Below are 144179 nucleotides of genomic sequence, written 5' to 3' on the forward strand. Positions count from 1 at the left end.
ACTAAGCTAAAGCAGTATTTGTCTAGAACAGCAGCAGGTGTGTACTTTTGCCTGGACTTTCACAATATAAAGGCCGTTGACAGATAAACAGGTACAAAATAGTAGTACACTGCTTAGATGTAGGTATGTGGTATGCACTTATGAGGGAAGAAAAATGTGCTACAGTACACTTTAAAAAGTATCTGAGTAAAAACACCAGCCGGTGAGTACTTTTGCCTGGACTTTCACAGTATCTAGGCCCTTGACAAATTAACAGGTACAAAATAGTACACTACTTACAGTAGATGTACGTATGTGGTATGCACTAATGAGGGCAGAAAAATGCAGTGCAGTATGCTTTAAAAAAACATATTTTTGCACAACACCAGCAGTACACAACAGTGCTGCCACACAAAAAAACTGTGTACTAAACACAAAATTGCACTCTGTCAAATACTATTAGGAATGGACTGCTGGTTATTCTACTGTCTACAGAGTGGTATAACCAGCAGATGATTTGTTGTGGAACAAAGACACAGAATTGCGATGAAATTTTTTTCCTGCCTCCTCTGCTAAGGTTTATGAAGTTGAGGCAGCTTGTTGAAATGTATGAGGCAACACACAGCTATATGCCGCTCTCTGTAATACTATGCCAAAGAAAGTGACTGGGAGGTTAAAGGGGTACTTCGGTGGTTAAGATTTTTGGCTATATTGCATCTTCTTTTAATGTTCATGTTTTTGCAATTGACATGTATTATATGTTTGTGTAGCATGTGTCTTTTTTTCTTACGTGTTTGTGGGCCAGAAAGTTCTGTAGTCCTGTGTTGGATCTCTTACGTCAGGCATGTTAGGATTAGGCTGTGGACAACACATCAGGGCTTTTTTTTTTCTCTGTTCTTTCAGAACTGCATGAGAGAAAGAAGCCACGTCCTCATCTTCCCCTCTCGGAGGACGCAGGTGTGCATGAGAGAAAGAAGCTCCTCATCTCCCCTCCCCATGCTTCTGAGGACGCAGGTCTGCACTGAAAGAAGACAGAGAAGATAAGAATGTTATCTGAAAGGGAGGATAACAAAGTGCACGTGCTGGGGATGTATAGACTGCAGGGGAATAAATCTCGGACTGGGGATGATTTCTATGTGTGAAGGGGAGGGACTCCTGAATGACACATGATGGGAGTTGTAGTCCCTGTTATGTGTGTATGCTAGTGCTTACAAACCAGTGTGCCTCCAGGTGTTGCAAAACTACAACTCCCAGCATGCCTGGACAGACTTTGGGCATGCTGGGAGTTGTAGTTTTGCAATAGCTGGAGGCACACTAGTTGGGAAACACTGTCCTAGCCTATTCAGCATACACATCATGTTACACCAGTGTTTCCAAACCAGTGTGCCTCCAGCTGTTGTAAAACTACAACTCCCAGCATGCCCTCACAGCCTTTGGGCATGCTGGGAGTTGTAGTCGTGCAACAGCTGCAGGCACACTGATTGGGAAACACTGGCCTAGTCTATTCATAATATTACAAACAAAGTGCATTGCTTCCCAACCAGGGTGTCTTCAGCTGTATCAAAACTACAACTCCCAGCATGCTCGCACAGATTTTGGCTGTCCGGGCATGCTGGTAGTAGTTTTGCAACACCTGGAGGCACCCTGGTTGGGAAACACTTGTGTATACCCTATAGAGGTGTGGTGAACTACAACCCCCAGGAGACTACAGAGGCAGCATGCTGGTGTTATACCACAGACTGAAGACTCCTGAATGAAACATGCTGGGAGTAGTAGTCCCTTTTGTGTCTGTATGCCAGTGTATCCCAACCAGGGCTGATTATATTAGTGTGCTGTGTATAAGGGGGCCGACCTGGGAAAATAGTAGCATGGGTAAAGGGCAGAAAAAAAATAAAAAATAAAAAAAGGAGCCACCCCAAACCAGCAAAGCATGTGGCATGCTGGGATTTGTAGTTTTCAGCACAGCAAGAAACAGGAAATAGAAGGAAAGATAGGAAAACAAAGTGGGGGATAAAAAGACAATGAAGAACCGAAATAGAGTAGCATAAACAACAAGAATAGAAATTAAATAAAACAAATAGGGTAAGTAAAAAACAGAAAAACACGTCGACCACCTAAGTACCCCTTTAATGGCTGCAGTATAAATCCTTGTCAGTGAAAAAAACACTGCTCTCTGACCACCAGAATGATGATGTGACTAGGATGTTAGACGCTGCTGTAATGAGCTTTTCTGTGTAACACACACACAGCGATGTCCGTCCTATCTGTATGCAGTGTAATGAATGATATGACGAACCGCAAAATGTCTGCCGAATATATAGGGCTGTGACATCACAGGTGTGACTGACTGCTGATAGGCTGCATCCTGCATGTGATTCAAGGTCATCCCGCCTACTTCCCTTACCACCTTGCCTTCCCACCTTCCCAGAGTTACTTGCCCCATGTACTGACATGTGGGTCTGCCATTTTAGATGCCCTGGAGCATGCACCGCAGTAAATGGAGTTTAATGAAGCGATTCGCGCAATAGAATTGCGGCAAAATTCGCATTAATTGCTAATCGAATATTTCATGAAATTAGTAACGAATTTGGGTTCTTCAGCTTTCATTCGCTCATCTGTAATTACCGCAATATACACTCCGGATATAGTTCACAGTCTTTGCTTAGCATAGCATGTACTTGGAGCATAATACACACTGATGTTGCATTTAAATAAGATGGCCACAGTACATATATGTCGAACACAATTTACACTGACAGCGTTTCCAATTCTAAGGTGATGTTATGTATTTTTATTATTATTCACCCACTCAAGACGTAATTCACACTGCTGCTCTGTCAATGCTTTCAATGACCACAGTATATACTCCGACATATGTTCACAGTCTATGCATAGCTTAGCATGTACTCAGGGAATAATTCACACTGATCTTGCTTTTGAATTCAAAAGTAGAAGTACCATATTTATCGGCGTATAACACACACTTTTTAAGCAAAAATGTTTTGCCTAAAGTCTATCTGCGTGTTATACGCCGATAAGCCGCTACAGTTCAATGATTTAAAGCGGGCGCTTTAAATCAATGAACTGCAGCGGCTTTGCAGGTGCAGAGGCCTGCCGTCGCTGACGGCTTCTCTGCCCCTGCCTGTCCTGGGGTCTAGAGCCCTGCTGCCGGCCCTTCTCTCCCCCTGGCTATCGGTGCAGCTGCCCGTTCTCTCCCCCAGGCTATCGGTTCCGCTGTCCCATTGCCGGCGCCGATAGCCAGGGGGAGAGAAGCGGCGCCGGCAATGTCCGGTGTGCGCCCCCTGCGTCGTTGCTATGCGCTGCGAGACGCAATGAAATCACTCGTCATTGCGCCGTGCAGTGCATAGCAACGACGCAGGGGACGCACACCGGAGGCCTGAAGCAGCGCGGACCCGACCCCGGCAACAGATAATTATACAACCGGGGATGGGGGAGGCAATGGGGCAGCGGTGCTGATAGCCAGGGGGAGAGAAGCGGGCAGCGATAGCCTCTCTCCCCCTGCCTTTCCTGGGGGCTTCTGCAGGGTCAGAAACAGTGTATTGGGGTATACGCATGCACACACACATTTTGGTTGGAAACTACACCCCATAAAGTATTCATCTAGACCAAAATTGAGAACTTTGAGTCCTTTTTGTGTGGCTGAAGTAAAAAAGCACAAACGGATGCGCTCCGTAGTGTGACACCAAAGTACAATCGTTAAGGCTAAGTGTGTATTGCGCTTACCGCATAAAGTTGTACTACAGCCACGTACAACAATGGATCAAGGCGTATCATCAAAGTGTCTCTGCAGCTTCTTCCCTCTGAAATAAATCACGATAAAAGATGAAAATCTCCAAACAATAGGGCGGGATGCATAGGAGCGCTGAGACCAAGTAAAAGCTTAAAAGGTTTATTCCCACAATGCAACACCTTTCACGGTTACCCGCTTCATCGTGCATCTGATGAAGTGGGTAACCGTGAAACGTGTCGCATTGTGGGAATAAACCTTTTAAGCTTTTACTTGGTCTCAGCGCTCCTATGCATCCTGCCCTGTTGTTTGGAGATTTTCTGCTTTTTGTGTGGCTGGCATGGATACAAAGTCAGTAGAAAAATTTAAATTTTCTTTTTTTTTTCCACAAATGCATTATTTGTGGGACATATTTTTTGTACATTGCTTTTGAAAAGTTGAAAATGTGCCCTATATTTTATTACGCTGTTCGTCCCGTGTTCGGTAATACCCCCACTTAAACCATATTTGGTCACATGGTGGGACCCAAAAGGAGAGGAGCACCATTTGGCTTTCGGGATATCATTATACAAATTATAGGCCACACTTCATCTTGCAAAGCATCCTAGCTGTCACAACAATATTGCACCCCAAGATGTGACCCCATTTTCAAAACTACGCCCCCTAAAGTATTCACCTAGGGCAAAAAGAGAGTATGTTGAGCCCTTATTGTGTGGCTAGAATTATTTCAAAGTCAGTGGAAAAAAATAGCAATTAGCTTTTTTTTCCCCACAAATTTTTTATTTGTGGGACATCATTTTGGTACTTCGCTTTTGAAATGGAGGAAATGCGCCCATATTTTACCACCCTGTTCATCCCGGGCTGGGCAGTACCCCTACTTAGGCCATATCTGGTTGCCTGACTGCCTGGTAGGACCAAGAAGGAGAGGAGCCCCCTTTGGCTTTCAGGGCATCATTATATGAATAGTCCCCATTCATACTGCATTTCTGCAGTATAGGTGTCCGTTGTCATGTCAAAAAAGGGATGCCAATGTATACTGTGGCAGTCTCATTCAGATATGAATGGAGTTGCTACAGTATACATCAGCATCATTCTTTTTGACGTGATGGTGACGGATACCTCTAACACTGCGGAAACGCAGTATGAACGGGATCGCAGTGTAGGGTCACATAGAGCGCGTCCGCAACATATTTCAGAACACGGATGCTCCCCAGCAGTCACAAGGGTGAGATCACTGCTGCTGCTGGGTAGCTCAGTTTATCCGCTTATGACTGCCGGCGGGAAATCCGTCACTATGAGTGGACACACAAAGCTACCAAGCCGCAGCAGGGAGCTCATTATTGTGACTGTTGGCGGGCATCCGAAGCACCTTTTTTTATACTCATTGTTTTTACACTTTTATTTATTTTATATTTTCTTTCACTTTTTTTATGCTTTGGAATACTTTGTATTCCAAAGCATTGCAGATATATGCTGCCTACTAGTTTTACACTAGCAGGCAGCATATCAGGATGTGCCTCTGGCAGACCTGGGTGTCCTTCCGCTTCCGACCGCAGCTGTAAGGGTTAAACTGCCGGGACCGAAGTTTTCTTCGGTCCCGGCAGTGCGGCAGGTCCCCACCTGCCTGGGATTACACACAGCCCTCCCGCGGTGTTGCAGGGGTGAAAGTAAAGAAAGTGGTCCCTATATAAGACTGAGGTGCCTTATTAAAATTTAACTTTTAATAGTTAGTCGCTAAAATATGTTAAACTTATCAAATGATAGTGCTCAAATAGTGCAACCAAGCAAATAAAAAAGAAAAATAAAGCAAGCAAATCAACACTAGAGAGCTAATTGATTAGCGTATGGTGCTCATATATCGGCCTAGTATCACAATCAAGGCTGTAACAAACAGTAATTGTCAACATGCCACCATATCATGACTGATACTTTAAAAACGGAAAACCCCATTCAGATATTATTTAGAGTCCCTTGTCCCAACGCGTTTCCATGGGTGTAACTGGTAAATAGCTTTGTTCCCACCACTTCATCAGGGGACTATAAGTCAACTTCATATGTTAGATAACAAGTATCAGAATAGCAATCTCTTATATGGAGACACAGATACACTGTACTCCAAATGAAATTATGTACAAAAAACCAGTATGTCACTGCCTGGGTCTCTTTGGTAGCTTATGTGACCAGTTATCCACCGTTTGTCCCCAAAAGGTCCTGGGTGCAACCTAAAATAAACACAGAAATCTCCCTTAGCAACATGTTGTAACTCACCAGGAATCATGCCTGACAGGGGTTTAGGGCTTGTACTCACGATCATGTGTGGATATTGGGCTAGCTTGAGAGACCACCGAGTGCTGTAAAGGCAATATGCCCACATTAGATATGTATAGAGACGCCATGCAGACAAGTATATAGTGTGGAGACCATAGTATTGGTCCAGATGTACTTACAATTAGTTGATAAGTATGCACGCGAAAACGCTGCAATGGCAGCGAGTGCCGGAGCGGTGTCCGGAACTGGTGCGTGTATGGTGAACACGCCGGCGTCTAACTGAAGCCCGCGCGCACCCTTTTTACGTCACCGGAGGGCGCTTCCTATGACGCCGTCACTAGGGGCGCCGCCTCCCTGTCAATCATTAGAACTCCGTTCTAGAGATTGGAACATATTCAGACATCGGGTGCAGTAGCTATCAGAGGTACAGTTAATGGAAAAAATTATTATATTAACAATATTCCTGACTTAGGCTAATGATAGAACTGTTAACTATGGGCAGATTAAGTCTCCGCAGGAGCACATGTCTGGTTAATGAAACCTACATGTGTAAACCATCTCCCTATCCAAAGGATTCAAGTGGCAGCCTTTTCATGATGTGACTGGCTGTAATCCAATTTATAATTATCTCATGGAGAAAACAAAATATATATAAAAAATTATATAGTATTATTTCTAAGTCTTGTATTTTAATATTTATGTAATATATAATCAACTGAGAGATTGAACTTAAAAGTGTTAGTATGACAAGGTGATATTAGTATGCTCAACCTGGGGACTGGGGCATGCGTGAGGAACAACAGGGGGGGAGGCTACCAATGGAACATCGCCTGGAGCATGAAGTGGGGATCCTTGCGCAGAAATGGCGACATATTAGCAAGGGGGCAGTTATAAATACATACATCCAGGTTGGGTAATTTAAACAGTACTCAATACTGTATGAAATATAGGGAATGATGGCTCACTATATGATATTGGGGAAAGGGGCTGGGATGCCCTAACAGGAGGGGATATATGTGTATATGGGGCCTAGTGAAACCTACATATACCCTGTATGGACCTATCCTGTAGAACCTATACCTAATCGGCATGGACACCCTAAGAAGGGCGGTACCGGTTTCACAGGAACCTCCTATATGCCCTAATTATCCCTGGCTATAATGGTGGCCTCTAGATAATGAGGCCCACTAGGACCTTCCCTAACTACCTCGTTGTGCCACCTCTGAGAAATAAATAGATAGTGAGCCAGCCACTCCATAAATATTCAAATAAAACAGGTATAGGACAGTTGTTCATTGAGGCTTCCTGGGGCCATGGTTTGAAGTCTGTAGATCCATCTGCACTCTCGTTGCAGTATGGATATATCCCAGTCACCGCCCCTCTGTGATGGTTTGACCAAGTCAATGCCAATTAATTTAATTACTGATGTGGCGCCATTATGTCTTGAGTTGATATGATTTGCTACGGGAGTATTCCTATTGTTGCGGACATCTCCCACATGCTCCAGTACTCTGCGTCTAAACTCCCGTATTGTCTTTCCCACATACCTTTCTCCACAAATACAATTAGCCAAATATATCACCCCTTTTGAACTGCAGTTCACAAAGTGCCTAATAGAAATCAGTACTCCTGATGTAATATCATCAAAAGTTTTGGTCTTTAGTATAAAGGTACAGGCTCGGCAATGGCCGCATTGGTAGCATCCCACAGTTTTTCTCACATCCAACCAAGTCTGTGCTATGGTGGTTGGAAAATGACTATGGACTAGTTTATCACCTACACTTTGACCCTAGCGGTAAGTAATCAAAGGTCTTGGACCTATCACTTCTCTGAGATCAGGGTCCATCTTTAATATGTCCCAGTGCCGCTCTATGATGTTTCTCACTTCCTGGCACATATTGTCGAAGGTCCCTATTATGCATGTGAAATTGTTCCCCTCATTTTTGGGTCTCGGTACCAGGAGGGATGTCCTGTCCTGGGACAGGGCATATTTATATGCTCTCCTCAGAATATGATCCGGATAACCACGTTGGTGGAATCGGTTTCTCAAATCTCTCGCCTGATGTTGGAATTCTTCCCTGGTGGAACAGTTCCTCCTGAGACGGAGATACTGCCCCCGCAGAATGCCCCTTTTGAGGGGCTCCGGGTGGCAGCTCTCCCATCTCAGGAGGCTGTTCGTGGCGGTAGGTTTTCTAAATACAGTGGTGTCCAGACTGCCTCGTGAATTCTTACTTATCAAGACATCTAGGAAAGCTAATTTCTGTTCCTGAATCTCATACGTGAAATTCAAACCAATTTGATTCTGGTTTAGGTGACATACAAACTTTTCAAAGTTTCTTTAGTATCAGACCATAATACAAGGATTGAAGTGAAAAATGTGCACTTTTTGTGGTACACAGGTAATAGGGATATTACAGCGCTGTCCACAACCAAGGTATAAGATGAAAGTATTTATTCCATGTAACACGTTTCAAGGACGCTCCGTCCTCTTCCTCAGACATGCACAGGACTAAAAGTACGGCAATATATACAGCTGATCAAATGATCAGTGATGACATCATAGGACATTTGCATAAACTTAACATAGCATTTACATAAAAAGACATAAAGAGAAACATAAAAGAACATTTATAAAAGGTAAATTAATTGTTTCCAGATCACCAGTATATGACCAAGATTATTTTCTTTTTTTTTTATCTTTTCAAAAAAATCCTTAAGAAAATTTTTTTCTAAAAATGTTTTTGAAAATTGTTTCAAAAAACATCCCCCATAAGAATATAATATATTCTCTTATATTTAACATGTTTTTTCAATTGTTTCATTAAGCCCTCTCAGCCATAACGTGTGTCACGATGCCGGCTGGCAGGTGGTGGATCCTCTGTGCCAGAGAGGGATTGGCGTGGACCGTGCTAGAGGATCGGTTCTAAGTCACTACTGGTTTTCACCAGAGCCCGCCGCAAAGCGGGATGGTCTTGCTGCGGCGGTAGTGACCAGGTCGTATCCCCTAGCAACGGCTCAACCTCTCTGGCTGCTGAAGATAGGCGCGGTACAAGGGAGTAGACAGAAGCAAGGTCGGACGTAGCAGAAGGTCGGGGCAGGCAGCAAGGATCGTAGTCAGGGGCAACGGCAGAAGGTCTGGAATCACAGGCAAGGAACACACAAGGAACGCTTTCACTGGCACTAGGGCAACAAGATCCGGCGAGGGAGTGAAGGGGAAGTGAGGTGATATAGGGAAGTGCACAGGTGTAAACACTAATTGGAACCACTGCACCAATCAGCGGTGCAGTGGCCCTTTAAATCGCAAAGACCCGGCGCGCGCGCGCCCTAGGGAGCGGGGCCGCGCGCGCCGGGACAGAACTGACGGGGAGCGAGTCAGGTACGGGAGCCGGGGTGCGCATCGCGAGCGGGCGCTACCCGCATCGCGAATCGCATCCCGGCCGGAGGTGGTAACGCAGCGCCCCGGGTCCGTGGAACCGACCGGGGCGCTGCAGTGAGGGAAGTGTAGCGAGCGCTCCGGGGAGGAGCGGGGACCCGGAGCGCTCGGCGTAACAGTACCCCCCCCCTTGGGTCTCCCCCTCTTCTTGGGGCCTGAGAACCTGAGGATCAGACTTTTGTCCAGGATATTGTCCTCAGGTTCCCAGGACCTCTCTTCTGGACCACAACCCTCCCAATCCACTAAAAAAAAAGTTTTTCCTCTGACCTTTTTAGAGGCTAAGATTTCTTTAACAGAGAAGATGTCCGAGGAGCCGGAAACAGGAGTGGGAGGAACAGATTTAGGAGAAAAACGGTTGAGGATGAGAGGTTTAAGAAGAGAGACGTGAAAGGCATTAGGGATACGAAGAGAAGGAGGAAGAAGAAGTTTGTAAGAGACAGGATTAATTTGACACAAAACTTTAAAAGGACCAAGATAGCGTGGTCCCAACTTATAGCTCGGGACACGGAAACGGACATATTTAGCGGAGAGCCATACCTTGTCTCCAGGGGAAAAAATGGGAGGAGCTCTTCTTTTCTTATCTGCGAATCTCTTCATGCGAGAAGAAGCCTGTAAGAGAGAATTTTGGGTCTCTTTCCATATGGTGGAAAGATCACGAGAAATTTCATCCACAGCGGGCAGACCAGAGGGCAAGGGGGTAGGGAGGGGGGGAAGAGGGTGACGGCCGTACACCACGAAAAACGGAGATTTGGAGGAAGATTCAGAGATTCTGAAATTATACGAGAATTCGGCCCAAGGTAGAAGATCTGCCCAGTCATCCTGGCGGGAGGAAACAAAATGTCGTAAATAGTCACCCAAGATCTGGTTAATTCTCTCTACTTGTCCATTGGATTGAGGATGGTATGCAGAAGAAAAATTTAATTTAATCTTGAGTTGTTTACAGAGAGCCCTCCAGAATTTAGACACAAATTGGACGCCTCTATCCGAGACGATCTGTGTAGGCAACCCGTGAAGACGAAAAATGTGTACAAAAAATTGTTTAGCCAACTGAGGCGCTGAAGGAAGACCAGGAAGAGGGATGAAATGTGCCATTTTGGAGAATCGATCAACGACCACCCAAATAACAGTGTTGCCATGGGATGGGGGTAAGTCAGTAATAAAATCCATACCAATCAGAGACCAAGGTTGTTCGGGGACAGGTAGAGGATGAAGAAAACCAGCGGGCTTCTGGCGAGGAGTCTTATCCCGGGCACAGATAGTGCAGGCTCGCACAAAGTCCACCACATCAGTCTCTAGAGTCGGCCACCAATAGAAGCGAGAGATGAGTTGCACAGATTTCTTAATGCCCGCATGACCTGCGAGATGGGAGGAGTGACCCCATTTGAGGATCCCAAGGCGTTGGCGTGGAGAAACAAAGGTCTTTCCTGGAGGAGTTTGCCTGATGGAGGCTGGAGAAGAGGAAATCAGGCAGTCAGGAGGAATGATGTGTTGAGGAGAGAGTTCAATTTCAGAGGCATCTGAGGAACGAGAGAGAGCATCGGCCCTAATGTTCTTATCAGCAGGTCGAAAGTGAATTTCAAAATTAAATCGGGCAAAGAACAGAGACCACCTGGCCTGACGAGGATTCAGCCGTTGGGCAGACTGGAGGTAGGAGAGGTTCTTGTGATCGGTGTAAATAATAACTGGAAATCTTGATCCCTCCAGCAGATGCCTCCATTCCTCAAGTGCTAATTTAATGGCTAGAAGCTCTCGATCCCCGATGGAGTAGTTCCTCTCCGCCGGAGAGAAGGTCCTGGAAAAAAAACCACAAGTAACAGCATGCCCGGAAGAGTTTTTTTGTAGAAGGACAGCTCCAGCTCCCACTGAGGAGGCATCAACCTCCAATAAGAAGGGTTTAGATGGGTCAGGTCTGGAGAGCACGGGAGCCGAAGAAAAGGCAGACTTGAGTCGTTTAAAGGCGTCTTCCGCTTGAGGAGGCCAAGACTTGGGATCGGCATTTTTTTTTGTTAAAGCCACAATAGGAGCTACAATGGTAGAAAAATGTGGAATAAATTGCCTGTAATAATTGGCGAACCCCAAAAAACGTTGGATGGCACGGAGTCCGGAGGGGCGTGGCCAATCTAAGACGGCAGAGAGTTTATCTGGGTCCATTTGTAGTCCCTGGCCAGAGACCAAGTATCCTAGAAAAGGAAGAGATTGGCATTCAAACAGACATTTCTCTATTTTGGCATAGAGTTGATTATCACGAAGTCTCTGAAGAACCATACGGACATGCTGGCGGTGTTCTTCAAGATTGGCAGAAAAAATCAGGATATCGTCCAGATATACAACAACACAGGAGTATAGGAGATCACGAAAAATTTCATTAACAAAGTCTTGGAAGACGGCAGGGGCGTTGCATAGACCAAAGGGCATGACCAGATACTCAAAGTGTCCATCTCTGGTGTTGAATGCCGTTTTCCATTCATCCCCCTCTCTGATGCGGATGAGATTATAAGCACCTCTTAAGTCCAGTTTGGTAAAAATATGGGCACCTTGGAGACGATCAAAGAGTTCAGAGATGAGGGGTAGGGGGTAGCGGTTCTTAACCGTGATTTTATTAAGACCGCGGTAGTCAATGCAAGGACGTAGAGAGCCATCTTTTTTGGACACAAAGAAAAATCCGGCTCCGGCAGGAGAGGAGGATTTACGGATAAAGCCCTTTTTTAAATTTTCTTGGACGTATTCAGACATGGCAAGAGTCTCTGGGACGGACAGAGGATAGATTCTGCCCCGGGGTGGAGTAGTGCCCGGGAGGAGGTCAATGGGACAATCATAAGGCCTGTGAGGAGGTAGAGTCTCAGCTTGTTTTTTGCAAAAAACGTCCGCAAAGTCCATATAGGCCTTAGGGAGACCGGTTACATGAGGAAGCACAGGGACACGGCAAGGTTTACTGGGAACCGGTTTTAAGCAGTCCTTGAAACAAGAGGGCCCCCAACTCTTGATCTCCCCAGTGGACCAATCCAGGATTGGGGAATGGAGTTGAAGCCAGGGAAGTCCAAGAAGGATTTCAGAAGTGCAATTGGGGAGGACCAACAGTTCAATCCTCTCGTGATGAGATCCGATGCACATTAGAAGGGGCTCCGTGCGGAAACGTATAGTACAGTCCAATCTTTCATTGTTTACACAATTGATGTAGAGGGGTCTGGCGAGACTGGTCACCGGGATGTTGAACCTGTTGACGAGTGAGGCCAAGATAAAATTTCCTGCAGATCCAGAGTCCAAGAAGGCCACAGCAGAGAAGGAGAAGGCAGAGGCAGACATCCGCACAGGCACAGTAAGACGTGGAGAAGCAGAGTAGACATCAAGGACTGTCTCACCATTGTGCGGAGTCAGCGGACGTCTTTCCAGGCGGGGAGGACGGATAGGACAATCCTTCAGGAAGTGTTCGGTACTAGCACAGTACAGGCAGAGATTCTCCATGCGGCGTCGTGTCCTCTCTTGGGGTGTCAGGCGAGACCGGTCGACCTGCATAGCCTCCACGGCGGGAGGCACAGGAACAGGTTGCAGGGGACCAGAGGAGAGAGGAGCCGGGGAGAAGAAACGCCTCGTGCGAACAGAGTCCATATCCTGGCGGAGCTCCTGACGCCGTTCGGAAAAACGCATGTCAATGCGAGTGGCAAGATGGATGAGTTCATGTAGGTTAGCAGGGATTTCTCGTGCGGCCAGAACATCTTTAATGTTGCTGGATAGGCCTTTTTTAAAGGTCGCGCAGAGTGCCTCATTATTCCAGGATAATTCTGAAGCAAGGGTACGGAACTGTACGGCATACTCGCCAACGGAAGAATTACCCTGGACCAGGTTCAACAGGGCAGTCTCAGCAGAAGAGGCTCGGGCAGGTTCCTCAAAGACACTTCGAATTTCCGAGAAGAAGGAGTGTACAGAGGCAGTGACGGGGTCATTGCGGTCCCAGAGCGGTGTGGCCCAAGCCAGGGCTTTTCCAGACAGCAGGCTGACTACGAAAGCCACCTTAGACCTTTCAGTGGGGAACTGGTCCGACATCATCTCCAAGTGTAATGAACATTGGGAAAGAAAGCCACGGCAAAACTTAGAGTCCCCATCAAATTTATCCGGCAAGGATAGTCGTATTCCAGAAGCGGCCACTCGCTGCGGAGGAGGTACAGGAGCTGGCGGAGGAGATGATTGCTGGAGCTGTGGTAGTAACTGTTGTAGCATAACAGTCAGTTGAGACAGCTGTTGGCCTTGTTGCGCAATCTGTTGTGACTGCTGGGCGACCACCGTGGTGAGGTCAGCGACAACTGGCAGAGGAACTTCAGCGGGATCCATGGCCGGATCTACTGTCACGATGCCGGCTGGCAGGTGGTGGATCCTCTGTGCCAGAGAGGGATTGGCGTGGACCGTGCTAGAGGATCGGTTCTAAGTCACTACTGGTTTTCACCAGAGCCCGCCGCAAAGCGGGATGGTCTTGCTGCGGCGGTAGTGACCAGGTCGTATCCCCTAGCAACGGCTCAACCTCTCTGGCTGCTGAAGATAGGCGCGGTACAAGGGAGTAGACAGAAGCAAGGTCGGACGTAGCAGAAGGTCGGGGCAGGCAGCAAGGATCGTAGTCAGGGGCAACGGCAGAAGGTCTGGAATCACAGGCAAGGAACACACAAGGAACGCTTTCACTGGCACTAGGGCAACAAGATCCGGCGAGGGAGTGAAGGGGAAGTGAGGTGATATAGGGAAGTGCACAGGTGTAAACACTAATTGGAACCACTGCACCAATCAGCGGTGCAGTGGCCCTTTAAATCGCAAAGACCCGGCGCGCGCGCGCCCTAGGGAGCGGGGCCGCGCGCGCCGGGACAGAACTGACGGGGAGCGAGTCAGGTACGGGAGCCGGGGTGCGCATCGCGAGCGGGCGCTACCCGCATCGCGAATCGCATCCCGGCCGGAGGTGGTAACGCAGCGCCCCGGGTCCGTGGAACCGACCGGGGCGCTGCAGTGAGGGAAGTGTAGCGAGCGCTCCGGGGAGGAGCGGGGACCCGGAGCGCTCGGCGTAACAACGTGTTAAGTGTGAAAATCCAAAAGGATTCTCTATTCACTAATTTTCTAAAGCGGTCAGATTGATCAGAGGGAATACTTTCTAAAATAGAAAGTTTCAGACAGGTAGGGTCACTATTATGTATAGTCATAATGTGCCTAGAAATGCTGTGTAAAGCAAAATTCTTTTTAATATTATGTCTATGTTTGTTCATACGGAATCGAGCTGATTGAACAGTACGACCCACGTACTGTAGGCCACATTTACAGGTTAAAAGATATATAATATACTTAGATGAACAATCTAATTTTTCTTTTAAGTTGAAGGTTTCCCCCGTTGCGAAAGACACGACCGATGCGCACGGAGGAATCGCAATCCATCCGCAACACATACATCGCACACGATCGCATCGAAAGGTACCGCCAGTTGTGAATTCAGTTCTACACTGTTTTTTTGTATGTATATCCTTCATCTTACTTGGGGCTAAATGATTCCTTAGTGTTTTTGCTCTTCTAAAAGTTAGAAGGGGATGATTTGGAAGTAAAAGATTTAAAATAGGGTCTTTCTTGATTATGGGCATATATTTATTCATAATAATTCTTATTTGTTTAGTACTATTATTATAAGTAGTAATAAAGTTAAATTTGGGTGTAATTTTATCTTTTTTATGTTTACCATTGTAATTAATTAATTCTGTTTGTTGTAATTCACCAGCTTTTTTATATGCATTATTTAAGATCTTTTTTAGATATTTTTTCTCCCTAAAACGATTATATAAAATTTTAGATTGCTCTTTGTAATCCTCTAGAGAGGTGCCATTTTTCTTCATTCTTCTGTATTGCCCATATGGCATGTTAGTCAACCACTTCGGAAAATGGCAACTATCAAATCCCAGGAAACTATTAACATCCACTAATTTAAAGTGCGTTTTGGTGCATATTTTCTGGTGCATATCTTTAAAAATGTCTAGGTCTAAAAAAAAACACTGGAAGAGGACGAAAAATTCATAGTAAAAGTAAGACCCCAGTCATTATTGTTTAGATATTCTACAAAAATTTCTGCTTCTGTATATGTACCCTTCCATAAAATAAACAGGTCGTCAATGAACCTCTTAAAATATAAAATATTGCCATTTGAAAACCAAGGGGACTGTGCGATGGACACACTTTCAAATACACCCATATATAAATTTGCATAACTCGGTGCAAATCGTGTGCCCATCGCACAGCCCCTCCTCTGCCGGTATACCACACCATCAAAGGAAAAAATATTGTGATTTAATATAAATTTAATTGAATCTAATAAAAATTGAGCTTGCATGTCTCCCATTAATTTATCATTCTCCAGAAAATATTTTATTGCATCTAAGCCTTTTGCCTCTAAAATATTAGAGTATAAAGCACTCACATCAAGAGTCAGAAATGCAAAGTCTCCCTCAATAGATAAATGTGATAATCCCTTGATTAATTGTGTGGAATCCTTCAGATAACTTGGCAAATTTAAAACATACGACTGTAAAAACAGGTCAACATAATGCGATAAGTGGCAAGTGATAGCATTCATACCCGATATTATGGGGCGACCCGGAGTTTTTTTTTTATATTTTTGTGTACCTTTGGTAGATAATAAAATGTAGGTAGAGAATAATGTTGCACTTGCAGGAAGGTCTTTTCTTTTTTATTTAAAATACCATTTTGGTTTGCCTTTTGAATTAAAGTATTACAATCCTTAAAAAATTCTAAAGAGGGGTAGATGGTAGAATTATATAATAATCACTATCAGATAAGATACATAAAGCCTCCTCAATATAATCCTCCCTGTTTAAAATAACTATTCCTCCCCCTTTATCAGCAGGTCTAATTATTATTTGATCATTTTCTTTTAAGTTTTTTAGACCATTTTTTTCTTTTTTTGTAAGATTGTTTTCCATATGGGAGGTTGGATTAATAGCATTAATCTTTCGGAATTCATCGCTTACCATCGCATAAAATGTGTCAATAAAATTATCACGTGAGCTTAAAGGATAAAAAGAAGATTTAGGTTTTACTTCAACATGTCTATAATTGTCAACAATAGGTGGTTCATTGGTCTGTATTTCACACATTTTCTGGGATTTATTGTCCTGAATGTAAAAATGTCTGGCCAAAGTGAGTTTCCTTGTGTATTCATTTAGATCAAGAAATAGTTGAAATGGATCAGGGTGGGACGTAGGGCAAAAGGAAAGACCCTTTGCAAAAAGAGATATTTCATTTTCTTTGAGGATATAATCCGATAGATTAAAGAGTTTAACTGAATGATTAGTGGTTATATGTGCAGTTTTTTTCTTCCCCCCCCCCCCCCCTGCATCCTCGTTTATGATTTTTCTTTTTCCTTTTAGGGATGATGGTATGTGTGAACTCTCTAGGGGAAAGTAATGTGTGATTTTTGTGACCCTGGGACTGGGAATGGGGGTGACTAGTAACACAGTGTCCACATTCACAGGTCGGGAGCCTAAAAAACTATCAGTGTTGGTGGTATCAATAGAGTTAGTCACTGCATGAAATGTATTTGAAAGAGAGTGCAGAAGTGTCATGGATAGTGCAGATAGATAAATCTAGAGCTTGACATTCCTCCAGTCTTGAGGTTGGAGTGTCAAAATTTCTTCAATTTTCATTTTTGTGAAGAGTTAAATCTCCCATTTCTTTGCTCAAAGATTGATTATTTTTTGTGATTAAAATGGTAGGTGAAAGTGGATAAGGTGAAAGTTTTTCGTATCTAGTTTAATTAAAGAATATTCGGTCATTCGTGGTTGTAACAGTTCAGACTGCACAGTGTGTAGCTGCTCGTCATGAACTGTTGTTCCAGGTCCGACTTGCATCAATCGTGTAGGTGAAGGGGAGTCAGGTGCTTTGAGCTCCAAAATAGGAGGTAATTCAGACACTGCAATATGAGAATGTCCAAATTTATTTTTATTTATTTTATTAATTTGATTCCAAAATTTGTGGGGATTTAGCTATTGGATTAGTGACATCTTGGTGATTTGCAGAGTGATTGTTAGTATTGGTGCCATTTTTTCGCCAGGCAGAATTAATAATTGTTCTTCCATTATTAGAAGTGGAATATCGTGTATTTATATGATTTCTTTTAGTGACGGGTGTGTTTTTAGAAGAAATTATTACATTTTTATTAATGTAGCTATGGGTTGATGTATTTGTGTTGAATTTTCATTCCATTTAGTTTTCCCTTCATGGGCATTGTATTTTGGCCATTTTCGAATCTGATTATTCACATAATCCTCCTTGTCTCTATTATATTTTATCACTTTTTTATTTATAATTTCTGTTTCAATTTTATTTAATCTAGTAACCAAAGATCGATCTAATTTCTGAAACTCTATGGTATGTTGGTATAGTAACAAAATTTGTAAAATTTCAGCAATTTTTTTTTTAAAAATTGCTAGCTAAAGTGCGTCTTTTTATTAAAAGACAATTCATCATGTCGGCAGAACATTTCTCCATATATATTTCCCAAGCACTCGTGAACTCCGCATCCTCCTTGAAGGAGGATTCAAAAGGCATGCGAAGTCCACGGGGCGCAATCTTAGTATCTAAATACAATTCTAAAAAGACAATATCAATCCCATGTTGTATTTCTTTTTTACATAAATCTTCTAGAATTAAAAAATTATCAGTTAAGACTTTTAAATCTTCAAGAGGCACATGTTGAGTGGAAGAGTTTACAGGTGTGGGGTTTACGGTTATCCCCAGAAGTTGGGAGATAAGTTTATCTCGTTTGGAAGCCCGATCTGTTAGGAATTCCATTAGTATCAAGAGCGTTACCGCAGGTGCCTTAAAAAACAAATCTGTATAGAGATCAATCAAACCTTAGTCCAAAAGAAGCAGGGTGGGGTTCACACAGTTAGTTCATTCAAATCGTTAGATGGAATTTGTTCACTTAACAGTCCAGGTGCAGCTTCGACTTCAAGTTTAGCAAACTTGAAATTCAAGGAATAAATCCAGGAGAGGAACTGAAATAAAAAGGATGGAGAAGCGCTCCACTGTGAAGGACAATAGACAAAAGAAGGTGAGCCCCTGATAATAGAGAGACTCACCAGATGATGTTGTGCTATAGAGGCACAACGCTCTAGCAGGCATGTAATCCTTTCGGATGGTTGGGATGGAGACTCCACCTGGATATTCATCTAGGACTGCAGCTTATCCCGCCCTTGGCTAGGCATAGGGAACATGAAGTGAAAAATTTGCACTTTTTGTGGTGCACAGGCAATAGGGATATTACAGCGCTGTCCAAAACCAAGGTATAAGATGAAAGTATTTATTCCATGTAACGCGTTTCAAGGACGCTCCGTCCTCTTCCTCAGACATGCATAGGACTAAAAGTACGGCAATATATACAGCTGATCACATGATCAGTGATGACATCATAGCACATTTGCATAAAATTAACATAGCATTTACATAAAAAGACATAAAGAGAAACATAAAAGAACATTTATAAAAGGTAAAGAAAAATTGCACCTCTCTAGAGGATTACAAAGAGCAATCTAAAATTTTATATAATCGTTTTAGGGAGAAAAAATATCCAAAAAAGATCTTAAATAATGCATATAAAAAAGCTGGTGAATTACAACAAACAGAATTAATTAATTACAATGGTAAACATAAAAAAGATAAAATTACACCCAAATTTAACTTTATTACTACTTATAATAATAGTACTAAACAAATAAGAATTATTATGAATAAATATTTGCCCATAATCAAGAAAGACCCTATTTTAAATCTTTTACTTCCAAATCATCCCCTTCTAACTTTTAGAAGAGCAAAAACACTAAGGAATCATTTAGCACCAAGTAAGATGAAGGATATACATACAAAAAAACTGTGTAGAACTGAATTCACAACTGGCGGTACCTTTCGATGCGATCGTGTGCGATGTATGTGTTGCGGATGGATTGCGATTCCTCCGTGCGCATCGGTCGTGTCTTTCGCAACGGGGGAAACCTTCAACTTAAAAGAAAAATTAGATTGTTCATCTAAGTATATTATATATCTTTTAACCTGTAAATGTGGCCTACAGTACGTGGGTCGTACTGTTCAATCAGCTCGATCCCGTATGAACAAACATAGACATAATATTAAAAAGAATTTTGCTTTACACAGCATTTCTAGGCACATTATGACTATACATAATAGTGACCCTACCTGTCTGAAACTTTCTATTTTAGAAAGTATTCCCTCTGATCAATCTGACCGCTTTAGAAAATTAGTGAATAGAGAATCCTTTTGGATTTTCACACTTAATACGTTATGGCCAAGAGGGCTTAATGAAACAATTGAAAAAACATGTTAAATTTAAGAGAATATATTATATTCTTATGGGGGATGTTTTTTGAAAAAATTTTCAAAAACATTTTTATAAAAAAAAATTCTTAAGGATTTTTTTGAAAAGATTTAAAAAAAAGAAAATAATCTTGGTCATATACTGGCGATCTGGAAACAATTAATTTACCTTTTATAAATGTTCTTTTATGTTTCTCTGACTGTTGAAATCACCCAGCAGATAAACAGTGGGTAGGCCTGGAAGGACAAGTAGTGGACTGTGATCCCATGGCCCTATTTTCTGCTCCTGTCATGCCCGTCTCCCTAGTGCCTCCAGCTCTACACTCTGTCCATCAGGCATGACGATACTACATGTCACGTTTGGACCTTTTCCCACTCCAAGGCTCTTTAATGCCACTTTTGACAACCCATCCTTCCTTCCGACTGCGTCTTGCCGACCTTTTCTTACATACACCAAAGATAGCAGAGTGACTTTCCGCAACCTCTTGACCTCAACATCATTAAAATCCCTGACAGATATCTTACAAGATACCCCCCTTCTCCCACCCATCTCTTCCAATACAACCAACTGATCCATTTCTACCACTCCATGAAGCATAAATTGGATCTACACCGCCTGCTTTCTCTTTATGTGTTGCCACACAGCCTCTTTCTCGATCAAACAGTGTCCTTTATGCTCTCGTATTAGATGAGGCTACCACCAAGCCCTTACCTTTTAGAGTGGGTTAGGAGAAACAATTGGGGGGCCCGATCCCTGATGATGACGGGTAGAAAGCCTTAAATAATTGTCATAGATCCTCCATCTCTTGCAGAGCGCAAGAGATCAATTACAAGATTTTTGCAAGAGGGTATAGGTTCCCTGCTTTATTGGCCTCCTTCTATCTGGGAATTCCTGATACCTGCTTGTGCTGTACTGCCTCCACAGGTACTATGCTACACATCTAGCTGACATGCTCTCTATTAGCTGACTTTTGGCCCAAAGTTTTCAACACTTTCACTCATATAACCTCCATATGTCTCCCGATCACACCAGAGATTGCTCTCCTTTCCATCCTTCCTCCGAAACTACAGAGAGGCACCTCTTGCCTGATTTCTTTTTTGCTCCTAGCAGCAAGAACAGTAATCCCTAGACTATGGAAATCTGGCTCACCGCCCACCATCTCGTCCTGGTTTCAAGAAGTTACCCATATTCATAGAATGGAAGAATTATTAGCTGACAAAGTATGAGGCCACTTGGTCTCTTTGGAGGACATTCTTATCCTCTAAACAATTCGAGACCTAATATCCCCCTGTTTGAGGCCGTTCTCCCCCTCTCATATTGCCCCCACCTCCCAACTCTCCCCTTTTAATCATTTGGTGACTCAGACTCGTCTTCTTCAATGCATTGAATTGCCTGGGTGTCGGGGAGGATCGGACCCCTACCGGCTGGCATGGTAAGTCTGCTGCTCTGCGGCGTTACATCTGCTCCCTTTTTCTTCTTCTTCTTTTTCTTTAGGGATCTATATATGGATCTCCCCCTCTCCTTTCCATCTCCCCCCTCTTCTATGTCCCCCTCTTCACCCCACTTCTTCTCCTCACTATGTTCCCCATCCTCTCCCCCAACCTTCTAGATGCCACATTGCTCTTTCTGATTCATCTCAGCCCCATACCTCTCACCATTTGTTACTGATAGTCTGTTTAAGGAATAGATGGTGCTACCCACATACCCTCGAAATATGATGTTACACATTTGAGCACCTGTTTGTCATGTATGCATTATTCGCTTTAGTGTATTAATTTTTGTTTCCTTTTTTCCTCTTTACCCTTTTTCTCTCACCCCCTGCAAGGGGTTCGTTTATTGTGACATCTGTTACTTGTTTATTCATGACTTGTTGATGACATTTTGTTTTATATACTGAATTTTCAATATAAATGTAATTTTTAAGAGAGCATTAAGAGACAAAAATTACACAATATTGTCCCAGGACACAGGTAGTTCCATTCAGATGAACTTGACAATTAATGATTCAGGAATAAGGGTGATATTAGGTATAAATAGTTAAGGCAGTGTGTGATGTCAGGATCATTGTGGCTGGATAACAGACTGAAAAGGGTTAACTCTGCACAGAATTGTACCTAATTGTAACTGGATGTTAGACTGAGAGGGGTTGAACCTACACAAAATAGCACCTAAGGGGATCTCCAGTGAACGAGAATGTACCTTCATAACATGAGTTTCCATGTGATTTCTTGTCTCTATCTTATGTTGTGTATTTTAAGCTAATTGTCTGGTTACAACTATTTATGTCAGCACTTTACCTGAGATCTATGTGAGTATTAATGGCATTTTAGTGAAATAATTAAAAGTTACATTTTAGTCATTATTTGGATCTCAGTGATAGGGATGCACATTTGAATAATATAGTAGGTGCTGTGAAGGCACTATAAAGGCATGACTTTGTCGCTTTATTTAGCTCCACTCAGTAAGCAAATACATAAGCAAAATAGTCTAAAATTCACTCTGTTTAAAAAATGTTTTGCTTAATGGGTCAAAATAGTTGAACATTTTTGCGTAATGGGCCAAAAAGTAGCACATTTGTGAACACAGGCGTGCGCAGCCTATTGCATTACGGTGAGCACCCTAAAGCACAAACTCACTCCGTGCACCCGTGTGTTTATATATATATATATATATATATATATATATATATATATATATATACACACACACATACATATACACACACACACACTCTTGCTTGCATAGTGTGGGAGGATTGGATCCAGGGCCAGTTTTAGGCTTAGCATGGCCCTGGGAAAAATCAGAAGTGGGGTCCCAAAAGTTGTAATAGTGCACTAATCAGATTAGCACATTTTTGGTCACTTCAAATACCATAAAAAATATCTAAAAAGCAAAAAAAAAAAATGGTACCGATAAAAACTACAAATCACAGCGCTAAAAATGACCCTCATACATGCCCATATACAGAAAAATAAAAGTGCTATATTTTATATTTTTGTATTCACATTAGGTTGGCAGCATAGTTCCCCCACATTAGGTTGGCAGTATAAATCTCCCACATTAGGATGGAAATATATTTCCCCCACATTAGGTTGGCAGTATAGTTCCCCCACATTAGGTTAGTAGTACAGTTCCCCCACATTAGGTTGGCAGTATAGTTCCCCCACATTAGGTTAGTAGTACAGTTCCCCCACATTAGGTTAGTTGTACAGTTCCCCCACATTAGGTTGGCAGTATAGTTTTCCCACATTAGGTGCAGTACAGTTCCCCCACATTAGGTGCAGTACAGTTCCCCCCACATTAGGTGCAAAATAGTACCCCCACATTAGGTGCAGTATAGTTATAATTGTAGAGGAGGGTAAGTCTAGAATTTACCATGAGGTTTACAGGACTAATTCTACCCCTGATCTTATATTTGCCAAGGGGTTCAATGGGTGGAGCCAAAGGGTTGTCAAAATTAGGTTTTGCCTAGAGTGTCAAAAATCCATGCACCAGCCCTGACTAGACCTCCCACTTGTGTGTATGTTTGCTGGTGTTTATAGGGATGCATTTCATGTGGATTTGAAAAAAAATTGTAAGTTGAATGGTAAAACTCATGTTTTTCTTTACTTTGCAAACAGAAGAACGCTTTTACTATAAGATGGTGGCACAGAGGGGGGAATATTCCAAATAGAATTATTTTTTTGCACCAGATTGGTTGAAAAGGTGATGCGGCACCCAACAAGCTTGGAGCAGCATGCACATTGTAGTTTTGGGTCTGCAGCTGACCCAAAACTAGGACTCCCGGCATGTTGGCACCATAATCTAAATTGTACTCCTATATAGTGCAAGATGTGTGGAGATGTAGTTTTGTCATCATAGATTGTATCAGGGCATGCTGGGAATTGTAGTTGGTAACTGCACCTCCCAGCATTGCATTCCTTCAATGAATGCAATGCTGGGATTTGCAGTTATCAACTACAATTCCCAGCATGCCCTGATACAATATATGGTGACCAAAACTACAACTCCCATTATGTTGCACTATGCTATAATATAGGTTATATGGTGCTACATGTTGGGGGGAGCTGTAGTTTTGGATCAGTTGCAGAGATATAGGCTGGAATCTGGATCAAGGAAATTTCTTGATCCAGATTCCAGCCTATATCTCTGCAGTTGAACCGAAACTACAGCTCCCCCCAGCATGTAGCACCATATAACCTATATTATAGTATAGTGCAACATAATGGGAGTTGTAGTTTTGGGTCAGCTGCAAAACCATAAGCTGTATCAGGGCAATCTGGGCATTACAGATAGTAACTGCAACTCCCAGCATGCCCTGATACAATCTTGGTCTGCTCTGCAGCTGTCCCAAAATTAATGCATTGCTTCCCCAGGACTCAGGAGTATAGTGCAACATAATGGGAGTTGTAGTTTTGGGTCAGCTGCAAAACCATAGACTGTATCAGGCCGATGCAGCCTATGGTTTTGCCGCTGACCCAAAACTAATTTTGGGACATCTGCAGAGCAGACCAAGATTGTATCAGGGCATGCTGGGCATTACAGTAGTAACTGCAACTCCCAGCATGCAACTCCCAGTATGCCCTGACCACACCACACATGCCCAGGCTCACAGCTCAGGACTACATTCCCATCATGTATGATTGTGACTATCTATTATATGTAGCCTACATACAGGGCTGGCATCAGAAATTTTGGGGCCCCGAACACAGCTTGTAGTCTGCCCCCCCTCCCCTGCTCCCCGCGGCAAACACTAGATTTTATCTTAGTATTGGGCTTAGAAACATAAAATAATATTGCCACTCTGTATTAATTTTGTAGTGAATACTGTAGGGAAACAAAAGCCACTATACGCAGGCCAGTATCACTAAAAACACCACAATACAAGGGACATATAATTCCACCACACCATAATAACTACCATTACTACTGACTAATACTCCTATATTGTTATTGAATAAAAACCACTATACAAATACCAATATCCCCCATACAGTGACCATACAGAAAAAGATACCAGCTGTACACAGGGGCTGCAGACCATATAAGTCATTATAGTTATATACTCACGGGGGCATCTTCTCTGATCTCGCTCACTTTTCTCTTTCTTCTCCATCTGTCCTGGGTCATCGTGAAGATTTCTCCCGATCACAACTCATCTTCACCGAATCTGCCAGATAAAGACTTTAGGCTCCTCGCTACAGCAAAATCCTCAACTCTATACAAACCCCCTATATGTATTACACTGCCCCATATAGTATTAGATCCCTCTGTGCAGCTGTATAGTATTAGGCCCCAACATTGTCCCTATAGATTAGCAGGCCCAAACATTGCCCCCATAGGGTATTATGCCCCTCATATTGCCCCCATAGTATTTTATGCCCCTCACATTGCCTTTCACTGTACATTATGCACCTCATTTTGCCCCCATTGTATATTATCCCCCCTCATATTGCCCCCATTGTATATTATTCCCTCTCATTTTGTCCCCATTGTATATTATGCTGCTCATAATGCTCCACCTTTCTATATTACCCCTTGATATTGCTCCTCTTTCTATATTACCCCCCACCCTATTGCTCCCCAGGGTGGGGTGGCTTGAAACCACAGGGCTTCGATGCAAAACATTTCCCTGGATAGTGTGGTAGGTAGCTAACCAGTTAGGTAGGTAGGAAGGAAGACAGCCAGGTAAGTATGCAGTTAGGTTGCCAGGTAGTTAGGTAGAGAAATAGCCAGGTACCCAAATAGGTAGGTTGCTAGGTTGGCAGGTAGTTTGGTAGAAAGATAGCAAGGTAGGTAGTCAGGTATAAAAAAAACAGGTAGGTATACCCAGGTAGGTAGATAGATAGATTGCCAGGTAGGTATGAAGACATGTAGGTAGGTAGTTAGCTAGGTTGCCAGGTAGGTAGGTAGGTAGGTAGCCAGTTAGTGTCCTAGGTTGCCCGGTAGGTAGGTAGCTAGGTAGGAAGATAGTAAGACAGGTAGATACGTAGGTGGGAATACACTCAGGTAGGTAGGCAGCAGGTGGTGGAATAAATCTCTCAAAAAGTAGCATGGGTAATAAAGTGTTTCTCAACAAGAGTGTCTCCAGTTGTTGCAAAACTACAACTCCCAGTATGTCCGGACAGCCAAACGCTGTCCGGGCATGCTGGGAGTTGTAGTTTTGATGCAGCTGGAGACATCCTGGTTGGGAAACACTGCTCTTTGTTTGTGAAATACTGAATTGGCTAGAACAGTGTTTCCCAACCAGTGTGCCTCCAGCTGTTGCAAATCTACAACTCCCAGCATGCCCTGACAGCCTTTGGGCATGCTGGGAGTTGTAGTTTTGCAACAGCTAGAGGCACACTGGTTGGGAAACACTGGTTTAACATAATGTGTATGCTGAATATGCTAGCACAGTGTTTCCCAACCAGTGTGCCTCCAGCTGTTGCAAAACTACACTCCCAGCATGCCCAAAGGCTGTCAGGGCATGCTGGGATTTGTAGTTTTGCAACAGCTGGAGGCACACTGGTTGGGAAACACTGGTGTAACATGATGTGTATGCTGAATAGGCTAGGACAGTATTTCCCAACCACTGTGCCTCCAGCTGTTGCAAAACTACAACTCCCAGCATGCCCTGAAAGCCTTTGGGCATGCAGGGAGTGTAGTTTTGCAATAGCTGGAGGCACACTGGTGTAACATGATGTGTGTGGTTCCCATACATCCCCCCACCCACCATGTACACACCATGTCCCACGCAGCGATCTTCAACAGCCGGGTCGCGTCCTATCTTCTCCATAGGGCAGGCGCCGATGATTGATGTCATGGCTGCCTGCGTTGGGGCAGAGGTCATGGCCTGCTCTGAACTGTATAGAGCTCAGAGCGGAAGTTGGACAGCAGCAGTGTGAAAAGTGCTTTTTTTTTTTTATTTCTTTTTTTTACCGGCGAGTGGGCGGGCAATGGGGAGGGGGACCTCCCGCCAGCCACTGCAGATTTAAAGAGGCAGTGGCTGCCAGCCCTGGAGGTATGTGTGGCTGCTGCATTCTGACTAATTGGCTGACTGTATGTAGTCAGTCAATCAGTCAGCATGCACTGTACAGTGCGGACCCCCAGCGGGGGGGGGGGGGGGGGTTTGGTTGGCGTTGGTTGGTTGGTTGTCGGAGATTAGAGATGAGCGAATTTACAGTAAATTTGATTCGTCACGAACTTCTCGGCTCGGCAGTTGATGACTTATCCTGCATAAATTAGTTCAGCCTTCAGGTGCTCCGGTGGGCTGGAAAAGGTGGATACATTCCTAGAAAAGAGTCTCCTAGGACTGTATCCACCTTTTCCAGCCCACCGTAGCAACCTGAAAGCTGAACTAATTTATGCAGGAAAAGTCATCAACTGCCGAGCCGAGAAGTTTGTGACGAATCAAATTTACTGTAAATTCGCTCATCTCTATCGGGGATGTCCGGTGGGGCTGGGGTTTAGTATTGTGGAAAAAAAATGAAAGTCCTGCAGCAGCGGGCCGCGGCCGCGGGGATTAGGGTGTGCCTGTGCACACCCGGCACACCCTGTGCGCACGCCTATGTTTGTGAATTTATACTTATTCAAGGAGAAAACCCTGAGTGTAGTGCAGCACGGTTAGCTTTTTTTTAGTGGTCAGAGATTTATCAACTGTGACTTTTTAAAAATTGTTGCAGATTTTTGCACAAACTCCTCCAAAAAATGGAAGCTATACACCAGCTCAGACAGGGCTTAGCTTTTTGATGTGTGTAGAAAAGTCACAGTTTTTTTGCGCTAAAAAAAAAAAAAAAAAGTTGTAATATTTTGTGCAATAAGTAGATCACAGAAAATGGTCAAATGAAGTGAAATTTCATGAAATGTGTACCTGGGCCTACATCAACAATGATAAATAAATAAAGAGTTTTTTGGGCTGATATTATTTAGTTATATGACTCCCTATGCAGTAAAAATAACAAAAAGGATATACAGTGATCCCCCGACCTACGATGGCCCCGACATACGATCATTTCAACATACGATGGCCTCTCAGAGGCCATTGCATGTTGAAGGCAGCATCAACATACGATGCTTTTGTATGTTGGGGCCATCGCATAAACGGCTATCCGGCACTGCAGACTACTTCAGATGCCACCAGATAGCCGTTTACGTGTCCCGTGTGGTCCGCTGACGATCACTTACCTGTCCTCGGGGCTCCAGCGCGTCCTCTTCGGGATCCCCTGCATCGTCTGCGCTCTCCATCGTCGTCACCAAGTCGCTGCGCACGCCGTCCCGTTATCCAATAGGAGCAGCATGTGTAGCGACGTGATGACGGCGACGTGAGAGCGAGGATGCCGGGGAAGCAGAGGCCTTCCCGGAGCGTCGGGGACACCCCGGGGACGCGGCGACAGCGATGGAAGGCGACATCCAGGGCAGCGGTGACGAGCAGTGACGGTCCGGAGCGGCGGGGACACGTGAGTATAACCTCCAATACCAGTGGTCTTCAACCTGCGGACCTCCAGATGTTGCAAAACTATAACCCCCAGCATGCCCGGACAGCCATTGACTGTCCAGGCATGCTGGGTGTTGTAGTTTTGCAACATCTGGAGGTCCGCAGGTTGTAGACCACTGCCCTATACTTTACATTGCACGGATCCCTCAACATACGATGGTTTCAACAAACGATGGTCCATTTGGAACGGATTATCATCGTATGTAGAGATGAGCGAACTTACAGTAAATTTGATTTGTCACGAACTTCTCGGCTCGGCAGTTGACGACTTTTCCTGCATAAACTAGTTCAGCTTTCCGGTGCTCCGGTGGGCTGGAAAAGGTGGATACAGTCCTAGGAGACTCTTTCCTAGGAATGTATCCACCTTTTCCAGCCCACCGGAGCACCTGAAGGCTGAACTAATTTACCCAGGAAAAGTCATAAACTGCCGAGCCAAGAAGTTCGTGACGAATCGAATTTACTGTAAGTTCACTCATCTCTAATCGTATGTTAAGGGACCACTGTACTCACCTCCCTGGCTCACCAGCTCTGCTGCTGTCCAGTCTATGGATCCTCACTGCAGTCCTTTTCTACCCTTTTTCAATAATGTTGCATGTGGGCAGGAATTTTGGCTTGCAAATCAAAGTACCGCAGTGGGATCAGACAACGTGAAAGCGGCAGCAGCAGGGGGGCAAGAGAGGTGAGGAAAGCCTCTATATAGTTATTTTTACTACACTGAGAGTCACATAACTAAACGATATGGTAGCCCTGAAAACCTATTTTAGTTTCTAGTAGGATGACATTTTTGTCTGTATTATAGGTTATATTATCAAAGATATAAGGTGATTTATTCTCAGCACAGAATGGAAGTAAATTTGTATTCTATGACAGTAAAAATGATCTCATGCTAGATATAAGTGAAGAAGAGCATAAAGTATTTGTACCTGATTGTTCCTTTTTAAAAATAACTAAAGCATATACAGTGGGTGAAACTAACATGTCACCATATGTGTCACTAAATCACTAGATGTTCACCAGATGTTGGTAACAACCCAAGTTATCCATACATAACAAAAAAATTAAAAATAATAATAAACTCAGGAATTAAGTCATGTGTCATAAGGGGAAAAGCCATGGGGAAAACGTATTGAACAAGCTTACTGATATTTATTTAATAGTTTGTATAAAAGCTTTTGTTGGTAATGACAGCTAAAAGACACCTCCTGTATGGAGAAACTAGTCACATGCATTGCTCTGGTGGAATTTTGACTTTCACACAAATGGTCTTAAAATCTTGAAAGTTTCTAGGAATCCCAAACTTCAGTTCTTTCCATAGATTTTTAATGAGATTTAAGTCAGGTGATTAGCTAGACCATTCTAGCAGCTTTATTTTCTTTCTTTGAAACCATGTAAGGGAGGGATGAGAGAGAAAGAAAGAAGTTGGGATTCAAGATTGAACCATAAAGTGTGAATAATAGTTAATTTATAGTGCTCTATGCATTATATTACTGTTTTCCTACTAGGTCAGCATCCTGATCACATGGTGGAGTGTGCCTTCTGGCTAGTAGTCTATTTGGCTTTATTTGGCGGCGTATGACGTCACGCCTGCGCCGGCGTGTGACGTCATGCTCCGCCCCTCAATGCAAGCCTACGGGAGGGGGCATGACAGCTAGACTTGCATTGGGGGGCGGAGCATGACGTCACACGCCGCCTGCCCTGTAGTCGCCAGTAATCAGTCCCAGAGCGAACACGCTCCGGGGACTGATTACAAACGGGGTCCCGTGTGCATGATCCCAGGGGTCCCCAGCGGCGGGACTCCCGCGATCAGGCATCTTATCCCCTATCCTTTGGATAGGGGATAAGATGCTTAAGCACCGGAGAACCCCTTAAAGTGTGATCATCGCACTATTAAGAGATTTGTGGCTGATTCAGAGCTCAGATGGGTTCATGCAGATAAATGCACTTTGAGGAAGATTTCGGCCAGACCCATGCATCGGATTAAGAGAGCAGCTGCTAAAATACCATTACACAGCAGTAAACAGATATTTGAAGCTGTTGGTGCCTCTGGAGTCCCATGGACATCAAAGTGTAGAGTCCTCCAGAGTCTTGCAACTGTGCATAAACCTTCTATTCGGCCCCCACTAACCAATGCTCACAAGCAGTAATGGCAGCATTGGGCAGAAAAATACATGAAGACTAATTTTCAAACTGTCCTGTTAACTTATGAGTGTTGTGCAACCCTGGATGGTCCGGATGGATCGAGTAGTGGATGGATGGTGGACGGACACCCTGTTCCAACAAGACTGCAATGTCAGCAAGGCAGTGGTGGAGTCATGTATTGGGCGGGAATAATGGGAAGAGAACTGGTTGGCCCCTTTAGTGTTCCACAAAGGTGTAAAGATGACCTCTGCAAGGTATGTGGATCACTTTCTTCCTTGGTACAGAAGGAAGAACTATGCTTTCTGTAATAAAATCATCTTCATGCATGCATCTCATGCGGCAAAGAATACCTCTGCTATGGGCATAAAAGGAGAGAAAGTCAGTTTACATCCAAACAACAGCTCTGGGTGGCTATTCTGACATCTTGCAAACAAATTCAAGCAGAAACTGTCCAAAAACTCAAGACTTGTAAAGCTGCTATCAAATAAGGTGACCTATGTTAAAATGTAATGTGACCTGTTAAAATGTTTACAAATTTTAATTGAAATAAATTCATAAATATGCCGCAAACACAACAAATTACAATTTTCAGTTCTTTACAACCTATAAAGTGTTTTGAAACTTACTGTGTGTAATAATTTGGAACAGCGCATTGTAAGTTTTTCATGTTTAAAAAAATGCTGTTATCATTAGGAGGTTTGTTCAATAAAATTTGAATTGTACTCTTAATAGTTGATAACATGAGAATTATGCTGACTGTTATTTACATCAATTATTTAGGTAAATGAGAAAAATATAATTTGCATAATAATTTAGAACAGGGTGTAGTGCCTCTCAGTTAACCTTGGTTCCCCTGTCGGTTTGTGTTGTCAAGCTGCACACCTTCTTTTACGCCTAGCAATATGTCTTATTTTCGGGGTATGGCTTATATTACGCCAATTCTTACAAATTCTGTTATGGCTTATTTTATGGGTATGTCTTATTTTTGGGGAAACACGGTAGTACCATTTGCTGAAAAGCAGCCCCACACCATGATGTTCCCACTTTCAAACTTCACTGTTGATATGGTGTTTTAGGGTGATGTGCACTGCCATATTTCCTCGCAACATTGTGTGTATAATGGCATTTAAATAGTTCAATTTTGCTCTCCCACTAGTTCAATTTTGCTCTGACCACACTATATTCGCTCAGTATTTCATTGGCTTTTCCAAATGTTGTGTAGCAAACTTTACACAAGCTTCAACAAGCTTTTTATTCTGCAATGGAGTCTTGCATGGTGAGTGTGAATACAGGCAAGGGTGGTGGAGTGCATTACTTGCTGTTATCTTTGACACAATTTTACTTGCTAATTCCAGGTCTTTTTGAAGCTCGCCAAAAGGGGTCCTTGACTCTCGGACAACTCTTCTGATTTTTATTTTCATTGTTTTGTGCAAAATCTTGTGAGGAGCCCCTGGTTGAGGCAAATTTATGGTAAAGTGATTGTCTTTCTACTTCCGTATTATGACCCCAACAATCCTAACTGGAACATTCAGAAGCTTAGACATGTGCCTGTAACCAATACCATCGTTAGGTTTTGCAACAATTAGGTTTTGAAGGTATTGATACAGCTCTTTGCTTTTACCCATCATGATGGGTGTGTCTTGTGTGACACCTTGGCAATTAGATCTTTTTGGAGGCCATCAGTTAGGACTGAACCAACTGATATTAATTTACATTGACAAGGGTTGTTTTTAATTACTGATCGATTTTAGCTGTGGTCTTGGCTTTTCATGCCTTTCTTCCCTTTCTTCAGGTCTTTAACACATTTTTCCTGTCATTTCACATTATTACATGTAACTTCATTTCTGAGCTTATTTGTTCTACATATATTTACTAAGAAAAATGGTGACATGTGCAATACTGATTCACGTGCTGTATATGTGACAAACTTTAGAAGTATGTATATATAATGTGTATAATATTATGTACATGATTTCTTGAAGATAATGGAGAGTCCCCATGCTCCTGAAAGAATTGTATTACCTAATGCATCGTAAAGGAAAGACCAGTGTGTATAAGAAATATGTAGAAATACTGTGAATCCTGGACTTATTTGATTTATTACTCTACACACGGTCACACAGACTAATTATGCCTCCCACCAAAATTAAGCACTCAGAAACTGAATTTTAGTAGAGTATACATTTCAAATTTAGATAATGTTAGTGTAATCCTATCAGTAAAAGAAATGAAGTAAACTAGTAGAATAATAGCAATTAAAATAAAAATTAACAAAAAGGGGCTTATACATTGTAATAAGTATAAAATAAAAACATAAAAGAGCCATAATAACAATAAACAGATACCAGCAACATGTGTTTTGTTCAGTAGAAAAATAGCAGATATGAATTACTAAATGACAATTACTGTAAATAGAAATTAAAGTGTTTAATTTTAATCTAAAATGTGTCCACATGGTAATCATTTAATTATTTATTTTTTGTAAGTTGCTACATTAAATGCTCTTTGACTTTTATTGCCAATAAAAATTAAACATTAATGAACAGTCATCTCAGATGTCAAGCTCCAGTATGTAATACTGTAGTCACCATGTTTATGCCTGATTACCATTAACACTGATGAAAAGATCACATAGCTGTTGTGTACTGTTTATATGTAAAGTATATGTCAGTTTATTCATCTTTTTATTAAAAATTCCTAGAAGCAATGATATACTATTCTTCTAAAAGATAAGATATGAAATAAGATATCTAGTAACTTGCATTAAGAATCTGAAAAACAAGGAACTGAAACACTTCTGTAATTGGTGCCCTCTAGGTGTGTTTGGACAGAACAAGATGTATGAAAAAAAGAAAAAAAATACAAAAGTGTTTTATATAATAATAAACCAAGGTATCAGTAAGTATTCTGCTCACCTTAGTGAGATGTGCAGTGGTGCACACAGCAGATATTGAAGATTGGTCACAGCCACCGATCTTAGAATCTGTCTGGGTTCAGTTATGCAGAGTTTGTAGGAATGTAGTCGTCATCTTGTTACGGAATAAAGGGTAGATCTAGGCACTGACCTTTCATTGTATTATGATTTCCCAATGTGACAGCGGGCATTCACCCTCAACAGAGCACATAACAAATTCACTGAAACATTTCTTTATTAGATAAGTATTTTGCATACACCTGTATACTTTAGTAGACCTGATTATTACACCATAAAGAAAAGAATCCAACTGCAAACATATTTCTTTACTACAGTACAGAATAAAATACAGTAAAGGAAAAACTATTTTTCAGCTAACAACCAATGGTGATGCAGGACTGCACTAGAAAGTACAGAAGATTACAGAAACTTTAAAGGAAAACTGTCAGTAAACTCCCCCCGCGCAAACCATAGGTACTGTTATCTTCATTCTTCTGGATATGCAAATGACCTGCTAACCGGCACGGGTGGTGTTATAAGGCTCCTTCTGGCACTCTGACGTCAGCACCCCTCATCCACATCGTTGCTCCACTTACATCACAGTGCCAGAAGGAGCCTTGTAACCCTGCCCATGCCAGTTAGCTGCTCATTTGCATATAGAGAAGAATGAAGATAACGGGTGAACGGCAGGGTGGATGCGGGCATGGTAGGCAGCATATTGATCAGCATCCCCTGCACTACCAGCCAGTACCTTTGGTTAGTGCTGGGGTGTTTATTGACAGTTTTCCTTTAAACAAGTCCACTGTTCTTAGTCTAGTCTAAAATCACCAACTTGTTAGGTTGGGTTCACATATGTCCGGCATCCGGCATAGGTGAACTCAGCCTAAATCTCAACACAACTGATGCTGCAACTGATGACAATGTGCATCAGTTGTCATCAGTTGTATGGCATCCAGCATCCATTGTTTGTGGCATTGGACAGGGCAACTCAGCAAGCTGCATTCCCCTGTCCGGTGGTCTCCCGCCTGTCCACCTATCCAGTGTCAAAATTGGGACACAGGATGATTGTGAACTGTCCCATTCAAATAAATGGCATCAGTTCTAGCATCAGTTTCACGCCGGTGCAGGTTGGAGAGAAACTATGCCGGACAACTGATACAAATTTTTTTTTAGTATGTAATCTTCTGCTAGATGTTAAGGGTTAAATGTAATGCATGTGTTGCATTTAAGAGTACATTCCTTTTTCAGTGTTTCAAATGGGGTTTTTCATCACATATTGTAATGACATATTCCTTTTGATCTCTTTTAGGCTAGGCTTCCACAGAGGTTTTGTTCTGATGTTTTTCTGGCATATTTTTTTAGCCAAAGCCAGAAGTGTAATACTCCATAGCCTGTTTTGACCTTAACCCCTTAATGACCAAGCCCATTTTCACCTCAAGGACCAGGCCAATTTAATTTTTGCGTTTTCGTTTTTTCCTCCTCGTCTTCTAAAATCCATAACTCCTTTATAGTTCCATCACCCATATAAGGGCTTTTTTTTGTGTGACCAATTGTACTTTGTAATGAAACCTCTCCTTTTACCATAAAATGTACGGCAAACCCCCCCAAAAAAAAATTTTAGGGAGGAAATTTAAATGAAAACCAAAATTTTGCACATTTTGAGGGGTTTTGTTTTCACACAGTACACTTCACGGTAAAAATGACATGTGTTCTTTATTCTGTGGGTCAATACAATTAAAATGATACCCATGGCTAGATACTTTTATATTTTTGTACCGCTTAAAAAAAATCTAAAACTTTTTGTACAAAATCAGTAATCTAAAATCACCCCATTTTGCCTACCAATAACTTTTTCATTTTTCTGTATATAGGGCGGTATGAGGGCTAATTTTGTGCGCCGTCATCTGTACTTTTTATTAGATACCACATTTGCGTATATGAAACTTTTAGATCATTTTCTATTAATTTTTTTATTTTTTTTATAAAATGTGACAAAAAAGCAGCATTTGTGGAATTTTTTTATTTTTTATGTTTACGCCATTCACCGTACGGGATCATTAACATTATATTTTGTTCATACATTTACGCATGCGGGGATACCAAATATGTCTATTTTTTTTTTAATATGTACGCTTTTTGGGGGTAAAATAGGAAAAAAGGACAATTTTCATTTTTATTGGGGGAGGGGATTTTTCACTTTTCTTTTACTTTTTATTTTTAAATTTTTCAACTTTTTTTTTACACTTTTTATGTCCCCATAGGGCACTATCTATAGCATAGGACACAGCACTGCTCAGTATTATCGGTGATCTTCTGCTCTGGTCTGCTTGATAGCAGACCAGAGCAGAAGACCACGGGAGATGGCCGGAGCTAGGTAAGGGGACCTCTGGCTGTCATGCTGGATGATCGGATCCCCGCGGCAGCGCAGTGTGCAATCCGATCATCCAATCAAAGTGCCACAATGCCGCAGATGCCGTGATCTGTATTGGTCACGGCATCAGAGGGGTTAATGGCAGAAATCCGCGCGATCGCGAATGTCGGCCATTACGGGCGGGTCCCCTGCTGCTGCCAGCAGCCGGAACCTGCCGTGTATGACGCGAGCACCCTTCCGATGCTCACGGTCAAACACAGGACGTAAATGTACGTCCTGGTGCGGGAAGTCCCGCCAAACCAGGACGTACATTTACGTCCGTGATCGTTAATGACCAAGTCAAATTTTCAAAATCTGACGTGTCCACTTACCGTATTTATCGGCGTATAACACGCACTTTTTAGGCTAAAATTTTTAGCCTAAAGTCTACCTGCGTGTTATACGCCGATAAGTCGCTGCAGTTCAATGATTTAAAGCGGGCGCTTTAAATCAATGAACTGTAGCGGCTTTGCAGGTGCAGAGACCGCCAGCGCTGCCGGCTTCTCTGCCCCTGCCTGTCCTGGGATCTAGAGCCCTGCTGTCGGCCCTTCTCTTCCCCTGGCTATTGGTGCCGCTGCCCATTCTCTCCCCCTGACTATTGGTGCCAGCACCGATAGCCAGGGGGAGAGAAGCTGCGCTGGCAATGGGGCAGCGGCGCCGACAGACAGGGGGAGAGAAGGGGCAGCGGCACCCATTACCGGCGCCACTGCCCTGTTGCCTCCCCCATCCCCGGTTGTATAATTACCTGTTGCCGGGGTCGGGTCCGCGCTGCTTCAGGCCTCCTGTGTGCGTCCTCTGCATCATTGCCATGCGCTGCACGGCGCAATGACGTCACTTGTCATTGCGCATAGCAACGACGCATGGGATGCACACCGGAGGCCTGAAGCAGCGCGGACCCGACCCCGGCAACAGGTAATTATACAACCGGGGATGGAGGAGGCAACGGGGCAGCGGCGCCGGCAATGGGCTGCCCCTTCTCTCCCCCTGGCTATTGGCGCCGCTGCCCCATTGCCGGCACCGCTTCTCTCTCCCTGGCTATCGCCGCCGGCAATGGGGCGCCGGCACCGATAGTTAGGGGGAGAGAACGGGCAGCGGCAGCCTCTCTCCCCCTGCCTTTCCTGGGGGTGTATCGGGGTATACGCATGCTTTTTTACCCAAATATCCCTGGTAAAATGAGGATGCGTGTTATAGGCCGGTGCGTGGTATACCCCCGATAAATACGGTATTTGATAATAACTTTGGAAAGCTTTTACTTATGAAAGCGATTATGAGATATTTTTTTTGCGACATATTGTACTTTCCATTAGTGGTAAATTTTGATTGATATATTTAGCTTTTTTGTGGAAAAATTCTAAAATCTTGCGAAAAAAAATGAAAAATTTTCATTTATCTAGATTTTACATTTTCTGCTCGTATGACAAATAGTCATGCCGCACTAAATTAATAATTATTTCACATCTACAATATGTCTACTTTATGGGGGGATTCATCAAAACTTGTGCTGAAGAACAGATGACCAGTTGCCCATAGCAACCAATCAGATTGCTTCTTTCATTTTTCAGAGGCCTTTTCAAAAATGAAAGATGAAATCTGATTGGTTGCTATAGGGAACTGGTCAACTTTTCCCCTGCACAAATTTATATGAATCTCCCTCTATCTTCCCATCATTTGCAATTTCCCAGATTTTCAAGAAAATTTCAGGGACCATGAATGGAATTGAGGGGCTTGTATGTTAAATACCCCCATAAACCATCCCATTTTAAAAACTGTACCTCTTCAAGTAGTCAGCATAACATTAAAGAAGTTTATTAACCCTTTAGGTGTTTCACAGAAATGAAAGCAAAGTGGAGGCGGAGTTTCAAATTTTTCTTTTTTTGCTGATTTTTCATTTTAATCCATTTTTTCTGTAACACAGCACGTGTTGACAGAGAAATACAACTCAAGATTTATTTCCAGAATTCTGAATTTTATAAATTTTATTTTTTTTCAAATTTGTTTCACTTTTATGTACACTTTATTTTTTCTTTACTGTGATACACATTATTCAGTGGAGAACACATCTATACTCCACTAAATTATGCCTATGCCTGTCAGTTTTATATGATAGCAGATCAGACTTTACTCTAGGTAGAGTCTGATCAACTTCTGTTGCCATGACAACTAAAGCCATTGTCAGGCCTCTGGTTGCCATGATGACCATCGGCACTCTGCTTTCACTTTGCAGAGTGCCGATCGGGAACATAGGGAGCTTCTTCCCTCTATAGCCCTAATAGACTCTACAAGGTTAGCATCTACAAGGTTAACTCAGGATCAGTGCGCAGCTCCAATCCTAAGTGCTGCGGGTGGCTTCCTCTGACAGGGCCCCTTTTCCTCCGATCGCTTCTCTGTGTAAAGTAACAAGAGAGGGGGAAGGAGGTGACCCCCACAACATCCCTGCTATTGGTCCGTCTGTACTGACCGACCAATAGCAGTGATCGCTGGCTGGGGACCGCTGCGATTGGTCCCTGGCCAGCTTCAGGGACACTCAGCTCTGCAGCACAGCAGAGCTCAGTAAACTGTCACAGCGCCTGGCGTCGCTGTGACAGTTTAAAACTATCAGGAAGTCATTCCTAATCACCACGTACATGTACCTGATTCTGCGGGAAGAGGTTAAAAAGGAATGGGGAATAAAAAGAAAAAAACAACATACTTCTTTTTCCTACTGGATCCACTACTGACTGGCTCAAAAACTGCAGTGACAATCTTTTAAAAAAAATGCCAGAAAAAGACCTGTGTAGAAGCCTAGCCTTAGATAATAAAGCAAGTGTTCAGTAAAAACATGTTCCCTTACTAAAATGCTTAGCCTACCTAATAAAACCTCTGGGATACTCCGTTTCTCAAAGCTGGAGGCCGTGATTGTGACATCTCAGCCATGCCCCTTCATGATGTCACGCCACACCCCCTCCATTCATGTCTATGGGAGGGGGCGAGTTGGCCATCAGAGGAAGGGGAGAGAGGAAGGTGAGTTAAAGGTTTATTATTTTATTAGGTAGGCTTTTCATGTTAGCATCTATGGCAGTAGTCTCAAAGTGTGGCCCTCCAGATGTTGCAAAACTTCAACTCCCAGCATGCCCGGACAGCCAACTGTCCAGGCATGCTGGGAGTTGGAAGTTTTGCAAAATCTGGAGGGCCACACTTTGAGACCACTGATCTATGCGGTTGTACACAAGCATTGGAGATCACTCTAATGTCAGTCACTGACAGTGTCGGCATCTGTGAGCAGCCCGCACTCAACGAATATGGATTGGACTCCTGAGCCCATTTGGATTAGACTTTTATATCTGTTTTTTACACTTTGCTACAACAGTGCATGACAGTACATGTGAATATAAAGGGCTGAACATGAATCTGACAATGAAACAGATTATATGGCAATTAATTACGATTTTATCAATCAGACTTGTTTCTACATGTCAAAAGTGTGAAAATAGTCCTGGCTACACGTAGTCAACATTTTCTTTACTCCTGGAAGTAAAAGGGTTACACATGGCAATTATTGTTTTTTTTTTTTTTTTAAAGATTAGTGAAACTTTAAACACTGCTAGTTTGTTGAGGACAATCTTCTTTAATACATAAATTACACATAAAGGTGTCCCGGGAGATAACTTGCAGTTGTTAATGGGAAAAAGTATTGGCAACAATTGATTAGTGACAGCAAAGTGATTTATACTGAACTTTATTGATTCAAGGAACGGACCATTTGTTTAACATTTGTTTAACATGTCCCTTGATAATATTGTGGTCAATTTCATATAGATAGGTAATTAATTATTTATGGCATACATTGGAACACATTTTCAATGCTCACACTTTTGAGGACACGTCTTGTATTTTATTTATTTTTTACCATATTTTGAGTTTTCCCAACAGAATTATTATGTATTTTAGAAACTCTAAAAGGGGGATATTTTTTTTTTTTAAATATGTCACAATTTTAACTAGGGAGTTTCCTACAGTTTTTAGCACACATTGGGGCAGATTTATCAAAACCTTTGCATAGAAAAAGCTGCTCAGTTGCCCATAGCAACCAATCAGATTGCTTTTTTCACAAGACCTCTACAAAATGAAAGAAGCAATCTGATTGGTTGCTATGGTCAACTGGTCAACTTTTCTTTCTTGTTTTGTTCACACACCGTCTGAGACATGTCTGCTCCAGGGCTCCACCATTATGTGTCAGCATGCAACATAATGCACCAAAACAACCCACAAAACCGACCAAAATCTAAGTAAACCCAGAAAAAGGGGCAAGGGGAAACCTTCCTAATTCCAATAAAAAAAAAAAAGAGAATTCTGTTGGAAAAATTTCTGACCAAAACATGGTCTAAAAATAACCCCACAAAACCACATTACCCAATCCCCTCACTTCTAGCACTTGATCATTTTGGTTGTTTTTATTTGGCACAAGGATCCCTAGTTAAAATGTGTGTACAATTACTCATTTGGAATGCAATTAAGAATTATTATTTCTCCTGTGAGCGCCCAAAAAATCCAGGTTGCGCCAAAATTGCATCAACTCCCCCTCCCAACCCAAAGAATAGTAAATAAATGAGAAAGAAAATGCACATGGACTAATGGATTAGTGAACCTAAACAAATACCATATTCACTAAGAAGTGTCACATTCGGCACTCTCCACATCTCATTGGCATGCCTGTGTATGTGGCTGATGGTGCACTTCCATAGCCGGGAGTATGATGGTGAGAGTATGGGTGGTGTGTAAATGCAATGAGTCTATAAACATCCAAATGAAGAGAGAAAAGGAAAAACACACTCATCCCTGTTGCTTCACTTGCAAATGTTTTAATGCTGAGAAGGCAGTCTCCCCGCAGTGCAACGTGGAAAGAAGTGGCGGCAGGGACGTCTCACCTGGACGGTGGCGGCCGTTTCACATCTGTCGGCGTTTCTTCGTGCCCCTGGTGACAGGCGTGAAACAGCCACCATCGTACTGGTGAGAAGTCCCTGCTGCCGCTTCTTTGCACATTGCACTACAGGGAGACTGCATTTTCAACACAAGACGGGGGATGGAAAAAAAAAAACATTTGCAAGTGAAGCATCAGGGGGAGTGCGTTTTTCCTTTTTTCTCTTCATTTGGACTACAACAAATAACACCCTGTACATGAGGGTCATTGTCTCATATTGATGCAACAGAACTACTATTAAACTACTAGTAGACTGTTAATCTAAACTTATGTCAAAGCAAAATGCTAATGCATAGGGATTTTAAAACCCCCAATAATCTTTATAAAACTGGACCATTAGGTCATTTTCTGGAACCTATTACTTTTAATTTTCCAACACATAGGAGACGTCTATTCGGCCAATCACTGGCTTCTGCAGTCACTTTCTTGAGTGACTTATTGGCTGAGGAGGCATCTAATGTGTCAACACACAGGCAACAATGCTCAGCATTAGGGACCAGCAAGGTTGAAAAGAGCAAAGGTGGGTGATCAAAGGCTGGTAAGTAAAGGTTATTTATATTTTTCCTGGCATCCTGAGCACAATGGTAAAATACTTATCTGGATACCCTATTATTAAAAAGAAATACATATTTGCTTTATTAAAATAGATGTCACGCAACACGCAAGCAGAGAGCACTTAGCAGACCTAGCAGTAGAGACAGGCACTGGTGGGGTAGCCAAGGCCTTTAATAGGCCTCTGTGGATGTCATCAGTAATCTGCTCCTTTAGCCGATACTAGCAAATAACCATTAATCTGTATAAGCAAAACCAAGTCCCCTAGGGGGACAAATAAAAACTAACCCCTTCCTGACCTATGACATCCCCCTACATCATGGGTCGAGTGGGGGGAATGTGACCAGCAGATCCCCGCTTCTATCAGCAGCTAACATCTACTGGTAATGATGGACATCGAAGCTGGCTCTGATGTCTGTCATTGAAATGGTTAAATGCTGTGATCAATAGCAATCATGGCATTTAAACATTAAATGCTGGTAATACCTAGGCTCTAGGGGACCTATTTGCAGTTCCGCAATTAAAAGATGTTAGTGAACATTGTACCTAGCATCAAAAAATAAAAATGTTAAAAAGGTAGAATTGTATTCCTCACTTAGAGTCCACCAAAAGTCATGTACGGTATTTATTTATTTATTATGACAAATCATGGTTGTATGGAAAGAGCAGATCTCTTCTACCATAATAAAAATGCCATGTCAAAAGTATCTCCCATATGTCATAAAACTGCCTGCGATTGTGTGGATTAGTTTAGTCTCTTCTGCTCTTTCTTTACAAGCAGTTTATGCACCAAGCTCATGAACATGTCAGAAACCAAAATATAAAACAGTCAGCATGTATCCCAAAAATAGTTTCTCATACAGAGTTTACAGAATGGGCCAGGGGCAAAAAGATCTTGATTTGTGCAAGTCCCATTTTGGTGAGGGTACCTAATTGAAAAAGGAACTCTTACTGGATCTTAACTGTATTCCAGATCTAAATGTGGTTATTTAAATGCATTTCCCTGATCTCACATTTATGTGAAAATGACTCTTTGCTATCATTTAGGGACCCGCAGACAATACTAACTACCCTCTTCTGACACTTTTCTTTATTTATGAGTCAAGCAGGCACTTGTTTCCATGTCCCACAATATTCCAATCTTCCTGACGGTTGCCTTTCAGTTTTCCTCATTATTCACTTATGTTAAAGGGATATTCCAGGATCTAACATTTTATTCCCTAAGTAAGGGGTATTCCAGGATCTGACATTTTATCCCCTCTCCAAAGGATAGGGGATTAGATGTCTGATCTTGGGGGGATAAAATGTTAGATCCTGGAATACCCCTTTAAGAAAGGCATTTCCACATTTTATGGTTCTTTATATTCTATTATGTGCACCCAGAATAAATCTAATTCTGGAATAAAGTTTTATTTTTTTTAATTTACTTAGTGATGTCTGCCATATGCTTATAGCTCCAGATCCTACCTTAGCATTGTGTTTCTTACATTCTTCATTTATAGTGTACCAAGACAGTTTATAATTGCCCTAGATTTCTTTTTTCCTGCAGGTGGAAGCTAGATACACCTCATTTTATGCAAGAGATTATTAGTTGTACTTCACAAAATGCTCCTCTTGAGACATAATATGCTCAAGATAGTTTTTAATCTTCTCCATGCAATAGAAATTGGACCCCATGGTATATCTATTTACCTCTTTCTTTTCTGCATGATGTTGTGTAGCTTTTTCTTTTTAATCTTACTAAACAACTAAATAAATTTGGTTAATCTCTGTATTTTCATTATGGGTACAATCACATGTACAGGATCTGCTGCATATTTTTGCTGCATATTTTCTGCAGCAGATTTTGCTACCCATTGAAGTTAATGGGTTGCAAAATCAGCTGCACAAAATATGCAGAAAAAATATGCAGCAGATCCTTTATGTGTGAATGTGCCCTATAACTGTTATTTGGTATTTTTCTATTATGACCTGGGGTCATTTCTAATATTGCTATGTAGTGGTATGTATAGATCACAAACCTTTTTATGGATTGTCAATCCGCCCTCATCCACCTACTCTCCCCCCCCCCTCTTCTAGAGTTATGCTGTGATTTATTACCTGACAGACTCCTGAATCCATCAATTGAAGGTAAGGGTGGACTTATGGGGCTAGGGGTGTGTATTAAATATCTCCTTGCAGTACTACCTCAGAAGGAAGCGAGGAAAGTGTGTCTTTAAAATGCATTTTTGTGTGTGTAACAGTATGCATTTTCATTGACTATGAAAGAGAGTTGGGGGGGGGGGGGGGGGGGCACCTGGTCCTAAAATTCTAGCCTGCCCCCATGTATACCACTGGTGTAGGCATAATATTGTATAAAATGATAACATTCATCCTAGTTTCTCAGTTATGTCATATATTTTGGCAGATCATTCTCATCCAACTTGCTCCAATTGTCATTTTCCAGTTTATAGAACCAATGTTAAACACATCCATATCATCAGTTTTATTCTGGTAAAATATAAGATACAATGTGTAATATAGAAAACAGTTGCTTCCGACAATGTAGCCTTTGAAATTTGTCTTCATTTCATTAATGACCTATTAAACGCGTTAAAGGTGCCAATTGTATAATACTACTAAAAATCAATTTATAATGCTGACCACAAAAAGTGAATTAGACCTCATTGTAAAATGCTACATTCAGTTTACTATGAATCTTCTTAATGTGTCGTTTGACATTTGTTATTACTTGGCTTCAGGTTGGTTTTTGATATTTAATGAATTATTGATGGCGGTAGAGGACTGAAATTCTCAGCTGGAAGGTGATATGTGAGAGATTAATGAAAATTTCCACAATTAGCGTAATTGACCATCATTCAGTTAAAAAAAATAGGCTGGTAATTGGTGGCAAGTGTGTCCTTTTTATTCACTTATCTATCATTGGTTTGTTTGAGAAGCTCTCGGTAACACATAGATCTTTTGCACTGGTGCTCACAGTAAAACTATGCGTTGAGTATTAGCTCATGATTACCACTTTGTGAATGCCAATTCCAGAAGACTAGGTGCTGCTCATATTAACCCTTGCATCTCAGGAGAGATATTCTGTGCCATAGATAATTAAATAATTAAAATAAAATAAAATAACTAAACTATGATAAAATTAAAATAATTAAGAAACAAATCGCATCAGATAGAGTATCACTGACATGACAACTCTGTTACAAAATACAGATCTACTGCTAAAATTAGTTCAACGTATTCACTTACCAGCATTGGAAAAAAATTGTTGATGAACGTACTAGAAAAGGCCCACCCCAACCAAGTAATCCTTGGCAGATAACCACAAAGAAACAGCGTTTGGCACAGCTAAAAGCTAAATGGCAGCAACACTGCAGCAGGTAAGTGAAATGAACACCAATATGAAATCCATGCCTTGGGGTTCTCAATTCACAGAAACCAATCCAAACAAAGCCTTGGTAGATACTGGGCCTATTGGACTTGTGGGCTTATAGGGATTACGGCATACATACTCTACAGTTATTAATGTATAAATTGGATAGTTAGGGTTAGGGATGAGCAAATCGAATTTGATGAATCTGAATTTGTTATGAATTTCATGAAAAATTCGATCCGTAATGAATCCAAATATCGCTTTGATAAAAACAAATTGCTTAATTAAACTCCATTTAGTGTGCTCTAGGCTCCATGGCATCTAAAACGGTGGCTTCACATGTGAGGAAATGGGACAAGGAACTCTGGGAAGGCGGGTAAGCAGGATCACCCTGAATTACATGCAGCATACAGCCTATCAGCAGCCAGCCAGCTCTGTGATGTCACAGCCCTATATAATCGGCAGCCATCGCCATTTCAGCGTTTTATTGCAGAGAGAGCTTTTTATTGCAGGGAGAGAGAGCAGTGTGTGTTTTGCACATAAAAACAGCTTTACAGCAGCGATTCTGTTCTCTCATAAGTGTAACATGTGCGTACATAGATGGTGTACCATATTTTTTCCTGTCAAACTAATTTGGGACAGTTGTAGTGAAAGGCCAACCAAAGCTACACACTTGTTTTTGTAGCTTACTACGGTTTGTAGCGGAGCATGTTGTCCTCCTCTCAGAAGTGTAAACTGTACGTACACCTATGTGGTGTACGTTTTTTTTCCTGTTAAACTAATTTGGGCCTAGTTACTGTGAAAGGCCAGCCAAAACTACACACTTGTTTTTGTAGCCAAATACAATTTTAAGCGAAGTGGAGTATATTGTCCTGTCCTCACGAGTGTAAACTGTACGTACACCTACGTGGTGTATGCTTTTGTTCTTGTTAAAGTCATAAGGGCCTAGTTCCTCTGAAAGGCCAGCCAAAACTACGCACCTGTTTTTGTAGCCAAATACAGTTTTAAGCGTAGTGGAGCGTATAGTCCTCCTCTCATAAGTGTAACATATACGCACTCAGTTGGTGTAAAAATATGACAGGCAGAGAAGTGCCAGGTTGGCACAGAGGAGTGGCAGAGACCTAAATTCATCAGGCACAGGCAGAGGTTGCAGCAGACTAGGGGCGAGTGGCAGCAGGAGTCGCAGCAAGAGGTCTGAGCTCCCGGTATCAGCCAGCGGTCGAGTATCGACCAGCAACCCATTTGCCATCATTGATTGGTTAACTCGGTCATCCACTTCATCACAAGTAACATCTGATACCCCCAGTCAACAATTGGTGGGTTCCTTAGACACAATCTTCAGTTGGCATGGCCCGGGAGCAGTCCCTGTCCTCCCATTGCCTCCGTTCTATGCTGTTCCCTACCCCACATAAGTATTGTATGCTGTGGGTTCAGCTACACTATATTGTGAGGATGATCCACTAGAGGACAGTCAGCAGCTACTGCCCAGCCAAGAATTGAAGGAGACAGCCGCTGTTTCCCCTGCTAGGCGGGCATGCAGTGATGAGAAGAGTGGAGTGGGAGGTGGTGTTGCGAGCGTTCAAGCTTCTGCAGCAGACACTGTTTAGGAACCTGAGGAGGACATCAGTGATGTGCAGACACAACATGATGATGATGAAGCTGATCACACTTGGGAGCCGCTTGCATCAGGAGAAGTGGGCTGCAGGTTTCCCATGAGGCAGCAGCTGAGCCAGCAAGGTAGTAGCAAGGTTGGGAGTCAGCATGGGGGCAGAAGTGGGAAGTCTGGAGCCAAATGTGCCCGAGGTAGACCACCTGCATTGCGGCACCCTAACTTCCCAGGAGGTAGTGGAACAGGGGTTCCTGGAGTCGGCAGCAGTAGCAGTCAGTCAGTGCGGACTGTTGGGGGGGAAATCAGCTACTCTGCGGTGTGGCTGTTTTTCATCAAGCATCCGGAGGAGGTTAACATGGCCACATGCAAGATGGGTCAGGGCCTGGGAGAACCATGTCTACGATGCAGTGGTCCAGCTTGCTGCATCACCCAGTGGCAAGTCAGCTCCCTGGTTCAAAAACCCAAATAAATAAGACCACCAATCACATTAGTGAAAGCCACGAAGAAAAGGCAAGAATACCACAAAATAGACCTACAAAAAATTCTAGCCTTATATCTATCAAAAATATATCACAACAACATGTATCCAAATTAAAGTAATCTTTATTAGATAATTCACAATAACAACATTGACCCCCGCAACATAAAAAACATATAACACTCAGACATGATTAAAATCAAACAGTGGGGGAACACTGAGTAGAATATATTACATGTGACAATCAAGGTACAGCTAGCACACACAAGGATGCCAAAATATAGCCCTTATTACATTCAAGTAAATAGGATAAAGTACATATGTGTATATAGTAGCAAGAAATATGCCTACATACATATGTCAATTGTTATTCTCAGCAGCCCATATTGCACATCCTACAGCCTAGTTATGCATGGAAACAATTAGAAATAAATACCCAACTGTGTAGTGTGACCTATTCCGGTGTTCCCCCACCTAACACACCTACATGTTTTGCCCTGCTTTGTCCGGGAGCTTCAACCAGCCAAGGCTCCACCACCTCAGCCTAAGGGAGTGGTCTGTCATACCAATCTTCTGTCGGTCCAGATGCTCCTGTTCCTCCTACTTCAAGTCAGTCATTCCGCCAGCAATACATCAGCGAAGCCATGTCCAAGAGACAACAGTATGCGCCAACTCATCCAACGGCGCAGAAGCTGAATGTGCTCATGTCCAACTTGCTGGTGCTACAGTCCTTCCCTTTTCAATTGGTGGACTCCTGCCCTTTCAGAGAACTGATACCTTGTGCCAAGCCGAGGTGGAGAGTCCCAAGTCGTCATTTATTTGCAAAAAAAAAGGCAGTACCACCCCTCCACAATGAGTGGTGCTCATCATATTCTGCCCTCCTCCATCATTTAATTTGCATACTACTTGATTGAGCACACCTGCCTGTCTTTTACCCGGATTCCCTTTCATGGATATGGATAGTGAGCCACAACAAGCCAGCACTGCACTAGACGAAGGACGTACAGACGCTGGAACTTTTTTCTTGTCTTGTAACAACAAAGAGGACTTACAACTATTGAGCTCCAAGTCTTTGGAAGCACGTGTGTTTGCCTTGGCGGAAAAGGAGGTTAGACTGTTTTGGTTTATTAACTCCTTATGATCTTACAAGGAGTGCCAGAGAGTTCCTAGAGGCTTGCGGTTCTATAAGGAGCCATCACAGTTCTTGGAAGATGAGGAGTTTATCAAGGAATGGAAGCAAGCACATCTAACACATTCCTTGAATTTATTATCAATTACCCTACAGCGTAATGAAAAGGAATATGAACAGACCACAAGTTTGTTAAGTAAAGCCAAATCCGAATTACGCTCACATCTGTCAGGAGAGCAATTTGATGCAGTAAACAAAAAATTGGATAAAAAAACTCCTCACCACTCAAGCTTATATAAAAGAAAGGAAGACGGATACGTTTATACGGGATAAAGCTAATTATACCAAGGACTGAATTTTCGACTGGGGTAATCGCAGACAGCAAAAAAGGCGTAACCGTCTCCCTAAAAAAAGATCTCAAGATTTCTGGACCACAGATTTAAATTCTAGTGAGTCTGAAGAGCCTACTCGCACCCAGACCCCAGGCCCTTTAGAAGGCGGATCCGGCGAGGTGGCCGGAGGGGCAAAAAAATGGGGGCCGGCAAAAGGAAGCAAGTCTCGTGGAGGTCTTAAAAGGACTGGGTAAGAACGTTATTCAAAATGTTGTCAACCTGTCAGAAACTGTTTTCTCACCAGACTGCCTTTCATTGTTATCTAGAGGTTTGAACTTTTGTTCGACAGAGGACTTTGACTTTGCCAATTTCCAGGTAGATCTGTTTATATCTATGAGGAAAATTGGCCTTAATAAGCATTTTGCAAAATCTACTCTCCCTATACTCCCTAAGAAGGAGGGAGAACTTCCCATCAGGATAAGCCGGCTCGGATTTAAAGTGGTGACTGATCTTGAGCCTGATGTAGGAGAGTATGTTGAATTACTATGTGAACTTTCTGAACCTCTTGTTGATAGGGTCAACTCTGATATTGAAATTGCCTGTAAAAATGATGATGATTATTTGCCTTTTTTTAGCCCCGGAGGGACTCTGAAGACATTCACTAATCTAGTAACCAACGAGGTCAAAGCTCTGATTTACCCTAGGGCTGTGGATAATTTATCTATTTGGGAACATAGGGCACTGAAATGGCTTAAACAGCCAGGATAAGGGAGGGAATATTGTCGTTCTATCTAAGGACCAATATATAGAAGAGTCCCACCGTCTCCTACATGACACTAGAGTGTATACTCAACTTCCTGGTGACCCTACGAACAAGTATGTAGGACAATTACGGTCATTGCTTAGGAAATACACTGAACGCAATATTATTTCAGAACAGATAGCAAATAAACTTCTTCCCATCTGCCCATGTGCCCCCAATTGGTACTATGTCCCGAAAATTCATAAGTCGCTGAGCCATCCCCCGGGCAGACCCATTGTCTCGGGGATTGGCTCAGTGACTGAAAGTCTGTCCCAATATATTGATTGGTTAATCAGACCCTTGTTGGTGATCCTCCCCACATATCTGAGAGACACGGGAGACTTCCTTAAAATAGTGAAAAGCATTACATGGCAAGAAGATTACCACCTGGCATCTGTAGATGTAGAAAGTCTCTACACCCGGATCCCTCAAACTGAGGGAGTCCGGGTGGTTAGGGACTTTCTTGCCGATATTGGCAAAACACCAGGCTTTATAGATTTCATTGGAGATTCCCTGTCATTTATTCTTAGCCATAATGCTTTTAAATTTCAGAACAGAAGATTCAGACAGGACTCTGGTATGGCGATGGGGACCCTGGTAGCATGTTCATTTGCGAATCTTTTTTTGGCCGCTTTTGAGAAGAAATTTATCTTCTCTACAAGAAACGTTTTTGCTAGACATCTAGTAATGTTCTTAAGATATATTGATGACGTGTTTATCGTGTGGTCGGGGTCCCCATCGCAGTTTTCTGACTTTGTTGAATATCTGAATAAGGATTGCAAAATGAATATGCAGTTTACAGTGGTCTTTGGTGACAAAGCCTTGAACTTTCTTGACGTGCGAGTGGAAGCAAAGGGAGATGTCCTAATTACCCCCGCACGTCAAGAAGGCTATGCCCTATGGACAGTTTGTCCGTCTGAGGAGACTCAATAGTGATGAGTTACAGTTTAAATTTCAGGCTAGAGATCTAGCTGAACGGTTGTTTGACATAAACTACCCCACTGAGATCATACAGGAGGCCTACGACAGGGCCTGTCAGGGTCACCAGTCGGAACGTATGTTTAACACACATGACATCCCCATAAGCCCAAACGCTTCACTTTCTCATTTCAACATTCCTCCATGAATGATATCATCCAATCAGCCATTAGGAAGCACTGGCATCTCATTGAAAATGATCCGGACCTAAAAACTGTTGCACTAAACAAGCCCCATTTTTCCTACAAACGCACCAGCACTTTAGGGTCACAATTAGGATGCACCAAACTACACCAGGAGACAGGGACATGGTTAGACAGAACACTTCCCAAAGGCAATTTCAAATGTCGACAATGTTCGATGTGTCAATTCAATAATGAATTGAAATTTTGTAGGCTAGGAGGGATTGAGTGGAAGGTGAACCATTTTCTTACCTGTAAATCTAAATATGTTTTATATGTAGTGCAGTGCCCGTGTGGCCTGTACTACATAGGGAAAACCATCCGGTGCATGTACATTCGTGTACAAGAACATTTTCGTTCTATAAGGACTGGGCAAGGTTGCCCCAAACTTATAGACCATGTCAGGAAAAGCCATGGTGGTGACCAAAAGGTGTTACGTTTTTCAGGTTTGGAGCAGATCCCGATGTCGAAGGACGGCAGTGACCGTAATAGGATCTTACTCAAAAAAGAGGCCACCTGGATTTTACGTACGGACGCCATGGGCCCACCTAGCTTAAATGATAAAATAGATATGAGTATATTTTTATAATCCTGACTATATGTGTTACTTTGTGCTCTAGTGTTGTATATTGCAGGGTGTATCTGTAGTGTTTCCGACTTGTATTTATGTTCACTTGTCTGGCACATATTTGTATCTATTTACTGATTTTTCTCTTTGTTGTTATTATCGCTCACGTCTTTATGCCCGCCCAGCCAGGGGGCGTTCCTTACTTTGTAGTTACAGGAAGCATTGTGATGGTGCTCCGCTGTGTCTAGTGTGTTGAGCACAACATGCATGCACTAAGGTATACAAAGCTTTGTTGTGAGCCGTTGCCATGACGACGGAAGCGCACTTACCTGCGTATATCAGAGGCGACGACGCCACATCACGGAGCCAGAAGAAGCCTACCCTCTGGACTACTCCAGCTGTCTGTTTATGACAGTCCATTAAAATAACCCTGCACAGCACAGTGAGTTGCCGCTACTGTTCTTTCTTCATACATTGTATGCCAGTGAATTTCCTTGCGAGCACCGCTGACAGGGGTGTTTGGAGATCATCTTCATAGTGCTCTACGTGCGACATTGTGGCTACCGGGTTGTACCGTCTGGACTTTGAGTGGTGCTCATCATCTTCTGCCCTCCTCCATCATTTAACCAGCCCTCCACAATTATGTGAAACAGAAGGTGGGCCAGTCCTTGAGCCTGTCAGTGTGTATCAAAGTGCACGGTAGCGCCGATGTTTGGAGCTGTAACTACGATCAGGGACAATACAGGTCTTTAACAGCCCACTGAGTGAATGTGGTTTCTGCACAGCCACAACAGCAACTTGGACAGGTCACGCTGCTTCTACTTCCACGGTCTCAGGCCATTGGTCCTGCGACAGTGTGTGACACCGCCTCCTCATCCTCGACTGTGTCCTCAGCTTCCACTGCATGGACAAGTCTTAGTGCCCCTCCAGCATACCATGTGTGTAGGGCACGGCGGTGTCATGCTGTTCTTCACATAGTTTGCCTTGGCGAAAAGAGTCACACAGGGGAGGATCTGCTAATAGTCATTCATCAAGAAATTGAATCATGGCTTACTCCACAAAAACTCGAAATGCGAACCATAGTGACCGACAATGGGAAGAACATATTGTCTGTGCTGCATCAAGGAAGCCTGAGCTATGCTCCCTGCATGGCACACATGTTCAATCTGGTTGTGAAGTGGTTCCTGAAGTGTTTCCCCCATCTGCAAGACTTCCTAACAATGGTAAGGAAACTTTGCATGCACTTCAGCCACTCGTACACAGCAAAGCACACCCTCCTTGAGATGCATCGTCAGAACGGTATCCCACAACCTAGTCTGGTATGCAACGTTTCCACCCGTTGGAATTCCACCCTCCATATGTTGAACCAACTATATGAACAGAGAAAAGCCATCAATGATTTCTTGATGTTCCAAGCAGATAGGGGGACTCCCCTGTGTAACATCAATGTCAACTAGAGGCAGTTCATATGTGACATCTGCCGTTTGCTCAGGAAGCCACGCTATTATTCAGTCCCCAGAATTACGGGATGAACGACCTCATTCCACTGCTTCATTTTCTACAACAAATGGTGGAAACGATGGCTGGTCAGAGCAATGGAGAGGTGGTGCCTACATCTCATGGGCACATGAGCCATGTGGGGCTGAACTGGAAGAGGAGGGGGAGGGGGACAGCGGAGCATAGGCAAGGTTTTGCAAAATGGGTGGTTTTTATAGTCATCTGACAGGAAAGGAGGAGCAGGAGCAGCCTGTGGATCTACAGGGTGATGAGGAAGATGAGACAGAGGACTCAGTTTGCAGTGGAGATGGAGGCAGGTATTCCCTCCAGTCACTTGCATAAATGGCACGATGCATGCTCACTTGCTTGTGTAGTGACCGCCGAATTGTCACCATTGGGCAGCGGGGTGACTTCTGGATCTCCACCTTGTTGGACCCTATTACAGAGACATCCTACATAGTCAGTTAGCCGATGCCTGTCTGTGCTATTGCCCATCCTCTCGCAGGTCTGACTCAGGGTGCGCTCTGTGCTCATGTTCCACTGCCATGACTGCTGGGGAGGGGTGGGATGGCAGGACCAGTACCAGCTCTATCAGCAGCAGCCTGAGTCTACATTCACTGATAAGTAGCTTTCTTCACCTGCATAGTGAAACAACTCATCAGCAGCAGGTAGACCTTGAGCAGGACCTGAACCAGCAGGTGGTGGCATACCTTGACATGACCCTGCCACACTTTGAAGATGCTGGACTTCTGGGCAGCCAAACTTGATTTGTGGCCACAACTAGCAGAGTTTGTCCTGGAAAAGCTGTCCTGCCTGACCAGTAGTGTGCCATCAGAGCGGGAGTTTAGTGCGGGTTTAGTGCAGCGGGCGCCATAGTAAATGTGGAGAGACTGACCTTTGTCAAGATGAATCAGGCTTGGATCAGCCAAGATTTCAACAAGCCAATGCCTGATGCATCAGAGTAGATTGACCATGGTGCCACACCAACACTTCACAAATTAAGGTGCTACTCCCCAGTTACAGAAATTCCTCTGCATTAGACCACAAGTAAGTATTGAGAAAATGCATTAGCTAAAACTTAACTTTTCTTAGGATAAAATATATGGACCCAAAGTTTTTAAGAAATCTATCAAAAGGAAAGGTGTGCAAAAAACACCATGTGACAACTACACTACCAAGTGATGTCATGCAAAGACCTCTAAAAGGTGGAAGGGAACAATGTATTGTCCATTGTAGCAGGTGGGGGTAAAAACTTCCCCTGTAAGGCCCTACTCACACTATTAATTCCCTTCTTGGCAAGTGTTACTCACGCTAAAAAGGGCAGCGCCACACAGGATCCTCTCCACATTTCCACCTAAAAACACTCCCAGGTGGAAATAGGGGGAATTTCCTGTGTGGGGCCGCCCTATTTAGGGTGAGTAACACTTGTCAAAAAGGGAATTATAAGGGAGAGAGTCGGGCCTTACAGGGAAAGATTTTACCCCCACCTGCTACAATGGACAATATATTGTTCCCTTCCACCTTTTTCAGGCAAGAGTTACTCATCCTAAAAAGGGTGGGGGGAAATGGCAGTGTTTTTAGGTTTAAATAGGGAGAGGTTCCTGTGTGGGGCGAGAGTAGGGCCTTACAGGGGAAGTTCTTACCCCCACCTGTTACAATGGACCATACGTTGTTCCCTTCCACCTTTTAGAGGTCTTTGCATTACATTAATACTTGGTGGTGTAGGTGGCACATGGTGTTTTTGCACACCTTTCCTTTTGTTAGATTTCCAAAAAATTTCTAGTCCATATATTTTATCCTAAGAATAATATGAAAAGTTAAATTTTACGTAATGCATATCCTCAATACTTACTTGTGCACACCAACACTTTTACAAAAGAGACCATTTTCTTCTGGCTACCTGCCTCAGCTACAATTCTAATCCTGCCACCCGCCTGATGCCACACAACTGAGGCCAAGTGCGCCATCTTTCACCCACCTTTGTCACCTGGTACTGCCACCCACCACCCCACTCTGTCACCGGGTAACTTTAAGGACTCCTGATGCTGCTGAAGCCACCTCCATGCTGTGTCATTCTGACACCATGTTTTCCTCATGCTGATGCCACCTCCAGGCTGTGTCATTGTGCCACCATATGGTCTCCTCATGCTGTTGGCACATTAAATTAAACTTTTAAAATGTTAATCTTTTTAAAATCTTCAATTTAAATTTTAAAAAGATTTCTTTAATCTTTTAAATTTTGAGGCCCTATGGTTTCGTCGGACTGCTGCCACCTCTAGGCTCTGTCACTGTGCCGCCATGTGATCTCCTTGTTATATTGGGTTTTGTGGTCATACAGTATTAGTTCAAAGTAAACGCTTTGGGCACCCGAGACATTAAACTTGTGAATCTAATCAAAATCTTCAATTAAAATAAAAATAAAAATCTCTTCAATCTTTTTAATTGTGAGGCCCTATGGTCGTCGTCATTTATTACCTCTGGAATTACCACAAGAATCCAATGAAACAGGTTGGAGCAATAACAATGAACCATAACTGATTAAATAAAACATTTGCAGTTTCACAGTCTGGGGGGCCTCGCAGAGGACCGCCAGTTTGATTTTAAGATACACGTATGTGCTGTTTCACTGCAGCAACTTATAGCAGTATGCACTCACTTATCCAACAGTGTAGAAGCTGTGCTCCTGTCCAAGTTGCTGGGACTGCAGTCCCTCCCTTTTGAAGTGGACACTCTGGGGCAGGGGCTGGTACATACAAGAAAGAGCTTTTTCACTGTAGCAACTAGAGGTGAGGGAGTAGTAGTACTACCTAAAAAATGAAAGAAAAAATAGAGGGGAAAAAAAGGGAAACACACACTTTATTAAACACATAATTAAAATACATTACTAATACAAATTTGCCGATAAGCTATTCGGAGCAAATCAATTTTTTTTTTAATTTTTAAAATTTTTGAAAAATTCGCTCATATCTAATTAACACATTGGGAGCACTTTTTTCTAAGTTCTGATTTCCTACATCTCAGTAACCTCATAAAGGGCACCAGCTTGACATATTGTATAACATGAACAGCTTTATCCTTTTAGGGTGTATTCACAAGCACAGTTTCCTGCGCATGTTTGATGTGCAGGATTTAAGGTCACAGATTTTATGCTGCAAAGTTCAGTATAAAGTGATTGGTAAAATTTGCTTCAAATCTGTAGCTTCAATTCCTGCGCACCAAATAGGTGCAGAATACTTTACTTGTGAATAAACCCTTAAGGTTTATTTTCATGACAGTGATTAAATAAAAAACTTAACACTTAAAATAAAACTTGAAGTGAGGTGCATTATTGTGTTTTTGAGTCTGCTACTGTTTGAGTGCACCCAATCTTTTTGAAGGTGTTTTCAAATTTATTTAGTTGGGTGCAGTCAGTTGGACACTATCTGATCTAATATTGATGACCTATCCTGCAGACAGGCCATTGATTTTGTCAAGCAAAAGGGATACTTCTACAATATCTTGCCCAGATGCTACTGAAAGTGTGGTCATTGTAGGTACAAAGTGCTTGTAAACATTGAAGAGGCTATGGTGCTTACACAAGCAATCCTTTCAAACTGCTGATTGACATGAGTGCTGGGAGTTTGACCCACACTGATATACTATTGATGGATTGTTAAGATGGATAATACCTTTAAATGGTCACTCTTGTTTTAAAAAACTTCCCTCGGCCATGATTTCAATTTTTATTTTAGAAATGACTCAGTTTACCAAAAATGACTCCTAACCCGAGAAAAACTGTTTTGAAATGTTAGCCACTAGGTGTCTTTCTTCCCTGCAGTTTTTTGTCCACTGTTTGTTGTTAGGGGAAATCAATCTCTAGTACCAATCACAGAAAGTCACAATGAGGCTTATCATGTGCTCTGTGCTGGAAAGAGAAAAAGACTGTGTACCTGCACTGACCAATCAAGTTAAATCAAAGTTTCAAAGATTTTATCTTATCATCAGTAGTACTTAGTGAAACCCTTTTCTTGCTTTGCTTTTGTTTATTTTCTATAGGCCTATGTTTATATATAAATCCTACCCCCAACACAGTGCAAGACTGTTAAGTACTTAGGGGAACCATTTCCTTTCTGTGCTTTTGTCACTTTTATATGTGCAGACATAGCAGCTTAGAAAAGCCCTTTCTCCACCACATGCCTTCTATAGTAGCATAATGTTTGAATCATTAGCCCAGCACAGTGCAAGCCTGTTTAACCCCTTAAGGACTTAAAGACAATTACATTTTTACGTTTTCATTTTTTCCTCCTCGCCTTCTAAAAATCATAACTCTTTTATATTTTCATCCACAGACTAGTATGAGGGCTTGTTTTTTGCGCGACCAGTTGTCCTTTGTAATGACATCACTCATTGTATCAGAAAATGTATGGCGCAACCAAAAAACACTATTTTTGTGGGGAAATTAAAACGAAAAACGCAATTTTGCTAATTTTGGAAGGTTTTGTTTTCACGCCGTACAATTTATGGTAAAAATGACATGTGTTCTTTATTCTGAGGGTCAATATGATTAAAATGATACCCATTATTATATATTTTTATATTATTGTTGCGCTTAAAAAAATCACAAACTTTTTATCCAAATTAGTACGTTTATAATCCCTTTATTTTGATGACCTCTAACTTTTTTATTTTTCCGTATAAGTGGCGGTATGGGGGCTCATTTTTTGCGCCATGATGCCAAAATAGGAAAAAACTGACATTTTACTTTTTTATTGGGGGAGGGGATTTTTCACTTTTTTTTTACTTTTACTTTTAAATTTTTTTACAATTTTTTTTACACTTCAATAGTCCCCATAGGGGACTATTCATAGCAATACCATGATTGCTAATACTGATCTGTTCTATGTATAGGACATAGAACAGATCAGTATTATCGGTCATCTTCTGCTCTGGTCTGCTCGATCACAGACCAGAGCAGGAGACGCCGGGAGCCGGACAGAGGAAGGAGAGGGGACCTCCGTCCGGCGTTCTGAATGATCGGATCCCCGCAGCAGCGCTGCAGGCGATCCGATCGTTCATTTAAATCGCGAACTGCCGCAGATGCCGGGATCTGTATTGATCCCGGCACCTGAGGGGTTAATGGCGGACGCCCGCGAGATCGCGGGCGTCGGCCATTGCCGGCGGGTCCCTGGCTGCGATCAGCAGCCGGGATCAGCCGCGCATGACACGGGCATCGCTCCGATGCCCGCGGTTATGCACAGGACGTAAATGTACCTCACCAGGACGTACATTTACGTCCTGCGTCCTAAAGGGGTTAATACTCTTTCACCAGCACTATGTCATGCATAGCAGAGAAAAATTTGCTGAATATTTTTTTTTTTGTATGATAGTTAAGCTGTGTTACTTGAGCCATGTAAAATAGATGGCACATAAGTGGTGAAGGTTGACCTACATCTAGGGCTGGCTCTATTTATCTAAATTGATTATTACTCCTGTCAATATTCCTGCGCTTGGGTTTTGGGTGTTGACTCAATTACAAGTTCTCAAATTGCTAAAGGGGTTATCCACCATAAGGTGATTTTAGTACGTACCTGGCAGACAGTAATGGACATGCTTAGAAAATATCTGCGCTTGTCTTGGGGCTGAATTGCTATGTTGTGAGATTACCATAATACTGTGGCTAGCTTTTTGTGAACTAGTAATTCCTGTTTGACTTTTCATTTTTTACTACAAATCCCACAATTCCATTTTCCTCCCTCCCACACATCAGCCACCCCACCCATTGAAAACTAAATGAGCTGCATACATTTAAAAGACCTGTGGTTTTCAATCAGGGTGCCTACAGCTGTTGCACTAGTTGATCTCTCTCCAACCAAGCGATCGCTCCACCCATTGAAGCAGACAGGCTCCCTGTCATCAGCTGACTAGTGAGTCAGGTCTCAGCCGCTTAGCAACCTGGGAAAAATCTGAGACAACAGTCATTTCGGATGCTGGTAGAAATAAATATTGGAGTGAAGAGAGCATTTTGTGCTTCTTATGCTATTTCTAGTAAGGAGAAAGATTACAAAAATTTGAAAAATATTATACTTTTTCAATCTTTCTCTGGAAATCTTTATCATAAAGAAATTATATTTGTTGCCAATAGATAATGTCAGGATTTTCAGGTCCTCTCTTTAACAAAAAGGTAGAGAGAATGATAGTTGTAATAGGAGATAAAGTCTCCTTCAAACATTGGGGTGGGAGGTTTAAATTCTATGTTTTATTTTTTATTTTATTTTTTGCAAGCTCTGTGTTAACAGGTATGCAGGAAAACAAATGAAAAATAAGATGAATTGGCTACGGTTATTCCTATAGCAACAATACAACGGTAGTAACTAAACAATAAAGCTATGTTATCTATCAACAGTGCAGATTGGTTATGTACTTTTAATGATGTACTGTAGAGTACTATAAATATTTCAGACATAGATCATAAAAGTTGCCAAATGTTTCAGAGCCTTACAAAACTGCAGTGTTTATATGCTCTACCAGATATTAATATCATCACTTTTAAATGTAGTCTTAAACTTTGCAGAATTAAGTTACATGATGTGGTGTGTTAGCGGCTGAAGTAAAACATCTTAGGTTGACCCCATAGTCATGCGCATGAAAATATTGATGTCGCAAAGGACACTTATAATTGGTATATGAGTTTTGTAACTGTATATATGTACAATCACTACATATATATATATATATATATATATATATATATATATACATACAATCACAATATAATTGTATATATATATATATATATATATATATATATATATATATATATATGTGTGTGTGTGTGTGTGTAGTGTTTATAGAATACATACTAAGTTATGCTGTGGGTTTTTGTGGGTTTTCTGCAAATTACGGAAGTTAAATGGAATACAGTAGACCGTAAATATAGGTTTTGTTGCAAAGACAATGTTTAATCAATTGGACTAATTACCAAACATTGCTAACATTTCTCCTATCACAATGTCACCCTTGACCTCCAAAGGGAACTTATCTTGAGCAGTTGTGTAATTAAAGAAACAGTTATGGTATTTATGTCTCTGTGATAGTACTATTGCAATGCGGAACTCCATTAAAACCTGAGGGAGAAGCTTATTAAAATTTAATTAATTGCTCATTGTGTCAAAGACCGCACTGAAGTTTATAGAGGCAGTGAAAGTAAATATTCTGATTAAAGTTGTCTATTGGATTTGTGTTAAAACCAAGGCTGCTTTTCATGGTTTGCCTCTGGGTCTTAGAGATCAGCATAGAAGATAAAAAAAATAGCTCACTTTTATCCTTAATGGATGGGTAGTCACTTATAGGTAATAGGTCACCTTTACCTCCATAATACAATTCTAGTCCTCAAAGAACCCAACAGGTTTGGTTTCTATCATTTGCCATAGAGGAAGTACATATATGTTAACTACAGATTACGCTGCTATGATAAATAATATTTGCTTTGGATTTTTAGTATTTTGTGGGAGAAAAACAGGTCGGTAAAGCATGTCTTAAAAATGTATTTACATATCAGAAAACCATACATAATTAAAAGTCTAACCCAAGAGATATAATTTACTAATATAGTATTATCCAGAGTTACACTTAATTCAGTACACACACACACACACACACACACACACACACACACACACACACATATATATATATATATATATATATATATATATATACACACACACACACACAGGTTGGGCCATTTATATGGATACACCTAAATAAAATGGGAATGGTTGGTGATATTAACTTTCTGTTTGTGGCACATTAGTATATGTGAGGGGGGAAACTTTTCAAGATGGGTGGTGACCATGGTGACCATTTTGAAGTAGGCCATTTTGAATCCAACTTTTGTTTTTTCAATAGGAAGAGGGTCATGTGACACATCAATTATTGGGAATTGGGAAACAATGATGCGCTTGGTTTTAATGTAACTTTATTCTTTCATGAGTTATTTACAAGATTCTGATATATAAAATGTGTTCAATGTGCTGCCCATTGTGTTGGATTGTCAATGCAACCCTCTTCTCCCACTCTTCACACACTGATAGCAACACCGCAGGAGAAATGGTTGCACAGGCTTCCAGTATCCGTAGTTTCAGGTTCTGCGCATCTCGTATCTTCACAGCATAGACAATTGCCTTCAGATGACTCCAAAGATAAAGTTCTAAGGGGGTCAGATCGGAAGACCTTGGGGGCCATTCATCTGTCCCACGACGACCAATCCCCTTTCCAGGAAACTGTTCATCTAGGAATGCTCGGACCTGACACCCATAGCAAGATGGTGCACCACCATATTATGGGTGTCAGGCATGAGCATTCCTAGATGAACAACTCCTCTTTCTCCTGAGATGACGCATCACCTTCTACTGTCTCAGGATAATATACTGGATCTTGTCTCTGAGCTCAAGTTCTGTCCACTGAGTGATATCTGCACCTATGACCAGCCCCCACAGCCTATTTCACCATCACCCTGCCTTATGAACATATACAGTACATACATATATTGGTATGGGTTACCTGGGTTAGACAGGAAAGCTAAATACAAGTAATCTGCTATTTTCTTCTGCAGCATTTTTTTTTACCTCTTGTTAAAATACCCCTTAAGGTGCTCATACATTTTTAATAGCTGTTGGCTAAGCCTGACCTCTCCATATACATGAATGTCCGACGTGGCTGAAAGTTCATATGCACTCTATGGAAACGTAAGCTGCAGCCTCTGGCTTCAACTTATTTCTTTAAAGTGTACTTGTCATTGGCAAAACTTTTTATATAATGTAGAGAATAACATTAGATGTATATTTGTAGTATACATTGGTCAAGAAATATTTTTGTCCCTGCAGCTATTATCTGTGTCTCTGTGAGGAGACCAAATACAGGAAGTGTGAGTGGACAAGCAGGGATCTGTGCACTGAGGACAAGCAAGGCTCTGTATACTGAGGACAAGCAGGGCTCCATACACTGAGGGAAAGCAGGGCTCTGTACATTAAGGACAAGAAGGGTTCTGTGCAGTGAAGCTGTGTGACACACTCTCAAATCACACAGCAGGATGATTGACAAGCCAGGAGCCTGCACAGAGCCCTGCTTGGCCCGCCTTCACTCACTGATTTTTATCTCCACACAGAGACACACTGGCAATAGCTGCAGGAACACAATTTTTTTTACCCAATATACACATATTTTAACCAATGTATATTACAAATATATATATATATATATATATATATATATATATATATATATATATACACATACACACATATAATGGTATTATCCACATTATACAGTGGGGATCAAAAGTTTGGGCACCCCAGGTAAAAAATTGTATCAATGTGCATAAAGAAGCCAGGGAAAGATGGAAAAATCTCCAAAAGGCATCAAATTACAGATTAGACATTCTTATAATATGTCAACAAAAGTTAGATTTTATTTCCATCATTTACACTTTCAAAATAACAGAAAACAAAAAAATGGTGTCTGCAAAAGTTTGGGCACCCTGGAGAGTTAATATCTTGTACTGCCCCCTTTGGCAAGTATAACAGTTTGTAAACACTTTTTGTAGTCAGCCAAGAGTCTTTCAATTCTTGTTTGAGGTATCTTTGCCCATTCTTCCTTACAAAAGTCTTCCAGTTCTTTGAGATTTCTGGGCTGTCTGTTACGCACTGCTCTTTTAAGGTCTATCCATAGATTTTCATTTATGTTGAGGTCAGGAGATTGTGAAGGCCATGGCAAAACCGTCAGTTTACGCATCTTGATGTAATTCCCCTTGGATTTCGAGGTGTGTTTAGGGTCATTATTCATTTGAAGAAGCCATCCTCTCTTTAACTTCAGCTTTTTCACAGATGGCATCAAGTTAGCATCCAAAATTTGCTGAAATTTTATTGAATCCATTTTCCCTTCTACTCATGTGATGTTCCCTGTGCCACTGGTTGCAATACAACCCCAAAGCATGATTGATCCACCCTCATGCTTAACAGTTGGACAGAGGTTCTTTTCATTAAATTCTGTTCCCCTTCTCCAAATGTACCTTCGCTCATTCCGGCCAAAAAGTTCAATTTTAACCTCATCAGTCCACAGAACTTGTTTCCAAAATGCATCAGGCTTGTCTATATGTTCATTTGCACATTTCAAACACTGATTTTTGTGGTGAAGACATAGAAGAGGTTTTCTTCTGACGACTCTTCCATGAACACCATATTTGTACAAGTATCTCTTTATAGTGGAATAGAGTACCACAACTCCAGTGTCTGCCAGATCTTTCTGGAGGGATTGTGGAGTCAAACGTGGGTTTTGAATTGTTTTTCTCACAATCCTGCAAGCTGTTCTGTCTGATATTTTTCTTGGTCTTCCAGATCTTGCTTTAACGTCAACTGTTCCTGAGGTCTGCCATTTCTTAATTACATTCCGAACAGAGGATATTGACATCTGAAAACATTTTGCTATCTTCTTATAGTCTTCTTCAGCTTTGTGAGCGTCAACTATTTTCAGTTTCAGATTTCTAGACAACTACTTGTAAGAACCCATGGTGCTGATTGTTGGGGCAAGGTCAGATGAGTCTGGGCATTTAAAACCTTTGAGATTGACATCACCTGTCTTCCCAGATGATGATTGAAAACAATCCATGACACTGGAAGGTCTCAGCTTTGCAAAGGGGCAGTGCATGCTATAAATTCTGCAGGGTGCCCAAACTTTTGCAGATGCAATTTTTTTGTTTTCTGTTATTTTGAAAGTGTAAATGATTAAATAAAATCTAACTTTTGTTGACATATTATAAGAATGTCTAATCTTTAATTTGATGCCTTTTGGAGATTTTTCCATCTTTCCTTGGCTTCTTTATGCACATTAATACAAATTTTTACCTGGGGTTCCCAAACTTTTGATCCCCGCTGTATATAACATTTTTTCTAACAATATGTACACTTTAAGAACATAAGGGTCAGAACAGTGGACCCCCCCCCACATGTGACCCCATTTTGGAAACTAAACCCCTCACAGAATTTAATAAGGGGTGTAGTGGAAACTACACCCCTCGTGTAATGTAATAAGGGGTACAGTGAGTATTTACACACCACTGGCGTTTGACAGATCTTTGGAACAGTGGACTGTGCAAATGAAAAATTTTATTTTTCATTTTCACAGACCACTTTTCCAAAAATCTGTCAGACACCTGTGGGGCGTAAATGCTCACTGTACCCCTTATTACATTACACGAGGGGTGTAGTTTCCAAAATGGGGTCACATGTGGGGGGGGGGTCCATTGTTCTGGCGTTATGGGGGCTTTGTAAACTCATATGGCCTTCAATTCCGGACACATTTTCTCTTCAAAATCCCAATGGCGCTCCTTCTCTTCTGAGCATTGTAGTGCGCCTGCCGAGCACTTTACATCCACATATGGGGTATGTTCTTACTTCACTAAAATGGGGTTACAAATTTTGGGAGGCTCTTTTCCTATTTTCCCTTGTGAAAATGAAAAATTTAGGGTAACACCAGCATTTTAGTGAAAACATATTTTTTTTCATTTTCCCATCCAAATTTAATGAAAATTCGTCAAACACCTGTGGGGTGTTCAGACTTGTTATGTTCCGTGGGGGGTGTAGTTTCCAAAATAGGGTCACATGTGGGTATTTATGTTTTTTCGTTTGTCAGAACCACTGTAAAATCAGCCACCCCTGTGCAAATCATCAATTTAGGCCTCAAATGTACATGGTGCGCTCTCACTCCTGAGCCTTGTTGTGCATCCGCAGAGCATTTTACGGCCACATATGGGGTATTTCCGTACTCAGGAGAAATTGCGTTACTAATTTTGGGGGTCTTTTTTTCCTTTTACTGCTTGTGAAAATAAAAAGTATGGGACAACAACAGCATGTTAGTGTAAACATTATTTTTTTTTACACTAACAGGCTGGTGTAACCCCCAACTTCTCCTTTTCATAAGGGGTAAAAGGAGAAAAAGTATGTAGTGCAATTTCTCCCGATTACGGATATACCCCATATGTGGCCCTAAACTGTTTCCTTGAAATACGACAGGGCTCCAAAATGAGAGAGCTCTATGCGCATTTGAGGACTAAATTAGGGATTGCATAGGGGTGGACATAGGGGTATTCTACGCCAGTGATTCCCAAACAGGGTGCCTCCAGCTGGTGCTTAACTCCTAGCATGCCTGGACAGTCAGTGGCTGCCCAGAAATGCTGGGAGTTGTTGTTTTGCAACAGCTGGAGGCTCCGTTTTGGAAACACTGCCGTACAATACGTTTTTCCTTTTTATTGGGGGGGGGGGGGGGACAGTGTAAGGGGGTGTATATGTAGTGTTTTACCCTTTATTATGTGTTAGTGTAGTGTAGTGTAGTGTAGTGTTTTTAGGGGACATTCGCACTGGCGTGTTACGGTGAGTTTCCCGCTAGGAGTTTGAGCTGCGGCGAAAAATTTGCCGCAGACCAAACTTGAAGCAGAAAACTTACTGTAAACCTGCCCGTGTGAATGTACCCTGTATGTTCACATGGGGGGGGGGGGGGGGGCAAACCTCCAGCTGTTTCAAAACCACAACTCCCAGCATGCACTGACAGTGCATGCTGGGAGTTGTACTTTTACAACAGCTGGAGGCACACTGGTTGGAAAACCTTCAGTTATTTTCTGTCACCTAACAGTATTTTCCAACCAGTGTGCCTCCAGCTGTTGCAAAACTACAATTCTCAGCATGTCCAGACATACCGTACATGCTGGGAGTTGTACTTTTGCAACAGCTGGAGGCACACTGGTTGGAAAACCTTCAGTTAGGTTCTGTTACCTAACAGTATTTTCCAACCAGTGTGCCTCCAGCTGTTGCAAAACTACAACTCCCAGTATGTCCAGACATACCGTGCATGCTGGGAGTTGTACTTTTGCAACAGCTGGAGGCACACTGATTGGAAAACCTTCAGTTAGGTTCTGTAACCTAACTCAGAATTTTCCAACCAGTGTGCCTCCAGCTGTTGCAAAACTACAACTCCCAGCATGTACTAATCACCGAAGGGCATGCTGGGAGGTTACGCAACTACAACTCCCAGCATGGTGAGACAGCTGTTTGGCTGTTTGGGCATGCTGGGATTTGCAGTCTTGCAACATCTGGAGGGCTACAGTTTATAGACCACTGTACAGTGATCTCCAAACTGACCCTCCAGATGTTGCAAAACTACAAATCCCAGCATGCCCAGACAGCAAAGAGCTGTTTGAGCATGCTAGGAGTTGTAGTTTTGCAAGATCTGGAGGGATACAGTTTAGAGACCACTATATAGTGGTCTCAAACTGCAGCCCTCCAGCTGTTGCAAAACTACATATTCCAGCATGCCCAAACAGCAAACAGCTGTCTGGGCATGCTGGGAGTTGTAGTTTTGCAACATCTGGAGGGCTACAGTCTCAGACTGTAGCCCTCCAGATGTTGCTAGGCAACTTATCGACTTCCGTAGGATCCAGGAAGCCGTCTTCTTCTGCTGCACGCCGCTCGCGCCGATCTCCGTCGCCACCCGCCAATCACCGTCACCCGCAGCCTCCGGAGGGGTAAGTGGACCTTCGGCGTTTGGTCCCCGTTGTTTCCCCGTCCTGCCCCGCCTATTGTGAGTGGGCAGGACGGGGAAAACAAAGTAAACCCCTCCGCCCCCGATCTGCTATTGGTGGTCGCGTCTAGACCACCAATTGCAGGGATAGGAGGGGTGGCACCCCTGCCACCTCACTCCTATCGCTTCAGGGGGATCGTAGTTGTCTTAGACAACCGTGATCCCCCTTCTATTCTGGGTCACTGGTTCACCATAGACCCGTAATGACCCGGAATCGGCGCAAATCGCACGTGTGAATTCACTTGCGATTTGCGCCGATTGCCGACATGGGGGGGGGGTCTAATGACCCCCCTGGGCATTTGCACGGGGTGCCTGCTGATAGATATCAGCAGTCACCCTGGTCCGGTCCCCGCCCGGCGCGCGGCGGGGACCGAAATTCCCACGGGCATATGGATGCGCACTTCGTCCTTAAGTACCAGGACGCAAGGGCGTATGCATACGCCCTTTGTCCCCAACAGGTTAAAGGGGTACTCCGGTGAAAACCTTTTTTTGTTTTAAATCAACTGGTGCAAGAAAGTTAAACAGATTTGCAAATTACTTCTATTAAAAAATCTTAATCCTTCCTGTACTTATTAGCTGCTGAATACTACAGCGGAAATTCTATTCTTTTTGAAACACAGATCTGTCTGTTGACATCATGAGCACAGTGCTCTCTGCTGACATCTCTGTCCATTTTAGGAACTGTCCAGAACAGCATATGTGTGCTATGGGGATTTCCTTTTACTATGGACAGTTCCTAAAATGGACAGAGATGTCAGCAGAGAGCACTGTGCTCATGATGTCAGCAGACAGCTCTGTGTTTCACTTGTGTTTAACTTTCTGGCACCAGTTTATAAAAAAAAAAAAAAAAGTTTTCACCGGAGTAGCCCTTCAACTAACGTTTGTCTAAAGAAAATGGGCACTTTTAACCCAATTCATCAGAGTAAAGCAGCATAGTCACATGGCATTAAGTTGGGTGCAAAGATTCTTGGAGGTTTGAAAGTAAACATCCAATATAAGATACTAATTCCAAAGGAAGAGGCAGCTCATGGAGTGCGGTTTCTTCCTTTGAAAAAAAAAATCCCTTAAAGAGGTATTCCGGATTTTTTTTAAATGTTTTTTTGACTATGCTACATTGGCTTTAAAATGAGTGTAGTTCATAATTTAGTGTCTGTACCTGTGTTTTATGGTGGTTTCACAATTCTTCTGTAATTGTTGCCCCAATTTTTACTTTTAACAGCATACAAAATGACTCAAGTTTTCCCAGCTTGGAGTGTGACCCGAGACATTACAAAACTAGTCAGGTGTTCAGAGGGAGCCTGTCTTTGCCTCAATAGGTGGAGCGACTGCTGCATGGGAGTTAGATCTGGAGGCACCCTGGTCAGAAAACACTGGTCTATTGCATGAAAAGGATCACATGTATGTTTTTAATGGGTGAGGTGGCTGATGCGTGGGAGGGAGAAAATTGACCTCATACTTGCAAACAAGGAATTATGGGACTTTTAGTTTGAGGGAGCAAACTCCAACAGGAAATAGCCAGTTCACAAAAAAATAGCCTAAGTGTTATGGTAATCTCACAACATAGCCATTTAGCCCCATAACAATCACAAATCCTTCCTAAGCATGTCCATTATCCTCTGTCAGGTAAGTGCTAAAATCACCTCATGGTGGATAACCCCTTTAAGCATACATACAGTATATTTAATTAAAGTTTTGGAAGCGCCAAATCATACAGAACTATCTATGGTTATCTTGAGTGTGTTAACTTGACACAACAACTAGACCCACAAGTAGGCACAATGACCTAACAAACACCATAAATCTATTCAGGATAGATTTGTGGCTGCAGACCCCATTCACTTACATTAGTGACCCAGCATAATATGGGAGGAGAACATGGCGCGCAACCCATATTTTGATCAAAGTCACTGTGTAACCCTATCCTTATTGTTCTATTTATGCTCTGTTTGTTTATATAATATCATACAAATAATTTGTCTCTTTTAAACTACACATTTTAGCTCCTTTAACTTCAATTTTAGCTAACATCTTAATTTTACTAAATCATTATCCATAATAATAGTATCATTATGATAATGATAATAATATACTTTGATGTACTTTGTAGTAGACATAAAAAGCCAGCAAATAATTGATCAATTACCTGCATTTTTATTATTGTTAATGTGTCTTAAAGCAAAACAACATAACATATGTGATGTCTTCATAAATGAAGATTGCATGCTGAAGAGTTTATTCAATATGAGTGTAGAGATGGTGCTTTTACTCCAAACTGAGTCTGCATATCCAAGGAAATCTCCAGCCCTCACTGAATTATTGGATTACCATTGATTGGTCTTCAAATAATATCAAGTTGACTTCACATAAATATTGCGGATGTACTGTATTTAGTTAAAATTCATGTCAAGCAGATTGTTTTCATTTATATTCAGGTAATGTAAGTATTGACATTTCGAGCATGGTGGAAGTGATCAAGCTTCCGAGTTGACAGGTAGTTATAAGCTTACTTGAGATATCCAATTGATTCAAGGCAACAATACTGAATAAAAGCCTCAATTTAAAAAAAAAAACAACTAAAAGATTACACACAGAAAAAGTTGCACACTACTAAAAAGTCATTGCTTTGTCCTTCCTGTTCTATTATGAAACAGAAGTACAAGGCTGTGACAAACCAAACATCATTCTAAATGCAAAATGATTCATTCATGACTGGGGGCACTGTTATTAGTCCCTTCATGGCAAATGGTTTTTTTTAAGCATTGGCTACCACCAGAGTAAAATGTGGTTGTAGTTGCACAATTTTATATTCTTCTATTTCAAAGATTTCTCTGATATATTTTTTGTTGAGCCTATTTTTTTTTATGTTAAAGTATTGTACACTAAAAAAAAAAAAAAAAAAAAGACACTTAAATTAAGTATAAACACTTATATTTTAAATGATACAGTAAGTATTCCTTACAGTAAGTATTTACTATCAAGGAGTTGTCCAAATCTCATACAAGCTTATGGAACAGTTCTTTTTAACCCCTTAAGGACCCCGGGTTTTTCCATTTTTGCACTTTCGTTTTTTCCTCCTTATCTTTAAAAAATCAGAATTCTTTAAATTTTGCACCTAGAAATCCACATGATGGCTTATTTTTTGTGCCACTAATTGTACTTTGTAATGACAACAGTCATTTCACCCAAACATTTATGGCAAAATGGAAACAAAATCATTGTACAACAAAATTGAGGAAAAAACGCAATTTTGTAACTTTTGGGGGCTTCCGTTTCTACGCAGTACATGTTTTGGAAAAATAACACCTTCTCTTTATTCTGTAGGTCCATACAATTAAAATGATGCCCTACTTATATAGGTTTGATTTTGCTGTACTTCTGGAAAAAATCATAACTACATGCAGGAAAATTTACACGTTTAAAATTGTCATCTTCTAACCCCTATAACTTTTGTATTTTTCCGCTTATGGGGCTGTATGAGGGCTAATTTTTTGCGCTGTGAACTGAAGTTTTTAGTGGAACCATTTTTGTATTGATCTGACTTTTAGATCACTTTTTATTCATTTTTTCATTATAAAAAAAAGTGACAAAAATGCGCTATTTTGGACTTTGGAATTGTTTTGCGCGTATGCCATTGACTGTGTGGTTTAGTTAACAATATATTTTTACAATTCAGACATTTCCGCACACACGGAGATACCACATATGTTTATTTTTATTTACACAGTTTTTTTTATGGGAAAAGGGGGTGATTCAAACTTTTATTAGGGAAGGGGTTAAATTATCTTTATTAACTTTTTTTTCACTTGTTTTGCAATGTTATAGCCCCCATAGGGGGCTATTACACTGTTCACACTGATCTTTTAAATTGATCATTGTTATCCCATAGGATAACATTGATCAATGATTCTGTTTGGGACGCCACAAGCTGTTTACTTTCACGTTAGATGCGGCAATCAACTTTGAATGCCACGTCTAAAGGGTTAATAGCATGCAGCACTGCAATCAGTGCCGCACGCTATTAGCCACGGGTACCGTCCATTGTTGGATAATGGGCCTGATCTGCTATGACGCGGGCCCATGCTGTAGCCCCACGTTATAGAAAAGAGAGGACTCAGGATGTACAGGTATGCCCTGGGACCTTAAGTGGTTAAAGCTAGGGACACCTCTAAAAGCATTTTTTTCTATTGCTTTCTACTTAATTTGATTGATGAAAAAAAGATGTCTTTATTAAAAAGTCACTTAGTTTTGCTCTATACTTGCATACAACTTGAAATTATCTCCTGTAAATTGCCTCTTATCTGCTCTCCTCTCTATCTACAGTATGTGTGCGCTGTCCTCTATATATGCTCTTTTTTTGTCTATACTTTGAGTTGGTATGTTAATCTCTCCATGTTGCTATCTCTAAAACTAATAGAGCAGAAAGTCTATCCAATGGAGTTATCTTTCTCTGAACAACAGCTAAATGGTAAGAAATAAAAACTATTTAGATAGTTTCTTTATTTTCTTTCAGGTAACAAATCAATAATAAAAAATTCAGTGCAAAGGTGTCAATATCCTATAATCAATCATTTAAATTAGAAACAATAAAGCAAAACTGTGCATCTGCCTAAAGCAGAACATTCTATAAACATTTGGACAATTGCACTGGTAAAAAGACCATCAACACATCAAAAAATTAAGGTCCATTCATCTGCATTCTGGCCATATATATTTAAGAACATTTTTGCAATGTTCATGTAACAATAAAAAGGAAATTTTACGCTGCAGATACGCCGATGGCAGTCACAGCGGGAAATCCGCCACTACAAGCGGACACACAGAGCTACTCGGCCACAGCCAGAAACTTGCACTGCAGTCCCTCTGTGTCTGCTGTCGGTGATTCCACAGCGTGAAATACACTGTGAGTGCACCCAGTGTGATTCTGCCCACACAGGGATTTTTCTTCTTGACAATTGTACTAGGTAAATAGGGAAAACTTCAGCAGTAGGTGAACAGCTCTACTGTACTAATAGAGGTCTAGCTGAAGAACAACAGTAACATTGTACTATTCAATTTCCCTGTCACACCCTGCTTTCTAGGTGTGGCACCTATAAATTTTATGGTGGAATTCCTGGTGGGCCTTTCTATCCTGTTATACCATTAAAACCTTTGGACATCTGAGTATGTGCAGCCATTATTAGAACCCTACAACGAGGGGTTCTTATATAGGTAAAGACAGCTTAGTGGCCCACTAGAAACAGTACACAGAGGAGGAGAGCCACAAGGATGAGGGTACAAGGAGAAATGTTAACATCTGCGGAGGAAAAGTTCATTCGAGACAACATAGCAGTCATATTGCAGTCAGAGACAGTGACGCAGTATAATTTAAAGCAGGTCTTCTGATGTCTTTTATTTGCATAAAACATACTGTCCATTCGAGCTCTAGCTAAACATCAGATTTCCTTTTTATAAAGGTGACTTCCTATCTATCTCTTGACAAATACAGACATCAAATATTTTGCAGCACACACATGACAATGGTTCTAGAAGAGGTTAGTAGGTCTTTAAAACGCACACCAGAGTTATTTTTTTCCTTCACAGTAGACATGGTGCACGCCATTGTAAGTCTAGTAATAGGCTAGCCTTCTAGCCCCTGGGCTGACTGATGTTAAAGCGGTATTTCAGGAAAAAACTTTTTTTTTATATCAACTGGCTCCAGAAAGTTAAACAGATTTGTAAATTACTTCTATTAAAAAATCTTAATCCTTTCAATAATTATCAGCTGCTGAAGTTGAGATGTTGTTTTCTGTCTGGCAACAGTGCTCTCTGCTGACATCTCTGCTTGTCTCGGGAACTGCAAGAACTGCACAGAGTAGAATAGGTTTGCTATGGGGATTTGCTTCTAAACTGGGCGGTTCCCGAGACGCGTGTCATCAGAGAGTACTTAGACAGAAAAGAACAACTCAACTTCATTAGCTCATAAGTACTGAAAGGATTAATATTTTTTTAATAGAAGCAATTTACAAATCTGTTTAACTTTCTGGAGCCAATTGATATATAACATTTTTTTCATGGATAACCCCTTTAAACTGAGAAACCAAATTGGCCATGTAGGGAATGAAAAGCCCCCCAACCAACCGGCCTGTCATTCCATAAAAATGTCCCAAAAACATTTATATTTTTGAAATTTCTATTTTTGATTTACTTGATTTACTATTTTTAAAGAGACTTCTCTATCAAACATCTTCTGTTTTTGCAATTGCCATACAATGCACAATCCCTGCTATACTGTCTATACAACTAGCAGAAGAAATAGTTGTAGTTTCATAATGGAACTTGTTAAAAAAAAAGTAAATAAATACACTTTAAAATAATACCATTTTACTGATCAAATACTACTCTACAGTATACTGCTAGAGTGCATTATTTCTACAATAAAAACACTTTTGATAAAAAGAATGCCGTGCAAGCACATATATTATTAGCTAGATAACATTCAATATTTCTAAATTAATAATTAAAAAACACCAGCAACAGTTGAGCATGCTCAGAAATGTACTACTTTACATTTATGTTTCTAGAAACAGAGAACATGTATGCCCAAAACATCTTCCTGTCCTTTTAGAAGCACAAATCGAAGCACGATCCATATTTCAGGTTGAGTTAAAACAATAATTCTTTTTCATTATATAAAGGACATCTAAAATGTATAGGCAGTAAATTGCAGTACAGAAAGAGGCCCTCCATTAGCTGTGAGAAATAACAGCAGCTTGATTTTGGGATTCTATAGACAGTAATGGAATTCACTTAAGGGACAGAGAGGTCTGTGACGTATTTATAGCAGTTTAGTAGATGAAAGCTAAATAAGCTTTTAAATATTTAATACAGTCCATTCTATGTTGTGTTCGTCAGTAATGAGAGTAGTGGTAGCTAAACAAATGTAAGTATTGGTAAATGATGTGAACTTAGAAGTCATTGCCATAAAATGAAGCCATTTACAGTGCAGAGTTATGTAAGGAGGCTGTTAAATGTAGTCATGCTTCTAAGGAGAAATAGCTATTTTTGGAATGAGGGGGGCTATTATTTGATGTGGAAAGCTACCATTATTACATTTTGAAAGTCATATAGGGGAGATTATTTTTTTTAGTAACCCAAATATCTGTGTTGGTATCGTAATTGATATGTGGGTAAAAATGTTTCCAAACTACTTAAATATCATGTGATTTATCCCATATTGTAAATATAATACAGTTAAAATTACCCAATTCTAAATTTGTTGCTCCATGGTCATTTCACATATCAGAATACATAGAATAAAAAGCCATGAAAGTCCCATCTAACTCCAAATTCTACCAATAAAAGTGACAGATCACTTCTATTTGTGTTGGTCACTGCTTGGTGCTCTCACAGAGATCTTCACCTAACACTTGTTATCTAAAATGGCTGCTGAAGCTTTGTGCATATGCTTTTATATTGGCTTTGATATCACCCCTGCCATACTGCCTCCTGATTGGTTAGAAGAGCTGTTTGAAAGCCATTATGGGATTCTTTGAGGTTTTGTGATCCTTTTTCATTTTCCTTTCTTCTTATGTGGAAGATGTTATTTTAGTACACTGTACCAAACAGAATAGGAAATTTCAAGTTCTAGCCAAACCAAACTTTTAGCTCATCTTTAGTCAGAGTATGATGATGTACAAGAATTTTTTTTTAATGATTTAAATTTAAAAGTAGTCAAACATAACAAAAACTATGTAACTGTCAAGGATGACTGCTGGTTAGGCCTTAAAATATGCCTGACTGCTGCTGTATACTGCTGAGTGGTAATCAGTTTCCACATAACTATATCAATATAACTATATAACAAAAACTATGTGACACTGTAATCAGACTGACCAACAGTATTAAGAGAACATGTCAGTTTTACTTCAATGAGAAGGATTAAAGGAGATGTCCGGTGCGGACTATTCTTATTCCATCCTGCCCGGGCTGCAAAAAAAGAGAAAACAAACTTTCACTTACCTTCCTACATTCCCCTAGAGCTCCGCAACAGCTGATCTGTCGGCCGGGCTGTCTGCTTCCTATTTCCTTTCGCCCAGAACGTCACACGGCACTTCAGCCTATGACCGCCTGCAGAAATGTCTCACCTCAGCCGGTGATAGGCTGAAGTGCCGTGTGACGTTTCGGGGCTAAGGGAAGTAGTAAGAAGAGAGCCCTGAGGGAACGTAGGAAGGTAAGTGAAAGTTTGTTTTCTCCTTTTTTGCACCCCGGGCAGGATGGAATAAGAATAGTCCGCACCAGACATCTCCTTTAAAATTAAAACCCCCACAAAAACAGCAGAATCATGGGGGTATATATATATATATATATATATATATATATATATATATATTTATATATATATCTATATATATATATATATATATATATATATATATACATATCTCCAGCCTTCTGAGCAATAGTTCTGCATTGCCCAAAAGTGAGGTGACCGCTACCAAGACAAATAAATTTGCATATAAGGAAAAATGCAGATTGCTAAGAAATGGCTAAACTAATTTCTCTCCAGGTAAAGAGCACTTTAATGTGCATCACCTCTGACATTAAACTGCATATTCAGGTTAGTGTGGGTGATTCTGCTGTCAGTTTCCCTTTAAGGAATAGAGGGCAATACATTTATACATTTAAGAAGTTTTAAAACATAACAAAAACGATATAAATAAATTGGGTATCCCTGTAATGATACTGTACCATAGTCAAAAAAATTAAAATATATATAAATAATATAGGGGAATGTTACACCGAGCGCTCCGGGTCCCCGCTCCTCCCCGGAGCGCTCGCTTCACTCTCCCCGCGGCAGCGCTCCGGTCACGTCCTCTGACCCGGGGCGCTGCGATTCCGCTGCCAGCCGGGATGCGATTCGCGATGCGGGTAGCGCCCGCTCGCGATGCGCACCCCGGCTCCCCTACCTGACTCGCTCTCCGTCTGTTCTGTCCCGGCGCGCGCGGCCCCGCTCCCTAGGGCGCGCGCGCGCCGGGTCTCTGCGATTTAAAGGGCCACTGCGCCGCTGATTGGCGCAGTGGTTCCAATTAGTGTTTACACCTGTGCACTTCCCTATATCACCTCACTTCCCCTTCACTCCCTCGCCGGATCTTGTTGCCTTAGTGCCAGTGAAAGCGTTCCTTGTGTGTTCCTTGCCTGTGTTTCCAGACCTTCTGCCGTTGCCCCTGACTACGATCCTTGCTGCCTGCCCCGACCTTCTGCTACGTCCGACCTTGCTTTTGCCTACTCCCTTGTACCGCGCCTATCTTCAGCAGCCAGAGAGGTGAGCCGTTGCTAGTGGATACGATCTGGTCACTACCGCCGCAGCAAGACCATCCCGCTTTGCGGCGGGCTCTGGTGAAAACCAGTAGTGGCTTAGAACCGGTCCACTAGCACGGTCCACGCCAATCCCTCTCTGGCACAGAGGATCCACTACCTGCCAGCCGGCATCGTGACAGTAGATCCGGCCGTGGATCCCGCTGAAGTTCCTCTGCCAGTTGTCGCTGACCTCACCACGGTGGTCGCCCAGCAGTCACAACAGATAGCGCAACAAGGCCAACAGCTGTCTCAACTGACCGTTTTGCTACAACAGTTACTACCACAGCTTCAGCAGTCATCTCCTCCGCCAGCTCCTGCACCTCCTCCGCAGCGAGTGGCCGCTCCTGGGATACGCTTATCCTTGCCGGATAAATTTGATGGGGACTCTAAGTTTTGCCGTGGCTTTCTTTCCCAATGTTCCCTGCATCTGGAGATGATGTCGGACCTGTTTCCCACTGAAAGGTCTAAGGTGGCTTTCGTAGTCAGCCTTCTGTCCGGAAAAGCCCTGTCATGGGCCACACCGCTCTGGGACCGCAATGACCCCGTCACTGCCTCTGTACACTCCTTCTTCTCGGAAATCCGAAGTGTCTTTGAGGAACCTGCCCGAGCCTCTTCTGCTGAGACTGCCCTGTTGAACCTGGTCCAGGGTAATTCTTCCGTTGGCGAGTATGCCGTACAATTCCGTACTCTTGCTTCAGAATTGTCCTGGAATAATGAGGCCCTCTGCGCGACCTTCAAAAAAGGCCTATCCAGCAACATTAAAGATGTTCTGGCCGCACGAGAAATTCCTGCTAATCTACATGAACTTATTCACCTAGCCACTCGCATTGACATGCGTTTTTCCGAAAGGCGTCAGGAACTCCGCCAAGATATGGACTCTGTTCGCACGAGGCGTTTCTTCTCCTCGGCTCCTCTCTCCTCTGGTCCCCTGCAATCTGTTCCTGTGCCTCCCGCCGTGGAGGCTATGCAGGTCGACCGGTCTCGCCTGACACCTCAAGAGAGGACACGACGCCGTATGGAGAACCTCTGCCTGTACTGTGCTAGTACCGAACACTTCCTGAGAGATTGTCCTATCCGTCCTCCCCGCCTGGAAAGACGTACGCTGACTCCGCACAAAGGTGAGACAGTCCTTGATGTCTACTCAGCTTCTCCACGTCTTACTGTGCCTGTGCGGATGTCTGCCTCTGCCTTCTCCTTCTCTACAGTGGCCTTCTTGGACTCTGGATCTGCAGGAAATTTTATTTTGGCCTCTCTCGTCAACAGGTTCAACATCCCGGTGACCAGTCTCGCCAGACCCCTCTACATCAATTGTGTAAATAATGAAAGATTGGACTGTACCATACGTTTCCGCACGGAGCCCCTTCTTATGAGCATCGGATCTCATCATGAGAGGATTGAACTTTTGGTCCTCCCCAATTGCACCTCGGAAATTCTCCTTGGACTTCCCTGGCTTCAACTTCATTCCCCTACCCTGGATTGGTCCTCTGGGGAGATCAAGAGTTGGGGGTCCTCTTGTTCCAAGAACTGTCTAAAACCGGTTCCCAGTAACCCTTGCCGTAACTCTGTGGTTCCTCCAGTAACCGGTCTCCCTAAGGCCTATATGGACTTCGCGGATGTTTTCTGCAAAAAACAAGCTCTACCTCCTCACAGGCCTTATGATTGCCCTATCGACCTCCTCCCGGGCACTACTCCACCCCGGGGCAGAATTTATCCTCTCTCTGCCCCAGAGACTCTTGCCATGTCCGAGTACGTCCAGGAGAATCTAAAAAAGGGCTTTATCCGTAAATCCTCCTCTCCTGCCGGAGCCGGATTTTTCTTTGTGTCCAAAAAGGATGGCTCCCTACGTCCTTGCATTGACTACCGCGGTCTTAATAAAATCACGGTTAAGAACCGCTACCCCTTACCCCTCATCTCTGAACTCTTTGATCGCCTCCAAGGTGCCCACATCTTCACTAAATTGGACTTAAGAGGCGCCTATAACCTCATCCGCATCAGAGAGGGGGACGAGTGGAAAACGGCATTTAACACCAGAGATGGACACTTTGAGTATCTGGTCATGCCCTTTGGACTGTGCAACGCCCCTGCCGTCTTCCAAGACTTTGTCAATGAAATTTTTCGTGATCTGTTATACTCCTGTGTTGTTGTATATCTGGACGATATCCTAATTTTTTCTGCCAATCTAGAAGAACACCGCCAGCATGTCCGTATGGTTCTTCAGAGACTTCGTGACAACCAACTCTATGCCAAAATTGAGAAATGTCTGTTTGAATGCCAATCTCTTCCTTTTCTAGGATATTTGGTCTCTGGCCAGGGACTACAGATGGATCCAGACAAACTCTCTGCCGTCTTAGATTGGCCACGCCCCTCCGGACTCCGTGCTATCCAACGCTTTTTGGGGTTCGCCAATTATTACAGGCAATTTATTCCACATTTTTCTACCATTGTGGCTCCTATCGTGGCTTTAACCAAAAAAAATGCTGATCCCAAGTCCTGGCCTCCTCAAGCAGAAGACGCCTTTAAACGACTCAAGTCTGCCTTTTCTTCGGCTCCCGTCCTCTCCAGACCTGACCCTTCCAAACCCTTCCTATTGGAGGTTGATGCCTCCTCAGTGGGAGCTGGAGCTGTTCTTCTACAAAAAAATTCTTCCGGGCATGCTGTCACTTGTGGTTTTTTCTCTAGGACCTTCTCTCCAGCGGAGAGGAACTACTCCATCGGGGATCGAGAGCTTCTAGCCATTAAATTAGCACTTGAGGAATGGAGACATCTGCCGGAGGGATCAAGTTCTCCTGTTATTATCTACACCGACCACAAGAACCTCTCCTACCTCCAGTCTGCCCAACGGCTGAATCCTCGCCAGGCCCGGTGGTCTCTGTTCTTTGCCCGATTTAATTTTGAGATTCACTTTCGTCCTGCCGATAAGAACATTAGGGCCGATGCTCTCTCTCGTTCCTCGGATGCCTCAGAAGTTGAACTCTCTCCGCAACACATCATTCCACCTGACTGCCTGATCTCCACTTCTCCTGCCTCCATCAGGCAGACTCCTCCAGGAAAGACCTTTGTTTCTCCTCGCCAACGCCTCGGAATCCTCAAATGGGGTCACTCCTCCCATCTCGCAGGTCATGCGGGTATCAAGAAATCTGTGCAACTCATCTCCCGCTTCTATTGGTGGCCGACTCTGGAAACGGATGTTGTGGACTTTGTGCGTGCCTGCACTATCTGTGCCCGGGATAAGACTCCTCGCCAGAAGCCCGCTGGTTTTCTTCATCCTCTGCCTGTCCCCGAACAGCCTTGGTCTCTGATTGGTATGGATTTTATTACTGATTTACCCCCTTCCCGTGGCAACACTGTTATTTGGGTGGTCGTTGATCGATTCTCCAAAATGGCACATTTCATCCCTCTTCCTGGTCTTCCTTCTGCGCCTCAGTTGGCTAAACAATTTTTTGTACACATTTTTCGTCTTCACGGATTGCCTACGCAGATTGTCTCGGATAGAGGCGTCCAATTCGTGTCTAAATTCTGGAGGGCTCTCTGTAAACAACTCAAGATTAAATTAAATTTTTCTTCTGCATATCATCCCCAGTCCAATGGACAAGTAGAAAGGATTAACCAGATCTTGGGTGATTATTTGCGACATTTTGTTTCCTCCCGCCAGGATGACTGGGCAGATCTCCTCCCATGGGCCGAATTCTCGTATAACTTCAGGGTCTCTGAGTCTTCCTCCAAATCCCCATTTTTCGTGGTGTACGGCCGTCACCCTCTTCCCCCCCTCCCTACTCCCTTGCCCTCTGGTCTGCCCGCTGTGGATGAAATTTCTCGTGATCTTTCCATCATATGGAGAGAGACCCAAAATTCTCTCTTACAGGCTTCATCACGCATGAAGAAGTTCGCGGATAAGAAAAGAAGAGCTCCCCCCGTTTTTTCCCCTGGAGACAAGGTATGGCTCTCCGCTAAATATGTCCGCTTCCGTGTCCCTAGCTACAAGTTGGGACCACGCTATCTTGGTCCTTTCAAAATTCTGTGTCAAATTAATCCTGTCTCTTATAAACTTCTTCTTCCTCCCTCTCTTCGTATCCCTAATGCCTTTCACGTCTCTCTTCTCAAACCACTCATCCTCAACCGTTTTTCTCCCAAGTCTGTTCCTCCCACTCCTGTTTCCGGCTCCTCGGACATCTTCTCGGTCAAAGAAATTTTAGCTGCCAAAAAGGTCAGAGGGAAAAAAATTTTTTTAGTGGACTGGGAGGGTTGTGGTCCTGAAGAGAGATCCTGGGAACCTGAGGACAACATCCTAGACAAAAGTCTGCTCCTCAGGTTCTCAGGCTCCAAGAAGAGGGGGAGACCGAAGGGGGGGGGTACTGTTACGCCGAGCGCTCCGGGTCCCCGCTCCTCCCCGGAGCGCTCGCTTCACTCTCCCCGCGGCAGCGCTCCGGTCACGTCCTCTGACCCGGGGCGCTGCGATTCCGCTGCCAGCCGGGATGCGATTCGCGATGCGGGTAGCGCCCGCTCGCGATGCGCACCCCGGCTCCCCTACCTGACTCGCTCTCCGTCTGTTCTGTCCCGGCGCGCGCGGCCCCGCTCCCTAGGGCGCGCGCGCGCCGGGTCTCTGCGATTTAAAGGGCCACTGCGCCGCTGATTGGCGCAGTGGTTCCAATTAGTGTTTACACCTGTGCACTTCCCTATATCACCTCACTTCCCCTTCACTCCCTCGCCGGATCTTGTTGCCTTAGTGCCAGTGAAAGCGTTCCTTGTGTGTTCCTTGCCTGTGTTTCCAGACCTTCTGCCGTTGCCCCTGACTACGATCCTTGCTGCCTGCCCCGACCTTCTGCTACGTCCGACCTTGCTTTTGCCTACTCCCTTGTACCGCGCCTATCTTCAGCAGCCAGAGAGGTGAGCCGTTGCTAGTGGATACGACCTGGTCACTACCGCCGCAGCAAGACCATCCCGCTTTGCGGCGGGCTCTGGTGAAAACCAGTAGTGGCTTAGAACCGGTCCACTAGCACGGTCCACGCCAATCCCTCTCTGGCACAGAGGATCCACTACCTGCCAGCCGGCATCGTGACAGGGAATATGCAAAGCAGCTCATTACACAACCTTTTCAGGTAGTGTTCCCTGGTATCAGCTTAGCTCCTGTTAAGGAATATAAAAAGCTGAACGGGATATATGCCAAACCAGACTACTCCCCAAAAGGGAAGTTTCGACCCATCTGCAGACAGCTGTTTCGGGGTTTTTGCCCCTCGAGCTGCTTTGCATATTCCCCTACCCAGAATGCCTGCGGAGTGCTAAATGGCCTAACCTGAATCTCCGTTACACCTGAAGAGGTTTCCTCTCCCTGAGGAAAGTACTGACCCCTTTTAAAGCCTCAGGCCTCTCACCACAGCCAAGCCAGATCACCCTGCTCTGTACTGACGAGGGGCAAAAACCCTGAAACAGCTGTCTGCAGATGGGTCGAAACTTCCCTTTTGGGGAGTAGTCTGGTTTGGCATATATCCCGTTCAGCTTTTTATATTCTACAACAGGAGCTAAGCTGATACCAGGGAACACTACCTGAAAAGGTTGTGTAATGAGCTGCTTTGCATATTCCCCTACCCAGAATGCCTGCGGAGTGCTAAATGGCCTAACCTGAATCTCCGTTACACCTCAAGAGGTGTCCTCTCCCTGAGGAAAGTACTGACCCCTTATAAATAATATATATATATATATATATATATATATATATATATATATACACATACAGGTGAAACTTGAAAAATGTGAATGTTGTGCAAAAGTCCATTGTATTTCATTAATGCAACCTAAAAGGAAAGGAAGCGTGAAGTGCTCCAAAATCTCCTGGTAGATGGATGCGTTGACCCTGGACTTAATAAAGCACAGTGGACCAACACCAGCAGATGACATGGCTCCCCAAGTCATGGAAATTGCTTTGCATGTAATGAGTCTCTCTCATATATTAGTTTAACCTCTTACGTTGCATTACTAAAATAAATGAACTTTGCCTGATATAAAAAAAATTCGAGTTTCACCTGTATGTATATATTACATTTGGGATCAAAAAATATCACTGTAGCAACAGTATTAAAACATAACCTTTAATAGACCTGTTAAATGAATTATCCTTCTGTGTGTACAAAAAGATAATTAATAATAATCACTCAGCAATACTCAGTAGTGCAGTATATAAGTTCTGATGCGTTTCTTGCCAGAAGGTGTCGGGATCATCAGGGGACAACTGGGTATTGGCCTTCAGGGTATGGTTATTCAATGTGCCATAGACCATATCCAGGCCATAAGAACACCTATTACGTTAGTATCCAAACTAAGGGACTAGCCCATGGGTGTAATCAATTTAAATATACAACCAAAAATATCACACCAAATATAATTTTAAAATATTACAGTTTATTGAAAATAAGTTAAAAAACATGGCATATCATAAAATACAAATTACATGAATGGTGGCTGAACAGGTATATACCATGAGAAGTAGTAAATATGAAGTGGCCAATATAGTGAACAAATGAGTATGCACTATACAGACCAATTCATAGACCCCTGAATTGGTCTGTACAGTGTATCCTCATTTGTGCTTCTTACTCTATGGGGGCTTTTGCAAGTATACTGTTGTCACTAATTGTTTTCCTTATATTCTGAGGTTTATGTTTGGGACACGGCTATAGCTGTCTGCTTTCTTTTCCCTGTACTTGCTTTCTCCTTTGGTATAGGTTTTTTACAACCTCCTTACACATACACGCTTGTTACGCTCACTATATTGGCCACTTCGTATTTGCTACTTCTCCTCGTATATACGTGTTCAGCCACAATTCATGTAAGGCTGCATTCACACCTAATTTTCAGCCTACGGTTTCTTAAAACGGCTAAGGGAGGGGAAAACCAGGCCTTCCCGCTCATTTTTGACCTGTATCCGGTTTTGTGAGCAGACCTATGAGCCAACCGGAGTCACCGTTTGACTCCGGTCAGCTCACTAAAGAAATTGGATTTCAGCGCCTGTCTGGCTGCGGTATGGGAGCGCCCGGTTTTCCCCTCACTAAGCTGGATCCGGCAACTGTAGGCTGAAAACGAGGTGTGAATGCAGCCTAATTTGTATTTTATGATACACCTTGGTTTTAACTTATTTTCAATAAACTGTAATATTTTAAAATCGTATTTGGTGTAATATTTTTGGTTGCATATCCAGGGCATAGTTAACCAGAATACGTACATGAATGAGTATGCAATTAGACATATACAAAAAGCCAATAATGTGTTTGGAGCAACAAAACATAAAGGTAAATTATGCAGGTAGAATATGTAATAAAAGTCATAGTGATAAATATCACGGCCCACAATGGAGCCACTGATTGTCCCCCATTGATGGCTAATGTAGTAGCAGGCCAGGATATGGACTAACCATACCCTGAAGGCTAATACTCAGTTGTTCCCTTATGATCCCGGCACCTTCCAATGAGAAACGTGTTAGAACTTATATACTGCATTACTTATAGGGGTACTCTGCCCCTAGACATCTTTTCCCTTATCCAAAGGAGATGTTTGATTACGGGGGTCCCGCTGCTGGGAACCCCCGGGATCTCGGCTGCAGCACCCCACTGTCATTACTGCACAGAGCTAACTCGTTCCGTGCATAATGACGGGCAATTCAGGGTCTGGAGCAGCGTGACATCACAGCTCTGCCCCCTCGTGATGTCACGGTCCGCCCCCTTAATGCAAGTCTATGGGAGGGGGCCTGACGGCTGCCACGCCCCCTCTCATAGACTTGCATTAAGGGGGTGGACCATGACATCACGAGGGGGTTGAGCGGTAATGTCACTATGCTCCGGCCCCTGTATCACCCTTCATTACGCACGGAGCGAGTTAGCTCTGTGCAGTGATGACAGCGGGGTGCTGCAGCCGAGATCCCGGGGGTCCCCAGCAGCGGGACCCCACAATCAGACATCTGATCCCCTATCCTTTGGATAGGGGGATAAGATGTCTAGGGGCGGAGTACCCCTTTAAGTGTATGAGATTGTTATTATCTTTGACATACATTTCTTATCTGTTCTGTTTTCTTCTGGGTATATTTTATCCCTGGTGTATGGATAAAGCGTTATTTATCTCTGCAGCCACGGTTGGAGACATTTCTATATACCAGTGGCTTATTTGCTTTTGTGGACCACATAGATAGTCTATTGAGTAATACCAGATCAATGTAGGTCAGTGATTATTATCAATTATCTTTTTGTACACACAAAGGTATTACATTTAATAGTTATATTAAATCTTATGTTTTAATACTGTTGCTACAGTGTTATTTTTTCTTCCTTGCATGGTATTTGGAATTATCCTATTATCTTTGATTTTCTGTGAACATTTGGGATTAAAACATCTCTGTTAGGGTTTTAGTTCACCTTTCTGGTTAAATAGTGATATCCCAACAGACCTCATTGAAATCAGTTGAATTTTTTAAAAGTTTAACATTTTCCATATCAAAATAAAACAAATAAATAATTTAATAAACCTAAAAAGTCAGTAATATAGAAGGTTAAAACTAGTCCTAAACAGCAGGCAGATAGCATGGTTTTGCAAAGTTGAAGAAAACAGATATCTGCAGCCCAATTTGCTTTGCCATTTACGCTCTTGAATAATGAAATCTGGTTAAGGAATACACAGTATTTTGTGTAAAGGTCAGTGACAATGACAGATTAACAAGTTCTCATTTATCTTCATTTTCCTAAAACATCTCCAGTGTAATGTATTCAATTTTACAGCTTACACTACTTATAGGAACATTTATTTTTTTTTGGTGCATGGTGTTTCCCAATTACCAATGTTACAAAATAGACAAAAGTTGTCCCAAAGCTAGTTTTCACCAAAATCAGAATCTTGTTTTTTTTTTTTTCTATCAGTGCAGATAAGTTAGTTATTTCAATGACGAATTGAAATTGTCATAACATGGCTGCATTATAGTGTCATATAATGTAATCTATTCTAACATGTCTGTGTTAATTTGCATTTACTGTGAATATGTAATAATTCTGGAGCATTTCCTATGTATCATGCTTCAGTTATTCCTCCAAGAGGTGTATAAATAGACAACTTGATCATTATCATTCTCCTTGTCAATAAGATGTGTCACTACACAATGGGGGTATGTATGAAGCTTTTTACCCAGTTTTTTTGTCTGTGATTTGTCGCAATTTTTCCTTTGTCATTTTTTGCGACAAACAATTGCGCCAAATGGTTTAGAACAAATCACTGATTTCACTTTGGTAGTCGTGATTTCATTTGCAATCATTCTTTGGTCTGGAATTCATTAATTGCGACTTTTCGATTTGGGGCAAGTTTAGGTGCAAATACCTTCATTTAGGCGCAAATCTACACCATGAATAAAGTGACAGAGAAAATAGCTACAACAATAGAACGTCCCAAAGTCAGATTTACTGCCTGGAATTCTGGGGTCTGCGCCTTTTGTAGGGCTACATTTGTGCCAAAATTACAAAATTGTGTACGACAATTGATAATATGCTCCATTTGACGCAAAAAAAAATACATAAAATCACACATTGCTACACCATTATTGATACATGTCCTCCAATGTGATGCTAAGAGAGTGGAGTCAATGATATCCGCCTTGGCATCCTCACCCTCCTAAGGTGTGCTTTAAATACCACAGTTTGTTCTCTGCATGTTGGCTGTAAGAAAGATATTGGCCCTCATTTACTAAGAGTGTTGTGTAGGTTTCTTTGTGGGTTTTAATCCCCTACAATTTATTTTCCACGGTATTTACTAAGGTTTCCCTACATTTCCCACTTTCCCTACACTTAGCTTTTTTTCCACATGCTCTGATCTGTCTGGTTTTCCTCAGCTGAAATCCACCACATTTTATGCAGAAACCTTGGTAAATATGTGGGTTTTTGTGAAAATGTTGGGATCACGCCCCTTTTCGGAGACCACGCCCTTCGGTTTTCTTAGCAAAATGGAAAGTTAGTCAGGGTTTTTTCAACTCTGGTGCACATTCTGGCCCAAATTCTGGCGCAGACAGAATTTCTGTCACAATGCCACAGAATTTGGTGCACAACCCGACAAAACATGTCGGGTTTGCAATAGTAAATGAGGGCCATTATCTTCAAACACAAGTAAGAGTCTGGAACTCCCTTCTTAATAGGGTATTGTGCACACTGTGCAGGAGCGAGCTGCGATAGAAGGATCTGCACAATTTTGCTGTAAGGTGGTATGCTATCTCATATAATAGTCACAAATAGTCTAAAGTATCCAAACAAGAATTGAAAGATAGCACTCACCCGAGCAGTGTTCTTGTTCCGTGAACTTTATTCAGAATATTATCTTCAGTGCATAAGACAGACACGCAGTGCTTTGGTTGATCCTTTGTTTCTCGAACTGTTCCCTGACCTCTGTACTGTGTTGCTTTATTATTTTGATATTGCTAAGCCCTTCACTTATCCAGTATAGGGACTGTCGTCCAGTTTGGTATCTGTTGCTTAGAGTAGACCTTCAAGTAGATAGGGAAAGAGGCTGTGGATAAGCTCAGGGTTGCATGTATCCCTGCTTGTAATGACAGTTGGTTAGATGTATCTGCATTACTGCCATGTATATGTTATAAACTGAAGCTTTGAAACCAATGATGAGAGATGGTAGATAAAAAACAGTGTCATAAGGAGTGTACTGTCCCTGCTTTTATCCACATCCTGCCGTCCACCTCACAGTTTATTGACAGCTGTCTCTGTATACAGGCTTATACAACTGCTGTCACCACTGCTGTGAGCAGGACAGGCAAAACATCTTCCCTGGAAACTGCAGCATATTCTTTGTTATGGGTTTATTAAACAATAACATTAGAACAACATATTTTGTGCTTTTTCTCATAGAAGCCCTTCAGAACTTGACTAAGTTATAATATTATACTGTCAGATCTGTCTTAACACAGAATTTAACCAAGATGAAGAGAATCATCTGAGGTGTTTGCAAATCTCTAGGGCAAAACAAGCTAAAAATATTTCTCTGCACACCTGCAGCATTTGTGCATCATTAAAATCTGAAGGTATAGAACCTGTTTTTATTAGCTATAAGGTTTCCAATAAAAGCTGCAAGAAGGCAATCAGACAAGCCAAAGTAGAACATGAAAAGCAAATTGTAGAGCAGAGTAACATGAATCCCCCCAAATTCTTTAGATATATTAACAATAAAAAAGCGTCCACAGAATATATGTGTCCCATAACTCATAATGAGGGTCATTTGGTGACGGGTGACATTGAGAAGACAAAGCTATTCTAAAAAAAAGAAAGAAAGTCGAAAATTGCTGGGTTTTGGTTACATCACCTTTAAAAAAAAATGAATACGATACAAGAGTGTTAACTAAAAAACTGAAGATCACAGCGCAAAAAATTAGCCCTCATACAGCCCTGTATATGGAAAAATTTTAAACCAAGTAAAGCAGGTCACAGCATTAAAGTAGTGACTCCAATTTCTTTGCAACAGGCTGTGTTCTTTAATTGGTTACACAAAACTAATAACAATGTTGGTTATCACAACTAAACATTTGCCCCAGAAAAGAAGGCCTTTATAAAATGAAGTGCAGTAAATTATACTTTTTTTTTTTTTTTTTTTTTGACCCAACAAAATAGAATAGCTGCTTCTGATTAATAGTATTACAAATTTGTCACAAAGTTAGGAAGCGTTACTTACAGGGTTACACCACTGGAAAACTTTTTTTTTTTTTTTTTAAATCAACTGGTGCCAGAAAGTTAAACAGATTTGTAAATTACTTCTATTAAAAAATCTTAATCCTTCCAGTACTTTTTAGGGGCTATTTATAATACAGAGGAAATGCTTTACTTTTTAGATTTCTCTGATGTCATGACCACAGTGTTCTTTGCTGACCTCTGCTGTCCATTTTAGGAACTGTCCAGAGCAGGATAAAATCCCCATAGCAAACATATGCTTCTCTGGACAGTTCCTAAAATGGACAGCAGAGGTCAGCAGAGAGCACTGTGGTCATGATGACATCAGAGAAATCTGAAAAGTAAAGCATTTCCTCTGTAGTATATAGCCCTAAAAAGTACTGGAAGGATTAAGATTTTTTAATAGAAGTAATTTACAAATCTGTTTAACTTTCTGGTTCCAGTTGATAAAAAAAATAATAATAATGTTTTCCATGGGAGTACCCCTTTAAGCAGATTTGTAAATTATTTCTATTAAAAAATTGTAATCCTTCCAGTACTTATCATCTACTGTATGCTACAGAGGAAATTCTTTCTTTTTGAATTTATTTTTTGTCTTGTCCATAGTGCTTTCTGCTGACACCTCTGTCCGTGTCAGGAACTGTCCAGAGCAGGAATGGTTTACTGTGGGGATTTCTCCTACTCTGGACAGTTTCTAAAATGGACAGAGGTGTCAGCAGAGAGTACTGTGGTCGGATAGAAAAGAAATTAAAAAAGAAAAGAACTTCCAGTGGAGCATACAGCAGCTCATAAGTACTGGAAGGATTAAGATTTTAAATAGAAGTAATTTACAAATCTGTTTAACTTTCTGTCACCAGTTGATTAAAAAAAAGTACCCCTTTAACTGTCTGAGCCATAAAAAATTATCCCTACTTCATGACGAATTAGGTCTTTGCCATTTAATAGTGTTCTTTTTTTCCTCTGGATCAAATGAGGTTTCTAACTATGAAAAGGTCAATTTTGATACACTTAAATCTTTTTTAAACCCACTAATTGTGTATGAAAACAAGATACGTGTCACAGACATGCACAGTTTTGTCACAGTTATAATATTAATGAACTGAGCTGTAGGAGTCTCTGGTGCTGGCTTCTTCACTAAAGATGGTAGCGGGGCAGAAAGAGCAAGATGCGGCCTAGTTAAGTGTAGTTTACAGTACAGATTGTAGCTAGTCTATGCTGGAGGTGGACCACAAAATCACTTAATGTATAAATTTCAAGAATAAATTGTAAAGTTCTTCACTAAAATTATGTTTCTTCTAAACTGGAGATACGCTTAAAAGAAAATCTGTCAGCTGTATATTATGCTCAGAGCTGCAGATCTGGACAGATAGCTGAATATGAAATAAATGTTACCTTTCTTTTAGCTGATGGCTGTTTGCAAAGTTATAAAATCATCTTTTACTTCTAAGTGTCAAAAAAGCCAGGCTGACCTGGAGGATGAATGCTTCCTTCTTCTGCCAACCTTAATCTGTATGATTCATGCACAAGGCTCAATGATGGAAGCCAAAATCTGTACATAAATCATACAGGGCAGGGAGAGAGGAGGCTAAGCACAACCTGTGTGACACTTGAGCTTAGAAGTTAAACATGATTTTAAAACTTTACAAACAGCCATCATCACCTAAGGTATTATTATTATTTTTTTTTTTTTATCTTACAGATATCTGCCTGCAGCTCCAAGCATGATATAGAGCTAACAGATTTGCTTTAAAGTTTGTCTGTAAATGGTGATCTGAATTACAAAGTCATGCTATTTCATTTTTTCATTTTGTATACACCTGATAAGTAGATGTGTATCTTATAAGATGAGTGGATTTGTTTATCTGAATGGTATTTTATAATTTGATGACTTAGGTATTAGAGAAAAGCTCTTTTTGATGACTGTATTTACAGACACAGCTAGTCTACAATAAGTTGCCTCATTCCTCTCCTTATCACAACTGAGCACCTGCCGGTATATACAATTTTTAGCTAACAGTTGTAAAACTCTGTCTATGAAATTGAGAGATTCTTCTATTACAGGGATCGATCATCCGGCTGGCTTTAGAACCCATGGCATTTTTTTCTCATATGAAAATGGGAAATTGATTATTTGTCAAACTTTCTTTTTTATTAAAGCAAATACACATCTCAGACTGACATTACACTTCTGAAGCTCTAAAGGAATCTGGAGAACTAAGCATCTAATGTTTGTATCTCTAGGGTCAGTGTGGAGTCAGTTCTCAATAATCCATAGCTAATCAAGAGAATCTACAGGAATGTTCGAGGGAAAACAGGAAATCCTTGAGATGTGCAAAGAACTGAGTCATAACTAGTGTCTGAAATCCGTATGAATCATTCCACAAGCCCTACATTTACAGTGGAATTTTTATCTTGTTGTAGAAAATTAGATCCATCATTGCATAAGGATTCTATGTGAGAGTTACGCACTTTTAATAAAACATATTTAATACGAGCTTTGATATTCCCCATCCTACGTCATTCACAGACTATTTGAGTAATTTTCGTGTCAGTTTTTTTCACATATAAAAATAAATGAGATACAAAAAAAATCCATATTTTTACATTGCCACGTCATAAATGGCATATGTTAATATAACCTTAGCCCAATAACATACTTTGTTCAGTAGTCTGCATTAGTATTTTTAAATCAGAACCTAAACTAAGATAAGTAGAAGATATATAATGGAAATATTTGCAGATGTTCCATATTTTGGATCCATGATTGGTTTTGTTTTAAGCCTTTTGTTGAATGCTGACTAATGTTTTTGGAGCTAATGAGGAGCTAATTGACCCAGCTTCCTGTATTTGCACACAAAGAGGGATATTTCTCAATAACTGTGCAGAGGAAGAGTGGCGCAGCTGCCCATGGCAACCACTCAGATTGCTTCTTTCATTTTTAAAGAAGCAATTTGATTGGTTGCCATGGGCAAGTGCACCTCACTTTACCTACATAGGTTTTGATAAATCTCCCCCAAAATGCCCACAAATAGCTTAATGGATTTGCAAGCAAGGGAAACCATTTACACCAGCAAAGTCACATCATAAATCTGGTGAATGTTGTCCACAACAATTTCGGGAAAATAAAAAAGGCCTGGAAATTAAGGTCAGAAAATGATGGCCTTGATGAATGACCCCCTAAGGGTACAATAGCAGGAAGAGACATAGAGGGCAGGAAACCAGAGAAGGATGGAAACTAGAGCAGTTTGGACACAGTCAGATTTTATATTGGAGTTTTTATATATGAGACCAAATATTGTAATCAGCATTGGGGATTTGGATGTACTCCTGATATTAACGGGTATTCCACTCTCATATTGGTATGCCATATGAACTCTCTCTATTCCTCTCTCTCTCTTCCCCCCCCCTCTCTCTCTCTTTCTCTATTCATCTCTCTCTCTCTTCCCCCCCTCTCTCTCTCTCTCTATTCCTCTCTCTCTCTTCCCCCCCTCTCTCTCCCTCTCTATCCCTCTCTCTCTCTTTCTCTCTGTCCCCCTCTCCCTCTCTCCCCCTCTTTATATATATATATATATATATATATATATATATATATATATTAGTATATATGATATATATATATATATATATATATATATATATACACACACACACAAGTGAAGGCAACTGCAGCACACCAATTCAAAGTGCAAAAGAGTGATTTATTCCAGAAAATACAGGCAATGTTTCTGTGGCCTCACACCACCATTTTCAAGCAGCATTTGAGTGATTCAGAGAGCTTTAAATAGTTACACATACATACAAGCTCATTAATAATAGTTAACAATAAAAATACAATAAGTGCAAAATTAAACCTATGTATAAACATCAGTGAATAGTATAAGATGCCAGCAGGCAATGTGAACATATACCTATAATTGTGTATGCCAGTAAAGTGATAATAGTGCATTAAAAAAATTATTTATCATATCATAGATTAAAAACCATGAAAATCTAGTGGTATGAATAATTGATTACATAAACAATAAGGGCAGAGCTTACCCGACAGAGGATCTGTATACATCGCCACAATGGCGGCGTGCAGCGGCGTCCACGCTGCATCCCGTTTCCGGGATTGTGTTTTTGACCTATCACAGGCACAGTAGGAAGCGTCCTAGACCCACGTGGGTCGCGTGTAAATACATGCATGCGCACATCGCTCAATGCGCCATATAGGAAAAGGGCAGTCACTTATGTTTAGCAAGTGAGCAGAAGCTCACAAAAATAGCTATCAGTTACTCAGAATCAAAGTATTCTAAGGGCCCATGTATTTCCATCGAGGAGTAGAAGTGCATATCAGAAAAAATATATATAATTTAGGTAAAGCTCGGTCTCGAACCCACATCACACAAATACCAGCACCAATTCTCCTATACCCCATCATTAGCATGCTTCACCACCATCTCCCAGGACTGGGGGAAGTGGCAAAAAAATCCTATCTCTGTAGTAGTGTAAAACACCACTAACAGGGACAAGATAAACGCGTTGTTGACATATTGGGGCCACACAGAAGTGTGAGGAGGGTGCCCATACATGATACACTCATACCGTGGGGAAAATCATTGACCAAGTAGTGATAGTAAATGCATAGTATTTTATTATGGTCATTGGACAAAGTAATAGACGTTTATATCTGTGCTAGGTCAAAACAACAAGCCAAAGGAGAGGGAGAAAAAAGTTTGGGAGAGGGAAACACATTTTTTTTTTAAATATATAATTAAAAAAGGATGCAAAATCTTCAACAGAATTGCCTCTGTTCAGTATTTGCTGCCACTATTCTTTTTCATATTCTGTAAGAAAAAAAGGGGAGAAATAGAAATAAATATGACATAAGTAGAATCACTACAAAATCTTCTCACTCACTGGGGGTATATCAACAGTTCCTCAGGCATCATGCATGATAAATTTGTGATGTCACAATAAATTCCACATTTAGACCCTGTGGTTTCAAAGATGGAAGTTCATGAATCCATTTAAGTTCTCTCTTTTTCAAGAGGCTAATCCGGTCCCCCCACCTCAGATTTTGTGATGTACGTCTTGGTCTGTCCATGTGGTCTCCTCTATGTAGGGGAGACCACATGTGATTTTAAGACCAGGATGAACCAACACCGCTATAGTATAAGGAAGAATCGGTTAGATCTTCCTGTGGTGAAACATTTTTCCGAGGCCAACCATAAGGAACAAGACCTTAAAATCACTCTAATTGACCATATTCCCCCACTCAAAGGTGGGGGTAGGGGGGGGGACCGGATTAGCCTCTTGAAAAAGAGAGAACTTAAATGGATTCATGAACTTCAATCTTTGAAACCACAAGGTCTAAATGTGGAATTTATTGTGATCTCACAAATTTATCATGCATGATGCCTGAGAAACTGTTGATATACCCCCAGTGAGTGAGAAGATTTTGTAGTGATTCTACTTATGTCATATTTATCTCTATTTCTCCCCTTTTTTTCTTACAGAATATGAAAAAGAATAGTGGCAGCAAATAACGAACAGAGGCAATTCTGTTGAAGATTTTGCGTCCTTTTTTATGTATATATATTTAAAAAAAAAATTTGTTTCCCTCTCCAAATTTTTTCTTTTTTTCTTCTCTTTTTTCTCCCTCTCCTTTGGCTTGATGTTTTGACCTAGCACAGATATAAACGTATATTACTTTCTCCAATGGCCATAATAAAATACTATGCATTTACTATCACTACTTGGTCAATGATTTTCCCCACAGTATGAGTGTATCATGTATGGACACCCTCTTCACACTTCTGTGTGGCCCCAATATGTCAACAACGCGTTTATCTTGTCCCTGTTAGTGGTGTTTTACACTACTACAGAGATAGGATTTTTTGCCATTTCACCCAGTCCTGGGAGATGGTGGTGAAGCGTGATAATGACGGGATATAGGAGAACTGGTGCTAGGCTGTTTGTATTTGTGTGGTGTGGGTTTGAGACCGAGCTTCACCTAAATTACATTATTTTTTCTGATATGCACTTCTACTCCTCGAAGGAAATACATGGGCCCTTAGGATACTTTGATTCTGAGTAACTGATAGTTATTTTTGTGAGCTACTGCTCACTTGCTAAACATAAGTGACTGCCCTTTTCCTATATGGCAGCTGATTGAGCGATGTGCGCATGCGTGTATTTACACCCGACCCACGTGGGTCTAGGACGCTTCATACTGTGCCTGTGATAGGTCAAAAACACAATCCCGGAAACAGGAGGCAGCATGGACGCCACTGCACGCCGCCATTATGGCGATGTATACAGATCCTCTGTCGGGTAAGCTCTGCCTTTATTGTTTATGTAATCAATTATTCATACCACCTGATTTTCATGGTTTTTAATCTATGATAAATAATTTTTTAATGCACTATTATCACTTTACTGGCATACACAATTATAGGTATATGTTCATATTGCCTGCTGACATCTTATACTATTCACTGATGTTTACACATTGGTTTTATTTTGCACTTATTGTATTTTTATTGTTAGTTATTATTAATGAGCTTGTATGTATGTGTAACTATTTAAAGCTCTCTGAATCACTCAAATATTGCTTGAAAATGGTGGTGTGAGGCCACAGAAACGTTGCCTGTATTTTCTGGAATAAATCACTCTTTTGCACTTTGAATTAATGTGCTGCAGTCACCTTCACTTGTATATACAGCCAATGGATCCAGGACCGGAACCCCTGAGACTTCCTGCACCCATCTACTGCTTTGCTGACTTGGGAGTGCTGCTCTCCATTTTTTGTTTTATATATATATATATATATATATATATATATATATATATATATATATATGCCTATCTTTATAAAGGGGGTACCTGAACTCAATCCTTAGGTGATGGCTACACATGTTTTCGGCTGTCTCCATTCTCTTTTATGGTGGTAATGATACCCACTTCTGAATCCTTTTTTTGTCTGGATGTGGCATCCACCTTATTAACGAGGAAGGTCTGGAGCACCCAGAGGGTTCAAGAGGTAGGATAGGCATCGATCAGATTTATAAGCCATCTCTTGTTGGAACCCCTTTAACCTCTATACTGCTTCCTTTGTCATTTTCTATTTATGGAAATGAAAAGATAAAAACTCTAACCCTCAAACAGTTAATTTATAACAACTGTTAAAATATAATGACTACTTATAATTTCAGCTTGGCTTCATATAAAAGCTATGTGGCCTCATAATCACAATTAGTCAGGAATGATGATGGGGTGATGTGAACTGGAAAATACTTTACTCAGCTTTTAATAATCTCATTAGAGAAAAGTGTAATGCAAATTAAGTTTTATGTTTTTGCTTGACATAAATAATAACTTACACAATTATAAATTATTTGAACTCACATTGTATTTGATATTAAAGTACTTTGTTTCATGAACTACTGTATTTAATTATCTTCCCTTTTTCAGCAGGATAAGCCCACTAAAAGTGCAAAAGAAATATTAATATCCTCCAAATATGCAAAGGAAAGCTAGTTGTCAATGTCATCCTTGCTTAACTATAAGAACTGAAATAAAGATATTGTATTGAACAAAGTGCAGAATTAACAGCATGTAAGGTCATGCATCTAGCTTTGTGTTGGTGCTCATTGTTTTAGTACACTGCTCAAAAAACATAAAGGGAACACTAAGATAACACACCCTAGATCTGAATTAATGAACTATTCGTATGAAATACTTTCATCTTTACATAGTTGAATGTCCTGACAACAAAATCACACAAAAAATTATCAATGGAAATCAAATTTCTCAACCCATGGAGGTCTGGATATGGAGTCACACTCAAAATCAAAATGGAAAACCACACTACAGGCTGATCCAACTTTGATGTTATGTCCTTAAAACTAGTCAAAATTAGGCTCAGTAATGTTTGTGGCCTTCACGTGCCCGTTTGACCTCCCTACAATGCCTGAACATGCTCCTGATGAGGTGTCTCCTGAGGGATGTTCTCCCAGACCTGGACTAAAGCATCCGCCAACTCCTGGACAGTCTGTGGTGCAAAGTGGCATTGGTGGATGGAGCGAGACATGATGTCCCAGATGTGCTCAATCTGATTCAAGTCTGGGGAACGGGCAGGTTAGTCTATAGCATCAATGCCTTCCTCTTGTAGGAACTGCTGACACACTCCAGCCACATGAGGTCTAGCATTGTCTTGCATTAGGAGGAACCCAGGGTCAATCGCACCAACATATGGTCTCACAAGGGTTCTGAGGATCTCATCTTGGTACCTATTGGGAGTCAGGCTACCTCTGGCAAGCACATGGAGGGCTGTGTGGGCCCCAAAAGAAATGTCACCCCACACGATTACTGACCCCCTGCCAAACCAGTCATGCTGAAGGATGTTGCAGGCAGCAGAACGTTTTCCACGGCGCCACCAGACTGTCATGTCTGTCACATGTGCTCAGTGTGAACCTGCTTTCATCTGTGATGAGTGGAGAATTTGCCAATCATGGTATTCTCTGGCAAATGCCAAACGTCCTGCACGGTGTTGGGCTGTAAGCACAACCCCCACCTGTGGACATCGGGCCCTCTTACCACCCTCATGGAGTCTGTTTCTGACGGTTTGAGTGGCCTGCTGTAAATTATTTTGCAGGGCTCTGGCAGTGCTCCTCCTGCTCCTCCTTGCACAAATATGGAGTTAGCGGTCCTGCTGCTGGGTTGTTGCACTCCTACGGCCTCCTCCATGTCTCCTGATGTACTGGACTTTCTCCTGGCAGCGCCTCCATGCTCTGGACACTACGCGGACAGACACAGCAAACCTTCTTGCCACTGCTCGCATTGATGTACCCTCCTGGATGACCTGCACTACCTGAGCCACTTGGGTGGGTTGTAGACTCCACTAGAGTGAAAGCGCTGCCAGCATTCAAAAGGGACCAAAACATCAACGAAGAAGCATAGGAACTGAGAAGTCGTCTGTGGTCACCACCTGAAGAACCTCTCCTTTATTGGGGGTGACTTGCTAATTGCCTATAATTTCCACCTGTTATCTGTTCCATTTGCACAACAGCATGTGAAATTGATTGTCAATCAGTGTTGCTTCCTGAGTGGACAGTGTGATTTCACAGAAATGTGATTGACTTGGAGTTACATTGTGTTGTTTAACCTGTTGGGGACGAAGGGCGTATGCATACGCCCTTGCGTCCTGGTACTTAAGGACTAAGGGCGTGGGAATTTCGGCCCCCGCCCGGTGCACCCCGTGCAAATGCCTAGGGGGGTCATTAGACCCCCCCATGTCGGCGATCGGCGCAAATCGCAAGTGAATTCACACTTGCGAATTGCGCCGATTCCGGGTCATTACGGGTCTATGGTGACCCGGTGACCCGGAATAGAAGAGGGAACGCGGGTGTCTAAGACACCCACGATCCCCCTAAAGCGATAGGAGTGAGGTGGCAGAGTTGCCACCCCTCCTATCTCTGCTATTGGTGGTCTAGACGCGACCACCAATAGCAGATCTGGGGCGGAGGGGTTTACTTTTGTTTTCCCCGTCCTGCCCTCCCACAATAGGCGGAGCAGAATGGGGAAAACGAAGAGGAGCGGCGCCGGAGTCCACTTACCCCTCCAGAGGCAGCGGAGAAACGAGGATTGGCGGGCGGCGACGGAGATCTGTGGCGGCGTGCGGCAGAAGAGGACGGCTCCCGGACGCGACGGAAGCCGGTGAGTAGTTGCCTAGCAACATCTAGAGGGCTACAGTCTGAGACCACTATAGTGGTCTCCAGACTGTAGCCCTCCAGATGTTGCAAAACTACAACTCCCAGCATGCCCAGACAGCTGTTTGCTGTGTGGGCATGCTGGAATTTATAGTTTTGCAACAGCTGGAGGTCTGCAGTTTAGAGACCACTGCACAGTGATCTCTATACTGCCCTCTAGATCTTGCAAAACTACAACTCCTAGCATGCCCACACAGGCTGTTTGCTGGTCCACAGTTTGGAGATCACTGTTCAGTGGTCTCTAAATTGTAGCACTCCAGATGTTGCAAAACTACAAATTCCAGCATGCCCACACAGAAAACAGCTGTCTCGGCATGCTGAGAGTTGTAGTTGCGTACCTCCAGCTGTTGCATAACTACATCTCCCAGCATGCCCTTCTGTGATCAGACATGTTGGGAATTGTAGTTTTGCAACAGCTGGAGGCACACTGGTTGGAAAATACTGAGTTAGGTAACAGAACCCAACTCAGTATTTTCCAACCAGTGTGCCTCCAGCTGTTTCAAAACTACAACTCCCAGCATGTACTGACAGACCGTGCATGCTGGGAATTGTAGTTTTGCAACAGCTGGAGGCTCACTGGTTGGAAAATACTGAGTTATGTAACAGAACCTAACTGAAGGTTTTCCAACCAGTGTGCCTCCAGCTGTTGCAAAACTACAACTCCCAGCAGGTACTGACAGACCGTGCATGCTGGGAGTTGTAGTTTTGCAACAGCTGGAGGCTCACTGGTTGGAAAATACTGAGTTATGTAACAGAACCTAATTGAAGGTTTTCCAACCAGTGTGCCTCCAGCTGTTGCAAAACTACAACTCCCAGCATGTACTGACAGACCGTGCATGCTGGGAGTTGTAGTTTTGAAACAGCTGGAGGTTTGCCCTACCTCCCCCCCCCCCCAATGTGAACGTACAGGGTACATTCACACGGGCGGGTTTACAGCAAGTTTCCTGCTTCAAGTATGAGCTGCGGCAAATTTTTCGCTGCAGCGCAAATTCCTAGCGGGAAACTCACCGTAACCCACCAGTGTGAATGTACCCTAAAAACACTACACTAACACCTAATAAAGAGTAAAACACTACATATACACCCCCTTACACTGCCCCCCCCCCCCCCCAATAAAAATGAAAAACGTATTGTACGGCAGTGTTTCCAAAACGGAGCGTCCAGCTGTTGCAAAACAACAACCCCCAGCATTTCCGGACAGCAACTGACTGTCCAGGCATGCTGGGAGTTTAGCAACAGCTGGAGGCACCCTGTTTGGGAATCACTGGCGTAGAATACCCCTATGTCCACCCCTATGCAATCCCTAATTTAGTCCTCAAATGCACATGGTGCTCTCTCACTTTGGAGCCCTTTTGTATTTCAAGGAAACAGTTTAGTGCCACATATGGGGTATTTCCGTACTCGGGAGAAATTGCACTACAAATTTTGGGGGGCTTTTTCTCCTTTTACCCCTTATGAAAAGGAAAAGTTGGGGTCTACACCAGCCTGTTAGTGTAAAAAAAATTTTTTTACACTAACATGCTGGTGTTGCCCTTTACTTTTTATTTTCACAAGAGGTAAAAGGAAAAAAAGACCCCCAAAATTTGTAACGCAATTTCTCCTGAGTACGGAAATACCCCATATATGGGCGTAAAATGCTCTGCGGGCGCACAACAAGGCTCAGGAGTGAGAGCGCACTATGTACATTTGAGGCCTAAATTGGTGATTTGCACATGGGTGGCTGATTTTACAGCGGTTCTGACATAAATGCAAAAAAATAAATACCCACATGTGACCCCATTTTGGAAACTACCCCCCTCACGGAATGTAATATGGGGTACAGTGAGAATTTACGCCCCACAGGGGTCTGACAGATTTTTGGAACAGTGGTACGTGAAAATGAAAAATTTAATTTTTTTGTTTGCACAGCCCACTGTTCCAAAGATCTGTCAAACGCCAGTGGGGTGTAAATGCTCACTGTACCCCTTATTACATTCCGTGAGGGGTGTAGTTTCCAAAATGGGGTCACATGTGGGGGGGTCCACTGTTCTGGCACCACGGGGGGCTTTGTAAATGAACATGGCCCCCGACTTCCATTCCAAACAAATTATCTCTCTAAAAGCTCAATGGCGCTCCTTCTCATCTGAGCGTTGTAGTTCGCTCGCAGTGCACTTGACGTCCAAACATGGGGTATTTCCATACTCAGAAGAAATGGGGTTACAAATTTTGGGGGGCATTTTCTCCTATTACCCTTTGTAAAAAAGTAAAATTTGGGGAAAAACCAGCATTTTAGTGGAAAAATATTTTTTTTTAATTTACACATCCAACTTTAACAAAAAGTTGTCAAACACCTGTGGGGTGTTAAGGCTCACCGTACCCCTTGTTACGTTCCTTGAGGGGTGTCGTTTCCATAATAGTGTGCAATGTGGGTTTTTTTGCTGTCCTGGCACCATAGGTGCTTCCTAAATGGGACATGCCCCCCAAAAACCCTTTCAGAAAAACTCACTCTCCTAAATCCCATTGTTGCTCCTTCGCTTCTGAGCCCTCTAGTGCACCCGCCGAACACTTGACATACACATGAGGTATTTTCTTACTCGAGAGAAATTGGGTTACAAATTTTAAGAGGATTTTTTTCCTTTTACCCCTTGTAAAAATTCAAAAACTGGGTCTTCAAGAACATGCCAGTGTAAAAAATGAAGATTTTGAATTTTCTCCTTCACTTTGCTGCTATTCCTGTGAAACACTTAAAGGGTTAAAACGCTGACTGAATGTCATTTTGAATACTTTGAGGGGTGCAGTTTTTATAATGGGGTCATTTATGGGGTATTTCTAACCAGAAGACCCTTCAAATCCACTTCAAACCTGAACTGGTCCCTGAGAAATTCAGATTTTGAAAATTTTGCGAAAAAATTGGAAAATTGCTGCAGAATTTTGAAGCCCTCTGGTGTCTTCCAAAAGTAAAAACTCATCAATTTTATGATGCAAACATAAAGTAGACATATTGTATATGTGAATCAATATATAATTTATTTGGAATATCCATATTCCTTATAAGCAGAGAGCTTCAAAGTTAGAAAAATGCAAAATTTGCAAATTTTTCATGACATTTTGGAATTTTTCACCAAGAAAGGATGCAAGTATCGCCAAAAATTTACCACTAACATAAAGTAGAATATGTCACGAAAAAACAATCTCGGAATCAAATTTATAAGTAAAAGCATTCCAGAGTTATTAATGCTTAAAGTGACAGTGGTCAGATTTGCAAAAAATGCTCCCGTCCTTAGGGTCATAATGGGCTCCGTCCCCAAGGGGTTAAGTGTTCCCTTTATTTTTTTGAGCAGTGTATTGAAAATGGGGTAGTTTAAACTGATACCAACCTGAGTAGATATACACTTAGATATTTAATGTGCAAGAATGATATATATGAGCTCTTTGCACTCCAATAGCACATCAATTCATGTTTAACCCCTTAAGGACTCAGGGTTTTTCAATTTTTGCACCTTCGTTTTAGCCTTCTTAACTTTTAAAAATCATAACCCTTTCAATTTTGCACCTATAATTCCATATTATGGTGTATTTTTTGCTCCACCAATTCTACTTTGCAGTGACATTAGTAATTTTACCAAAAATTCACAGTGAAACAGAAAAAACAAAATTTTTTAACTTTTGGGGGCTTCCGTTTCTACACAGTGCATTTTTCGGTAAAAATAACACCTTTTCTTTATTCTGTAGGTACATATGATTAAAATGATACCCTACTTTTAAAGGTTTGATTTTGTCTTACTTCTGTAAAAAAAATTATAACTACATGCACGAAAATGAATACATTTAAAATTATCATCTTTTGACCCATATAACTTTTTAGCCCTCATAAGGGGTGGTATGAGGGCTAATTTTTTACACTATGATCTGAAGTTTTTATCTGTACCATTTTTGTATTGATCAGACTTTTTGATCGCTTTTTAGTAATTTTTTCAGGATATAGAAAGTGACCAAAAATACGCTATTTCGGACTTTGGAATTTTTTGGTGAACGACATTGACTGTGCAATTTAATTAACAATATATTTTTATAGTTCGGACATTTATGCACGCGTTGATACCACGTATGTTTATTTTTATTTACTTTTTTTTATGGGAAAAGGGGGTTGATTCTTACTTTTATTAGGGAAGGAGTTAAAGGGGTACTCTGGTGGAAAACTTTTTTTTTTTTTTATCAACTGGTGCCAGAAAGTTAAATAAATTTGTTAATTACTTCTATAAAAAAATCTTAATCCTTCCAGTACTTATTAGCTGCTGAATACTACAGAAGAAATCATTTTCTTTTTGGAACACAGAGCTTTCTGCTGACATCATGACCACAGAGCTCTCTGCTGACACATCTGTCCATTTTAAGAACTGTAGTAGGAGAAAATCCCCATAGCAAACACATGCTGCTCTGGACAGCTCCTAAAATGGACAGAGATGTCAGCAGAGAGCACTGTGGTCATGATATCAGCACAGAGCTCTGTGTTCCAAAAAGAAAATAATTTCCTCTGTAGTATTCAGCAGCTAATAAGCACTGGAAGGAGTAAGATTTTTTAATAGAAGTAATTTGCAATTCTGTGTAACTTTCTGGCACCAGTTGATTTAAAAAAAAAAAAAGTTTTCCACCGGAGTACCCCTTTAAATGATCTTTATGAACTTTTTTTCACACTCTTTTTTTGCAGTGTTTTAGCTCCCTCTAGTGGCTATAGCACTGCACACACTGATCTGCTACACAGATCATTGCCGTGCATTAACATGGCAATGATCAGTGTTATCGGTGGTCGATTGCTCAAGCCTGCATTTCAGGTTTCGAGCAATCAGTCGCCGATCTTACGTGCAGGGGGCAGGTAAGGCACCCTTCTGCTGCAACCTAGCTGATCGAGACATCACAATTTCCCCTCGATGGTCCTGATTAGAGATGAGCGAATCGAACTTGACGAACCCTGAATTCGTTAATTTCATGAAAAATTCGATTTGCAACGAATACGAATATCGCCGTGATTCTATCGCACAAATCGCTTCATTAAACTCCATTTTACAGCGTTCCAGGCTATTGTAGAGCTAAGATGGCGGATCCACATGTGAGTACATGAGGCAGGGGATTATGGGAGGGCGGGAAACCGCGGCGGGAATGAAGGTAGGCGGGCTGACCCTGAATCACATGTGAGATGCAGCCTATCAGTGTTCACTGACCCCTGTGATGTCACAGCCCCTATATAATCGGCAGCCATCTTGCCTCTCTTCATTTCATCTATGCACTCAGATGGAGAGGACGGGACTGCGTGTGTGTGAATAGCTCATACCACAGCGTTACACTGCAACTGCTAGTCACATCAGCATTAGGGAAAGGCAGGAGTGCAGAGTGCTGTGCTGTTACTCTGAGAAGGATCATTGATTGCTAAACCTCCTATTCACGTTATAGAGCATTGCAGCAGAGAGGGGCAGATAGCTGTCAGCTGCCTCATACAGATCTCCAAGCTGCCTGAGCTTTCTGAAGCATCTTATCTCCTCATTTTTCAGCCCAATTGAGGTTTTTTTCTCTCCACAAATCTTCTGCTGCTCAGAATTGTGTGACAGAGTGCAATTTAGGGTTTAATCCCTGGATTTTTTTTTTTTTTTGTGGTGCTGCACTGTTGGGTCCTGCTGCTGTTCAGAAATAAGTCATATAAGTGTGGACTTTAGTGCCTTTTTACCATTTTTCACCTGTTGCTCTGTCTCTGTGCTAAATTCAGTGTTATACGACACATTATACACCTGCCGGTGTATTAAAGAAAAAAAAAGTTTTCCTGCGTAAAATAAAAATACACTTAACAGTGGCCTTATCATTGCAAAGGGCCTACATACAAGCAAATAGCGTACCATATAATACCTTTTTTTCTGTCTCTGTGCTAAATTCAGTGGTATACCACACGTTATACACCTGCCGGTGTATTAAAGAAAAAAAAATTTTTTCCTGAGTACAAATACGCTTAACAGTAGCCTTATCATTGCAAAGGGCATAAATATAAGCAAATAGCGTACCATATACTATATTTCTGTCTCTGTGCTAAATTAAGTGTTATACCACATGTTATATACCTGCCGGTGTATTAAAGAAAAAAAAGGTTTTCCTGCGTAATAATACGCTTAACAGTTAGGTTAAGCTTTTGGCTGTCCAGGCATGCTGGGAGTTGTAGTTTTGCATCAGCTGGAGACACACCGGTTGGTAAACACTGTGATATACAGATAGATATCTATCATTCCCCCTACCGTACTCTTGCATTGAGGGGCGGAGCATGATGTCACATGGGGGCGGAGGCTTGACGTCACATGCTGCCGGCCCTGTAGTCGCCCGTAATCCGTGTTCGCTCCGGGGACTGATTACAAACGTGGTGCCGCATGCATGATCGCGGGCGTCCCCAGCTGTGGGACTCCCACGATCAGGCATCTTATCCCCTATCCTTTGGATAGGGGATAAGAAGTGTAAGCACTGGAGAACCCCTTTAACTAACTAACTGTTTGACTTGCGGCAGGGAACAGAACAGAGCCACCTAGTGGTTGTTTTTTCAATCACACAAAAATACATATAAAGGTTGAGAATTTTAACAGCAAGTACATAGCAAAGTGTCTTATAAATACATAAGGAACAACATATTAAAAGTTTAGTTTGGTGACAGGTACTCTTTAATCCTGACTTGGAATCCATTTTTATTGTGATAAGCAATGTCTGACATCAGAAGGATCTTCTTTCTTCACCTCTGTACAACATTCTACAGGACAGGTTGTCCCTCTCCTGCGACTTCTGGGCTGTGCATTTTTTTATGTAGAAGGTCAGCGGCCATCTTACAGAGGCTTCTATCTGTGTAGACTCCTGAGCAGGATCTCTGAACGCCAAGGTAATGTATGAGATTCTTTTTTCTACTCTCATACAAATTCCATACTCAGACCGAGGATTCCTTCTTACCCAATGCATTTACGTTACATTTGGGAACAATGGATCTATTGCAGCATAGTGTCATAAATTAATATATACAGAATTGAACTATTAGAAAGTTTTGTGCTTTGCAACAAATTTGCTGCATGCATGTGAATGTACCTTTCAATGATATCTATTCCTGGAACACTTAAGTCATTTACTAGTGACAAGCTAGCTATTTAGAACTAAGAAGCTAATAGTTAAATTACACCCACAGATCTGTAGGTGAATGAATTGAAGAATCGGATAATGTGCGCTGCGGCGAGTCCTCTCTAAAATGATTAGTGGAAAACAATCAGCCAGGAAAAACTCCGACCATGTATCAGGTAATCAATACAAATGTTCATTCTTTGCCAAGATTTCTTAACACCTGTCAAGGCTGAGTAATCAGTCAATGTTCACATTTTACATGCAAGAGAAACCCACAACAGAAAAGTGTTAACATCTACTGGGGATTTACTGATTTTACTGCAGAAAAGAAGACACAGTTCTTTGCTAAACCAATTATTGCTTACTTGTGGAGAATTGCTTCCAATCAGCGCTGCTTAGGGAATAGAGTTGTCATTTTATTCACTGTAGCACATCGCACCTTGCCCCATGTACTTGTCTCACAGATAATAAGCTATTGATAAATTATCTTAAAGCTTCTTATCTGCTTCGTGTCTTTACATACACAGACCCTAACAAATGGTTTTGGAATCGCCACACTTAGGGTCTATTCACATGGCGGAATTTCGCCTCAAATTAAAGCTCATAGAATTCTATGGGATTCCGCACTCCCATTCACACTTCTGAATTTCCGCTTGCGGAATTCCGCAAGCGGAAATTCAGAAGTGTGAATGGGAGTGCAAAATCTCATAGAAGTCTATGAGCTTTAATGGCGGAAATTCTGCCATGTGAATAGACCCTTAGAGTACGCTCACACGAGCGGATTTTGCAGCGGATTTTGCTGCGGATCTGCTGATGAAGGCCCGCTCTATGCTGTCTTTACATGTGCCTGCTAGTAGCGGCAATACGCCTCCACGAGCAGATACACTGCGATGTGCGAGTCGCAGTATACTAGTACATCGCGGGAGCTCTCTGCCCAGCTCAGAGCAGGGAGAGTGGCCGCGATGTGCGAGTACGCCATGCACATCACTGCAGTTTAAGTACTGTACATTTTTGTGCGTGTTTTTTTCTAGTGGTGTTTTTTTTTATCATTAAAGGTGTACTCTGGTGGAATTTTTCGTATTTAAATATCTGGTGCCAGAAAGTTAAGCAGATTTGTCCATTTAATAATCTTAATCCTTCTAGTACTTCTCAGCCTGTGTATGCTGCAGAGGAAGCTGTACAGTTCTTTTCGGTCTGACCACAGCGTCTCTGCTGACACCTCTGTCAGTGTCAGAAACTGTCCACAGCAGGAGAGGTTTGCTATAGGAATTTGTTCCTGCTCGTGACAGTTCATGGACAGAGGTGGCAGTGGAGAGCACTGTGGTCAGACTGAAAATAACTTCCTCTGCACCATACAGCAGCTGATAAGTACTGGAAGGATTACAAATCTGTTTAACTTTCTGGCACCAGTTGATTCCACCGGAGTACCGCTTTAAACATAATTCCTTTTGCCTTTGACACAAGGTTTTCTATTAAAAAATGTGACAATTTATTTTTTTACCATCCAGTGTTTTTTCTGTAATACCCTCAAAAACATCCATAAATAAAATAGGGCAATTTTTTTAATTGTGTGTGTTAACAATCACATTTGGTAAGCCACATTTCTGAGTTTTTTTGTGCCTTTAATTGCTACTATATCGAAGTCTGGATTATGTGAAACATACATATTATCAGAATATAATGAAATATCTGGCAGAGGAAGCTCCATAGTTCTGAGGCCCAGAAGAAAAATGGGTCTACTGTTGCTTCAGATTTCCTTGAATCCAAAGCTATTTATCAGGTATTTTTACACTTTACCATTTGTATAGACAATTCATCAAAAGGCCATGCTCCCGAATAATAAATCTGTCACACTCTACACTTGGAGAGAAAACTGCAACCTTTTTATTTGATGACCAGTATTAATAAATCTTTCCATGTGTATTATTTGAAGTCTGTAGTCTCAAAGACTCTAGATTCCATTTTCTGCTGCTGTCTTCCCCAGTTTTTTTTAAGGTTTGGGGGTTCACAAAGAAAAATATTGTATTTCATTATATTAGTTCATTCAGGCAGGCTATACTAGCAGAGTGCTGAATCTGGTAAATCTGAAAACTGTCAAGTGTAAATATACACAAACTATTTTGGTTTATTTTATTTATTTAGTTATTTTTTTTTAATGTGCGGGTGCAATTTTTGGGTTTCTAGCAAACTACACCCCCTTTTACCACAAACATACTTCTTTGGCAGAAGAGTCAGAAAAGTGTACAAAAAGTGTTACAAATGCATGCATAGGCGGAAGTTCTTTAAAGGGGTACTCCAGGGGAAAAAAAACATTTTCATATCAACTCCAGAAAGTTAAACAGTTAAACAGATTTGTTAATTACTTCTATTAAAAACTGGACAGTTCCTGACATGAACAGAGGTGGCAGCAGAGATCACTGTGGTCAGACAGAAAAGAACAACTCAACTTCCCCTGGAGCAAACAGCAGCTGTTTAACTTTCTGGCACCAGTTGATTTAAAAAAAAATGTTTTTCACTGGAGTTCTCCTTTAAGACAGTTGTTGGCACAAGTTTTGCCTAAAACTGCACCAAAATTCTGACAGATTTGCTATATAAAATTTTGGACAGTCTAATTATTCAAAGTTTACTATTCTTAACTGAAAGGAGAAGGGGAAGCAGGATAGGGGAAAGGAGAAGCAGGATAGGGGAAAATGTTTTGAGCGCAGGGGGTCCGACTGCTATGGCCGTCCCCAGCTCTTCGTCCAGAGAGGCGCGTCATGACCTCTGCCTGAATTGGGGGCCACATGCCCCTTTCCACATATTTCTATCGGAGAGCCGAATATAGCCAAATGAAATATGGAGCGGGTCGCGACGCACCGCTCTGGGGAAGAGCCAGGGCTCAGTACAGCAGATCGCAGGGAGGACACAGTGATCTAAAACTTATCCCCTATCCTTTTTCTGTACTTCTAGGCATGGGACTTCTTCTGTAACACCATCTCATGATTGAGCTGCTTTGCATATTCTTTCATCCCAGGAGTGTGTGTTGGTGAATACATAGTCACGCAATTGTGATGCTCTACTCATGGAGAACATCATGCAAGGAGCTGTAGTTTTGCAACAGCTTGGGAAACACTGCTGCTTGGGAAACACTGCTCTGGAGGGATTTCTGACTTGACATAGATTCCTAGTAGTTTTGGAGAGAAACACTAATGATAAGGGAAAGCTACCTTAAATGGTAGAATAATTGAGTTGATTTGCATATTCTTTCATCCCAGAATTCCGAGTGAAGTTCTAAAGGCCTATAAATTTCCAAACACTAAAAAAATGTAGTTGGCTTTACTTAAAACTATAAACTGCACATAAAGTAAGTCTAATTGGTTGAACAAAAAAATGGTTTAGTGGAGGTTAATTAAAAAGGTGATGCAAATAGATCACTTATGTTTTTGATAAAGATAAGTCAACTTTTTAAAAGTTTGGTTGGACAGGTTTGCAGAATTTTGGCAAACTTTTCCTAGAGTTTGGACTGAACTCAGGTTCCCTGCATTCGGTTCACTCAACTCGAATCCCAAATTTTGGTGCACACGGTAGAGTTCCGCCTCAAATAAAGCCCATAAACTTATTCCTCACTTTCATTCACACTTTTTAATTTCCGCTTGTGGAATTCCACAAGCAGAAATTCAAAAGTGTGAATGAGAGTGCGGAATCCCATAGAAATCTATGGGCTTTAATTTGAGGTGGAATTCCGCAAGCGGAAATTCTGCCATGTGAATAGGTCTTTATGGTGCAAGTCTCTGAACAGGGGGCCCTAAACAAAATTAGCATTAAGCATAGGGCTTTCATCCAAGTGTTTAAATATACAGCTAAAATATGGAAATAAATGTAAAAAACAGAAAATGTATTGTTTTCTTTCTATTTAACAGCCCATTATTGCATTATTGATTTTAAACTCTGTTATAACATTATTCTGTCGAGTTTCTTGCTATACTTTAGGTGCCTTTTCTCTCAATTTAAAGCTATAAATATGAAGGACATACATTTATTATTATTATACAATGCTAGAAAAAAAATCTATTGTCTAAACCAAATGTTTTTCCTAAATATACTAAAATTACACATTAAATGTTTGGTGTTTTCTTATTTAATTTTGTAGAGATGACTTTCAGCATTTGTCTCCTTATCATCACCAGCACAGGACAAGGTTATAGCATCTATTATAAGGTTGAAGGCAGATAACACAGGGTCACACTGCTGACAATAGATGATGGTCACAGCTGACCACCTCCCCCTCCCTGCAATATAACCTTTTCAAGTCACAGAGCATACCCACATCACTCTCCTATATTTGTTTTAGTTTATTGATGTCCAGCTACCCACAGAAAATCTTTGGAAGTGCTTTTGTAACAGTTAAGGTAGTAAGACACATTCTTTCCATGTAAAATTCAGAGACAAAACACAGAATTAAACTGGAAATACTTTAGGTTAAGAGTTTGTTTCAGTATTTATTTTTAGAGTAAGAAAAATAAATAGATATTTACGCACCAGAAAGTTCATGTACATCCTGAGTAACATCAGAACTATAAAGTGAGGGGAGGAGCCAGCGGGTCCCGGTGGATATCAATTTCTGCCTTATGGTCTGCCTTTTTAGAAGTAGATTGCCGATTAAGCTAATCAATGCAATGCCTTTGCATAGTAATGAACAGTAATAGCAACCAAAAATTTGGTTTAATAAGTCCCCTGTGGAAACTTAGTCCAATCCCCTAAAAATTATAAATAAATAAATCACCCATTTTCTCCATTTTACAAATAAAAAAGTAAAAAAAAAAAAAAAATATATATATATATATATATATATATATATATATATATATATATTTGGAAATGTCCAAACAATTAAAATATAATGCTAATGATTCCAAAGGTGAACAGAAAAAACAAGAAAAAATACCAAAAGTTCAAAATTGCTGATTTAAGGTCACATCCTAGAAAATAGGAATAAAAAGTGACAAAAAAAAGTCAAGTGGCACTAATAAAAATTACAGATCATGTTGCAAAAAAATTAGCCCTTATGAAAAAAGTTATAAGGGGTCTGAATAACACGATTTTCAATTAAGTAATTAAAAAAAAAAAGTTTGCCTTATTTTAAAAGCAGTATAATAAAAGAAAAGCATGTAAACATGGGTATCATTGTATCATATTGACTCACATAATAAAAAGAACATTTCAGTTTTACCATAGAATATACTACATAAAAACAAAACCTCACAAAAGTTGCAAAATTTTATTTTTTCTTTTAAATTTCTCACCAAAATATGTTTTTTTAGGTTTTGGTGTGCATGTCATAGTATAATTAAAGGTGTCATTGCAAAGTACAATTGGTTTCACAAAACATAAGCCCTCATATGGCTTTGTAGATGAAATAATAAAAAATAAGAGTACTAACTCTTAACCCCTTAAGGACGCAGGACGTAAATGTACATCCTGGTGCGGTGGTATTTAACGCACCAGGACGTACATTTACGTCCTAAGCATAACCGCGGGCATCGGAGCGATGCCCGTGTCATGCGCGGCTGATCCCGGCTGCTGATCGCAGCCAGGGACCCGCCGGCAATGGCCGACACCCGCGATCTCGCGGGCGTCCGCCATTAACCCCTCAGGTGCCGGGATCAATACAGATCCTGGCATCTGCGGCAGTGCGCGATTTAAATGAACGATCGGATCGCCCGCAGCGCTGCTGCGGGGATCCGATCATTCATAACGCCGCACGGAGGTCCCCTCTCCTTCCTCCGTGCGGCTCCCAGCGTCTCCTGCTCTGGTCTGTGATCGAGCAGACTAGAGCAGAAGATCACCGAAAACACTGATCTGTTCTATGTCCTATACATAGAACAGATCAGTATTAGCAATCATGGTATTGCTATGAATAGTCCCCTATGGGGACTATTCAAGTGTAAAAAAAAAATGTAAAAAAATGTAAAAGTAAAAGTAAAAAAAAAGTGAAAAATCCCCTCCACCAATAAAAAAGTAAAACGTCCGTTTTTTCCTATTTTACCCCCAAAAAGCGTAATTTTTTTTATAGACATATTTGGTATCGCCGCGTGTGTAAATGTCCGAACCATTAAAATAAAATGTTAATGATCCCGTACGGTTAACGGCGTGAACGAAAAAAAAAAAAAAAGTCAAAAATTCCTACTTTTTTAATACATTTTATTAAAAAAAATTATAAAAAATGTATTAAAAGTTTTTTATATGCAAATGTGGTATCAAATAAAAGTACAGATCATGGCGCAAAAAATTAGCTCCCATACCGCCGCTTATACGGAAAAATAAAAAGTTATAGGTCATCAAAATAAAGGGATTATAAACGTTATAAACGCTAATTTGGTTAAAAAGTTTGTGATTTTTTTTAAGCGCAACAATAATATAAAAGTATATAATAATGGGTATCATTTTAATCGTATTGACCCTCAGAATAAAGAACACAAGTCATTTTTACCATAAATTGTACGGCGTGAAAACGAAACATTCCAAAATTAGCAAAATTTCGTTTTTCGTTTTAATTTCCCCACAAAAATAGTGTTTTTTGGTTGCGCCATACATTTTATGATATAATGAGTGATGTCATTACAAAGGACAACTGGTCGCGCAAAAAACAAGCCCTCATACTAGTCAGTGGATGAAAATATAAAAGAGTTATGATTTTTAGAAGGCCAGGAGGAAAAAATGAAAACGTAAAAATTAAATTGTCTGAGTCCTTAAGGCCAAAATGGGCTGAGTCCTTAAGGGGTTAACGACCAGGAGCATATATTTATTTTGCTCCATGCCCGAGATCCAGGCTGGGGCAGCAGAGCACCGATAACACTGATCAATGTCATGCTAAGGCATAGCATTCAACAGTGTATGCAATTCAAGTATTGCATTTAATAGCCCTCAATGAAGACTAAAAAAGTGTAAACAAAAGTTAAAAAAAAGTTAATAAATGCGATTCAACCCCTTCCCTAATAAAAGTGGGAATCACCCCCTATTCCCATAAAAAAATATGTAAACAAAGATAAACATATGTGGTATCGCATCGTGTGTAAATGTCCGAACTATAAAAATATAATGTTAATTAAACCGCACGGTCAATGGTGTACATGTAAAAAAATTCCAAAGTCCAAAATTACGTATTTTTGGTCACTTTGTATAACCTAAAAAAATTTATATAAAGCGATCAAAATGTCTGTCACGATGCCGGCTGGCAGGTAGTGGATCCTCTGTGCCAGAGAGGGATTGGCGTGGACCGTGCTAGTGGATCGGTTCTAAGTCACTACTGGTTTTCACCAGAGCCCGCCGCAAAGCGGGATGGTCTTGCTGCGGCGGTAGTGACCAGGTCGTATCCACTAGCAACGGCTCACCTCTCTGGCTGCTGAAGATAGGCGCGGTACAAGGGAGTAGACAGAAGCAAGGTCGGACGTAGCAGAAGGTCGGGGCAGGCAGCAAGGATCGTAGTCAGGGGCAACGGCAGGAGGTCTGGAACACAGGCTAGGAACACACAAGGAAACGCTTTCACTGGCACGATGGCAACAAGATCCGGCAAGGAAGTGCAGGGGAAGTGAGGTGATATAGGGAAGTGCACAGGTGAAGACACTAATTGGAATCACTGCGCCAATCAGCGGCGCAGTGGCCCTTTAAATCGCAAAGACCCGGCGCGCGCGCGCCCTAGGGAGCGGGGCCGCGCGCGCCGGGACAGGACCGAGGGAGAGCGAGTCAGGTATGGGAGCCGGGGTGCGCATCGCGAGCGGGCGCTACCCGCATCGCGAATCGCATCCCGGCTGGAAGCGGAATCGCAGCGCCCCGGGTCAGTGGATCTGACCGGAGCGCTGCAGCGGGGAGAGTGTAGCGAGCGCTCCGGGGAGGAGCGGGGACCCGGAGCGCTCGGCGTAACAGTACCCCCCCCCTTGGGTCTCCCCCTCTTCTTAGAGCCTGAGAACCTGAGGAGCAGACTTTTGTCTAGGATGTTGTCCTCAGGTTCCCAGGATCTCTCTTCAGGACCACAACCCTCCCAGTCCACTAAAAAAAAGGTTTTCCCTCGACCTTTTTAGAAGCTAAGATCTCTTTGACAGAGAAGATGTCCGAGGAGCCGGAAACAGGAGTGGGAGGAACAGATTTGGGAGAAAAACGGTTGAGGATGAGTGGTTTAAGAAGAGAAACGTGAAAGGCATTAGGGATACGAAGAGAAGGAGGAAGAAGAAGTTTGTAAGAGACAGGATTAATTTGACACAAAATTTTGAAAGGACCAAGATAGCGTGGTCCCAACTTGTAGCTAGGGACACGGAAGCGGACATATTTAGCGGAGAGCCATACCTTGTCTCCAGGGGAAAAAACGGGAGGAGCTCTTCTTTTCTTATCCGCGAACTTCTTCATGCGTGATGAAGCCTGTAAGAGAGAATTTTGGGTCTCTCTCCATATGATGGAAAGGTCACGAGAAATTTCATCCACAGCGGGCAGACCAGAGGGCAAGGGGGTAGGGAGGGGGGGAAGAGGGTGACGGCCGTACACCACGAAAAATGGGGATTTGGAGGAAGATTCAGAGACTCTGAAGTTATACGAGAATTCGGCCCATGGAAGGAGATCTGCCCAGTCATCCTGGCGGGAGGAAACAAAATGTCGCAAATAATCACCCAAGACCTGGTTAATTCTTTCTACTTGTCCATTGGACTGGGGATGATATGCAGAAGAAAAATTTAATTTAATCTTGAGTTGTTTACAGAGAGCCCTCCAGAATTTAGACACGAATTGGACGCCTCTATCCGAGACGATCTGCGTAGGCAACCCGTGAAGACGAAAAATGTGTACAAAAAATTGTTTAGCCAACTGAGGCGCTGAAGGAAGACCAGGAAGAGGGATGAAATGTGCCATTTTGGAGAATCGATCAACGACCACCCAAATAACAGTGTTGCCACGGGAAGGGGGTAAATCAGTAATAAAATCCATACCAATCAGAGACCAAGGCTGTTCGGGGACAGGCAGGGGATGAAGAAAACCAGCGGGCTTCTGGCGAGGAGTCTTATCCCGGGCACAGATAGTGCAGGCTCGCACAAAGTCCACAACATCCGTCTCCAGAGTCGGCCACCAATAGAAGCGGGAGATGAGTTGCACAGATTTCTTGATGCCCACATGACCTGCGAGATGGGAGGAGTGACCCCATTTGAGGATTCCGAGGCGTTGGCGTGGAGAAACAAAGGTCTTTCCTGGAGGAGTTTGCCTGATGGAGGCTGGAGAAGTGGAGATCAGGCAGTCAGGTGGAATGATGTGTTGCGGAGAGAGTTCAACTTCTGAGGCATCCGAGGAACGAGAGAGAGCATCGGCCCTAATGTTCTTATCGGCAGGACGAAAGTGAATCTCAAAATTAAATCGGGCAAAGAACAGAGACCACCGGGCCTGGCGAGGATTCAGCCGTTGGGCAGACTGGAGGTAGGAGAGGTTCTTGTGGTCGGTGTAAATAATAACTGGAAATCTTGATCCCTCCAGCAGATGCCTCCATTCCTCAAGTGCTAATTTAATGGCTAGAAGCTCTCGATCCCCGATGGAGTAGTTCCTCTCCGCCGGAGAGAAGGTCCTAGAGAAAAAACCACAAGTGACAGCATGCCCGGAAGAATTTTTTTGTAGAAGAACAGCTCCAGCTCCCACTGAGGAGGCATCAACCTCCAATAGGAAGGGTTTGGAAGGGTCAGGTCTGGAGAGCACGGGAGCCGAAGAAAAGGCAGACTTGAGTCGTTTAAAGGCGTCTTCCGCTTGAGGAGGTCAAGACTTGGGATCGGCATTTTTTTTGGTTAAAGCCACGATAGGAGCCACAACGGTAGAAAAATGTGGAATAAATTGCCTGTAATAATTGGCGAACCCCAAAAAGCGTTGGATAGCACGGAGTCCGGAGGGGCGTGGCCAATCTAAGACGGCAGAGAGTTTGTCTGGATCCATTTGTAGTCCCTGGCCAGAGACCAAATATCCTAGAAAAGGAAGAGATTGGCATTCAAACAGACATTTCACAATTTTGGCATAGAGTTGATTGTCACGAAGTCTCTGAAGAACCATACGGACATGCTGGCGGTGTTCTTCTAGATTGGCAGAAAAAATTTGGATATCGTCCAGATATACAACAACACAGGAGTATAACAGATCACGAAAAATTTCATTAACAAAGTCTTGGAAAACAGCAGGGGCGTTGCACAGGCCAAAGGGCATGACCAGATACTCAAAGTGTCCATCTCTGGTGTTAAATGCCGTTTTCCACTCATCCCCCTCTCTGATGCGGATGAGGTTATAGGCACCTCTTAAGTCCAGTTTAGTAAAGATGTGGGCACCTTGGAGGCGATCAAAGAGTTCAGAGATGAGGGGTAGGGGGTAGCGGTTCTTAACCGTGATTTTATTAAGACCGCGGTAGTCAATGCAAGGACGTAGGGAGCCATCTTTTTTGGACACAAAGAAAAATCCGGCTCCGGCAGGAGAGGAGGATTTACGGATAAAGCCCTTTTTTAAATTTTCCTGGACGTATTCAGACATGGCAAGAGTCTCTGGGGCAGAGAGAGGATAAATTCTGCCCCGGGGTGGAGTAGTGCCCGGGAGGAGGTCGATAGGACAATCATAAGGCCTGTGAGGAGGTAGAGTCTCAGCTTGTTTTTTGCAGAAAACATCCGCGAAGTCCATATAGGCCTTAGGGAGACCGGTTACTGGAGGAACCACAGAGTCACGGCAAGGGTTACTGGGAACCGGTTTTAGACAGTCCTTGGAACAAGAGGGCCCCCAACTCTTGATCTCCCCAGTGGACCAATCCAGGGTTGGGGAATGAAGTTGAAGCCAGGGAAGTCCAAGGAGAATTTCCGAGGTGCAATTGGGGAGGACCAAAAGTTCAATCCTCTCGTGATGAGATCCGATGCTCATTAGAAGGGGCTCCGTGCGGAAACGTATGGTACAGTCCAATCTTTCATTGTTTACACAATTGATGTAAAGGGGTCTGGCGAGACTGGTCACTGGGATGTTGAACCTGTTGACGAGAGAGGCCAAAATAAAATTTCCTGCAGATCCAGAGTCCAAGAAGGCCACAGTAGAGAAGGAGAAGGCAGAGGCAGACATCCGCACAGGCACAGTAAGACGTGGAGAAGCAGAGTAGACATCAAGGACTGTCTCACCTTTGTGCGGAGTCAGCGTACGTCTTTCCAGGCGGGGAGGACGGATAGGACAATCCCTCAGGAAGTGTTCGGTACTAGCACAGTACAGGCAGAGGTTCTCCATGCGGCGTCGTGTCCTCTCTTGAGGTGTCAGGCGAGACCGGTCGACCTGCATAGCCTCCACGGCGGGAGGCACAGGAACGGATTGCAGGGGACCAGAGGAGAGAGGAGCCGAGGAGAAGAAACGCCTCGTGCGAACAGAGTCCATATCTTGGCGGAGCTCCTGACGCCTTTCGGAAAAACGCATGTCAATGCGAGTGGCTAGGTGAATGAGTTCATGTAGATTAGCAGGAATTTCTCGTGCGGCCAGAACATCTTTAATGTTGCTGGATAGGCCTTTTTTAAAGGTCGCGCAGAGGGCCTCATTATTCCAGGATAATTCTGAAGCAAGAGTACGGAATTGTACGGCATACTCGCCAACGGAAGAATTACCCTGGACCAGGTTCAACAGGGCAGTCTCAGCAGAAGAGGCTCGGGCAGGTTCCTCAAAGACACTTCGGATTTCCGAGAAGAAGGAGTGTACAGAGGCAGTGACGGGGTCATTGCGGTCCCAGAGCGGTGTGGCCCAAGACAGGGCTTTTCCAGACAGAAGGCTGACTACGAAAGCCACCTTAGACCTTTCAGTGGGAAACAAGTCCGACATCATCTCCAGATGCAGGGAACATTGGGAAAGAAAGCCACGGCAAAACTTAGAGTCCCCATCAAATTTATCCGGCAAGGATAGGCGTAGACCAGGAGCGGCCACTCGCTGCGGAGGAGGTGCAGGAGCTGGCGGAGGAGATGACTGCTGAAGCTGTGGTAGTAACTGCTGTAGCATAACGGTCAGTTGAGACAGCTGTTGGCCTTGTTGCGCTATCTGTTGTGACTGCTGGGCGACCACCGTGGTAAGGTCAGCGACAACTGGCAGAGGAACTTCAGCGGGATCCATGGCCGGATCTACTGTCACGATGCCGGCTGGCAGGTAGTGGATCCTCTGTGCCAGAGAGGGATTGGCGTGGACCGTGCTAGTGGATCGGTTCTAAGTCACTACTGGTTTTCACCAGAGCCCGCCGCAAAGCGGGATGGTCTTGCTGCGGCGGTAGTGACCAGGTCGTATCCACTAGCAACGGCTCACCTCTCTGGCTGCTGAAGATAGGCGCGGTACAAGGGAGTAGACAGAAGCAAGGTCGGACGTAGCAGAAGGTCGGGGCAGGCAGCAAGGATCGTAGTCAGGGGCAACGGCAGGAGGTCTGGAACACAGGCTAGGAACACACAAGGAAACGCTTTCACTGGCACGATGGCAACAAGATCCGGCAAGGAAGTGCAGGGGAAGTGAGGTGATATAGGGAAGTGCACAGGTGAAGACACTAATTGGAATCACTGCGCCAATCAGCGGCGCAGTGGCCCTTTAAATCGCAAAGACCCGGCGCGCGCGCGCCCTAGGGAGCGGGGCCGCGCGCGCCGGGACAGGACCGAGGGAGAGCGAGTCAGGTATGGGAGCCGGGGTGCGCATCGCGAGCGGGCGCTACCCGCATCGCGAATCGCATCCCGGCTGGAAGCGGAATCGCAGCGCCCCGGGTCAGTGGATCTGACCGGAGCGCTGCAGCGGGGAGAGTGTAGCGAGCGCTCCGGGGAGGAGCGGGGACCCGGAGCGCTCGGCGTAACAATGTCCCATCAAAGCAAAAATGGTAATGATGAAAACTTCAGATCATGGCGCAAAAAATGAGCCCCCATCCCTGTATATTGAAAAGTAAGAACGTTATAGGGGTCAGAAGATGACACTTTTACACATACTAATTTTGGTTCCTGTACTTTTTATTTTTCAAATTAGTAAAATAAAATAAAACCTATGTAAATTAGGTATCATTGTAACTGAATGGACATACAGAATAAAGATAAGGTGTCATTTTTACTGAAAAGGGCATGGTCAATGGTGTACATGTAAAAAAATTCCAAAGTCCAAAATTACGTATTTTTGGTCACTTTGTATAACCTAAAAAAATTTATATAAAGCGATCAAAATGTCCCATCAAAACAAAAATGGTAATGATGAAAACTTCAGATCATGGCGCAAAAAATGAGCCCCCATCCCTGTATATTGAAAAGTAAGAACGTTATAGGGGTCAGAAGATGACACTTTTACACATACTAATTTTGGTTCCTGTACTTTTTATTTTTCAAATTAGTAAAATAAAATAAAACCTATGTAAATTAGGTATCATTGTAACTGAATGGACATACAGAATAAAGATAAGGTGTCATTTTTACTGAAAAGGGCACTGCATAGAATCATAAGCCCCCAAAAGTTACAAAATGGCATTTTTTTTTCCAATTTTGCCCCACAAATATTTTTTTCTGGGTTTGTCGTAAATTTTGTGGTGAAATGATTGATGTCATTACAAAGTAAAATTGGTGATAGTCGTACAAACAAAAAACCCAGGTCTAGGCGCAAATGCTTACTTCAGAAGGACGGAATGATGTTCTTATATATTTCTACATCAACGTATTTATTAAAATTCCATAAAATAGCCAAAACATAACGCGTTTCTGGGCATACAGTGCCCCTTCCTCAGATGTGCAAAATGGCAATGAAAACAAACAGAAAATCCAGAGATTTATATGGTCACAAAGGGGCGGTACCCTAGTGACCTCACATGTGCTGTCATGTGTGCTGTGAGGTCACTAGGGCACTACCCCCTTGAGACCATGTGTTGTGAGGTCACTAGGGTACCGCCCCTTTGTGACCATATAAATCTCTGGATTTTCTGTTTGTTTTCATTGCCATTTTGCACATCTGAGGAAGGGGCGCTGTATGCCCAGAAACGCGTTATGTTTTGGCTATTTTATGGAATTTTAATAAATATGTTGATGTAGAAATATATACGAACATCATTCTGTCCTTCTGAAGTAAGCAGTTGCACCTGGACCTGGGTTTTTTGTTTGTATGACTATCCCTTATCCTGTCAATTTCCGGTGGATTGGAGGATCCCTATCCGGCACCCGGTAGCTGCACTGCCTAATATCTTGAAAAAGTGATATAAGTTGTTGTGTCTTGCATACACAACACAATCAGGTGAGCAGATTTAAATTTGTCCACCAACCTGTTACGGCTATAGAATACTGCGCAATGAGAAGCTCTGCTGTCTTTTCTTTTCACATATAGACTTCATATAAAGTAAAATTGGTGGCGCAAAAAATAAGCCCTCATATGAGTCTTTAGGTGCAAAATTGAAAGTGTTGTGATTTTTAGAAGGTGATTTGGAAAAAACGAAAGTGTAAAACGGAAAAACCCATGGTCCTTAAGGAGGTAGGAACAAAATGAAAATGCAAAAAATTCAAATTGACTTTGTCCTTAACCCCTTAAAGGGGTATTCCAGGAATTTTTTTTTATATATATATATATATCAACTGGCTCCAGAAAGTTAAACAGATTTGTAAATTACTTCTATTAAAAAATCTTAATCCTTTCAGTACGTATGAGCTTCTGAAGTTAAGGTTATTCTTTTCTGTCTAAGTCCTCTCTGATGACACCTGTCTCAGGAAACGCCCAGTTTAGAAGCAAACCTCTTCTAAACTGGGCGTTTCCCGAGACAGGTGTCAACAGAGAGGACTTAGACAGAAAAGAACAACCTTAACTTCAGTAGCTCATAAGTACTGAAAGGATTAAGATTTTTTAATAGAAGTAATTTACAAATCTGTTTAACTTTCTGGAGACAGTTGATATATATAAAAAAATATTTTTCCTGGAATACCCATCAATGGATGTAAATGTACATCCTGATTCACTGGGACTTCCAGTAAATATACATTCACGTCCTCTACATGACACAAACATCGGAATGGTGCTCGCATCATGCACGGCAGGTCCCGGCTGCAATGATCATGATCGTGCTGATGTCTGCCATCAACCCATCAGATGCTGTGATCAATACAGATCACGGCATCTGCAACAATGCTGCACTTTGAATGGATGATCGGATCGCCTGCGGCACAGCTGCGGGGATCCGATCATCCAAGATGGCGGACAGAGGACCCCTCACCTGCCTCCACCACACTCCCGGGGTCTTCTTCTTTGGTCTTACATTGAGCAGATCAGAGAAGAAGATTGCCAATAATACTAATCAGTGCTATGGCTATGCATAGCTCTGAACAGTATTAGCATTTTAATGATTGTACCATAACCAATGTTTACATAAAAAGTATTGCATTTTTTTCAAGTTTAAAAATACTGTGAAAAAGCCACCCCCCAATAAAAATGTATATTTCTACTTTTTCCCATTTTATCCCTAAAAAGCATAACAAAATTCATAAACATATTTGGTATTGCTGCGTGTGTAAATGTATGAACTATCAAAATATAATGTAAATGTTATCATATGGTGAATGGCATAAACGTAAAAATCACTTCAAATTCCAAAGAAAAAAAAATTTGGATCAAATAGTCACATATATACACAAAAGAGGTATAAGAAAAACTACTACAAATGACGGCACAAAAAATGGGCCCTCATATAGACCGGTATATGGAAAAATGAGAAAGTTAAAAGGGGTCAAAATAGGGCAATTTTCAACTTATTTGGTAAAAAAAAGTTTCAGTTTTTTTTTAAGTAATACAATTATAGAAAAATATGTAATCATGGGTATAATCTTAATCGTACTGACCAACAGAATAAAGATAATGCCATTTTTATTGTAAACAAAACCCTCAAAACTTGCAATATTTCAAATTTTTTTTTCAATTTCATCACATAAATGATAATAAAATGTGATGTCATTACAAAGTACAATTGGTAACACAAAAAACAAGCCCTTCTATGGGTCTGTGGATGGAAACATAAAAGTTATGATTTTTTAGAAGGCAAGGAGAAAGAAATGCAAAAATAAAATTGTCTGTGTCCTTAAAGGGGTACTCCGGTGGGAATTTTTTTCTTTTTTTTAACAACTAGTGCCAGAAAGTTAAAAAGATTTGTAAATTACTTCTATTAAAAAATCTTTACTCTTCCAGTACTTCTTAGCAGCTGTATGCTACAGAGGAAATTCTTTTATTTTGGAATTTCTTTTTGTCTTGTCCACAGTGCTCTCTGCTGACACCTGATTCCCCTATCAGGAATTGTCCAGAGCAGGAGAAAATCCCCATAGTAACCTGACTTGGACAGAGGTGTCAGCAGAGAGCACTGTGGACAAGACAAAAAATAAACGTATATCTTACTTTTAATATATAAATGCAGCTTTTAATATATAAATGCTTCTGAAATGAGACACAGGATGTTCCTGCCTTCCTGATCAAGATTTTGCTATGGCCAGTGATTGGCTGAGAGAGCAGGTCTTGCTCCTTCAACTAATTTTTTCACCTTCCAGCCCATGCATTATTTAAAAAACTGTGGCAAGTCTTTGTATTGCTCTTCATTGTCAGTTACATATGATTTCTAAACTGTCAGTAGAACTGGCCCTTAAATGGACACTGTCAGATTCAAAAACATTTTATATGCTGTACATCTTGACAAAACATTAACCCTTCCATTATACTCCATAAGAAAATTGTATTCCCTTTTTATAGAAATCATGGCTTAGAAAATCATGGCTTTGTCCAACTGAAGCACATGCATGGACAAAGTCCAGTAAGTAAGGGTGGGCTAGCACTAATCTGTGTTCTCCCCTGTCTAGGAGTACAGGAGAGAGCACAGAAGAGTACTGTCAGACAGGAGAGAACACAGAGGAGTCCTATCAGACAAAAGAAAGCACAGAGGAGTACTGTCAGACAGGGAAGAGCACAGAAGAGTCCTATCAGACAGAAGAGAGCACAGAGGAGTACTGTCAGACAGGAGAGATCACAGAGGAGTCCTACAAGACAGGAGAGAGCACAGAGGACTCCTATCAGACAGGAGAGAGCACAGAGGAGTCCTATCAGATAGGAAAGAGCACAGAGGAGTACAATCAGACAGGAGGGAGCACAGAGGAGTACTATCAGACAGGAGAGAGCACAGATGAGTCCTATCAGACAGGAGAGAGCACAGAGGAGTGCTATCAGACAGGAGAGAGCACAGAGGAGTACTATCAGACAGGAGGGAGCACAGAGGAGTACTATCAGACAGGAGAGAGCAGAGAGGAGTCCTATCAGAAAAGAGAAAGCACAGAGGAGTGCTATCAGACAGGAGAGAGCACAGAGGAGTCCTATCAGACAGGAGAGAGCACAGAGGAGTGCTATCAGACAGGAGAGAGCACGTAGGAGTGCTATCAGACAGGAGAGAGCACAGAGGAGTGCTATCAAACAGGAGAGAGCACAGAGGAGTCCTATCAGACAGGAGAGAGCATAGTGGAGTGCCAGCCCACCCTCACTTACTGGACTTTGTCCATGCCTGTGCTTTAGCTTGGACAAATCCATGATTTTATAAACCATGATTTCTATTTAAAGGAAATAAAATTGTCTTATTAAGTATATAAGAGAGGTTAATGTTTTGGTGTAGAACATGAAAATGTTTTTGTATCTGACAGTGCCCATTTAAGCTTTTACAAAATCCATTTGACTGTTATATTATAACTATTTTATATAAGGTTCTAAAGGCATATAATAACTTTTGATTCTCTGATAAGTCACTTTTAAAACATGGATAGAAAATTAGAGGTTTCTATTCCATGACTTGAATATAACTTGACGAGTGAAACTTATTTGGTGGCAAAGCCCATATAACTTTAATGAAGGTAAATTATCCAGTGCTTTAACCTGGATGACTTTTTGTTTCCAAGTCTTGATGGATAAGTCCTGAGAGAATCTGTAGTATAGATTCTGAATATACATAATTAGCATATCAATTTACATGAAAAGCTTTACCATTGTAGAAGAAGAAATAAACTCTGCCATCTCCTCCACATACCAACAGGAACAATGTGAACAGGTCACAAGATGTAAGACATCTGTACGGGTGCATCTCCAATAATTCAATGTCAGCTGATAAGATGTAACACTTACAAGGCTTTATTGAATACAATGCTACACACTGTAGCGTTTCTATCCCAGAATGGGCTCTACATCAGGAATATGGTATACAAACAATTAGTTTATTATATAACCCAGCAAACGGAAGAGTGGATCCAGGTCACAAGTTCATGTTAAGTGTAAGATAGAGGAGAGCAAAAAGCAACGATCAGATCACCAATCAGTCCATAAGCAGACACACCTGATGATTTTCCGGGAGCGCGGATGCAGGAAGCAGTTACTTCCCGTAGCAACAGGAACAATTATAAGAAGGGTATCCAGCTCCCGGTGAAGTAATCCAATAAAACTTAGCTTTTCATTTGGCACATTAAAATGAAAAAAGACATGTCTGTTCCATGATGGGAGTAGTAGTACCTGTACTAATGGACATATCGCCCCATGCGATCGTCCATAATATAGCAGAGATGTGAAGCGGCTCTATACAGCGTTCGCATCTCTGCCCTATACTCCAGCCAGTGATGTGAATAAAACATCACTCATTCATATTTTTCAGAGTGGGGATTGGCCAGATGGTGGCAGCCAATCACAGCTCTCAGCGAGAAATAAGTATGAGGAATGTTCTATTCACATCACTGGCTAGAGTATAGTGCAGAGATGCGAGCACTCTGCATCTCTGTAATAGAGTGACACCCGCTGTGATCTGTCCTTAACTGCAGGTACTAATATTCCCGGGCTTGCTGGGAGTTGTAGTTTTGAAACATCTGGAGGTCCGCAGGTTGAAGACCACTGAGGGTGGAGAGTTCACTCGAGTATAAGCCGAGGCGGGTGTTTTCAGCACGAAATATACGGTACATTGTGAATACTTTGCTTTTATTTTATTGGATTAAAGGGGTATTCGGGGCAAAAACTTTTTTTTATATATATCAACTGGCTCCAGAAAGTTAAACAGATTTGTAAATTACTTCTTTTAAAAAATCTTAATCCTTTCAGTACTTATGAGCTTCTGAGGTTAAGGTTGTTCTTTTCTGTCTAAATCCTCTCTGATGACACCTGTCTCGGGAAACGCCCAGTTTAGAAACAAATCCCCATAGGAAACCTCTTCTAAACTGGGCGTTTCCCGAGACAGGTGTCATCAGAGAGGATTTAGACAGAAAAGAGCAACCTTAACTTCAGAAGCTTGTAAGTACTGAAAGGATTAAGATTTTTTAATAGAAGTAATTTACAAATCTGTTTAACTTTCTGGAGCCAGTTCATATATATAAAAAAGTTTTTTCCTGGAATACCCGTTTAATATTAACTTCTAGTATGTTCTGAGGTGTATTTGTGTTTGGCAGTTTTGTTGCAGAATTTTCTGAAAATGCCCCATTCCTACGTTTGGATTTTTACTAAGCTAAGTGCTTGCTATCAAATCAATCCCATTCAGGTAAAGGTAACTGAGATTCTTTAGTAGGGAATAGCTGCTACTAATGTAAACATACTCTTTAATTTTGCATGCAGAGCTGCATTCTTATCTTTCAGTCTCCACTGGTTATTTTTAGTATGCTCTGCTGATTCACATTTTAGGAATTTTCAATCTCTATATCAGATTGAGTATTAATAATTCTAGAATCCTATAGAAAACTTTAAAAGGGTAGCATAACATAAAATATGTGGCAACCAATTCTGGGGTACTCCACTGGATAACATGTTTTTTTTTTTTTTTTTTTTTTATCAACTGGTGCCAGAAAGTTCAACAAATTTGTGAATTATTTCTATAAAAAAAATCTTAATCCTTCCAGTACTTATCAGCTGCAATATGATCCACAGGAAGTTTTTTTCTTTTTTGAGTTTCCTTTCTGCCTGACCAAAGTGCTCTCTTCTGACACCTCTGTCCATGTCAGGAACTGTCCAGAGTAGGAGCAAATCCCCATAGAAAACCTCTCCTGCTCTGTACAGTTCCTAAAATGGACAGAGGTGTCAACAGAGAGCACTGTCGTCAGACAGAAAGGAAATTCAAAATGAAAAGAACTTCCGGTGGATCATAAATGCAGCTGATAAGTACTGGAAGGATTAAGATTTTTTTTATAGAAGTCATTTACAAATCTGTTTAACTTTCTGGCACCAGTTGATTTAAAAGAAAAATGTTTTCCAGTGGAGTACCCCTTTAAAAGATTACCAATACGAATATTTTTATTCGAAAATTTGAATGTTTAAAATTGTCCTCTTCAAACCCCATATACAGGGCTGTATGAGGGCTCATTTTTTGCACCATGATCTAATGTTTTTATCAGTACCATTTATTTATTTTTACTTTTTTATTTTGGACTTTGGAATTTTTTTTTACATATATGCCATTGACCATGTGGTTAAAGTATCCTTATATTTTTATAGTTCGGACATTTACGCACACGGCGATAGCACATATGTTTATTTTTATTTGTGTTTACATATTTTTTTATGGGAAAAGGGGGGGGGGGTTATTCAAACTTTTGTTAGGGAAGCGGTTAATTGACATTTATTAAAATGTTTTACTTTTTTTTACACTATTGTAGTCCCCATAGGGGACTATTACATGCAATCCTTAGATTGCATACACTGATCAATGCTATGCCATAGCATAACATTGATCTGTGTTATCTGTGGTCGATTGCTCCAGGCTGCTAAGGCTTCCTGGAGCATTGAGCCACAGATCAGATGGCACGGAGGCAGGTAAGGGCTTTCCTGCCGTCCTCTTAGCTGATCGGGACAGCGCAGTTTTACCGCTGTGGTCCCGATCAGCTCTGCTGAGCTGCCAGGACTGTATTTTCTTTATTTTAGATGCTGTGATCAACTTTAATTGCGGTGTCTAATATATTAATGCTGGGCATCACTGTGATCGGGGATGTCCAGCAGTAGACATGGGTCTCAGTGGCAGATAGCCACTGGGACCGACCCGCTATGACGCGGGGTCAGCTCATGACCCCGCGTCATAGAAGGGAAGCTGGACGAGGGTATACAGGTACGCTCTTCGTCCCCAAGAGGTTAAACAGGTCTGGTTGTTATATCCAAAACAAAAGGAGTCAAGGTCACAAATGTAGGGGCATTTACTGGAGCGGAATAAAGCTGTTATTTCCTTGTTTACTTGTTTTCTCTTGAAACTTCTTCTTGTTCTGCAGTTTTCTCTTCTGACCTTTTTGTGTCCTTTTCCTAAAGGGGACAGGCTTCTGGGTTTTCCTGACTTACAGTCGCAGAAAGGTGCACACCATCCTCTAAATGGTACTGGGACCATGGGATATACTCAAATCTGAGACAGTGGTCCAGAAATCAGAAAATGGTGGTGTCAGATTTTATTGCTTTTTTTTCATCTGAAAAACGTATCCCTTAGGTACTTCTCTCTCTTTTGTTCCGTAATATTGTCTATTATTGGAATTTATTTCCTTTTTAACATCTTTAAAAATATATGAAACTGGTTGTCAAACATACCAGTCCGTAACTCTGTTTCAGTTTTACAGAAATCACCAGCTATAATGGCATATTTCTTTTCATTCCGTTGTAGTAGCAGTTTCAGACTTTTAGTAGAACATTCCAGGTGTACCTATGTCCTATTATACATGAAATTAAGGTCATCAGTAAACTGAGAGCCTTTTTTTTTTTTACTTCTAAATCTTCTTTGGAATCAAATATATGATTTAAAAGACTTTAAATGATTCGTTGTCCAAAAAAGTCCTTATCAGGCAAGGGTTGCACCCTATGTACTAGTCTCTTCATGCTCAAAAACTGTAAAGTATCTTGTAGATCACACTGAGTGGATAAATTGCTGGTGTCTGTCCATCCTGCATGTAGAGCATTATCCATAGTCTCTGCTCAAGTGTTCATATCCAAGACTTGTATTTCCCCTTCCATGTCATATCATGGACGGTGAAAGACACATGCTCAGACTAAGATAAGAGAATAAACAACTTGTCACATAGCAAAAAAAAAACAGGCAGCACAAGTTCACACTGTATATCCCCACAGGTGCTCCAGCTCACAGCAGTGTATTCAGGCCATAGGGGTATTTTCCAATCCATTATTAGCTTTAGAAGCACAGTCAGGTATATCCAGCTCACCCCAAACCGTGTGCACGGACAGGACTAGGACTTGTCCATATATATGCAAAAGAAGGAAGATGTCCGGCACACACACGTGTAAAGGAACTTCTTTTATTCAGTTGTCATAGGATACAGCAGGTACTCAGGTAACGTGATGCGTTTCGTCCCACAGGGCCGAAACGCATCACGTTACCTGAGTATCTGCTGTATCCTATGGCAACTGAATAAAAGAAGTTCCTTTACACGTGTGTGCGCTGGACATCTTCCGTCTTTATTAGCTTTATTATCCATAAACATTAAGGATATTCAAACATGAGCAGACATCAGCATGGCTTGAATAGTAACAGGTGTTTCACACCATATGGCGCTTCTTCTGACCACACCTATTCTGCATAAATATCCTCCAAGCACCTGAGAGAATATACAGTGCCAACTTGTATTGTTTGCTTTTAATTTGTAGTAGAAAAACATCACATCTATACTTTAAACAACCCATTTCTTTCTTCTGATATATAATTGAGACATTTAGAATACTGCAGTGGTGAGGTATGTTCTATGGGGACCCCACAAAGCACGTGAATTAAGAAGTCGAAAAGCTCTATTTACTTTTGTTTCACATTACCCTCCAGCAATAGACTTCCTTTGTTATTTCTATAGTATTTCATATGATTGCACTTGTATAATGTATTATTTTAGGGATTGGAGCTTCATTATGTTTATACAAAGCTCTAATATACATAGTTGTCTGGTTTATAAAAGAGACACATTAATGTGAGAATAGGTCATTGATTTTATTTCTAAATCTTCTAAGGCACTTCTCCATCTTTATATATACATACCATAATCTTATAGATTTCCTTTTACATGTTAATTATAACATAAATGTCTGTGATGTTCGGAGTCAAAATGTCGAAGGGATATTTCTCTTCTGGAAAGGATTCAGTATGAGGTAGGATGTATGCACATATCAGTATAGCCAACTGGGTAAACTCAATTGACAGTGACTGTCCTGCTCACTTAGAGTGCCCATGGGATCTACTTGACAATGACACCAGATTTGCTGGAGTTACATTTTAGCACAGACAGCTCTATTATGTCTCCTGCAGAGAGAAATCCATCAAGTTTGCACAGAATCAATTGCTATGGATTTTTTTTCTACTAAACACAGACCTGCTCTTATTTGAATTAGAACTCCTAAGAGTCAACTTTGCTCAAAAAGGCTTGAACAGGACAGTGCCATTTAGTACTTTAGATATGGTTGGTTGCTATACTAGCGTAGATATATGTTTCTTCTGAAAAACAATACTCAGCCACAGTACCGATCCTGCCAGGGAACAAAGAGAGAATATTGTGCAATAAAACCTGGAAAATAAAAACAGAGTCTATGAAAGCAGATTTTTAAGACTTATAGCATTAGTCATTTATTTGGCATGATAATGGGACACATAAATCTTCACTTATGGGTTGTTCCTTTCCCTTGATACAAATAAATAAAATTTTCTGACAGTGGATGGCAATAGAAAAAACACCTTAGCTCTATTCCCTGTAAATTTAATAGTAGCCTTTCATCACAAGCAACTTGTTCTTAATAAACATACACACTGTGACAAATATGAAAGCTTGCTGTTATTGTTTCCATAAATTTAGTCATTTAGCGTGTTAGTTTACATAAAGCATTTGCTTGAAGGTCGCTCTCATATTTGATACCGATCTACCACAGTACCAATTTATGTAGGACTTTCAGTCATAGGACATTAGTGCACACTTAGCATGGTTTGTGAATTTTTGTGTAGCTTTACCTATTACGGTCTCTAGAGAGACAAGTGTTGTTTCTGTAAGTCCCCACGGAAACTACTATTTACTTATTGAGGAAAACCCCAGGGTCTATGAACATGATCGTCTTTTTCTCTACTTATCTGCATTATATCATCTATTTCATTCACACATCCTTCCAATTTAGCTCAAAACTGAAAGGCATTTTCCATAGATGATTCATAGGTGGAGCAAACCTCACCTGTCCTCTCTTAGACCCCATTTGATGTATTATCTGTGACCATGAAAGCTTGGTTTATTAAGAGGCTACATGCAGTGGTTATTGGGACTGATAATGATGTAATTTGATTGACAAATGGAGAGAGGAGAACATTAATTAAAGTAGAAGAGGAACAAACAAAAGAACATGACAAAGAATGAGACATAGTGCAGCCCGGCCTCCAACCGGTGAAAGGGTATTTTAATGATATGCTTTCATACTGATAAAGCAAAAGCAGGCGTATGACAAAAGATAAACACATTTTAATTATCCCTTGAAAGTTTTAAATTTTGTTTGACTTTAATTTAAGTTTTGCCCAAATATGGCTTATTTAAAGGAATGAATCATTGAATCATAAAAGTTAATTAACACCACAATTCATGTCATTTAACTACAACTAAAACATCTCTTACCATTATCTTATGCAGAAACCTGATAAAGCAAGTGTGCATTGGTTTTTGTAAATTTTTCCTATTCTTGTAAAACAAAAATAAACAGTAATTGATGCATCAAAAAATAGCCAAAACAAGCAATGCATTCCCAATAAGCTATTTATCTAACTAGATAAAATTATTAATTGCAAAATCATGCCAAGATAATTATATTATTAAACTTCTAAAACAATAAAGAAATTTTACAGGGAGTAAAACGTACCCCCTATTTGCAGAATAAGTGTCTCTTCATGGGAGGGTCCAACTGCTGGGGATTTTCAAAATATGGCCCGTCCCCTACTTCAGAACATTTCAACTCCCACCCCTTACAAAATGAGCTGGCTCAGTAGTGATGGCCAGCTCTGCCAATCACTGGCCTAAGTGATGCTCCTCCTCAACCTCAACCTTCACCTTTTAAAATCATGGCTTTGTCCAAACTCAAGCACATCATGGACAAAGTCCAGTAAGTGAGGGTGGGCCAGCACTCCTCTGTGCTATCTCCTTTCTGATAGAACAGGAGAGAGCAAAAAGGAGTACTATCAGACAGGAGGGAGCACAGAGGAGTCATATCAGACCGGAGAGAGCACAGAGGAGTCCTATCACACAGGAGAGAGCACAGAGGAGTCCTATCAGACAGAAGAGAGCACAGAGGAGTACTATTAGACAAGAGAGAACACAGAGGAGTACTATCAGACAGGAGAGAGCACAGAGGAGTACTATTAGACAGGAGAGAGCACCGAGGAGTACTATCAGACAGGAGTGAGTACAGAGGAGTCCTATCAGACAGTAGAAAGCACCGAGGAGTCCTATCAGACAGGAGAAAGCACAGAGGAGTGCTATCAGACAGGAGAGAGTGCAGAGGAGTCCTATCAGACAGGAGAGAGTACAGAGGAGTCCTATCAGACAGGAGAGAGCCCAGAGGAGTCCTATCAGACAGGAGAGAGTACAGAGTAGCAATATAATACAGGAGAGATCACAGAGAAGTACTATCAGACAGAAGAGAGCACAGATGATTCCTATCAGACAGGAGAGAGCAGAGAGGAGTACTATCAGACAGGGGAGAGCACAGAGGAGTACTATCAGACAGGAGAGAGCACAGAGGAGTCCTATCAGAAAGGAGAGACACAGAGGAGTACTATCAGGTAGGATAGAGAACATAGAAGTCCTATCAGACAGGAGAGAGCACAGAGGAGTACTATCAGGCAGGAGAGAGCACAGAGGAGTACTATCAGACAGGAGAGAGCACAGAAGAGTACTATCAGGCAGGAGAGAGCACAGAGGAATGCTAGCCCAGCCTTACTTACTGGACTTTGTCCATGTCTGTGCTTCAGCTTGGACAAAGCCATGATTTCTATAAAAAAAGAAATAATATTTTCTTATCAAGTATATTAGAAAGGTGTACAACATATAAAAAATTTTTGTATCTCACGGTGCCCATTTAACCCCTTAAAGATTCAGCCCATTTTGGCCTTAACCCTTTAAGGACTGAGCCCTTTTTTGCAATTCTGACCATTGTCACTTTAAGCATCAATAACTCTGGGATGCTTTAACCGTTTATTCTGATTCCGAGATTGTTTTTTCGTGACATATTCTACTTTAACATAGTGGTAAATTTCCGCCGTTACTTGCATTCTTTCTTTCTTTTGTTGCATTTTTCTAACGTTAAAACTCTCTGCTTGTAAGAAAAATGGATATTCCAAATAAGTCTACATTATGTTGGCATCATAAAGTTGACATGTTTTTACTTTTGGAAGACATTAGAGGGCTTCAAAGTTCAGCAGCAATTTTCCAATTTTTCATGAAAATTTCAAAACAGCAACCCTCAAAGTGTTCAAAATGACATTCAGAAAGTTTGTTAACCCTTTAGGTGTTTGACAGGAATAGCAGCAAAGTGAAGGAGAAAATTCAAAATCTTCATTTCTTACACTCGCATGTTTTTGTAGAGCCATTTTTTTAATTTTTAAAAGAGGTAAAAGGAGAGAAATCCCCCAAAATTTGTAACCCCATTTCTCTCGAGTAAGGAAATACCTCATATGTGGACGTAAAGTGCTCCCTGGGTGCACTAGAGGGCTCAGAAGGGATGGAGCGACAATGGGATTTTGGAGAGTGAATTTTGCTGAAATGGTTTTTGGGGGGCATGTCGCATTTAGGAAGCCCATATTGTGCCAGAACAGCAAAAAAGAAACACATGTCACAGTATTATGGAAACTACACCCCTCAAGGAATGTAACAAGGGGTACATTGAGCCTTAAAACCCCACAGGTGTTTGACGACTTTTCGTTAAAGTTGGATGTGTAAATGGAAAAAAAAAAATTTTTTCACTAAAATGCTGTTTTTTCCCCAAATTTTTCATCTTTACCAGGGGTCATAGAAGAAAATGTCCCTCAAAATGTGTAACCCCATTTCTTCTGAGAATGGAAATACCTCATGTGTGGATGTCAAGTGCTCTGCTGCCACACTACCGGGTGGGCCATTTATATGGATACACCTTAATAAAATGTAAATGGTTGGTGATATTAACTTCCTGTTTGTGGCACATTAGTATATATGAGGGGGGAAACTTTTCAAGATGGGTGATGACCATGGCGGACATTTTTAAGTTGGCCATTTTGAATCCAACTTTTGTTTTTTCAACAGGAAGAGAGTCATGTGACACATCAAACGTATTGGGAATTTCACAAGAAAAGCAATGATGTGTTTGGTATTAACATCACTTTATTATTTCATGAGTTATTTACAAGTTTCTGACCATTTATAAAACGTGTTCAATGTGCTGCCCATTGTGTTGGATTGTCAATGCAACCCTCTTCTCCCACTCTTCACACACTGATAGCAACACCGTAGGAGAAATGCTAGCACAGGCTTCCAGTATCCGTAGTTTCAGGTGCTGCAGAATGGGCAAAACAAAAATTGGAACAGGACCCTCAGTTTACGCAGAATATGTTGTTCAGTGATGAGGCAAACTTTTATGTGAATGGTGAAGTTAACAAACAAAACAACCGCTATTGGTCTGACAGTAACCCATATTGGATAGATCCCTCCAAGACTGTTGGAACACAAAAATTCATGGTATGGTATGGTATATGGGGTACAAAGATAGTGGGGCCATTCTTCATCAATGAAAACCTCAAGGCCACTGCATATGCAAAATGGCTACATGATGATGTGTTTCCCTCTTTATGCACTGAAGCTGGCACGTTCCCTGAGTTTTTCCAGCAAGATGGTGCACCACCACATTATGGGTGTCAGGTCCGAGCATTCCTAGATGAACAGTTTCCTGGAAAGTGGATTGGTCATCGTGGGCCAGTTGATATCAGTGTGTGAAGAGTGGGAGAAGAGGGTTGCATTGACATTCCAACACAATGGGCAGCACATTGAACACATTTTATGGTCACAAGTGGTCAGAAACTTGTAAATAACTCATGAAAGAATAAAGTTATAAAGAAATAAAACCAAGCACATCATTGTTTTTCCTGTGAAATTCCCAATAAGTTTGATGTGTCACATGACCCTCTTCCTATTGAAAAAACAAAAGTTGGATTCAAAATGGCCGCCATGGTCACCACCCATATTGAAAAGTTTTCCCCCTCACATGTACTAATGTGCCACAAACGGGAAGTTAATATCACCAACCATTCCCTTTTTATTAAGGTGTATCCATATAAATGGCACACCCTGTACAATGCTCGGAATAGAAGGAGCGCCATTGGGCTTTTGGAGAGAGAATTTGTGTGGAGTGGAAGTCCGGGGCCATGAGCATTTACAAAGCCCAACATGTGGCAGAACAGTGCCAGAACAGTGGGCCCTCCCCACATGTGGCCTCATTTTGGAAACTACACCCCTCACAGAATTTAATAAGGTGTGCAGTGAGCATTTAAACCCCCCTGGCGTTTGACAGATCTTTGGAACAGTGGGCTGGGCAAATGAAAAATTAAATTTTTAATTTTCACGGACCACTGCTACAAAAATCTGTCAGACACCTGTGGGGCATAAATGCTCACTGTACCCCTTATTATATTCCATGAGGGGTGTCACATGTAAGCACACATGTCCTTCAATTCCGGACAAATTTTCTTTCCAAAAGCCCAATGGCGCTCCTTCTCTTCTGAGCATTGTAGTTTGTCCGCAGAGCACTTTACATCCACACATGGGGTTTTTCTTACTCAGAAGAAATGGGGTTACAAATTTTGGGGGGCTTTTTTCCATATTTTTCCTTGTGAAAATGAAAAATTTAGTGTAACCCAGCATTTGAGTTAAAACATTTTTTTTTTCATTTTCCCATCCAACTTTAACGAAAATTAGTAAAACACCTGTGGGGTGTTAAGGCTCCTATACCCCTTGTTATGTTCTGTGAGGTGTGTAGTTTCCCAAATGGAATCACACTTGGGTATTTATTTTTTTGCGTTTATGTCAGAACCACTGTAAAATCAGCCACCCCTGTGCAAATCACCAATTTAGGCCTCTAATGTACATAGTGCACTCTCACTCTTGAGGCTTGTCCGCAGAGCATTTTCTACCCACATGTGCAGTATTTCAGTACTCAGGAGAAATTGTGTTACAAATTTTGGGGGTATTTTTTACCTTTTACCTCTTGTGAAAATAAAAAGTATGGGGCAATACCAGCATGTTAGTGTAATTTTATTTTTATTTTTTTTACAGTAACAGGCTGGTGTAGACCCCAACTTTTCCTTTTCAATTGTTCCTGCGTACGAAATTACCTCATATGTGGTCCTAAACTGTTTCCTTGAAATATGACAGCGCTCTGAAGTGAGAGAGCACCATGCACATTTGAGGACTAAATTAGGGATTGCATATGGGTGGACATAGGAGTATTCTACGCCAGTGATTCCCAAACAGCCTCCAGCTGTTGCTAAACTCCCAGCATGCCTGGACAGTCAGTGGCTGTCCAGAAATGCTGAAATTTGCTGTTTTGCAACAGCTGGAGGCTCCGTTTTGGAAACACTGCCGTACGATACGTTTTTCATTTTTATGGGGGGGGGGCAGAATAAGGGGGTTTATATGTAGTGTTTTACCCTTTATTATGTGTTAGTGTAGTTTAGTGTACTGTTTTTAGGGTACATTCACACAGGTGGGCGTTTACGGTGAGTTTCCCGCTAGGAGTTTGAGCTGCGGTGGTAAATTTGCCGCAGTTAAAACTTCAAGCAGAAAACTCACTGTAAACCCCCGCAGTTCCCCGTTCTGCCCGGACTACTATGGGTGGGCAGAACGGGGAAACTGAACTTTAACCTTCCCGCCCCCGATCTGCTATTGGTCGGTTGCTTCTGACCAACCAATAGCAGGGATAGGAGGGGTGGCACCCCTGCCACCTCACTCCTATCCCTTCAAGGGGATCATGGGTGTCTTGGACAGCCTTGATCCCCCTTATTTTCCGGGTCACCGGAGACCTGTATGACCCAGAATCGCCGCAGATTGCCGGTCTGAATTGACCTGCGATTTGTGGCGATTGCCGAAATGCTGGGGTCTCAGGACCCCCTCGGCGATGTGCCGGGATTCCTGCTGAAATCATTCAGCAGACATCCCGGCACATCCCTGAGGGGGTCCTGAGACCCCACCATGACCGGCTAGCGGCGGGGACCGAAATTCCCACGGGCGTACCTGTATGGCCTCAGTCCTCAAGGACTCTGAAATGGGGGTGTACGGGTATGCCCTCCATCCTTAAGGGGTTAAAGGAAAAGTATCATGAACAAAAACTTATCCCCTATCCGATAGGTTTTAGATCGTGATGGGGGCCCCCGCGATCTCCTGTTGGGAGCCACCACACCCCCTCGATATAGCTCTATGGGAGAGCTGTTTGGCAGTCTTCTGCTCTCCTATAGAGCTGGAGGGAGCATGGCGGCTCCCACTTCAGGCAGGGGTCATGACGTGCCCCTGTGGAAGAGAACTGGAGCTCCAAACAGGAGATTGCGGGGGGGCCCCAGGCGCTCATCCCCCCCGCAATCTAAAACGTATCCCCTATCCTTTGGATAGGGGGTAAGTTTCTGTTCATGATACTTGTCCTTTAAGGTTTTTTTTTTTTTTTTTTTAATCTGCACCTGTTTTATTTTCTTTGAATTCTTCTTATTTGCCTCTTAGGAAAATTTGCTATGCATTGGCCATAATGACAACTTCTCTTATTACCATACTCATTTTGTTATTTATTTGACAACCACCTATGAATCACTCCTATATAAAGCTAAGCTAAGTAAAAAATAATTATAAAGGAAATAATCAACATATTTTGCTACCTGTTATGTCAGAGACACAACAGGGGGCCCTGGTGATTTCTTTGGATATTTTTTCCTTTGAATTTTTGGATACCTTACATTAAAATACTTATTTTTTCAGGATCCCCTTCTTTATACCTGATATTAACATGTCTTTAAGATGTCTTTAAGTTCTAATCGGTACTTATATGGTACTCTTTTAATCTTTCATAAGGATTATTATTCCCAATATTTAGAACATCTCTGTATGATTTTCATTTCTTCCGAACAGTGCAACATTTTAGTGCACCTTTCAACAGCATCAAGGTTGTGTCTTTCTCTATGAGCCTCCTTTATAAAAAAAATAACCCTTGAAAAACCCACAATTTATTATTATTATTATTATTATTATTATGATTATTATTATTATTATTATATATTTTTTTGCTTAATGCATTATGTATTCAATATGTATCCACTGGCCACATAATTCAAGCATTTCTCTTGAAGAATGTGGGGGGGGGGGGAATGCAGTGAAAAATGCACTCAAAAAAAGCAACACATTTTTACACATGCGCAAATTATGAAGAATTAAAACTGAAAGTTTTTTGGGAGAAATGCATCGCAAATTAAGGGAAAAAAACGCCATAGCTGGAGGATGCTTTGCTTTGGAAAATGCCAAAAATACCATTATAGGTAAAGTGGAGTCAGATATCAGCCAACATAATAAAGATTTTATTGCTAACCAGTTGGTTGTAGTTTTTTCCACACTTATTGACTTATTGTTACTCTTGATGTTATGCTCCATCATAGCAGCAGAACAGGAAAACTGATGGTAGTACTGGACCCATCAAATGGCAGACACCAACAGCAGCTGATGGACCCAATTAACTATAATGAAGTCTGTCAGGTTTCTAACATGGTGTACAGTACTTTAGCAGACACAATTTTACAGCATGTCATACTTTTTTTCCAGTATTTCATCTGCTATGGAATTTCCTAACAGAATTTCTAATGCAGAAATGAAAATAGTCTAAAAAAAAAAAAAAAAAAAAAAGGAGAAATAATAAAAATAATGTCCAATGCTGTAAATACATCTTAAATGCTACAGTAAATTAATTACTATTATTCCTTTGTGTAAACAAAACCTTTCTTTTTCACTGGACTTGTTTTGTTTCATCACGGACACTGGTGGAGTGCAACTGTATTTCTACTATTATTCGACATCTAAGAAAGCAAGACCCTTTTTTTTATACTATAGCTGCATCTGGTGGTGAATTGAGTGATACATGGTTGGAGGATATTGCTATATATTTGGCAGGAAGGTGATTGTGATCTTGTTGTATGTGTTATGTATGGGCTGGTTCCCATATATCTGCCAATCTGGCTCAGTGAGAACATTGATGTAACAGTGTTACATCATTTGGACAAAAAAGTGATGTAACAGTGTTACATCATTTGGACAAAAAATAAAAAATAAAAATAAAAAACAACAGAACAAGGAACATCAATGTAGGATACCTCGTAACAGAAAGTGTCCTTTTTTATTCATTTGACATAGATTTTCATAGATTTCCTTTAAGTATCCTGTATAAATGGTGCAAGGACAAAAGCTTCCTTTTCGAGAGGTCATCATGTGGTCACTTCAGCTAATAAATGAAATAGGGAGATAAAAGAAAATTCCAGGGTACACCCCTTGTGAGAATCATTAGCAACCATGGAGAAAATGAACACATAAGCGGAGCTTCTTACCAGAGGGTGTTGCACTAAAAGCACAACACCTACAGTAGTTTGTGGAGGCAGAAATTGTGTCAACGGCCCCAGGTTCATCCTGTCTGACAGCAGTCTTTCAACAATACGTTGAAAAGGTTAAATAAAACCTGGATAAGTGGCGCTCCTCCTGGGCCAGTTAGCCCTTGTACTAGGGTCTTCCTCAGGCATCACCTTACCTGAGGTACACCCTTGTACAGGGTCGAAACACATTGTTTCATTGATAAATTACATTATATTTTATTCCACTTTTGGCATCTATTGCCTGGGCGGAGCGCCGTTTATCCAGGTTTCATTTTGCAACTAAAGGCACTCGCCAGTTACGGGCCATACTTTGGGCATTACTGCCCAGTGATGGGAGCCATGATGAACAGAGTAGGGCCCGTAACCAACAAGGCCACTAATTGGCTGCGGTAGTCACGTTACTACCGCTCCAAATGGAGGACTGAGGTGTCAATGGGTGCCTGAGGGGGGGATCAGTGTGAGATAGTAGATAACTGCTGGTTTGTTATTTTAAAACATTTGGGGCTCTTTTGTTTAAAATACATAAATAACCGTTTTAAAGGATTAAAGGAAAGTAAAATATATGTTTTTATGTTGTACATATTTTTTTATAGTTTTTAATGAGATTTTTTTTTTCATTTAATTATCTACATTTTAAAATAATTTTTTTTATTCTGATCACCAACCCTAAAACTAAGATATGACTTACTGTTTTGTATTTATCACTTCCCAGCCCCCCTTATCACAGACAGGATAATAATGAAAGGTGTGACCAGTAATTAGGCAAGACAAATTTTCTATTGTCATTTGTCTCTGCAATATAATTTTCCTCGGTTAGTAGCATAGACAAATCAGATAAAATAGTACAGTCAGGGTTAAAATAAGTCCTAGCTGGAACCTAGCCTTACATAGGGGATATATCTTGTTGGTTTATGTTTAAACATTTTCATAGATTAATTTTACACTAAGATTTAGCCATATCTATCTGAAGTCTAAATTCATCAAACTACATTAGCAATACAGTAGCTTCACCCCTTGGCCAACAAAGACATGCTTCAGCTTTTGTTACACTTGAAAGTTTAATAATATTTCTACCACTAGGTGAACTAAGAACTAAACTGATCGGATATCCCAGAGATATTTGGTGCAGGTTCTCATATGTTCTCCAGGAGACCTGAATCCATTTTACTCTGGTCCAATTACAAGCAGTGATTTATTCCATTGAACCCATTCCCCCAGCACCTTTTGTCTCTAGGGTTTACCATTAAGTATGTAGTTTCTTTATTACATATCGGTCTGATTACATGGTATATACATTAAAGGGGTATTCCAGGATTTTTTTTTATTTGACTATGCTACAAGGGCTGTAAAGTTAGTGTAGTTCATAATATAGTGTCTGTATCTGTGTGTGATAGTATTCTCACAATTCTTATGTGATTTTCACCCCAATATTTATTTTTAACTACATACAAAATTACTGTTGTTTAAGATTTTTCCCAGGTTGCAATGCGGCCGAGACCTGACTCACTAGTCAGCTGATGACAGGGAGCCTGTCTGCTTCAATGGGTGGAGGGATCGCTTGGTGGGAGAGAGATGAAACTGCAACTAATGCAACAGTTGTAGGCACCCTGATTGAAAACCACAGGTTCTTTGAATGGATGCAGTTCATTTATGTTTATGGGATTTGTAGGCAAAAGAAGAAAACTCCAACAGGAAATACCAGTTCACAAAAAGCTAGCCACAGTGTTATGGTAATCTCACAACATCCATTTAGCCCCAAGACATGCGCAGATCCTTCCTAAGCATATCCATTACAGTCTGCTAGGTACGTACTAAAATCACCTCATGGTGGATAACCCCTTTAATGTGTCCATGTCAAAAATTCTACTATTTGCCCCATTTTCGATAGGTTCAGAGAACATATTGTATATGATGGAATAAGGGATGGATTTTTATGGTGGAGACATAACGTGTTTTAAAGTTAGTGGTTTGCAATGCATACTGAATACGGATAGTGGAATGGATAGGCACACAAGATTATTACAAGCTGAAGCAATATGGATAATAAGAACAGGAGCAACCGGGGTATCTGGTCTGAATGATCGTAATAATGTGTCTTTAATTTGATTGTGTGCTCCGTTTACCTTGGATAATATTGGGTGTTGGTAGAACAGTGCTGACTCTGTTGCCTCTTGTGTATGGATACATTCATTTTAAGTTAAATGGGTTGTCCACCATAAAGTTAATTTAGTATTAAACTGTCAGAAAGTAATGGACATGCTTAGGAAGGATCCATGCTTGTGTTGGAGCTAAATGGCTATGTTGTGATTCCACTATAAGGATGATGATTTCTTTTTGTGAAATGGCTATTTCCCGTTGGAGTTCCATCCCTCCAACTACAAGTCCCAGGATTCCTTGTTTGTAAGTGTGAGGTCACTTTTCTTCCACCTACATATCAGCCGCCCCAACCATTGAAGCACAGGTATGCTGTATCCATGTTGTGCTGTGAACAACAGACTAGTGTTTTCTAACCAGGGTACCTTCAACTGATGAAAAACTACAATTCCCTGCAAAATGATCTCCTTCCCACCCAGCAGTCACTCAATCCATTAAAGCAGACCGTTAAACACCTGGCTAATGCTGTAATGTCTCAGGTTGCACTGCAACCTGGTAAAACCTGAGACAACATAAATTTTGTATGCTGCTAAAAAGTTACATTAGGGCAAAGATCACATAAGAATTGCAAGACCAGTCATCAAACACAGGTGCAGACACTATATTATAAACTACACTAACTTTACAACCCCTGTAGCATAGTCAAAGAAAAAATCCTGGAATACTCCTTTAAGCCTCTAAGTCAGAAGTTGTTTTCATACCAGCAACCTATGCTGATTTTCATTTAAGTAATATTACTGCTATGTATTATAATTTAAAAAAGATATATGTCAAAAGGGAGACAAGAATATATCTCCCACTGACTACCAGGAATGATGGACAGAAAGGAAGAATTAAAGAAAATTACATGTTTAGTGGATTCCTAAAGATATTGGTAGTGATGATAGACTACCACTAATACACTGAAGAATCGTAACTTCAGTTCTCACAAATACACCCGATAAATGTTAAACTTTGATTATTTATTTCTGCAACTTAAAATCTGCATTGAGATCATTGACAATATCCTCCTGTGTAGTTTTGAGATGATTTCTCACCTTTCTCATGATCACTGAAACTCCAAAGTGAGATCTTTCATAGAGCCCCAGACTGAGGGTAATTGACAGTTATTTTGTTTGTTTATTCCATTTACCAATATTCGTGCCGAATGTTGTAAACTTCTCACCAGGGTGTTTGGCGATGGTTTTATAGCCCATCCCAGCCTTGTGTAAGTCTACAATCTTGTCCTTGACATCCTTGGACAGTCCTTTTGTCTTGATTGCTTCTGTAGACAGGTATCTTTTTTAGCTGAGATGAGGAGCACTCCCTTTCAGCGAGTGTTCCTAATCTCTGCAGGTTACATGTTTAAAAAAAAAAAAAAAAACTGGGAGAAAGAGATCTTGCTGATTAATAGGAGTCGAAATACTTTTTTCACAGAGTAATATGCAAATCAATGTATAACTAATTTGAAAAGTTTTTGTTTGTTTTTTTGCAATTATTCTTATTATTATGTTTCTCTTTGTTCTAATAACCCTACTATTAACATTATAAACTGATCCTTTCTTTGCTAGTGAGCAAGTGCACAAACTCAGCAGGGGATCAAATATATATCACTATATATCCATATCCACCCATCCATAAACAGTAAGTTTGAAATGAAGTCACTGAGACTTCAGACAGAGACTTAATGGAAGAAATAGATGTTAAAGTGTTTACAGAACAAATTACATTTATTAATATGCTGCTTCTTTTATGCCTTTTTTCTTATTCATTTTGTTAGATGAAACATTCTTTTTGTTAACTTTATGCAATAAATACACTGCTTTAACCTGTTCAGGACCCAGGGCGTAATTTTACGCCCTGGCGCCCTGATACTTAAGGACCCAGGGCGTAAACTTACGCCCTGGCGTTTTCCGGTCTCTGCCGCGCGCCGTGCAGAGATCGGAAGTGGATGCCTGCTGAAATGCTTCAGCAGGCATCCAGGGCAAACGCAGAGGGGGGCCATGCAGGGATCGCCGCAAATCGCGAGGGAAATCGCCCCTGCGATCTGCGGCGATACCGGGCTGATCGGGTCTCTGGAACCCGACCGCCCGGTAATTTAGCATGATCCCGGTTGTCACAGACAGCCAGGACCATTCTGGAGGCTAGGAGCGAGGTGGCAAGCCTGCCACCTCCTCCCATCCCCTGCGATCAGTCGTTTAGTTAACCGACCAATCGCAGGGTGGGGGGCGGTTACTTCCTCCCGCCCTGCCCGGCCCCTGGAAGTCCGGAGAGGACGGGAGGAAGACCGGAGGACGCAGCGGGGGACGGGGGAGTGCTGGGGCCCGGCCCGGTACTTACCTCGTCCCTGAAGACCCGGATCCCGGCGATGAAGACGGCGGCGGCGACAGGTGAGTTCCTCTACAGCCGCGGTCGGGCCCTTTACAGCAATGCACGTGGCCGTAAAGTGACATGCATTGCTGTATTGGGACCCTGTATACTACAACTCCCAGCATGCCCAGACAGCCCTTGGCGTCTGGGCATGCTGGGAGTTGCAGTTTTGCAACTTCTGGAGGTCCACAGTTTTGGGACCACTGTGCCCTTCCAGATGTTGCAAAACTACAAAAAATCCTCAGCATGCCCTTACTGTCCAGGCATGCTGGGAGTTGTAGTTATGTAACATCTGGCCCTTCAGATGTTGCAGAACTACAACTCCCAGCATGCCTGAACAGTTTTGGCATACTGGGAGTTGTAGTTTTGCTACATCTGGAAGGGCACAGATTGGGAACCACTGTATTAGTGGTCTGCAAACTGTAGTCCTCCAGATGTTGCAAAACTACAACTCCAAGCATGCACTCATAGACTGTACATGCTGGGAGTTGTAGTTTTGCATCAGCTGGAGGTCCCCCCCTTGTGAATGTACAGGGTACATTCACATGGGCAGGGGGCTTACAGTGAGTATCAGGCTGCAGGTTTGCGATGCAGCAAATTTTGCGCGGCAGCTCAAACTCGCAGCGGGAAACTCGCTGTAATCCCCCACCTGTGTGACTGTACCCTAAAAACACTACACTACACTAACACAAAATAAAATAAAAAACATTACATACACATACCCCTACACAGCCCCCCTCCCCAATAAAAATGAAAAACGTCTGGTATGCCACTGTTTCCAAAATGGAGCCTCCAGCTGTTGCAAAACAACAACTCCCAGTATTGCCGGACAGCCGTTGACTGTCCAAGCATGCTGGGAGTTTTTCAACAGCTGGAGGCACCCTGTTTGGGAATCACTGGCGTAGAATACCCCTATGTCCACCCCTATGAAAATCCCTAATTCTGGCCTCAAATGCACATGGCGCTCTCTCACTTTGGAGCCCTGTCGTATTTCAAGGCAACAGTTTAGGGCCACATATGGGGTATCGCCGTACTCGGGAGAAATTGCCTAACAAATTTTGGGGGGCTTTTTCTCCTTTCACCCCTTATGAAAAGGTGAAGTTGGGGTCTACACCAGCATGTTAGTGTAAAAAAAAAAATTTTTTACACTAACATGCTGGTGTTGCCGCATACTTTTCATTTTGACAAGAGGTAAAAGGGAAAAAAGCCCCCAAAAATTTGTAATGCAATATCTCCCGACTAGAGAGATACCCCATATGTGGGCGCAAAGTGCTCTGGGGGCGCACAACAAGGCCCAGAAGGGAGTGCGCACCATGTACATTTGAGGTGATTTGCACAGGGGTGGCTGATTGTTACAGCAGTTTTGACAAACGCAAAAAAAAAAAAAAACACGTGACCCCATTTCGAAAACTTCACCACTTGCGGAATGTAATGAGGGGTGCAGTGAGAATTTACACCCCACTGGTGTCTGACAGAGCTTTGGAACAGTGGGCTATGCAAATTAAAAGTTTTGTACAGCCCATTGTTCCAAAGATCTGACAAACACCAGTGGGGGGGGGGGTAAATGCTCACTGTACCCCTTGTTATGTTCCTCAAGGGGTCTAGTTTCCGAAATGGTATGCCATGTGGGGGTTATTTTGCTGTCCTGGCACCATAGGGGATTCCTAAATTTCGACATGCCCCCCCCGAGCAAAATTTGCTCTCAAAAAGCCAAATATGACTCCTTCTCTTCTGAACATTGTAGTTCGCCCGTAGTGCGCTTCAGGTCAACTTATGGGGTACCTCCATACTCAGAAGAGATGAGGTTACAAATTTTTGGGGGGATTTTCTGCTATTAACCCTTGCAAAAATGTGAAATTTGGGGGGAAACACATTTGAGTGAATTTTTTTATTTTTTTTTAACATATGCAAAAGTCGTGAAACACCTGTGGGGTATTAAGGCTCACTGTATTCCTTGTTACGTTCCTCAAGGGGTCTAGTTTCCAAAATGGTATGCCATGTGTTTTTTTTTTTGCTGTTCAGGCACCATAGGGGCTTCCTAAAACATGCCCCCCAAAAACCATTTCAGAAAAACGTACTCTCCAAAATTCCCTTGTCGCTCCTTCGCTTCTGAGCCGTCTACTGCGCCCGCCGAACACTTTACATAGACATATGAGGTATGTGCTTACTCAAGAGAAATTGGGCTACAAATATAACTATACATTTTCTCCTTTTACCCCTTGTAAAAATTCAAAAATTTGGTCTACAAGAACATGCGAGTGTAAAAAATGAAGATTGTGAATTTTCTCCTTTACTTTGCTGCTATTTCTGGGAAACACCTAAAGGGTTAAAACACTTACTGAATGTAATTTTGAAAACTTTGGGGGGGTGCAGTTTTTATAATGGGGTAATTTGTGGGGTATTTCTAATATGAAGACTCTTCAAATAAACTTCAAACCTGAACTGGTCCCTGAAAAATTGTAATTTTGGAAATTTTGTGAAAAATTGGAAAATTGCTTCTGAACTTTGAATCCCCCTGGTGTCTTCCAAAAGTAAAAACATGTCAATTTTATGATGCAAACATAAAGTAGACATATTGGAAATGTGAATAAAAAAAAATATTTGGAATATCCATTTTCCTTACAAGCAGAGAGCTTCAAAGTTAGAAAAATTCAAAATTTTCAAATTTTTCATAAAATTTTGGGATTTTTCACCAAGAAAGGATGCAAGTTACCACAAAATGTTACCAATATTTTAAAGTAGAATATGTCACGAAAAAACTATCTCGGAATCAGAATGATAACTAAAAGCATTCCAGAGTTATTAATGTTTAAAGTGACAGTGGTTAGATGTTCAAAAATGGCCGGGTCCTAAGGTGTAAAATGGCTGGGCCCTTAAGGGGTTAAGAAACTCACCTTACTGTACTTCAGCAATGTCCCTGCTTCCCTGGCACCCTAGGTAAACTTTAGTTATATTTTCCCTATGTGAAATATATTGCTTTTATTTCTGTGTCTGCCTATAATATTGACCAGGATTGACTATTTTTCTGACCATGACTTGTCTGTACTATAACTCAGTTGGCAGCTTGTCATTTTGTGTTTAACCTTGTACTGTAATTCTCTGTAATCCTCTGTATTGCTTTTGCTTTTCTTTTTTACTCTGATATGTGTTGGGGCTTAATTTTTTGCTATACCTGGTTGTTTGGTTTTGACTATGTTTGCGCCACCATTAAAGGGAACCTGTCATCACTTTCATGCTGCCTGAACCAAAAGTCATCAGGGCAGTCCCCAGTGGCTTCCATCTGTCCCATTTAGCTTAAATACTAGATTTCTCCCAAAAGCAAAACAGTGAAAGATATATAATTAAGTGTTCCTGGGTGGAGAGAAGCCATCAGGTGCCACCCTGATGACTTGTG

General features: G+C 41.7%; 1 long non-coding RNA gene across 2 annotated transcripts; it reads left to right on the plus strand.

Moving 5' to 3' along the window:
- The first annotated feature begins 38337 nt into the window (after nucleotides 1-38337).
- LOC130291411 (uncharacterized) lies at nucleotides 38338-94367 on the plus strand. 2 transcript variants are annotated; one of them, XR_008847927.1, is made up of 4 exons: nucleotides 38338-38730; nucleotides 41071-41225; nucleotides 43319-43369; nucleotides 94277-94367. It is a non-coding gene; the product is annotated as an uncharacterized LOC130291411 (long non-coding RNA). The 2 variants fall into 2 exon arrangements; XR_008847928.1 differs by lacking the exon at nucleotides 94277-94367 and adding an exon at nucleotides 89060-89215.
- Nucleotides 94368-144179: the final 49812 nt, after the last annotated feature.

This window comes from Hyla sarda, chromosome 9 (genome assembly GCF_029499605.1).
Source record: "Hyla sarda isolate aHylSar1 chromosome 9, aHylSar1.hap1, whole genome shotgun sequence".
Taxonomy (NCBI): Eukaryota; Metazoa; Chordata; class Amphibia; order Anura; family Hylidae; genus Hyla; species Hyla sarda.